The following is a 131,908-nucleotide window of genomic DNA, read 5'->3' as shown; positions in this document are numbered from 1 at the left end:
ATACATCCTAGAATGTAGTTTGACTCCCACCGAGAATCTGGCCCATTATGTAATGAAAAAGTGAAATGTGTAAACGTGTCAATTGGAATTAAAGCATGATGTTCTGTGGAATCTGCTTATCTGGAATATAACAAATAAAATTCCTTTCTTACTACCTAAAAAACCTCATTCACTGAATTCATCAGTCATTCTTATCAACATTCCTTTAGCTCCTGTGCAATAAACATTTGAACTGAAAACTTCCCAAGTCCAATTCCATCATCAAGATAATACATTAAGGTAGGTAACTATGATCCTGTCCTCATGGACTTTCATGTTAACATTGTGTCAGCTTTAACAGTGGGAGAATTTTGTTTGTATAACATCTGGTTCAGAGACCCATTCAACCAAGTCAACAGAATGTTGCCTTTTTAAAAAAAACAAACAATCAGGCACCAAACAAAAATGCAGAGTTCAAAGCAGGTTTTTGTGGCGGATATGGATAATGAGGATAAATTACACAATCTTGTTATAGAGATAGAGGTAGGTCAAAAATTGTATTAAAATTAATTTCTTTACCCATTTTACTCTTAGAAACTTTGGCTAACGGTCTGCAAATGTACATAGGTTTTTCCTGACTTACATTAGTAACACATTTGAAATCAGAGTCTTTGTTTTGTAGCATAATAGACTATGGTTCAATAAATCAACTTTACATGAGATTTTCATTGAGGGAAAAACATTTGCATACATAGCGTTTTCATTCATTCCAGGGAAGAGTCGTTAAATCACTTTTATTAAAAAAAGAAGCACCTGAAACTGAGCAGACAGTATGTTGTAAGATCTTGAATCATTAAATGATATTTCAGAATATAATATAGTACCAAAACAAAATGAGCATATGCAATTACCATATTTTAAGTGTTCTTTAATGAGTGGGTTATAAAGGTTACGTACTGCAAGCATCTTGCACTTTCTGTATAGTAGGGCTATAAAGCACATTTGCAAATTTTATGCAACGTTTGGTAGGGCTATAAAGCATGAATGAGCAATACCTTTTAAAACCCATTTAAGAGCATGATAGTTGCCATGTTTATTTTAGAATGGAAAGCTGTTAAAAAAAAGATTGAATCATTCAGGGCACTAATTCCGCTTCCCCCTCCCAAAAAACCTAAAAATTGACCAACAGACCTGAGCTTTCAGTTTCTAGCCTTATGTCCTGCTATACATTGACACAGATGCATGACATGACTTGTGCAAAAGAATGTTTTAATTATTTTAAAAAACTTCATATGAGGCAGTAGAATAGGAAAGTATGTTCCTCTATTTACATATTGTGGTTTGCTGCTTACAATATTTGCTTATTTTGCAAACAGACTGAATTTTGCTCCATGAAGCTCCACTATTGATGTGCATTGTCCCACAGGAATACAACTAAGTCCAGGATGAAGCATGGAGCGCTGGGGACAAGGCATTCCTGAGGAAGAAGATCCAGCTATGGAACAAGTTTCCAGAAGGGAAGGTGTAGTGAAGTGAGACTCACTGGCATAGCACCTCCTGCTGGTCATCCTGGGAATTAGCTCATCCGGCCCCGAGCACTCTCTGCAGGCTGGTGTCTCACCTGCCTTAGGCCCCCCATGTCCCTCCCAGACCCCGCTGCCCCTTACTTTGGGGTTCTGCCCTTACAGGACCCCCACTTTCTGGGTCTCCCCTCCCAGGAGAACCCCCAACCCTCACACCCACCTTGCCTTAGTGGCTACTGCCAGTCGTCATCTGGCCCCCACTCACTGGGACAAACTGCAGTCTGTAAAAGGCCACTCATCATTGGCAAGGGGGTCGGACCAACTACCTCTGCAACCCCAGGATCTATTTTGGCCTTTAACCAGGCCTGCAGCCTGGGGATTTGCCAGGCTGGAGCTCCCCAGCTCCTCTGGCCTTTCCCCAGCACTGCTCTGGTCCCTGTACCCTGAGTTCCCAGGCAGCCAGGTCCTTCTCCCTCCAAAGCTGGAGAGAAACTCAGCCAGCTCTTCCCTGAGCCCTTATAGCAGGGCAAGGTGTGGCCTGATTGGGGCGTGGCCCCAGCTGTGGCTGCTTTCCCAATCAGCCTAGCCTTTTGTCTCAGGAGCAGGGTAACTGCCCCACTACAGAAGGCAAGTCCATCAGGGAGAGGAGGTTGGCCGATGGAGGCTCCTGTGACTGTGGGGCCTGTTTCCGATCCTCTGTCCGTTCACGTATCCGGGCAGAGTTCCTCTGGGCGGCATCCACTGGCTCCCTTGACGCCTTTGAGGAGCAGTGGGCGCTGTCCGGGGTTCTCTGCTCGGTGTCCCCGTCTGGTTCTCTTCTTTTGACCCTTTGACCACACTCCTGTCCCTGTTTTTACATTAGTTGTCCCCCGTAATTATTTGAGTTCCAGGCCCTGTGGATCCTCCCCTTAGGCTGGGGGGGATCCTTTAGCAGTGGGCGTAAGCCCGCCCACTTCCCGGAACCCAATATGTACAGAAGGCAAGTCCAGAGTTGTGTTTAGGAAATGTTGCAAAACACCCATTTCTCTTCAAAAAGGCCTTTTCCATCTTAAGATGGGCCCTCACACTGACACTCTCTTATACTCTAACCAACCAACCAACCACAAAAAAAGCGAATTAATAAACCCTTTAAAAACCCAAAACCCAACTATCACAATCAGAGTTTTTACCCCCCAGAGGGAGAAGTGCCAGAGACTCCATGTAGTCCATTAGGGACTTTGCTAATGCTACTGATATGGAAGGGGCTCAGATGCTATGCTTAAGAGCAGCAATTTATAACAGATTAGACAGTGACTTTCATTGACTATAATTGTTGCCACTCTGATAATCACACTGTTTCTGATTTCACTTTAAGAATTGCTTTTCAGCGTGGTTGTTGGAGGGACCTAAGAGCTGCTGCAGGCAGGGGCAGCACAAAGAGCCCCCGGCCCCTCTGCCTAGGAGCTGCAGGGACAAACAAGCCACTTCCGGGGAGCCCCCCCAAGGTAAGCACCACCTCGAACCCAAACCCCCAACCCTGAGTCCCCTCCCACACCTAAACTACTGGGGGGAGGGGCACAGTGGCCCGAGACTGCCCCAGCAGTGGCTGCTGCAGAAGTCATGGAGGTCACGGAAAATCATGGAATCTGTGACTTCCGCGACAGACACGCAGCCTTAGTTATTAACAAGCAGAATTATGGGAAACATCCTTGTGAGGATGAGACAGACAAATGCATCACAAACCTCAGGTGTGGCTACTGCTTTGGGACCAGAGCATCTCCTAAACACCTACAGGAGAGGGCCTGGAGAGAAAAAAAGTGAGTGAGGATCTGCTTGTGGAATTTCCCTCAATTTTGGTGGGGTTGGTTTCTCCTCCCCCACCCATGGAATGAGCTATGGTTCCAACCCCCAGAACCCAAGGTACATGAAGAAAGAAGGGGACTTCTTTCCACATGAAAAGCCCTATGTCTCCACGCTGTCTGTGCCCAACCCACACATCATGACAACCCAGGGAGTAATGTTGGGACCTATCTTTTTTCAAAAGCAACCCAATTCATTTTTAGCTTATATAAGCCACATTTTTGTAATTATGTCAGACAGTGCATGCTAAAGCATAAAGACCTCACATTACAAAGACATTGGTAGTTTCAATTTCTAAGCTCTGATGCTGCTGAAGATCCTATAAGAGCTGATTTTTCACCTATAGTTAATAGACTCAAAAGGAATACCAGAATTACATACTTTCAATTGGTTTTGATTCCCTGATTTTCTCACCCTACCAACAAGTTCAGACCACAGTAATTGGGATGCATAGTCAACATAGTTTCATGTTGATACAATGAGTCCCATAGGCATAGACCATTGAGAGTTTATTTCCCTTGCACAACATGTTATTTATTTAACGCTAGATGCTTGTTGGTGATATGGAGGCCTTTTAGTACCACTCAAATTTTCTTAAAAATTGAAAACGCTGGAATAAGGAAGATAATTGAGTCCTTTTACCTGACAATTAACTGGCTCTTCATCAGTGCTGGAGCTCCATGTATTCTCTCATTACTTCCCAGCCTTAAGGCCACAGAGACTCAGACTTTAAGGCCAGAAGGGACCACCATGATCATCTACCTTCTGACATCGCAGGCCACAGAACCTCACCTACCCACTCCTGTAATTGGTAACTCAGCCACAGGTTATGGGCCTAAGTGCACAAATCTTGATTTAAAGACTTCAGGTTACAGAGAATCCACCACTGATGCCCTCAGAATCAGGCACCTAACAATGTCCACCACCTTCTTGACCATGGAGAAGCTGATGAGACTGCCCTGGAAGCTCAATGCTGCTCCTTAGTCATTCAGAAAGGTCACCAGTCAACCTGAAATCATTCCCCTGCCTCTCCATTGTTCTCAATTCCTATTGACAAAGGGGCCTAAGAGCCTACAATCACAGCCTGAATCCGAGTGTTTGACATGGTAAAAAGATCAGATTGGTAGAGACGCTTTGTAATCTGGTTTTTAATGTACTGTATGATTGACATGGTGGTAGTTCAAAACAGCTTTGCAGAATCCGGTAGCTGTCTTGACTACAAACATTGGTTGCTAAATCAATAATAGGTATACCCTTGGAATAACCATAGCAATTGAATCCTGCAATACACTTCATCATAATCTTTGTCCCAACCAGCCATTAATTGAATAAATTAAAAGCTACTCTGAATTAAATACTGCATTGGAACTGTTCATTATAGTTTATACACTGGGCTTTTAAAATGCTGGACTGGGCTTAATTAAACCCAGTATGACAATACAGCTAACTAGTTCTACTGTGCCATTTATAAACTTCTTTTCAAATAGAAGCATGCCACCATTGGCCTCCAACAGCTAAATTGGGGCAATATAAGGACAGTTATTTTCTATTTTAAAATTACTATTTTATTAAATTCTATAGGAGAATAGACTATAACTTATGATTTAATATTTACAAAACATTAATTAAAACCTACATTACATATGGTGAGACATTCTTCCCAATAATAACCAATCTTTTATGGCAACGTAATAAAGTGTTGCTAGTTCTAAAACATGCATTGATCATTACAACACTTGAGCCTGTATCTGCTGATGAACGTTCATCTTGCATTTGGTTGAGCTATATAATTTCACCTCAGTGCATCACTACATACCCAAATGGTGTATTATGCAGTGTAGGAAGAGAGCCTGAGACATAAGCCCTTGTATCAGAGGCCTGGTATGAGGCCTGAACTAAAGAGGTGGCCAAAACTTTGCTGATGTGAAGCAAATTCAGGTTATGAGCAAGTGGCAGGCCCTGCTCACAGAATTTGGCAAGCACAGGGCTGATATTGCAAAAACACATATTCCTAAGAGGTGCTGGGCACAGAGCACAGGGGGTGTTGCAGTACGGCTACCCTCTGTACTGCTGCTGGCAGCGGTGCTGCCTTGAGAGCTGGGGAGCTGAAGAGTGGCAGCTGCTGGCCGGGAGCCCAGCTGTGAAGGCAGAGCTACCGCCAGCAGCAGCGCAGAAGTAAGGATGGCCTGGTGTGGTATTGCCACCCTTACTTCTGCGCTGCTGCCTGCAGAGCTGGGCTGTCAGTCAGCAGCCGCCACTCTCTGGCCACCCAGCTCTGAAGGCAGCGCAGAAGTAAGGGTGGCAATACCATAACCCCCTAAAATAACCTTGTGATTCCCCCCTGCAACTCCCTTTTGGGCAGGACCCCCAATTTGAGAAACGCTGGTGTTCCCCCCAAATCTGTATAGAATAGGGTAAAAAGCACACAAAAGACCAGCTTTCACGGGGGAGACCAGCTTTCACGGTCCGTGACGTGTTTTGCATGGCCATGAATTTCGTAGGGCCCTATCTATTGCCCTGCATCCCCATAGCATGAAAAATGGTCAACATTTAGAAGCAGTTAGCTAAAGGGTTTCTTGAATTAATTTCCCTAAAGGCTAACCCACTCCTATCAGCACAGCTGACATCCACCAAACCAGCCTTCTTCAGGACTCATCATAACAAAAGTTTAATTACCCATAGCAGTGTGGTGCTATGCAATCTAACCAAACTGCAATATTTTTGAAACAGTGATTGAAAAGTGGCAAAGGTGTTGATGGCACAGCAGGTGTTAATTCCAGTCTCTTACCCCAGCTATTCTATGTTTAACAATATCCAGTACTAATATTCTAAAATTTAATTAGAAATCAGTCCATTCATTATGTAAAATTGAAGGGGAAGAAATAATTTCTTCCCATGTATAGGTAAAGCCACCCAAACCATTAGTTTTTTTAACAACATATATAACCCTCCTGGATTAATCACTTCCTCTCCCACCATGTCATTATTTAAATAGAATATTGTGCCTTTTACACAGATGTGTGTATTACAGTATGATTGATAATGAAGCTATAGTTAAGGTTGATATTCTAAATTTTTTTCTCCAGCTGCTTCTCAGTGTCCCAAATATTTATTTTGGGCTACGTATCTATTTGCAGGTCACTAAAGAGGGCTTATGTTATCTTGCCCAACCTTTCTAGTGAAAGGAAATTGAATTATTCTGTTTTTATTTTACCGTAGGACACAAAATGATGAAATTTCAAGCTTTCTACTACTCTGCAAATCAGGAAAACTCTGATGACAGTACCCTGTGCAGATGGTATAGGAAAGGGACAGGCAACCTATGGCACATGTGCCGAAGGCGGCACGCGAGCTGATTTTCAGTGGCACTCGCACTGCCTGGATCCTGGCCACCAGTCCGGGGGGGGACTCTGCATTTTAATTTAATTTTAAATGAAGTTTCTTAAACATTTTAAAAACCTTATTTACTTTACATACAACAATAGTTTATTAGTTATTATAGACTTACAGAAAGAGACCTTCTAAAAACATTCAAATGTATGACTGGCACACGAAACCTTAAATTAGAGTGAATAAATGAAGACTCAGCACACCACTTCTGAAAGGTTGCCAACCCCTGGTATAGGACATACAGAAAGATCAGTCTTTTCCCTCTTTTTATGAAGTACTGAAATATCCAATATTTAGCAGCATACAGTATGTAACAGAACATTCACTGTAACACTAATGCAGTCTAACTTGACTTTATTAGCATTTTTTTTTTTTAAAACAACTCCAACACTGGCAGGGATTTAAACAGCTAGGGTTTCTATGTAAATATTGATAAGTGGCTGGATTAAAATGCCTACTTAAGAAATGGAAACAAGAGGAAGAAATGGACTTTTTAAAAAGTATTGTTGGGTATTTAAGGTGTTTCATCATTTTAGTAAAGTCATTCGCTGCTTAAAGGCACCAATTGGAACTCGTTCCTTGTTAACTGCCCTGGGTCAAGTGGAGAAGCGGGAAGGAGATGCTGGAGAGCTTAGGGCACAATTCATAGGATATCTATTTAAAAAGATCTATGGGTAATGATTATCACAGACCTTCTAAGCCTAGACTGGTTGAGGTCTGTCACGGAGATTACTTCCGCATAGTCTAAGCTACTGTGACAGCAGGCAGATGCCATGGCAATGGAAACCAGTAATTGAAGTGTTGAGTTACCCAATGTTTTTCTATCCAATTTTGTACACATCAGGTGCAGTAGGGTTATTGATAAATGCTGGGGTGCAGGCATTCTCATCCACCTTCCACCTTTTAGGGAAAATGTACTGCATTGAAGTAGTTGGATTTCGTTGTTTCTGTGGAGGTCGGAAAGAGAATACAATTATAGAAATTTTCCAAAGAGGGAAAAAAATTAAAGAAATGGTGTTTTTCTACCCTCCTGCTTTCCCTTTAATTGGGCCCCGCTTGTCTATCCAGGCCACAGGCTGAAACTGATGAATTATTGGAGCATCACATCTCCCATAATAACAGGCAACACCTGTAAGCACGACCTGCTCTCTGATTTCTGAATCCCCCCCTTTCTACTCTTGCAACTACCTGAATCCACCTCTTTTGGCCAATGCAATCTCATCTTGTAACAAAGCAAGGAGAGGACAGCTAAATGACTGGGAAGCAGCTCCACTTGAAAGCAGTCACCACCACTAAAAAATGCAGTTCATCTCCTAAATTGATATCAAATTTGATCTGCATAAAGTGGGAGTTTTAACGTAGCCAAACTAGACCCAGTATAAACTTACACAATTTTATGCTTATGACTGGATGTGGAAAATTACATTGATAAAAGTGCCTTTTAAAAGTAGCTTATTTCCCTTTGATGTTACATGTAACTTATACCAGGTTCCAATTTAAAAGATATTTTCAGTGGAGTCTAAAGTTTGAGGCCTCATTCCAGAAGAAATCATAAAAGCTGACTTTGGTAAACTGGGCAAACAATATGGGTTTTAATATGGGTAAGTGTAAATGTATATATCTAGGAACAAAAGAATATAGGCAATACTTACAGGTGGAGGACTCTATCCTGGGAAGCAGTGACACTGAAAAAGATTTCAGGGTCCTGGATAGTCATCTGAACATAAGCTCCCAGCGTGATACTGTGGCCAAAAGAACTAATGTGACTCTGGGATGCATAAATAGGGGAATCTTGAGTAGGAGTAGAGAGGTTATTTTACCTCTCTCTATATGACACTGGTGTGACTACTGCTGGAATACTGTGTCCAGTTCTGGAGTACACAATGCAAGAAGGATGTTGGTACATTGGAGAGGGTGCAGAGAAGAGCCATGAAAAGGATTAAAAGATTAGAAAACATGCCCTTATAGTGAAAAACTGAAAAACCTTAATCGATGCAGCATAACAAAGGTTAAGGGGTGCCTTGATTACAGTCTATAAGTGCCTACATAGGGAACAAATATTTAATAATGGGTTATTTAATCTTACTGAGAAATGTATAACACAATCCAATGGCTGGAAGCTGAAGCAAGACAAATTCAGACAGGAAATAAGGTAAATTTTTAATGGAGAGAGTAATTAACCATTGGAACAATTTACCAAGGGTTGCGGTGGATTCTCCATCACTGACCATTTTAAAATCAAAATTGCATAGTTTTCTACAAGATCTGCTCTAGGAATTATTTTGGAGAAGTTCTAGGGCCCGTGTTATACAGGAGGTCAGACGGGATGAGCACAATGGTCCCTTTTGGCCTTGGTATCTATGGGTATGTCTACACTACGAAATTAGGTTGATTTAATAGAAATCTATTTTTTAGAAATCGATTTGATAGTCAATTGTGCGTGTCCCCACTAAGCGCATTAAGTCGGCGGTGTGCGTCCACAGTACCGAGGCTAGTGTCGACTTTCGGAGCATTGCACTGTGATAGCTATCCCACAGTCTCTGCCGTTAATTGGAATTCTGGGTTGAGCTCCCATTGCCTGATGGGGCAAAAACATTGTCACGGGTGGTTCTGGGTACATGTCGTCAGGCCCCCCTCCGTGAAAGCAATGGCAAAAAATCGTTTCTCGCCTTTTTTCCTGGGTTACCCGTGCAGATGACATACCACGACAAGCATGGAGCCCACTCAGCTCACTGTCACCGTATATCTCCTGGGTGCTGCTGGCAGATGCGGTACTGCAGTGCTACACAGCAGCATCCTCTTGCCTTGTGGACGGTGCAATACGACTGCTAATAGTCGTCCCGTAAGTGCCCCTGGCCGGCCTCAGTTAGGTTGGGCGGGGGCGCCTGGGCAGACATGGGTGCTCCTGGCCGGCCTTGGTGAGGTCGGTTGGGGGCCCCTGGACAAAAATGGGAATGACTCCAGGTCATTCTCTTTAAGTTTCGTCTAATGGAGATTCAGTCCTGCCTAGAATATCATGCCAGCTGGAGGCTTCTGCCTCAGGCAGCTCTCCCAGTCAGCAGCAGCGCACGGTCACACCTACCCCAGCCTACCCCTTGCTCCTATGGCTCATGAAGCCTGGACAGTAGTAAAGAGCAGTTCAACTATACGCTGAGCAAGTGCATAATGGTGGTAGAATGTGTCTTTGGACGTTTAAAAGCTCGCTGGCTCAGTTTACTGACTCGGCATGTCTGGGGCTCTGACCCTGAGCGGCTGTTTGCCTCTCTGGTAGGCTTCCCTAAGCTCCTTAAGTTTCATGCGGCACTGCTGCGGGTCTCTGTTATAACCTCTGTCCTTCATGCCCTTGGAGATTTTTAAAAATATTCTGGCATTTCGTCTTTTGGAATGGAGTTCGGATAGCATGGATTCATCTCCCCATACAGCGATCAGATGCAGTACCTGCCGTTCGGTCCATGCTGGAGCTCTTTTGCGATTCTGGGACTCCATGGTCACCTGTGCCGATCAGCTCGCCACGCTGGCCAAACAGGAAATTAAATTCAAAAGTTCCCAGGGCTCTTCCTGCCTACCTGGCCAGTGCATCTGAGTTGAGAGTGCTGTCCAGAGCGGTCACAATAGAGCACTCTGGGATAGCTCCCGGAGGCCAATACCATCAAATTGGTCCACACTACTCCAAATTCAACCCAGCAGGGTTGATTTCAGTGCTAATCCCCTCATTAGGGAGGAGTACAGAAATCGATTTTAAATGGCTCTTAAGTAAACAAAAAATGGCTTCGTAGTGTGGACGGGTACAGGGTTAAATCGATCTAACGCTGCTAAATTCGACAAACTCGTAGTGTAGACCAGGGCTATGATGATGAAACCTTGTGTATACATTAATTCTCAAAGGCTCCTATGGGGTGTGGGTGTATATAATTCCCCCCCACACACACATCCTTCAGCATTGTAGAGTCCTATAACCCAGTAACAGTCACCTTTAATCATTTAGGTATCCTTACTGTGGCTGTTCTCCCATGCTGAATAATTTTGTTTGCTCTTATTTTTGTAGCACTACAGGCAAATAAAACAAGATCCTTGTTTTGTGGTGTTTAGTCTGAATAGAATCAAACTGAAACCAAAATGATAACTTTGGGGAAGGGAAGAAGAAGAGGGGGCAGAGAGAAAAGAGAATAAAAAATATGAACAATGGGTAGGGAAATACAATTCTTGGGTAGTTTTTCCTACACAGTGTATATTACAAGTTCACATGTCTGGTTAGTTTATTACTGTTAACTATATAATGTTAATTAGAAATTGTACTTTTGATCTTCAATACACCCTTCCTAATTTATCTGATTTTATAAGAGATGGTAATCTGCTCTGTGCCTAGACATGTTTCGAGGTGTTGGAATTGAGAGGTGTTTAAATACCCTGTATCCTTTCGAAAGGATACAAGTCATCATAATTTACTATTAGAATGGTACGTGGGAACATGGGTATCTCAGTTCTCTATTTTATAGCTGTATAAACACTTTCAGAAAAAGTCGCATAGCATAGAAGCCTCAGTGAAGTTTCTTTCAGACTCAACTGCAGTTTGAACAAACAATGTTGTTGGAAACCAAGGACAATCCAAGAGGGGAAAATACGTTTAACTTCTATTTTAAGAAGTGTTGAAAGGTGCACGTCTGGGGGCAAATGCTGGATACCAGCCACCTGAATAGGCGTTTTAACTCTCCCTATTCGACTACAGGATAAAACGCAACTGAAAGCATCAGGGAGAGAAGAAAGAAAGACAGCAATAGGGTTTGCAGCTCTGACAAGTGGGTGGTATACAACTTCCTTCAAGAACCTACCACTACTCTAAAAATCAGCCAACTAGGGCTAGATCCTGAAGTCCTTACAAGTAAAAACTTTTACCAACTTCACTATAATTTTTGTCTTAATAATGCAGGGGTTCCCAAACTGTGGTACTCATACCCCTGGGGGTATGCGAGACATTTTGGGGGGAGGGGTGGTATGCGGGAGAAATTATGGTGGCTTTTATTTATTACAGTAACTCCTCACTTTAAGTCGTCCCGGTTACTGTTGTTTCATTGCTGATTGATTAGGGAACATGCCCATTTAAAGTTGTGCAATGCTCCAGTCTTACGTTGTTTGGCTGCCTGCTTTCTCCACAGCTGGCAGACCCCACGGATCAGTGCCACCTCCCCCCCATGGCAATCAGCTGGCTTGCGGTGTTTCGGGGGCAGGAGGAGAGGGGAGGAGCGAGGACTCAGCCTGCAGGCTCCCCTTCCCTCCCCTGCCTCCTGAATGCTGCAAGCCAGCTGATTGCCCTGGGCAGGAGGCGGGGGGGGGGGGAGGAAGGGGGAGCCTGCAAACCGAGTCCTTGCTCCTCCCTCCTGCCCCCTAAACACTGCAAGCCAGCTGATTGCCCCAGGCAGGAGGGAGGAATGAGGACTCAGCATGCAGGCTCCCCCTCCCTCCTGCCGGTGGCAATCAGCTGGCTTGCAGTGTTTAGAAGGGAGGGGGGAGGAGCAATGACACAGCAGGGGAAGTAAAGGGGGAGGAGGTGGGGGGGAGAAGAGGCAGGTCAAGGATGGGGGTTTGGGAGATGGGGGGGGGAGTGGGCAGGCTGAGGGTTCAGCCCCCCCCCCCCGCTGCTTGCAGAGATGGGGAAGCTGCTGCGGCTGCTGCGCAATGTACTTCTCCTAGCCTACAGCACCTTCAGCCTCCTTGCTTGCCTCATCTCCAGTACCAGTGGGCTGGGTCTGTGTGGGGTAAGGGGGGGCACCTCCCAACTATAGTACCGTACTGTATGTACAGTATGTTTGTAAACACATAGCACGTGCACACTACTCACCCCCAGCGTAGTATTAAATTGCTTGTTTAAAATTGTTTAAAATGTATATAATGCCTTTTGTCTGGCAAAAAAAAATTCCCTGGAACCTAACCCCCCACATTTACATTAATTCTTATGGGGAAATTGGATTCGCTTAATATCGTTTCACTTAAAGTTGCATTTTTCAGAAACATAACTACAACGTTAAGTGAGGAGTTACTGTACTTACTTTCTGTATTGCATTTTCATAATAGTCTACTCAGACGAGCTTTACAGCTGTGCGGGAACTTGTTCTCTAAAATACGGTAGTTAATTTACTTCAAAGACATAGCAATGAGAACACTGATGCACAGAGCACTGACGTACAGAGCCCTTACCTCCAATCATTGTACAGTGCGGGTTCAGTTGCCCAGCAACTGTCAAGCCTAATTGAACTCAGAACTATGTCAGGGTCCCCTCCCCCAGTTGTATAGGTCACACTATAACTATATCTGTACACAACAGTGAAATATGGACAGATGGCTAAAGACAGGTAGTGTTAAGAAGAACACACAATATCAGTAATGAAAAGGGTAGGGAGATGCAGGCAGCTCATAGCTCTGGAGGGGGTATGCAATAAGAAAAGTTTAGGAACCTCTGCCCTAAAGGATGCTGAAGGCAGACATAAAAGAGAATCAAGTCCAGAATCTTATCCACTAAGCCACTGGACCACACTGGACAGTTATCCATTACATACAAATCAATATAATTGGGAAATGAACACATTCAACTCAGTTTCACAAATATTCAGTTACAATAAGTCATTTAATATAACTTCACTTGGACAATAAATACGATAATTTCCAGGAGATCAAAATTCAGTTGTTTAATCTAACTATTTAGAAAGTTAAACAATGGAAGATTTCACAACAATTTTTATTTACATGATTTACTGTGAATATTTTAAATACCAGCTTGTGAAGCTACACAAGGACGTACCTCTAAACGGACATACCAGAATACTGCCAAAACGTTTCTTTGTCCTGGAAGCAGTGCATTTTTAACAATTCAAACCTTTCAGGTTAATGTTGGATGGTACAACTGTAATTAATGAAGCTATTTCCAAAGACTCCATATTTTACTGACTAGTCACTGTGAGTGAAACATTTTGAAGTACAGCTCACCTGGTACAAAGAGCCTTTTAAATTAATGACTCTGCTTAAAGCATTAGGAAGCCACTCAGTGACAACAGATCCATTTGTAGTAATAAGTCATTTATAGATCTGAGAGTCCAGGCTGCTGCATACTGTTCTACCCTCTGAATATAAATGGCAAAAAAATAAGTTTCTATCAGATACGATCACTTTCAATGCTGTAAATCCGGATAACAAAAAGTACAGACATTGCACCTCAAGCCATCATTAATGAAGAAAGTGGCACTTCTCTTTTTTGGGCAAGTGCACCTGGTTTTCTTCATTTTCATTCTCAAGACATTCCATATAATACTACTTCTTAAAAGCATTTAAGAATCATGAAATTAACTTGAAGAGAAAGAATGTTCATGTTAAACAGAGCACCAACTTATTCCATATATTTATTCATTAGTGAAAGTTTATGAAAAACTAAATGTTTAAACATTAGTTCTGCTGATAGCTGTCATAATTGTAATTTAAAAATAAAAGTTGAATTCGTAAAGTTTGATCAAAGCTATGGTTCAAAGAGCAAAATTTTATATATTCTGTGCAACATCCCATTTCCTTCTAGTGCACAAGTCCATGTCTGCAGTTACGCAGCTGCGATAGAAGTATCATCAGCTTGTCGACCTTGTGGCTTTAAAGAAAAAGAAGAGTCAGTATAAAGATTATATATAGTTATGAAATTTATCTAGCAACATCATCATAAATGAACAGGATGTTACAATGTCTAATCAGTGCTGTATCTTTCCTAGCTTCAAAGTATTTCTAATGGCAGCACAAAAAATATTGTGATGTTATCTACATTCAAGTCTTCTAACTCTCCCAACTGCCTCCATAAGCTCTTCAGGGCTGGAGCCATATCTTTATATATGTTTGTATAGCACCTAGCATAGGACCTGACCTTGATTGGACTTTCTGGGTACTACTGCAATACAAATGTTATATTGATAATGATGTTGATGATAAATACATGCATGAAGCAGGAACAGCCCCAGAAGGTTCTAGGATAAGTTTGAAGTGGGGTCCCTTGGGAAAAGGAATATTTTAAGAGGAAAAGCATGGATGTGCACAGGAGCATACAAGAAAGAACATTGGGATTCTGATGAGCCCAAAGAAGAGAAGAAAGGAATTAAAAACCTAGGGAGGTTCTCTTGTAAATGCTCAGAACTCCTTTCCCTGGGGGGAGCAGACCTTTGTGTTGACCTAACAGCAAGTCTTGATGACTGATCTAGGAGAGACATTGATTGACAGGGTGTATAAATAATAAATTCCACCCAGCCCTCTTAGCTGCAGTAAAATTAGAGGAATGCAAAGACTGTTTGCAGGGAACAGAGAGAGGATTATAGATGTTCCAACAAGCCTTTCTCAGAGATACAAAGGAACACTTCAGGCCTCTCACTCAACCTTTCCTATTGGAGCATAAGCAGTAACACAAGATTCTGTAAAGGAAAGACTCAAGGCTAGCTAGCTAGCACTGTTTTGGGTAAAAGGCTTTAAAATAAGCTGGAAAGGGCCAGAAAGATTGCATGAAACCTGTTTGGCATGATGGGATGAAATGCAATTTTCAATCATAAGGTTTTCATAATATCTGAGTAGCTGCAACATTGTAGAAAAAGTCTAGTATAATAAATTTCATTTGTGCTTAGATCTTATCTCTAATAGTAACTTAGATTCAGAAATATTCGGGAACCCGACAAAACCCATCACATGATGAATACTCACACTTCACTTTCTGCAATCAATTCTCACTTGAGTAATATAAAATATAAGATGGGGTGGCAGATAATAAATGAAAACTTGGAAATATTCTAACCAAATGCAGTTCCACCAATACTCAAATGCAGACAGAATTTTAACTGAAGCTTTAAATTGAATGACTTATCCTTCTAGTCACAAGATATTATCCAAATGTTCTGAAAATGGATAATATCCTGTGACCAGGAGGATAACAGTAATTCAGTAAAGTAATTCTGGATGGTTTTAAGAGCAAAGTGCCTGTTGCTCATATAGCAACACAGAGCCCCAGTGAAGTCCATGGTCTCCATGTACACACAGCGTTATGCCTGTGCAGCTTAAAGCAAGACAAGCCTGCTCTCTAGTTAACTGTCCATTCAGTTAATCTGCTAAAAGTAGAGCTGGGGTTGCAGTTCTCAAAAGCAAAATAAATCCCAAGTAAATTCTGAAAGAATTCATTCGTTATAAAGAGCCCAAAAGCCTCCATTAGAACCTTACCTTTACAAAAATGTGCGTTGGTATGAATCGTCTGAGCAACTGATTAGTGAAGTTTGGAATCTGCAGCAAGATGATATTAAGAGATGGTAACTGCTGATATCCAGCCATGAGAGGGTAGAAGTTGTATAACATTTCCTGCTGCGTGCCAGGAAGGATTCGCAATCGTATCTAAAATCAAATAATTCCAGGAAAGAAAGCTGTTTAATATAAGTAAACATTTGCACACTCCAAAGTTAAAAATGATTCTCTTAAATATTCTCTTTAATCGGTTTGACTAAATATTCAAAATATTACAACTCTCTCTTTTCTACCCAACTGCACACACTGTATCATATGATCAATATGAATTTCCTCAGCCTATCCAGAAAGTCATAATTAGACACTTCTAAGAGGACTTATTTTCAGTCCTAAGATTAAAAAAAAAAAAAAAAAAAAAGCTTTGGATGTGCATGTTCCTCCAGATATATTGCTCAGTCTTCAGTTCACCATGTCTTAAGGATGAGTATTTACTAAATAACTCTAGGGTAATTTGATCAGACTATAGCAGAGTTGATAGTAAGCTAATAGGCTATCACAAGGTAATATTTGAGAGTCTACCATTCACTTAGGGTAACCCGTATTTGTTACAGTGTACTGTGTTTCTCTTTGATTCAAAGTGAGAGGGAAAAAAAAAAAAAAAAAGAAGATGTAAATTTCACAAGCCTTGTTTTGGTAGACAGAAATTTAACTGAGCTGGGAGTCAGATTTGTTCTGAATACAGTTACAATTAATTTGTTTTTAATATTTCTTTTCCTATTTTACAGTAAAGTTACATTAAAAACATTTAATTTTTAAATACCATTTATATAATCTAAAGCAGTGGTTTTCAACATGTGGTCCGTGGACTGTGGGGGCTCTGCAGACTATATCTAAGGGGTCTGCAAAAGGTTGTTGTTACCATAGAAGAGTGGTTTCCAAAACTTGGGGTCCAAAGACTATGTCTAAAATTTCCAAAGGGATCCACACTTCCATTAGAATTTTGTTTTAGGGGTCCACAAATTAAAAAAGGTTGAAAGCCACTAATCTAAAGAGTATGTTGAAGTCTATTAGAATGGTTTAACAGTGGTGTAAAAAGTATCATCATGCAGTAGTGACAAAGAGGACAATCTGTACCTGTTTAAGACCAGAAAACATGAAGGCATCGCTTGGCTCCACTGATATTTCCACATCCTGGACTAAACTGGTCTTGTTTTGCAGGTGATATCTGACAGGTAAGGATTCTCTTACTCGACCAAATGATGGCAGATCTTTGGAGACAAAGGGATTGAATATAAAGGTTACATAATCTGATATGTAAATAAATGTCTTGGTTTCACACACAAAAACCAAGTCTCACTCAATAAAAGTAGAAAGGTTTGCAAAAAGTGGCACAAAACTCATTATCTATAGTACATCTGATCAGATGTTTCAGGAACAAATCATGATTTATTTAATTTATTTATTTAATTTATGAAAATATGTTGTAAGTTTTCAACTTTAACAGAATCAGCTCTAACATTAGAAAGCATTGAAAGATATCAGAAATTACTGTTACAAGACTAGTTCTATGTATCACAATATTACTTATCTGCACTAATTGAGGGGGTGAAGAAGCAGTACAAGCATGGATTAGAATGACTAGAGAACGGGCAGGTACTGCATGGGCAGGGCTTTCCCCTCCAGCCCTGTTCTTATAGGAGAAATATGGTCAACCCAGGTCTGTGGCAATAAGGACAAACATGTGCCTACGGACCAAATTCTGCTCTGAGACATACTTATGGGGTTTCACAGCCTTGAGTGAACACTCCATGCATGCAGCCCAGGGCTAAATATTTCATGCATGTTAATATTACCTGCATTAACATGGAGTGGGATGCTCTCTACAATCACATGTGGTAGAGTGATCACAGTACAAACAACAGGTACACTTTCCACAGCTGAATTCCTATCAAAGAAAACACCACATGTAGACTGCATTTATATTCTTGACTACGCCAACAGAATATTGGGATCAAGCAGCAAACAAGCAATATTTACAGCAATCCCAACAGTTCAAAAAGGAGAAAAGTGTTATATGAATGTTTTTATTACAATAATCTTGTAAAAACATGTTAAAATCTAGAGAAGACAGATGTACTTTACAATGTCTGCTCTAAAAACAAACCCACATACAGAAAGCTGATTGAGGTGGAAAAAATATTAGGTTCATTTATTTTTTTTTGGTTTGACCATTTAAAACAGTACTTTTTATACAGCTGAAGTGTTCTTTAACTTGTCTTTCTTCCTCCCCTCCCCACATGTGAAGTACTCTTTGGCTTTAGAAAACTTAAGAATTAGTGTAAGAGATCAGACAGTTGAAAACTTAATAAAAATGTAAATATCACCATTTGGATGCAATTTCAGCAGTACGCACATTTTAAAAAATGGTTCCTACCGCTTTCACCCAAGATGATTCCACTGTGAGGATTAGTAAGGGAAGAAGAAAAAGCAAAATATATCCTCCCGACTACCCAGACCCTAAGAAAAAAGTCATGAACTGCTTTAAAAACCAGACAAGGAATCCCTACCTCTTCCAGGAGATTACATAACGTCCGGTAGCCACTCCACCTTGAACATTAGTAACTGATGGACACCGAAGGCAAAAGCATTCACTAGCACTCTCGCCTGTCTGCAAAACAACTATCAGCAATATTCTGTTTAATTTTAAAGTAAAAGACACACTGAATATTAGCACAGAAACCATCCAGATCTAAAAAACTAAAGTTAGTAATACATACAGATTATATATAAATTTTAGGAATAAAGGTGTTGTATATATGCAATATATACAGTCTGAGGGATCCCCAATTAATTCACAAACTGTACACGAAAACATTAGAGATAATGAGGTGCTCAGTCAGCACAGTAACGGGGCCTGTCACATGGTCCCTGGGCACTGTGAGTAGAGCTGGGCCCAGTGCCCCTGTGTAGAGCAAGTGAGCCCAATCCAGCCAATTAAAAGGGGCTGGGTTACACCTGGACCTATGAAAGGCAGGAAATGAGAGGGGGAGGAAAGAGTGACGGAGACAGGCTGTGCCTGGAAAAGGGAAGCCACAGTGGAGTGGAGGTAACTCTGGTGGTGGGTCCCTGGTGCAAGAGGCCAGGTGTTCTGGAAAGCTCCAGGAAGGGAGCAGAGCTAACTAAAGCCTGGTCTATTCTACAAACTTAGGATGAAGTAAGCTGCCTTGCATCAACCTACTTGTGCATGTCTCTACACTTAAATTTGTCTCCCACTGAGGTAAGTGGCCTCTTATGCCAACATAGTAACACAACCTCCCCGAGCAGCATTGCGCCAAGGTTAACGTACAGAGGTCAACACAGCACACAGACACTGCATTACCTATGTCGACCCAAACAGTCCTCCAGCAGCTTTCCCACCATGCCCCACGCTGACTGCTTTGTCACCATTGTGAACTCTACTGCCCAAGAAACCTCCAACCCGTGGAAAGGTTTCCCCCTTGGCTTCACAAATATTATGCAGGACACAGCAGGCGGCTATTACAATTGGGATATTTTTCTCCCTGAGGTCCAATCTCGTGCATAAACAATGCCAGCATCCCATCAGTCGTCCAAAAGAACATTCAACTGTCATTCTGCACCTGCTGAGCTGGTAGTTGAATTGTTCCTTGGTGCTGTCAAGGTGGTTGGTGTATGGCTTTACAAGCCAGGTGAGCAACAGGTAGGCTACAGATTACTGCTGGGAATGTTGAAATGCCAATAGTGATCCTGGCATTTCAACATTCCCAACAGTAATCTGCCAGTTGAGAAAAAGTTCCTCCTTGCAGCTTTCTGAACAGTCCTGTGTTCTTAAAGATGTGAGCCTCATGCACCAGACCAGCCCACACGGACGTGGTGAAGTGTCTCTGGAGATCCACCAATGCTTGCATAACCACAGAAAAGTAGCCCTGTATATTGATATATTCTGTGGCAAGGTAATTTTGTGCCAAAATAGAGATATGCATGCCATCTATTGCTCCACCGCAGTTTGTGAACCCAACTGCTGCAAATCTATCCACTATGTCCTTTACATTGCTGAGGATCATAGTCCCATGTAGGAGGTGATTACTGGCCCTGCACACTTGCATGACAGTGGCACCCACAGTGGATTTCCCGACTCCAAATTGCTACTGGTCAGTCTAGAATCAGTCTGGTGTTTCAAGTTTCCACAGTGCAAAATCACCACTCGCTTCTCCACTGTCAGCACAGATCCTTATTTTCGGTCCCTCCCCTGGAGGGGTGAGGCAAGCTCAGCCCATAGATCCATGAATGTTGCCGTAAGCATCCGAAATTTCTGCAGCCATTGCTCGTCATCCCAAGCCTGCATGACGATGCAATCTCACTAGTCAGTGCTTGTTTCTGAGGCCCAGAAGTGGCGTTTCATTATCTGCAACTTCTCTGTGAATGCCACCAACAACCTTGAGTTGGTTCTTGCTATGTCCTACAGCAATCTGTCCTACAAGAAATCATTATGTTCCCCACTGATTCAGTTCTTCTTGCAGCTCTGCAAATACTGCAGGATCACGTGCCCTGTGTTTCAATGCTCATGACAATAGTGAAGAGCCATGCAAGCTCCATGCTTCTGTTGACAATAGAGAGCGAGGGGGGGCCCGACGGGTGTGTGGGATTTTGAAAAAAAAAAAAAAAAAAAAAAACTATTAAAATTATGGGATACAGATGACAATAGGGGGATGGAGACAGTTGCAAACTGGGAATTTGACCCCATGCTCCCAGTCTCCCCAGTGCAACTCCTTTCAGCCCCACCATGCATTGAGAAGACTTCCCAAAAGACTGCGTGCTAGAGGGTTGCAGGTTGCATACGAGGATACCTATCCATGATGCACTACACTGTGCATTGATACAAGAACACCTGGTGAGTACGCGCACCGCTGACACAACAAGCCAAGCATACATACACACAAGCAACACACTAACTGCAGGAGCTTTATACTGACGTAACTTGTGTCAACGTAAGTTTGTAGTACAGACATGGCCTAAGATTGGGAAGCTGCCAGGAGCACCAGAAGTCCCTGGGATGAGTGACCCTGAAGTTTGAAGCAAAGGAGTGAGTAAAAAGACTGTTTTGTTTGTTTTAAGAAAATAAACCATCTTAAAGGAGACTGGGCATGGCAGTATGTGCTTGGAAGCTACGGAGAAGCCCTGCCCTGTGACAGGGCCATAGAAATATGATGATTTGACAGATGATAGAGAACCTTCTGAACAGAACCATGGAATATCCAATATCCACACAGAGCAGACAGAATCTCCAAGTCACATTCAAAAGAGTAAACTGCACAGTACAGCTGATTCAGACTCAGGAATTCCCTTCTGTTGTAAATTCCAAAAATTTGAAATGTTTTTATTCGGTTTCAGAACCTAAAGTAAAAATTTTGACATTTGCTGCAGAAAGTAAATAGTTTTGGGGAAAAAAACCAAATCAGTTTGTTTTGGAAGTTTCTAACCAAACTAAAAAAAAAACAAAAAAAACTGGCTTTTTCATGTGTTATTTTTAAACCATTTTAAAAAATTTAGTTCAGTTTTATTTTTAAAATGATTAACAGCTGCTGCTATTTAGAGCGCTTATTGTATTTTCTTGTTCAAAGACCGCCATCGTTCGGGGGTACTAACAACTGCAGCTACTTAGAGTATATAATTTTAAAATAAAATAAAAAGCCACAGGAGCCAGGGCTGCCAGGCTTCCAGGGAAGCTGGCTCCCTGAACTACCTTGGGAGCCAGAGAGCCCAGGAAAGGGAGCCAGACAGGGAGTCCTGGCTGAGCTGTGAACCATGGAAGCCACTGCTTTCCAGCAGCCAGCCAAGTGGCTGTGCAGGGAGCCTAGAAAACTAGTTGGCAGGTGGGCTGCCATGCCAGCCGGGCTGCCATGCCAGCCTGGCTTCTGGTGAAAGTTTCAACAGAACTGGCACGTTCTTGTGGAACACATCGATTCCATGAAATCAACCAACCAACAACTGCAGTCAAAGTTTTTGACTGCTCTACTGCACAGTCCTCAATTTATCTATCTCAGAAGGATGGAGAACATTATTGTTTAACTACAAGATATTCTAACTAGTAAGGCAGTATTCAATACAGGATGGAGAAACTTCTTGCATGTTCTTCTAAGGCTAGTCAGAATAGATTCACAAACTATTTCATGTCTGTGTGTGTCCTATGTATGGACTTGTTTAAATTTCATTCTATAGAGGTACATTATGCCTTTTGAAATGTGCATATGTAGTACATGAAAGCCAAAAATTGTCAAATGCCTTTTCCCATGAATGGCTGATTAAGAGGCTGTTCTCTCTGGTGCTTCACTTGAGATATGATGTTTAGGATTTTGGCTACTGACCTTTTATTTCCATTTTACTAAAATTTAGAGAGGGGAAAAGTTTATTTGGATTTTTTTGGTAGATATTTTTAGCTCATTTTAAAACAAGCCTATTTAGTTCATGCCTGAGATATTCAACAGAACCAGAGACAGTTCTTTCTCTCTCTTTGTAAATAGCTCCTGAACACATAAAGAGCGTTGGTCACAGTCAATTCATTTGGCTCATGTAACAAGAATGACAGCTGTACAAAACTTGAGGGTGGCTCCATATAGCAATACTCATCTTTGAAGAAACTGCTTTATATTTCCCATATTAATGTTACCTTTCAACAAATGTTTTTTAAAAGATTATTAAGAAATTGCCAGCAGTTTTAGAGACTTTCATATAAAATTTTAGAATTTATATAGTAGTGAGAAGTCAGTCACCACAACCACTTTCAGAAAGCTGTGCTAAGCAAAATTCTACCTAACTCAATCACACTCTGTATTGGTCTCTATTCCAATTCAGATTTGCCACTGTCTAAAGTAGATTTTTCCACGCTTCTCCATGCCAAATAACCAGGAACAGCTGAACAGGGTACAAACAAAGTTTCACCTTTAACTTTAATTTTTTTCCCCTTTGTGAGTTCAGCTCAAAGTGCTAACATTACTTCAAATAATTTAGAGAAACTCCAAATGAATTTGTCAATAAGGTATTAAAATGCATTTCTTCCCAATTCCCACTCCATTCTCCTCAAAAAATCTTATTTAAGAAGCAATAATAATCTAAATTCTCACCATTCTCCACATAAGATTCCAGTTGGTCTACTGGTACCATGGAAGCTGAAAGTTGTAGCTGGCTAGTTATAATAGTGAGAGCCCAAGGTGAAGCACTCAGAATGTCTGTCATCAGTAAAAAGGGTATGTCTGCAAAGACTCTGTCTAAGTGTTCAAACTACCAAGAGAAGAAACAAAGAATGCATCAATATTTTAGTGGTCATGTTTGGTTTACTCAGATTATTATGATTCTAAGACATGTCAATCAATTTTCAAAACACATACCTTTGAAGAAACAAATTTAACAGCAACATCAAAGGGCAATACAGTTTCTATAGTTACAGTTTCATCCTGCATGGAGGGGGAAAAGATTGTATTAAATTTCAAATCTAGATATGGACATCAGGTTACAGGGGACTGAATTCATCACCACCTGCCCCAGCTCTCTCCAGGGCATCATCTGCTTTGGCCCTCCACTGAACGATGGGCAGACTGTGGGCATCATTGAAATTAGGCTCGTTCTTAAAATCATACACAAGTAATCCAAATCCCTTAATCATTTCATATATAAACTAACATGAATTGAAGAGTCATTCCAAATTGCTGAACTCAACAGATCATACCCTGTGACACCTGCAGATTATCTCTTTGTCTTCAACAGTAGCACTGATTAAATAGGAAACATAGACCAGAAACATCCTGGTACCAACTGTTCCACAACGAATGTATACTGCTTTTTCCAGCTGTAAAATATAAAGATGAAATTAGTTAAATACTACTCAAAATGCAACCAGCAAGTCCAAAGCTGCCCTTTCATTCATTTAGTGTACCTCAGTTAACACAGACTAGGGGAACCACAATGGACAACAACTGCTTGTCTTCAGCACTGGCTACTGGCAGCATAAAGTGTGACACCAATACAAGAGTAGCACAGCTCTGGCAATTCTACTAGATGTTCTCCTGCTACTTACACTAGTAGGCTGGAGCCAGTACTAGGTGTCATTTGCTGTCATTGGTGTCAAGCTTATGATTTACTAGCTATTACAAACTACAGCTGTCAATTAATTGCAGTTAACTCATGTGATTAACTCAAAAAAATTAATCGTGATTAATCGCAGTTTTAATTGTACTGTTAAACAATAGAATACCAATTTAAATTAAATATTGTTGATGTTTTTCTATATTTTCATATATACTGTATTCTGTGTTGTAACTGAAATCAAACTGTACATTATTTTTTATTACAAATATTTGCACTGTCAAAGTGATAAACAAAATAGTGTTTTTCAATTCACCTCATACAAGTACTGTAGTGCAATCTCTGTCGTGAAGATGCAATTTTTTTGTTACATAACTGCACTCAAAACAAAACAATGTAAAACTTCACAGCCTACAAGTTCACTCAGTCTACTTCTTGTTCAGCCAATCGCTAAGACAAACAAGTTTGTTTACATTTACAGGAGATAATGCTGCCCGCTTATTATTTACAACCTCACCAGAAAGTGAGAAGGCATTTGCAAGGCACTTTTGTAGCCAGCATTGCAAGGTATTTAAGTGCCAGATATGCTAAACATTCATATGCTCTTTCATGCTTCGGCCACCATTCCAGAGGACATCCTTCCATGCCGATGAGGCTCATTAAAAATGAATGCGTTTATTAAATTTGTGACTGAACTCCTTAGGGGAGAATTTTATGTCCCCTGGTCTGTTTTACCTGCATTCTGCCATATATGTCATGTTATAGCAGTCTTGGATGATGACCCAGCACATGTTTTAAGAACACTTTCACAGCAGATTTGACAAAACACAAAAAAGGTTCCAATATCAGATTTCTAAAGATAGCTACAGCACTCGACGCAAGGTTTAAGAATCTGAAGTGCCTTCCAAAATCTGAGAGGGATGAGGTGTGGAGCATGCTTTCAGAAGTGTTAGAAGAGTAACACGCCAATGCAGAAACTACAGAACCCGAACCACCAAAAAAGAAAGTCAACCTTCTGCTGGCGGCATCTGACTCAGATAATGAAAATGAACATGCGTCAGTACGCACTGCTTTGGATCGTTATCGAGCAGAACCTGTAAGCAGCATGGACACATGTCCCCTGGAATGGTGGTTGAAGCATGAGGGACACATGAATGCATCTGGCATGTAAATATCTTGCAACGCTGGCTACAACAGTGCCATGAGAATGCCTTTTTTCACTTTCAGGTAACATTGTAATGAAGAAGTGGGCAGCAGTATCTCCTGCAAATGTAAAGAAACTTGTTTGTCTGAGCGATTGGCTGGATAAAAAGTAGGACTGAGTGGACTTGCAGGCTCTTAAAATTTTCATTGTTTTATTTTTTAATGCAGTTGTTTTTTGTTACATAATTCTACATTTGTAAGTTCAACTTTCATGATAAAGAGATTGCACTACAGTACTTGTATTAGGTGAATTGAAAAATACTATTTTTTTTTATAGTGCAAATACTTGTAATCAAAAATAAATAAAAAGTGAGCACTGTACACGTTGTATTGTGTTGTAATTGAAATCAATATATTTGAAAATGTAGAAAACATCTAAAAATATTTAAATGATATTCTATTATTTGTTTAATCACTCAATTAATTGCGATTAATTTTTTTAAATCACTTGACAGCTTTAGTTCAAACCGCATGAGTTTTACAGTATTACTCTGTGGAGAAGATGTAGGAAGACAATTACTCTTAGCAGCAGACATTAATTGCTGTCCATTTAATGAACCCAATCCTTCTCCCTTCCTACCATCACCACCATTAAAAAAAAAAAAAAAAAGCAGTATGTGTCACTCAACTCTGTATTCTTATAAGATTTAGCACTCAGGCTGTTAAATTATCAGTACAGCCTACAAAGCTTCCAGTGTGCACTTATAGAAAATAGTGTGATTCTTTAATATTTGCCATCTCCTAAATGATATGTAGCACATCAAATTCAACCCACAACCAGAAGAGCTAGTGCATCCTGAACTCATTCTCCTCTTTCAAAGTGGGGAATGAAAATTGAGCATTTCCTTTATCCCCTTCCTTCTCTTTAGCTTTATATCACAATATGAAATCCCTCTAATGTCCACTCTGTGCCAACCACCTTAACAATTCTGTGAGACTCTTCAGCACGCTCCGGTACCTAAACTTAACACTAAGGCAGTAATAAAATCTTCTGTCTGTCAAATACACAGTTGAGATAACTTTGTGTTAAAGGGTTCACAGTTCAGATCAGCCTCCTTGGATTATATTAATTAGATTGCTTCACTCTTAGTATCACACACAGCCCCCCACCCCATTCCATTGAACTAGCCCATAGAACTAAAAATGTAAGGAAGTCAAAGGCTCATCCCTTGAATAAAACAACTGCTGCATTAAATAGAAAGCCCAGATACTAGGCATCACATCTGAAACTAAATTGTGGTCCTGATATCTGTATGAAAGTGTTTTTACTAGCCAATGTTCATTTTCAGTTTAGCTATTAAACATTTTCCTAATTGGAGTGGGGGCAGTAATTAAATTCACCTTTTCTCCTGGCTGTAAATCTCCTACAGGGATATCAGGAAGTAATGCAGGATAAGAATCGTCACAGATTTCTGTTCCATTAAGGGTCACATGAGTTTTCTGAGTCAGATTGGCATCTTGCCCTAGAATACAAATGTACTGTTTTTATACCCACATAATTATTCTGTTAATTTATATGTTGTTTATCACCGTGACAAGCGGGCACTATTTATGCATATTAAGGTATGCATCACAAAAAACAACCACCACTGCTACCAGACATATACCTCAACCAAATGAGCAACAACAGCAAGACACAAAACTACAACATAGATGCATCACAGAAGAATTTTTTTTTTTGTACACAGATTGATGGCCTTTCAGCAACCTATGCCAATGGGTGAAGGGGGTTGGTAGGAAATGTACAATTCATAGTTATAGGGGTCAAATTGTGAACAAGATATCCTTTATTTATTTTAAATGAACAAGGTCTTCCATACTTTAAAAACACTGAACATATGTAAGACCCAATTTGTAAAAATTCATGGGAGTCTTGCTCAATTATGGGTTGACTGGGTTTACAAAGACCATGACTTGTTATGAAAAAATCTCAGAAGTCACATCCTGTCACACGTCATGGATGCCTTGTCACATGGAAAACAGTCTTTCCTATAACAGAAGTGTTAAATTTTGATGGTTCTTTTTAAGTAATCAGCAAGCCCATAAAGACCTCGTGTATCAAATTTTCAGACTCTGAGTAAGGGGGAACATAGATATGGTGTCAGACACTCCATTATGAATCTGATCAAAAAACTTCAATGAAGTTGATCAGTGGGAAGGATCCCATTTCTATGGCCTTTGGATTAGACTCTGCATGATCGTGTATTATAATATATAGCCAAATGCATTTTAGCAGTTATCCATACAAAGCAAAGTGTATTTCTCAACCACTACTGTCATCAATAGGTATAACATCAAGAATTCAAAATCCAAACTAACAGCATGTAACTATGTGAAGCTACCTGGAATGTAACTTTTACCCTGTCCCATAATTTCAAATGGGACAGGATTGGTCCCATGTTATGCAACAGAAAAATACAAGTGTATTTGAAACATTACTTTTAAATCTAATTCTGTAACTGAAACTTGCTAGCAGCTCAGCTAGAAAAATCTACCATCTGTTTGTTGTCAAAAGTAACTTTACAGTATTGTTAGATCACGAGAAAATTCTCTTTTAAATCCCTCCTTAAAACCTGACTTTTTTGTTGGTGCCCACAACACACTACTGTCTAGTATTGGTTAAGCTGGCAACCGCCTGCGAATGAGACCTTTGTTACCACTCATTTCTTCATACACCTCTGTTTCCACTATAGTCCTGTCCACCTAACCCCCATCCTGTTTAGCTGTTAATTGACCTATCATGATTTGTGTAAATCCTAGATTTAGAGTGTGTGTTCTCTGTGGCTCTGTGTTAACTCTTTGTACAATAACTAGGACAAAAGGACCCTTAAGATGCTACCATGGCAGAAATAAATACCTGGTTTTAAACCTGCCGTGAGCTTCACATCTTTGGCAACTGTCTTCTCATGTGACTGGACTGTCACAATCAAACAATACATTTCATTAGTCAGGGCAGGAGGTTCATGCTGGAGAAGAACAGAAATATTTGGCACTCTAGAAATTATCCTTTAATCAAAAAAAAGAAAAAAACTGGTTAGTTACTCCACATTTCTTCGATGGCTCAATTTTTAGTTCATTTTAGTTAGGGTTAAAGTTGCCTATTGCTCAAATGAGAACTCCAGGGGAGATATATCCTGTTTCACTAGTCTCTGAAATGCCTGAAAATCAGTGGCACAGAACACTGGCACATATCTTATTAAAAATGACTGGGGGCCCAGTAGGAGTTGGGAGCTCACATTTCTGTAACCAGAGATACAGAATCCCACATTAAACAGCAAATGTTCTGAAAGTGAGGATTTAATTCTTCTGAAAATGTCCAGTTAGTATTAAAGTTAGTAAATAGAATAAAAATTATTTCCTTGTATAGCATTTTCAGGCCTCTTTGTGTATTTATATACTGCTGTAAATAACTCTTCCTTGTTTGTTTTACCTGGAAAAACAATTGGACAGGATGAATAAAAGGAGACTAAAGCCTGTTTGGTCTATCTTTGGGCCATGTCAAATGAGATACTGAGATCAACCTCTTCCATAAGCTCTAGCTCTGTTCTTTAACAAAAAATAATAATAATAAAATAATAATAATGATGAACATTATTGACTGGGGGGTGGGAAGCAGGTAAGTCAGAAAATAAATCCTTAAGAGCTACTTATTTTTCTTTTTATTTCTTTTACAAAGATCCAATACATATAGGAGATATTTTTGATGTTCACCATTACGCATTTTAAACGTTTACCTACATAGTGTTTGCCTGAATAGTCAGGCTGTCCCAATGAACTTCATTATCTGGAAGTTTAGGTTGCCGTTTGAAGGAGCGAACTGCCTGCAACGCTTCTTGAGATGAAGCAGCATCCCCTCCTCCTCCACGCCAATTCAGAATCACGCATCTGCCAGTTTCGGTGCCCAGGATTAAATCCACAGAGGTGATCTGAAACATGTTTATTCAGATAAAACTTTTCCCCTCCCTTCCTCCAGTCATTTTGCAGTACACACACACACACACACACACACACACACACACACACACACACACTTGCTTTATATATAACATACATACATACCCCTAAAACTGCTTGCAGCACAGGAGATTAAAATCTCAACACACTCTACAGTCCAGGCAGTTTCACTTAAGCAACTGTGGCAGTATGGGGATGCATGTGTGCAGACATATTTCTGTGCACGCGCGCGCACACACACACACACACACTCTCTCTCTCCTTTAATATGAAGCTCTTCGTATTTTTCACTCCCTCCTGTCCATTTTTCTACTCAGTTTTTTGAAGTGGGTGCCAATCTTGTAATGCTATTTACAAAACAAATTATATTTAAATATACACAATATGGTGACATTGCTAACTAGTAAAGAATTGCAGTCAGTCAACCTTGCAATTTTGAGCTTGAAGAGCCAAACCTGTGAATCTAGATAACTAACCTCAACCTTCTTTCCCACATCTTCACTTTTTGCAACAAATTTGAAAGTGAACTTTCTTGTTTTACCAGGGACTAGGCACACTGGTCCCTGGGATGAATATTCCAGAATGTCACTTTTCTGATATGCTTCTTCTACCACACAGTACTGATTGTATTCCTATAGCAAGTGAGAAAAAATAAGTTATCCTATTGCTGAGAATATATTATCTATATAATGAATGTTGACAATCTGTGTTACTGGACTAAAGCTGAAATCCTGTTAGAGCTCTCTGCTCAGGGCCGGCTTTAGGAAGTGCGGGGCCCAATTCGAACATTTTCGGCGGGGCCCCCGACAGGGATTACTTAAAAAAAAAAAAACACGTAAAAAACACCTTTCATTTCTTCCATGTATTATTTACTTTCCATAACTATATAAATAATAAAATTATATATTACATACATTGCGTAATGTATGTGGATGCATGCTAAGCCTACCTAAAGTTATTGACACACACCCCGGGACCCCTGCCCCATCCACCCCCCTTCCCTGTCCCCTACTGTCCCCTGCCACCCCATCCAACCCTTCCTCTCATTCCTGATGGCCCACTGGGACCCCTGCCCCATCCAACCACCCCTTCTCTCTGTCCCCGACTGCCCCTGGAACCCCTGCCCCTGACTGCCCCCCACCGCCCAACCCAACCCCTGCTCCTTCCTGACTGCCCCCCCAGGACCCTTTCCCCCATTCAATCCCCCTGTTCCCTGCCCTCTGACCGCCCCAACCCCTATCCACCCCCCCACAACCCTCTGAACTCCCCTGTCCTCTTCCAACACCTGCTCCCTGCCCCCTAACCGCGCTGCCTGGAGCCACTCGGCCGGATCTGGGTCCGCTCGGTCCGGGCTGGGTCCAGGGCCGGGTCCGCTCGGTCTTGGCCTGGGCCGGGCCGCTCGGTCCGCGATGACGCCGGCGCCGCAGGGCCCCAGCTGAGCCGGGCCAGAGCCGCTCGGCCAGGTCCACGTCCGGGCCGGGGCCGGGCCGGAGCCTCTCGGGCCGGCGCCACTTGGCTGGGGCCGGCGCCGCAGGGCCCGAGCTGAGCTGGGCTAGAGCCGCTCGGCCAGGTCCACGTCCGGGCCGGGGCCGCGGGGCCGGGCCGGCACCGCAGGGCCCGAGCTGAGCCGGGCCAGAGCCACTCGGCCAGGTCCACGTCCGGGCCGGGGCCGGGCCTGGGGCCGGGCCGGAGCCTCTCGGGCCGGGCCGGCGCCACAGGGCCCGAACTGAGCCAGGCCGGAGCCTCTTGGGCCGGGCCGGCGCCACTTCGCCAGGGCTGGCACTGTGGGGCCCGAGCCAGGCCGGAGCCGTTCGGCCGGTTCTGGGTCCGGGCCGGAGCCGCTCAGCCGGGACCGAGACCAGCGCCGCGGGGCCCGAGCCAGGCCAGGCCAGAGCCACTTGGCCGGGACCGGGCTGGGGGTGTTCGGCCGGGGCCAGACCGGAGGCAGCCGCGCGCTCGACCTGGGCCACACTGAGCCCCCCTGGAACTTTCCTCCACCCCTCTGCTTACCTCCTGCCTGCTGCTTGTTTCAGGCTTCCCGCGAACATCTGATTCGCGGGGAGGAGAAGGTGGGTAGAGCGTTCAGGGGAGGAGGGGTAAGTGGGCCGTGGGCCGGATGGACAGCTGCGTGGGGCCCTCTAGGCGCGGGGCCCCATTCAGGGGAATCGGCCGAATCGGCCTAAAGCCGGCCCTGTCTCTGCTAGTCATACCAGTGAACAATTAGTGTTATGGATCATAAATCTAATTTATTTAGGCAACTGATAGATACAAGTTTATTTAGGATAAAAAGTTTCCTCTAACCAGTAGTCTCAATAGTACTGCATAATTGCACTTTGCAGTAATTAAAGTGCAATTATCCTAGTTAATGTAACATATAGAAAGTCTTATTTGTAATTCTAGATGATTTTAAATATAATGTTTAATTTCAAAAAGCAACAGAGTCCTGTGGCACCTTTAAGACTAACAGATATATTGGAACATAAGCTTTCGTTGGTGAATACCCACTTCGTCAGACGCACGTCAACCTTGTCTTGCATCTGACGAAGTGGGTATTCACCCGTGAAAGCTTATGCTCCAATACATCTGTTAGTCTTACAGGTGCCACAGGACTCTCTGTTGCTTTTTTACAGATCCAGACTAACACGGCTACCCCTCTGATACTTAATTTCAAAAGTGTTGTTTTATGAGTACCACAACGAGACAAAAAGCTGTATTGTTGTCTCTACTAAATCACTGATGTTTTTATTAAATCAGTACAGTCCTCAGTAGAAGAGTGACAGAGAAGAAAACACTTTAACAGAAAAATAAAAGGTGAAAGTGTCCCTTTTTCAATAAATTGGAAAAAGTATAATGAAGCTGCAAGGTTATAATAAGACTCATTACGAGAAATTAACCTTCCCCTAACAGATGATCACACATATAAAACATAGTTACCTGGTTATTGAAGCCGACACATAGTTTAGAAAACCTGATTGGATGAGGACAATCAGCTTTCAAGTAAATATCGAACTCAACAGGAACATCAACGTGAAAACTTGGAGCAAGAAACTTTGCTTTGCATTGCACTAGAATTTAAAACAAAAAGGTCTTTGTTAAGTTGATAAGACTGTGAAGCTGGAAAACTGAACTCCACCATAAACTCCCACACCTTGTACATGACATCTACACAGAACAATCTTTTAGTTCCACCTATTCATAAATATACCAAGGTTAAAATACTGCCCTCCTACATGAAGCTAGGTAATATTCGGGACCTACACCGGGTTTTGGGAGACACAAGGGCAAAGAAGTTCAGCAGAACATAGCACACTTTCACTGCAATTATGCAGCTGCTAACGCCTCCCCCATATTCTCTTGTATTTGTGGGGTTTAAGCTAGTACATATCCTTATTTCTGTCCCTGGGAAGTTCTGTTTCAGAGGTACAGCATCCTCTCTCAGCAGAACTTTCTCTCTCTTCCACTGTATGTTAGGCCTTCAGTGGGCCAGTTGCAGCTCAGAGGATTCTTCCTGAGACAGGTCTCTCAAACTGTTTTTGTACCAACTACATTTATCCACATCACATCTGGGAGAAGGAGAAAGGGAAAAGATATAATTTGGATTTTCTCACCATCCTCCCATCCCAGTGATGTAGATAAAGAAGAAATGGATTTGTTGCCACAAGCTCTATACGCTGGCAGTTAGAACATGTTTTGCATATTTATTCCTCCTCAGTGGCATCTTCAGCAAATGAGTGCAACTTACAACACCAAAGCATAATTTATCAGGACAAAACTAGGTTTTAAAAGCTTTGTTACTTACCAAAAGGTACAAAATCTTGAACTTCTATTGTAAAAATATTGCTGCCTGCTAGGGAAACGCGGTCAGTCCACAGCTTCTGTGAAGCTTTCACAGCAGAAGCATCACAATCAGGTTCTGGATCTGGGCTCTCATTCTATACCCAGATAGGTTATAAAATAAAGATTTAATCCGATATTGAAAAATCTTTTGAACACATTTCAAGCAAGCTAAATTCTACTTGCTTACCATAAGAACTTTAATCAGGTTCTTTTCTATCCGAGACTTTTGGTCCTCTTTTAAAGTGGATGCTAATGAACAGAATTAAGGAAAGCAAACTACAAAACCAGGAGAATCCCAATCTTTCATCAGTATTAAAAGAAAGTTAGTCCCTGAACTAAGACACCTAAAGCATTAATCTTCAGAAATCTACCACTTTCATGCAACACTTTCCAGGAGAACTTTGGTATTTCCAAATACAAATTCCATTACTTAATATTTTCTATCCATTTTAAGTCTTTCCTCTTATTCTCACCTCAGCCAATAGGAAAACACTCAATTGTGACAAAATAAACTTCTGTTTCCAAACTCTGGCTACGTGAAGTATTTTATAGCTTACAAGAAGGAAAAATTCCAAAGAGAATAATGCAATATTCTATGAAGGGAGCAATTTCCTCTCCAAGCATTGCCAATGGTCTCATGTAGTTTCTGCTTATAAGTACAAGCAGAATGGTTTGGCGTAGTGGAAGCAACAGATTCTGATAGACTGAAAATGGCAGCTGAGAAGAGATATAAAACAAATGTATTGACAGCAGAAGGACATTGTCCCTTGAAGTAGAGGAAAAGATAGGGTACAGTGAATGAGATCAAGTTAATATGAATCCAAGAGACTAAAATTACACAACAGAGTTTGGATTATTCCAGTGTAGCCACCATGCAGTAGTTGGCTAGGAGTTAAAAAGTGACATTTATATATTTTGTTATCGATACTCTTTATTTAAATATTAAAGCTCTCACTTACCCCTCCTGGAGGAGGTTGTGCTGTCTTGTTTTTGTGCAAAATGAGTCAGGTAAGTAGTCTTAGCTAGGCTATCACAAAGGGAATAAGTCTCTCTCTATGGTTATGTTTTACTAAGTTTATTTTCAACAGGTTAACATCTTTCTGATATTGTATTCTATACACTATTCTAGTTATGCAGTTTTTGGCCTCATTTTAATAATGTTATATGCATTACATCTTCTCTAACCCAATTCACTCTTAAACTTTACAGTGCGCTCCAGTTCACTCCTAAACTTTACAGTGCATTAAACTGAAGAGCAAGATGTGCAAGTTCTATGTTAGAAATAAGGGACCAAATTCAGCTCTGGCATAAGATGGTTCAACTCCAAAGTCGATGGAATTGCACCCCTTACACTGGCATGCATTTGATCGGCACAATGATTTGTGACAAGGTTGAAGACTCAAATACTATAATAACTAGCAGGCATGAGATACACTTCTTTAAAGGATACCTCTACCCAACAGCTCTAGAGAGTAAGTAATGTAATCTTTTAAGTGTGCCATGAGGTAAGAACATTTGAGAGCTGTGGTCAATATGGAAGTAAGGAGAGTCCACCATCCTTCACTACGGTATTCACACATGACATAATCTAACAGCCTGGAAGAGGAAAAAAGTGGGACAAATGTATAATTAAGTAAAGTTATGGCTTATGTACTTGATATCCTCTTATATTGTGAACAATACTGAAGCCAACTCAAACCCACCTTTCCCTCCCCCCGAATAGCTTAATCAATTACAGATTTACCAATAGAGACTCAAAGCTTCCCCCCCCACCTTATTTTTATTTTATTTATAGCTGATCAAGAACCTTCTGTAAAATAGATGCATCATCTCCATTGGACAGTGAGCACCATTTTAAAAAAAGGATGTTTATTTCACTGTATTTACTTTTGTATAGACACAAAATGGTAAATGTTATGTTAAATGTAATACCTGCAGGTAGTATTGTTTTGGTTTTTTAAATGGCACTTACTGCACAAACTTAAACCAATAGAGAAATATGTACGTGTCTTGCTAGAATGAAGCAAACACTTCGAACAAGAGATTTTCCAATCTCAGTTATCAGGAAGGAAACCAACCAACCAACAGTAAAAGTTCCCAAATTGCCTCCCTTAACATTAAGTACAGAATTAAAAACAGCAGCTGGAAAGAAATTAATTGTACCAGTATAACTTGTAAAAACTTTCTTGTGTAGACAAGGCCTTACAGAAAATTGTTTCCAGCTAAGCAGCAACAGCAAAGATAGGACAAACTCACTCCCACCCAAACCACACACTCTTGGAAGATCACATTCTGTTGAATTGATAACTTTTAACTGAGAGTATTAAAATGCTTAACATTAAGTAGCACAGGCATTAACCCTTCCCACTTAGAAACAAAATTAAGAAGCTGAATGCACAACACTGATTTCATGCAAGATTAAAGTTAAATTTATGACTTTAGCACACCCAGAACTCCTAAACTTCCAACAGCTTTAGTGTTTCCTGGATTTTAAATTGTTACCTGTGTAACCTTAAACTTTAAATTAACAAGTTTTATTTTAATAAATAAAAAACAGCATTTTTTACCTTTTAATATTAAATAGTAGGGCTGTCAATTAATCGCAGTTAACTCACACAATTAACTCGAAAAAATTAATCACAAATTAATCGCACTGTTAAACAATATTATACCAATTGAAACTTATTAAATATTTTTGGATGTTTTTCCACATTTTCAAATATATTGATTTCTATTACAACACAGAATACAAAGTGTACAGTACTCACTTTATATTATTTTTATTACAAATATTTGCACTGTAAAAATAATAAAAGAAACAGTATTTTTCAATTCACCTCATACAAGTACTGTAGTGTAATCTCTTATCGTGAAAGTGTAACTTACAAATGTAGATTGTTTTTGTTACATAACTGCACTCAAAAACAAAACAATGTAAAACTTCAGAGCCTCCTACTTGTTCAGCCAATCACCAAGAAAAACAAGTTTGTTTACATTTACATGAGATCATGCTGCCCGTTTATTACGCCTCTACCCTGATATAACGCTGTTCTCGGGAGCCAAAAAAATCTTACTGCGTTATAGGTGAAACTGCGTTATATCGAACTTGCTTTGATCTGCCAGAGTGCGCAGTCCCGCCCCCCCCGGAGCGCTGTTTTACCGCGTTATATCTGAATTCATGTTATGTCAGGGTAGAGGTGTATTTACAATGTCACCAGGAAGTGAGAAAAGGCATTTGCATGGCACTTTTGTAGCACTTACATGCCAGATGTGATAAACATTCGTATGCTCCTTCATGCTTCCGCCACCATTCCAGAGTACATGCTTCCATGCTGATGACGCTCGTTTAAAAAAATCTTAAAAGAGCAACACTCAGATGCTGAAACTACAGAACCTGAACCACCAAAAAAGAAAATCAACCTTCTGCTGGTGGGATTTGACTCAGATGATGAAAACGAACATGCGTCTGTCTGCTCTGCTTTGGATCATTATCAAGCAGAACCCGCCATCAGCATGGATGCATGTCTTCTGGAATGGTGGTTGAAGCATGAGGGTACATATGAATCTTTAGCGCATACAGCACTTAAACATCAGTGTCATGCGAAAGCCTGTTTTCACTTTCAGGTGACATTGTAAAGAAAAAGCAGGCAGCATTATCTCCTGCAAATTGTAACCAAACTTGTTTGTCTAAGCAATTGGCTGAAGTAGGAGTGAGTGGACTTGTAGGCTCTAAAGTTTTACATTTTATTTTTGAACACAGTTAATTTTTTGTACATAGTTCTACATTTGTAAGTTGATAAAGAGACTGCACTACAATACTTGTATTAGATGAATTGAAGGATACTATTTCTTTTGTTTTTTACAGTGCAAATATTTGTAATCAAAAATAAATATAAAGTGAGCACTGTACACTTTTTATTCTGTGTTGCAACTGAAATCAATATTTGTGTAGAAAACATCCAACAATAATAGTATACCATTTATTTAAATAGCGCAATTAATTGTAATTTTTTAATCGCTTGACAGATCTATTAAATAGATATAACTACCTTCCCTAATTATTTAAGTAAGTATAGACAAAACATTCTGAAATTTTCTTTTAAGCTTTAGATTTAATTTTTTTTTCTTATGTTTTGAATGCTAAAGAATCTGAGAGGAGTATGAGTAATTAAATTCTCTTTGCAACTATCACACAGTATATTCCTAATTTTAGGCTGCTCTTATTTGTCCCACTGGGTAATCTTTTATTTGTGGACCATTGGCTGAGAATTACTCTCTTTTTCAGGGGTAACTTCTGAAGTGGACCATACAATGGGTCAGTAAGCGGGAATTAGCAATCTCAGATTCACTTCCAGAACTCCATGGGCATCACATCAAGGTAACCGAAGTCTCTTTAATGAATTTCCAACACCATCTCACAATTGATAAGGTCTATGTTCCAGATGAGAAAAATAATGCACTAAGGAATCATTCATAAATAATACTTACTTCAGAGCTTTGGTGTAATCTTTAGCATAATAATATTCTTCACCCATCTGAACCACTGAAAAGAACAAAGTCATATGTCTACAATGCAATACTTAAAATATTGTTGCAAAGATTTTCAAAGATTTGTTCGATAATTGATACTTACTTAAGTGACTCTTCATCCTTGGACATTTGTATTTCTTGAACTGTGCTACAGCATTACTCAGCAAAGTGATTATTAGCTCCTAACAGACAAATTAGCAGTAGTGATATGGCAAAATTTATACTTCAAAAAAGTGTTAGAAAAATATAGAAATTACTTCTAAGATAAACTTACAGAGTGAGGAACATTTTTCTCTTTTAGTTGCAGGGCTAGAATTCCCACCTTCTCTTTTTCTGGATCAGAAAGATCAAAGCCTGCAAATGATAATGAAAAGTCCATTAAATTGGAATTTTGTCCAGTCCCAAAAGGAATTACTGTTTTTTCACAATAACAAGATAAGTGTACGTAAAGAGAGTTCTAACTCAGGCATATTTAGATTCTTCGCATTGCCATCTCTTAGGAGAAAGAATGTTTACGTTTGGAGAACTCTGCTATATTCTCTGTTCTATAAAGATAATTTTGGAACAAACATTCTTTCTAACCAGCACATTATTATTAATTTAAAAGTGAACTTAGATGTTTTAAAAACTGACTTTTCAAAGATGCCCAGATCACTGGATATATATATTATATTATATATTATATTTGTAAAATTTTAGTATAAGACAAACTATTTGCTGGCTTCTAAGTAATGACTTCACAGTTGTGTTTTTCTACCAATAGTTGACAACATCAACACTTAAAGCAATGTAAGGAATGCTGCGCCCTGTTTATTTTATGCATTTATGAGGCTGTCAACTGTTGCAGGAAGACAGAACCCTGAAAGCACATCTTAGTAGGAAACAAAAAGTTTTATTCACTTTTAAACTCCACTGATATTTATAATTTTGATTCAAGACTCAATGTTTTAAATCACACAGTTAACGAACCAATTATATTCTCAAAATAGTATGACTGTATTATGACTGGTAACACCAGAAGGAGACTGTTTTAAGGACATCAAAAGTTGCTTTGCCTAAAGGTGTATCCAGGTGATCAATGAGAGAAAAATGTTGAATTCAACAGTGTGAGCATTTCAAAGTCAAAGTGCATAAACTCAATGTTCCACTGATGGTGAAAATATAATATATAGCCTTTCCAACTTTACAGCTAGTGATTCAGCTTTTCCCTTTAAATCTATTTTGATACCTGAAAAGGTGTTGCTGAAAGTGGCAGTTTTTGGTCTGTCACAGTGAGGTGCTATTTACAATGGGATGAGTTTGCAGGCCTGATTCTCGTTAACATTAAGGCTTCCTTATGACACTCTGGCCCCTCTGTCTTTCTTGTGTGTGTGTGTGTCTCTCTCTCTCTGCCCCCCGTTTTTGGTTCTTACTCTCTTGTCTAACTTCTTATTGATTCTTACTTTTAGTCCAAGAGAATTTCTGGGGATATTATGGGGATTTCACTCTCTCATGTCTAGATAGGCTCATTATACTTGCCACAGTTTTAGAAAAGACATTAACAACAAAACAAAAAACATCAACATATGCATAACCACAACCAGCAGACTAAAATGATCTGTAGAACGATCATTATTTTGTGTACCACTTATTTTGTATTACACCAGCAACTAGTTTAAACACCTCTCTAGTTAGGTACAAGATATATTCATCTACATAGAAGGAGAAAACTTACAGAAATAAGATTCTAGATGTACACCTTCCTGAATTACACTTGAGATTTACATTGCCAAGTAAAGGACAAATTAAGGACTTAGTCCTGTAATTGGTTCTGCAGGGCAGACCACTGCACCTATTCAGTCTCTCTGAAGTCAGTTGGCTGTAAACAGGTGCAGGGAAATCTGCCAATCCAGAGCTAATTACAGGATCAGGACCTCAATCCCTTTGTCTGACCTCTGTAGGAATTAAAAACAGAAAAATTATTTACTTAGTATTCCCTGACGCCATGATCTCTGTCCATAAAAGTCAAGCACTCCAGTTTGAGTTTCCAGTGGATCCGGATTGGGATAGCTGACAGAAGACTGTAAATTCAGCAAATATAGCCTTTTAAAAGGGTTCATATTTCAAACATATGAAAGATAACAGTGTTGAAGTAAAGAAGCAAAAACATACACATTTAAAGAGCAAAAAGAGGAATATCAGTTCTTAATGTATTTAACTTTTTCAACCATTTGTGTAAATTACTACTTACTAGGAAACCAGATAAGCAATTGAAAAGTGTAATACTGGCATATACAACTGAAATGGTCATAGAGGAGTTTTTAAAGTAAGGGGTAGGGGAAAGCTGACAGGTATGGAGTAGCACATAGTTTGAATAGAGACATCCCTTGGGGAGGATTTATTAAAGGAGTTTCTCTATATCCTAGCAAACAGAAGATGATAGAAGACAGGTAGAAACTAAAGAGAAACAGTCATATGAAAAAGATTTCAGAGTGGTAGCCGTGTTAGTCTGAAGCAGCAAAAACAACGAGGAGTCCTTGTGGTACCTTAGAGACTAACAAATTTACTTGGGCATAAGCTTTCGTGGCCCACGAAAACTTATGCCCAAATAAATTTGTTAGTCTCTAAGATGTCACAAGGATTCCTCGTTGATTTTTCAAATGAAAAAGAGTCCCATTCAATTACATCACATGAAGGCAGACACATTTATTTAAGTGGTTGTATTAAAATGCTAGAAGGCTAAATACTATGATGTGTGAACTTGAGAGCCTGGTATTAAATGAGGATACTGATATAGTAGGCATCACAGAAACTTGGTACAACAATGATAATCAATAGACTATGGTAATACCAGGGTGCAAAATATATAGGAATGACAGAGTAGATTGTGCTAGTGGGGGAGCGGCACTATATATGAAAGTAAGTAGAGTCAAATATAGTAAAAATCTTAAATGACTCAAATTGTCAGAATCTTTATGGATAGAAATTCCAAGCTTGAATAATGAGTGTAGCAGTAGGAATATATTACTGACCACAGTGAAATGCTCAGAGAGAGGCTACAAAAACAGAGAAAACCGAATAATAATGGAGGATTCCAACTTCCCCCATAATGACTGGCTACGTCACCTCAGGATGGGACGCAGAGATAAAATTTCTAGACACGATTAATGACTGCTTCTTGGAGCAGCTAGTTCTGGAGCCCACAAGGGGAGAGGCAATTCTTGATTTAGTCCTAAGTGGCGCACAGGGTGGACGAAGAGGTGAATATAGCTGAAGCACTAAGTAATAGCAACCATAATGTAATTAAATTTAATATCCTTGTAGAGAGGAAAATACTAAAGAAACCCCTTTTTAAATGCTACTGTGGTGGGAATGACACAAAAATGAGGAAGCTAGTTAAACAGAAATTAAAAGGAACAGTCACAAGAGTGAAATGAAATGCCTGCAAGCAGCATGTAAAACTATTTAAAACATCATAATAGAGGCTCAAACTAAATGTATATTCCAAATTAAAAAACCCCAGTAATGACTAAAACCAAGAAAATGCCACTATGGTAAAAGAGATGGTTAGAGGCAAAAAGGCATCTTTATAAATAGGAAGTCAAATCCCACTGAGGAAAACAGAAGCATAAACTCTGGCAAGTCAACTGTAAAAGTATAATTAGATGGGTCACAACAAGAATTTGAAGAGCAACAACTAAAAGACAAAAACTAACAGCAATTTTTTTTCAGTACATCAAAAGCAGAAAGGCTGCTAAAGGAGCACTCAAGGAAGACAAGGCTGTTGCAGAAAAGCTAAATAATTACTTGCATCAATCTTCACTGCAAAGGATGTGAATGAGATTCCTTCACCTGTGCCATTCTTTTTAGGTGATACATCTAAGGAACTGCCTCAGATTGAGGTATAAATAGAGAAAGTTTTGGAACAAATTAATATTAACTGTGGTATGAAACCTATTGCTTAAATCAGCCTCTGCGCCAGATGATAGGAGAATAGCTAATATAATGCCAATTTTTAAAAAAGGCTCCAGAGGCACTCTTGACAATTACAGGCCAGTAAGCCTAATTTCAGTAACACGCAAACTGGTTGAAACCATAGTAAAGAACAGAATTACCAAACACACAGATGAACACAATATACTGGGGAAGAGTCAACACTGCTTTTGTAAAGGGAAATTATGCCTCACCAATCTATTAGAATTCTCTGAGGGTGTCATCAAGCAAGTGGACAAAGGTGATCCAGCTGATAGAGTGTACTATACTTTCAGAAAGTCTTTGACAAGGTTCCTCATCAAAGAATCTTAAGCAAACTAAGCAGTCATGGGATAAAAGGGAAGGTCCTCTTATGGATCAGTAACTGGTTAAAGGGTAGGAAAAAAAGGGTAGGAATAAATGGTCAGTTTTCACAATGGAGAGAAGTAAATAATAGGGTCTTGCAAGGATCTGTACTGGAACCACTGTTTAACATATTCATAAATGATCTGGAAAAAGGGATGAACAGTGAGGGGCAAAGATGGCAGATGATACGATACAAAATTACTCAAGATAGTTAAGTCCAAAGCTGACTGTGAAGAGTTACAAAAGGATCTCACAAAGCTGGGTGGCTGGGCAACAAAATGACAGATAAAATTCAATGTTGGTATATGCAAAGAAATGCACATTGAAAAACATAATCCCAGCTATATATATATATATATATATATATAAATGAATGGGGTCTAAATTAGCTGTTACCACTCAAGAGGTATCTTGGAGTCATTGTGGATAGTACTCTGAAAACATCTGCTCAATGTGTAGTGGCAGTCAAAATAGCTAACAGATTATTAGGAACCATTAGAAAAGGGATAGATAATAAGACAGAAAATATAATAATGCCACTATATAAATCCATGGTACACCCACACCTTGAACGCTGCATGCAGTTCTCGTCACCCCATCTCAAAAAAGATATTAGAATTGGAAAAGGTACAGAAAATGGCAACCAAAAATGATGACTGGTATGGAACACCTTTTATATGAGGAGAGATTAAAATGACCGGAACTGTTTAATTTAGAAAACAGATGATTAAGGGAGAGAGATGACACCATAAAACAATGAATGGTGTGGAGAAAGTGAATAAGGAAGTGCTATTTACCCCTTCTCATAATACAAGAATGAGGGGTCACTCAATGACATTAATAGGCAGCAGGTTTAAAACAAACAAAGAAGTACTTCTTCACACAATACACAGTCAACCTGTGGAACGCATTGTTGGGGATGTTATGAAGACGAAAAGTATAAATGGGTTCAAAAACGAATTAGATAAGTTCATGGAGAATAGGTCCATCAACGGCTATTAGCCAATATGGTCAGGGATGCAATCACATGCTCTGGGAGTACCTAAACCTCTGACTGCCAGAAGCTGGGACTGGACGATAGGCTGGAATTGTCCTGTTGTGTTCATTCCCTCTGAAGCATCTGCCACTAGCCACTGTCAGAAGACAGGATACTGGGCTAGATGCACCATTGGCTGTACTGGGTCAAACCATTCTTACGTTCTCAATTCAGTCTAACACCACAGCCTATTTACTTTTGTTTTTAGCATAACTTGTAATTGGTGTAAACTAATTACTTTTCCTTTTAAAGTCTGCACAATTATAGGCAGTTTTGTTTATTTTTTTTTAGCCGGTTCCTAACAAGATTGCCCAGCAGTGACAGGTAAGTAGCATCAGTAGGAATTCAGCATCATATTTTAAATGACTGACACGTCAGTGTGAAAGTATAGTTTGGAATAATTATACATAAGTGTTCATAGCGGAATACAAATTGGCTCCTTTTTCAGACTTTTTCTGCCAGGTAAGTGCTGAACAATTTAGAAACATTTAGAAAATATTTTACATAAAATCTGCTACATAACTAAAAATTGGTTTTTACAGTTGAGGTCATTTGGGATAAAGTGATGATTAATTTATTTACTAATGGTCAATTCTTCCAAATACTGTACTAGGTATTTCTGTTCGTAGGTTGCTAATAAAGGCATATTGTTGGATTTAGCTTCATCCATACTAGAGTGAAGCTTTAATAAACAAACATTTAGAACAAAAAGTTCTGATTGGCAAACAGTTTGCAACTTACGTCATGGTTACAGAGTACGTTGGCTAGTTGCTTCCGTTCCTGTGCATAGTATGCTGCCTGCTGGTAATAGAAACCTGGATTCTGAGTCTGAATTGCTGTCAAGCCTAGTTTGATAGCCTCATCAAACAAGTCTCCAAAGGCCTGAAATCTTTAAAAACAACATTTTTTACCTGAATATTTACTATAAAATGTAAGATTAAGCTTTAACTGTGTGATATATGTGGCTATGGTTAAGTACAATACACAATGGATTTGAACTAAAGTGTCATTGTAAATTAAAGGTCCAGTTCATCCAAGGCTTTCATAGGTTTTTGAACCTCAATGACCTATCCTACAACTGCATTCATGTGGGAGCAAAACTGCCAGGGTCAGGGCCCAGCTATTTTGAAATAATTGTACTACGTTTTGTAAAATGTGTAGGGTTTTAATTTCCATATGCATTCAGTGCTCATGACTGATGCTGACTGACAGCCCTGGAGACTGAAGTCCTCCCTTTACATGCAGAACAAATAAAGACTGGGCAATGACAATGAAAGCCTCCTAACTCCTCCCCACTAACTTGAGGCAATCCCAATACGCAGAACCCTCCCGCCCGCTCTCTCAGAGGACGGGAATCTTTACAGCTATGGCCTGCTGTCTACTGTATGTTTAAAACACAGTATAATGTTATGATATCTTTGTGAGGTTGGCATATATTATGAAGTTTTAAATTCCTACTGAAGTCAGTTAGACAAAGCTTCTAATAACAACTGTAGAATCAGACTCGATATCTCACAGTAGGTACCACATGTTGAGTCCCACCAGTTATGAATTACTGTCAGTTATTAATGCAAAGCACACTGACACAGGACAATCAAACTAATACATGTGTAAGTATATTACACCTTTTAATATCTATTGCAACTCTTTCATGAAGGAAAAATTCAGAATTTCACTGCTTCTCTAGACATAAAACAATTAACTTTGTGAAATGCTTATTCATGAGCTACAATGGAAGTATTACTTAGCAAAAACATACTGTTTAGACATCCAGGCAGCATGCTCAAAAGCCAACTCTGCACTGCCTATTTTTTTCTTGCACAAGTCAATGTGCTTCCTGAACTGAGCAATTGCATCCAATGGGGTGTTATGCTGAAAACAGAGGCGACAAATCTACAAGAATCAAAATAAAAGGAAGACTTTAAAATCTTTATCAACGGTCTAATCAAAGTTCAAATTTCTAAAAGTAAATCTAACATTAGAAATGTAGTAGGTAAATGGTAAGATCCCAAACAATTTAGAAGTAAAAACAATATAAAAATGAAGGTCGGATACAACACATGATAGCGTTTTATATGAAGCAAACAGGGTTCCATGCCACATATCCACATGGCCCTCCATATAAATTATGGCAAGAACTGAATGATTAGTCCTCTCCGGGGGGGGGGGGGGGGGGAGGGAAATCAAAAGGCACAGATCACACTCACCTCAGAAGAGAGTGAACACCACACACTCCCAGATCCAGCATGGAACTGCTGGACTATTTGGAAGAGGAGGGATGCACAGCGCCAGATATCCTTTGGAGGCAGTGATCTTCCCCACAAAGGCTATGAAGTCTGCAGTAATCCAAACCTGCTGGATATCCCTTTCAAGGGCCTGGTCAAGGACCAGCTCCAGTAACGTTTTTTTTTTTTTAAATTGGTAGGTAGGAAGACACTTTGCTGACCCAAGGTCCTCTAAAATCTGTTCTTCCAAAGGAAGAGCCATTCTTTCCTCAGGATTACTATTCCTTCTCCACCTTTTAAAACGGGGGGAGGGGGGAGTCATTAATCTATAGGCTACATGAACTTGTTTCTGTAAAGTGCTGTTCATTCCCACTGACTTCAAATGGGAATTGAGGAGGTGCTAAACTCTTCATGGGATGGAGCCCCATGTAAGCTCTAGCCCTTTAAAAAACAAAACACAATACTAAACACCTGATCCCAACTTCTATGGAGGAGATATTTTCTCCTTGGAATTTGACGTAACCTCCACAAGCTGGAATTTAGGGGGACTACAGCCAGGTAGTACCTTAGAGCTAGATAGTGCTCTAAAAGCAATAATATAGGAGAGGTATTTTTAAAATTAAATCTTTACAGATTCTGAGTCCTTCAGCTACCTTCGTATTTTAAAATGTACAGGTTTGCTAAAGGTTACAACAAATTTGTTACCTTGTAGTTTATAAATCCTGCCATGGTCTTGATTTCCAACATGTTCGTTTCATGTGCCCTCAATTCATGTACAAGATTATATGCAGTTCTGTAATTTCTAAATATGAATGTTTACAAGTTAGGTTGGTTGGTATACCAAAACAAAACAAAACCTATTCCAAAAGAAAGAATCTGCATTCAATGAAAATAATTTTTCTGGTGAAAAGCTCATTGATAACAGTAACACATACAACTGACTCTGCATTCACAACACCCTCAAGCAAACTTTCTATTTCTATTTATTGGTCATGACAAAACTTTCCTGCCTTTTTCCAATCAGCAGTTTAGGAATGATGTAAAAAGAAAAGAAAAAAAAACAAACCCAAACCCTGTACTTTTTTGCTTCATTAATCTCTACCAACAGGCAGACTGAACACAAACTGCAATAGTCAAACTAACACTAGGATTACACGTTCCTAAAAGTACGTTAAAAACATTTCTGAAATACTAGTAAATCTTCAGATTTGATAAACAGTAGCACATATTCAGAGATGTAGCACAGAAGTCAGAAGCTGGCTATTTTTTTGTTAAGCAACAAAATAGTAAATTAGAATATTGTGAAGTTTGGATTTAGTTACAGCGTTTGGTTTCAGAGACACATCTAAAAATATCCAGAAGTGAAATTCAGAAATCTTCGCAGAAAGTATCCATGGAATGCTTTTCCTTAGCAAGATACGCTAAGTAATACCACCTGAGGGTCAGCTCTAAGCATGCAACTGACTATGAAGTCTATCCAACAAAAGCAATTAAGTACACACTCAACTTTAAAACATGAGTAGTTCACCAATTGACTTGTTTGTTATCTTTTTTTATTAGAAAGATGCTGACAAATAATGATAGTAAAGGTTGGGAGCTTACTTTTCCTATATTCCATTTACCTTAATAGAAATGTGACCTTTAAAGCCCAATTGAGACCATTTAAATGCTGACATTAAGAATAGGCAAATACATGCCTCTCCAAATTTTCATTAAAGAAAGTAACAAATAAACAAGGAATTAGATGCAAAAATCATTTAAAGGCAACATTAAGTTGCACAGCTGCACATCATTAAGGAAATGCAACAGTTAAGGCTCCAAGAGCAATTGTGTGGGGGAAGGAGGGAGCATGTGCGGGCATATGCGTGTAGAGTATTTTCTATGCCCTTTGTTTTAAAGGTAGAGTTTAATTCATTGCTATTTAGGTCTTAATGTACTCCGTAAGAAATACAGGATGTACAACACATCAGTTAGTGTTGAAGTTGGAACCTTAACCTTTGTACTTCTAAAAGTTATTTTATATCAATGTAAATTTAGAAACATATTTGAAGTATGAAGAAGTTGAACACAAACTCAAGAAAATTCTTCGTATCAATATTTATTCTGAACAAAACAGACTAACAAAAGCATAATTCATTACACTGTAGAATGAGCTCAAAATATTGATTGCTTGATTTTTTACAACTGCCCAAATATAAATTTAAGTTTTACATTTCACTAACCCTGAAACTATCAAAATAGTAACAGAAGTCACTGAGAAAAAAGAAAGTTTACTTACTTTAGAGCATTCTGTGTATCCTGTTTCAGCTCACTGAAAAATGCTATTTTGAACTGATGTCTCACAAATAAAAGCTGCAAAACACAACCAATATTTTATTGGTACCAATAATCTAAATGGAGTACAAACATTTACAAAATTGGAATATATTTAATATTCAGAGAAATCACAGATAACTTAGTTGGAAGTATGCAGAATATAAGGAAGTGTATAGATATCACAGAAAACAATAATGAGTAGTTGTTTAATAGCACGACACACAGAGCTCTTTTGCCGAACCTAATTTATTGCTCCAACCCCAAAAGAAAGGGACAGCCTTGTACCGTCCATCAGTGACCTTGAATAGACACCTTAAGGACACATCTCGTGGCTCTGAAGGCAATCTTGTCCTGTTTTCCAAAATAGAGGATAGCTGGTGGTTGCAACACAAGTTCGTGTGTCAAAACCAGTATTTGGTGAATTGAAAAGAAAGAAAATGATTACCAAGTTAAGCCCAGAAGTCTGTAGTAAGTGCCCTCTACAGCCTGAGCTAGAGCACTGCACAGAAAAACAAAACTTCCTTATAATTTCTCCCCTTTTGCAAAGTTTTAAAAGTCTGCTTGACACTTCCTGTTTCAGAGAGGATATCCCAAAATACATCGATCCAGGATATCCCAAATATCAGAGATTGCAGCAAGACACTTGGAATTTGGTGTGTTGTTTTCTGGAATAATTCAGGCTGACTTAAGGTACCAAAAGAATTTCAGCACAGAAATTTTATTTTCAAAAAGTGAGTTGAAAACTTGTTTCTATGCTGAAAAACACTACTACCACAAGTCTGACAAAGTGGGAGTTTTCAGTATGTAACTCTGGATTTAATTCCACTGTCATTTTTTATTTGCAGTTCACCTTTAAAAGGTGAATTTCACTTTAGTTGATGTAAGGTAAGAAAAAGGACCTAGGATAAAAGTGAAAAAGAAAAAAGTGTGAAAATAATTTTGTTTTGTTTTAGCATTCTTATATTTAAAAAAAAAATACATCCTATATATGATACACAGGATATATTATAAGTCATCTATATTTTTAGAATTATATTATTTAAAAAGGAGTAGCATTACCTGATGTGTTGTTTTATTCAAGAATTCTTTATGAGATTTTACCCTTCTTATTTCTGTATAGTAGTAGGTCTGTGCATGCTCATAAAAAGCATTCTCTAATCTGTAAGAGAGAATTGCTCATCACTTTTTAAGCAAATAAAGAAGTTCTTTCAGTATATACAGGATCTAAAGTACTTTAATTTAGGCTATTTTTAACACTATTCCTTCTACAATCACTGTAAGCTGGCAAAAAAAAACCAAAAACAAAAACAACAAAACAAAACCCAAAACATAAAAACTTAAGTTACTGGTACCAATACAGGTACCAATTTAGGAAAGCACTAAATTAAAAGTTCTTATGATATTTGTTTTAACCTACATTATCTGCCTAGAATATTTTTGAGACAAGGTGGCCGAGGTAATATCTTTTATTGGACCAACTTCTGTTGGTGAGAGAGACTTGCTTCTGAGCTACACAGAGCTCTTCAGGTTGGGAAAGGTACTCAGGCTTGGTTTACACCAAAGAGTTAGGTCAACATAAGGCAGTTTATGTCAACCTAATTATGTCAGTTTCTACATTAGAATGCTGTTGCTGACGAAGTAAGTGGCCTGTTACACCGACATAATAACTCTACCTCCACGAGAGACTTAAGTTGGTGGAGTTAGGGCATCACAGTGTCTGTTAAGACACGGTTACTGACATCAGCAGTTGGCTAACAGTCTTGTCAGTTTCATGGCTGCTTCTGGCTCAGAGCAGAAGCAGGGGGCTCACAGCTGAAGCCATGAAACAGACAAGAATGTCAATTTCAGTGCTGGTATTCTGCCTGCTGTGAAACTGAGCCCAGGCTGGGTTCACAACTCCAGCTGTCATCCCGGGTGGGTTGGGGGCTCCTGCTGTGAGCCCCGCACAGCTGTCAGTGCCCCACTTCACTCAGTGCAAGTGCTCCTGGCCAACTACAGCCAATTGACTTACTGCAGTGGTTGTAGGTCGACCTAAATTAGTTAACCAGCATTTTTCACTTACCAGCATCCCCTGTTCCCTCAACATGCCAGATAAAACAGCTTGTACTGTAGTTGGCATATACAGAAAAACAATGAAGACACCTAATGAAGGCAGACAAGGAAAAAGCAAACACTTGCCTAGCAGTAGCTTCAATCTCCCTTAACTAATAGGGCTAGACGTACTATACAAGTGTATAAAAAGACCAAGAGTGAACCAAAGGCAGTCTTTGGGTTTCCTGACACTATCTCTCAGAAGTCTATTTAGTAGCAGGTTTTATGGCCTACTTAGAGGGAAGGTGCCAATCATAACATGACCTTATGGAAAAAGGGCAAAGGTTAAAAAAACTTATTGGAATAATCAGGACTCAGCATGATGTGAAGTGTTTCAACGAAGGAATAAAATATGAGTAATGTACGTTTACAATTGCTCTAAAGCGGACGTACAGGAGAGTTGATATCTACATATCATATGTCCCTTATAGACTGGAAAAAAGGCACTGCAGGAAGAGACTTTTACCAATTCACTTACCTTATAATGTAACCAACCAGATGATCAGTGTGTGGCAGCACAAACAAGGATTTTCCAGAGAGGTCACAAGCATTACATAAAGCTGCTGCTCTTTCTGAAGCAATAACATCTTCCCCTAATGAAATCAAAAGAGCATGCAAACAAGCATCAATTGGCAGAGCAGTGTCAAATTGCACTCTTCTCAAAGCTTGACTATCACAAGCTATGGAACAGGTGATATACCTAAAAAGATAGACTCTCTCTCAGGTCATCTGAAACACTGAGGCTTTGATTAGCAGAATATCGTTGTGGCTGAATAACCCCCAGAAGACCTGAGGAACAAGCAGGGTACTCACAAAGCACTTTATAGATGAATTTATGGTACTAGTCATGTGATTTAAAAAAAAAAAAAAAAAACAAAAAAAAAAAACACAAAAAACAACCACTGAGAGAAAAAAAAACTCACACTTCTGTAGCTCTGCACCAGTGACTTTTAGAGATGTAACAAGTAAAAACAAACAAGCTCCTTCTTCCATGATTTCATGTAGTTACAGCTTGGGATAGATTGATTTAGGATGCAATCCCTTCAAATTTCTTTCCTGAATGACTGACATTCAGTCAGACAGTGACGAATTTATCCCTTGACGAAGTTTGGCAATGGGGGTAAAAATGTACTGTGTACACTTCATAACAAACACCTCTCACCCCCATTCAAAATGGGGCCCTCATAACAGTTTGATTGGGCAGAAATAAGTACTGAGAATGGTAAAATGCATGGGCTTAATGAAGAGCCTTAAGCCTTGTGTCTGTTCCAATCTGACATTTTAATAAGGAAATATTCATAATGACAATTGAATATTCTTACACTAAAATGCTTATGCAGTTACCAAATGCTTCAGTGCAGCTTTTAAATCAGCTGTAATTACAGTTTATTTTTAATTGATCTCAGGTAAGCATTAAGGGACAACTGCTTTGTAGGATAGGTTACAGTCATATTTGCAATAGGCTTGATACACAGAATCAGAAACTGGACACAGAACTATGATTTTTTTTGAGGAATTGAAATTGGTTAAAAAAAAGAAGGTAATGAAAAAGCACCTGGACTTTAGGGCCAATTTTTCAGAGCAAATTTTCCATTGTGTATGTGTATGTAGTGGCAAGTGAATTTTTGTGCACACAAATCGTGCATGAGAACAGCATGCAAAGTGCACAAATGATGACCAGGGTAAAGTCCCTTTGAAAATGTGGTCCTCATATTTGCATACACTGCAGTTTGATTAGCCTTTTAGTACCTGGAGGTAAGGGTGTTTTCTTTTGAATCAAAACCACAGCAACTTTTGTGTTTCTTCCCTGCAAACTTTGTCTGAAATAGAAGAGTTGCAATGACAAGCTCACATTTCATGTTTATACAATGACTTTCAGTCTACTTTTAAAGTCATTAAAAAATTGCATATAAAAGGCACATGCACCATCCATGAGATACATATTCTCTCTCCTTTTCTCAGATCGACTGTAACAACAGCATTCTTAATTTCACTGATTTTAGAAAACAGGAAGTAAAGGTGGCTCCCAAGCAACTTTGCCAATTTACATTCTAAAATAAGACATCTTTAAATCCTCTTAAATATATATCTAATATTCAAAACAAAATTTCTATAATGATTAATCTAGAAAGAGCCCCATCAACCTAACACAAAATTATATTTTTTAAAACAAAAAATAAGATGAAACTGCTTTACGGTACGTACAAATACTTTACAACCTATACTTAATACAAATACAAGTTAATACTTATAACCCAACTGAAACAACTGTACCTGACAATTTCAACTCTGGTAGCACATTCTGACTGTTTTTCTTTCCACTGTTGCTCATCCCAGTCCAGTTCATAGAACACCACAACAAGAGCTGGTACCAGATTCAGATGTTTATTCATCCAGCCAGTCTTCAATATCCCTTTTGGAATGTACCACTCATAGGATGTTCTCTGAAAATATTAATTTAACTTATTAAAACGAGCTACCAACCCTGTTTATTTTTGCTGTGGTATGTGCATGGGGAATTCCACGTGTCCATGATCAGTCCTGAGGACTTGATCTTTCCTCTATCAATCTTGCTCTCAAGTGTCTGCTTCCTAATGGAGAAGGTGTGGTAGGATTTTTTTTTTAAACCATCACACCCCATTGTTGGCTCAAGAGCCAGAAGTATGCCACTGAAACATCATCAAAAATAGATTTACATGGGGGGGGGGGAGAAGGAGTGTCGGAAGGAGAGATTCTGACACTAAAGAAAAGTCAACTTCAGGAAATATAAAATACTTTGAACTTACATAGTACCTGTCATGCAAAGATCACAACATGCTTTATAGAGTTAAGTATTACCCCCATTTTACAGAGAGGGAAACTGACAAAGATGCAAGTTACTTGTCCTAAATCACAATTAAAAACAAAATTAGGGAATAGACTCCAGGTTCTTTATTTCCAACTCTCCACTGTAATAAGTAATCACTGGACTATGCTGCTTATCAAGTGTCACACTAGTTGATATGTCTCAGTTTCACTGCAGAGATTCAGGTACACCGCACATACTGTATTTTACTCTGTCTCACCCAAACAGCTGCTTTAAAATTTTTTCCAGAACATCTAAAAATTGAAATGAAAAGTGTCCAAATTATTGATGTAAGACTGATGCTCCCTTAGCATGCAATGTTTCCAGATTTCAATTAACTTTCTAATAGCTAATTTTTCTGACTGAAGATTTACACAGAATAATCACAAACAGCAAACACTTTACAGTACGTCATTTTATAGTTTGCATAATACGTTAAATGTATTTTAAGTCTTTATAAGAAAAGCCCACAGATTATATACCTTTGTTCTGCATTTGGGATACTCATGGTCACCAGGAAGAACTTTGAAAGAAATTGGTACTCGGTCAGCTCTCCTGTTTGCACAAAAGGCATCCCAAACCGCACGATGAACAGCATTATATACTACATCCAAGCCAGTGAGGGTTACAAAGGCCATAGGCCGACAACATAGTTCCACAGGGAAGTCCCATTGTGTTGGGCTCATCTTGAAGTTTTAAAGAATGCCTGAAAAACAAAAATACCCCATATCTCAAATCCTTTTCAAACATGCAATTTCTGATTAGATACAAACGATATCTCATTAAGAAAAATGCATTAAACTAGTCTTTTTACTTAAGACGCAAGTTAAATACAGTCTGCTCACTCAACTTAAAATGCAAGGAATACAAACAATTTTAAGATGCAGGGATTTAAAAAAAAAAAACTCAGATAAGAATCAGTCGATAATGTTTTTTGGAGGGTGGGAAGAACCAGAAAATGGGGGGGAGGGGACAATCATTGCATCTCAGGCAAGATCAAACTTTTCTGATTTATTTCATATTGCTCAGACACTGGCACTATTAGCGAAGTTGTGAGCCAAAGGGCCACTGGAAGTTGAGGAGGCAGGTTAGGAGCTGGCCTGAGAACTCTGATGGCCCCAATCCTGCAGGTGGATCTGCATAAACAAACCTATGAGCTTGCAGAGCCCAGGTTCTACTCAGGCAGAGTCAATTGCAGGCTAGGGCTTATATCTGTTATCACTATAAGAAGCAGTCTGCTTAAATAAAGTTTGCATCGGCCAGGTACTGTATATAACCACAAGCATGTTCTTCCTCACGGTGGCATTGTCATTTTTAGCACCAATCTCACGTTTGATGCAGTATACTATACAAAGATGGTCCCTGCTCTGAAAAGCATGATGTCCATAGACATGGTGCACTGAGAAAAACAGAGGTAGAACAACAGTGCGGATTGTTGTTTAATTTATAAAATTACATTAAGGGGTCATTTCTGTTTTCACTAAAGGGAAAGTGTGTTTTTGTCAGTGCAGCTTGACCACAGACATAGCCCAACCTGCCAGTAACGAACATAGGCGGGGGGGACAAAGGGTTTCTTTAACACTATGTGCCAAAGGCGCAGAGAGCAAGTGACGAGCAGGATGACCAGGAGCAGCTCCCGGCGGGAGAGTCACCCAGGGCTAACCCGCCAGGCTCAGCCCCTACAGCAAGTCCCCCGCCACGGCCAGCCCCGCACCGTCTCTGACCCACCGCCAGCGCCCGACCCACAGCAACCCGCCTTCCCCACCCGGCCGCGGACCTTTCCCCGCCGCACGGGGCAGCCACACAGTAAACAGCCGCCGGCGCGGCCAGCAGCAGCTCCGTCCTACCACCTCCAGGAAGTGAGCTCTCCGCGGGCCCCTACCCACCGGCGCCGCCCGCAAGCTGCCACTGGGCAGCAACAGAGATGGAGAATCGCCTCCGGAAGCCACAGCAAGGGAATAAGAGTGACAGTCCATTCCACCAATCAGCGTTGCCTGCTCAACGACAAAGTCAGCCATTGGGTCTCGAGAACCGTCGTAGGAACCAATGAGAGAAAGAGAAAAGAGGCGTGGCCACAAGATTTAGCCAATTGTCGTGCGGGATTGGTGATACTATGGAAGACGAGCCCAATCATAGCTCATAGCTCGAAATAGGAGTCAACAGAGCAGCCCTGGCGTGGCTTGGGGAACCAGTTGGGGGTTGTGGTGACGATCGGCAGCGCATGCGCGCTGTGTTCGCGTGTGGGTTCGGGTACCGGTTGCTGCGCTGTGTGAGAGTCCCTGGGCTGAGGCGGGGGCTCCCGGCCCAGGGCGATGGCGGCGAACGAGGACCAGGAGGTGAGACACCAACCCCGCCTCCCCACGGCGGCAGCTGCCGCTCAGCCGCACCGCGCTCGGCGGGTCTCTGGGGCTGCTGCCCGCCCTGCCTGGCCCGGGGACGGAGGCTACCTCGCTCCGTGATCCCGGGCGCCGAGGTCTCCGGCCCGCCCTGCTCGGCCACTCGCGGCACTGACCGCTCCTCCCCCCCGGGATCACGGATTTTTTTTAAATCCAAATAAACGTAACTTGGAAAGTGATGCAAAAATAAGCCAGTAACGTTAGCAGCAACCACGCCTGACTACTGCCGAAGTTTAGCTAACCAGCTGCACAAAGAGTCAGCCAGCGGTGTCCTGTGCTAGGAACCGACAGGCGCTTTCCCCTTACTCCTCTCCGAGAGACCTCAGTCAGCTGCAGAGGATTTTCACTTTTAATTGAATGCTACATCAATCATATTGTTTCTTAGGTGGCATAGTCCTATATACTTATCTTTGTACTTGGTAATTTCTTTAAAATATTTTAATACAGTGTATATGATCCATGTACACATCATATGTGATTGTATTAATTCAACCAACGGCATGTTAGATTTTATTAACTGTAAATACCATGCAGAAAGTCATTCTGTGATAGGTACTTGGGTTAATAGATATTCTGGTCCCTACTCACTTATGAAATCCCTTTCTTGTAGTTTTGTAGAAAGTAATACGGGAAGGATGGAAATGTTCTTGAAACAGATGTTTGGTATTTTCTTGGAAGTTAAGAATAAAGTTTTTGTTTTTTAAAAAAGTGGTATTCTAGAGTTCAGTAAAATGTGCTAAAATGGGCAGTGGGTTTGTAGAAAGTAAATTGAATTCAGACTAGCATGCCAGGTTTGTTGAACTCATATTCCACTAACCTAAAATAGGATTACGGAAGTATCAGACCAGATATCTAGATATCTTATTGCCTAAAACTTAATTTGTTTATTTTTTTTAAATGAAAAACAGAATATGTGGATTTCTGTATATTATGCTGACACTCATCTGTTTATATCTGTTCAGTATCCAATTGAAATTGCTAACCTTTTTCTCCATCTGTTCTTTTCAGATGGAGCTAGAAGCATTACGTTCTATTTATGAAGGAGATGAGTGTTTCAAAGAACTTAGTCCTGTTTCCTTTCAGTATAGGGTAAGACCACATCAAGCTTTAATTAGATGTAATATATCATTCATTTAAAATTATTCTGCACATTTTCCATTACAAAGCATTTTCTTGAAACAGATGGATATTCACCTATTTAGCAATAAAGGCATTAAGTGCTGTTTTACATAACTTCAAAATAACTTGCCATGACAAACTTAAATGTAATTAAAGTTACCTTTTTGAACAAAAGCAAACATTACAATAGCAATTATCACAGTCAGAGGAACAAGTAAAGTATAACTTGTCATGAAAAAACATGAGCAACTGTAATTGAACTTGTAGGGAACTAATACTGAGAGACTAAGTAAATAACTTATGCTCCAGTCCTGCAAACACAGATTTCCTTCATTTTGCTAACGTGAATAGTACTGCTGACTTTTCTCACAAGAGTAAAGTTAAGTATGTCTGTAAGTGTTTGCAGGTTTGGGACCTACAGACACACAAGGTATGTTGAAAATAGATCATGATATTTAAAAAAAAATCTGAATAGCATCGTGTAACTTTCAAAACTGAAAGTGTCAAGTGAATGCAATAATGTTGCTGAATGTTTACTGAAAGGCAAAGAAAACCAATCTGTTGTAAACGGAAGAATAATATGATAGCATCAGATCTGGCAATATGTACTTTTCATTAGGTAGAAAGTCAGTGGAATAGAGTTGAAAGGATTAGTCTGCCATTCTCCTGAATGTAGTTAGTGTACTGCACAGCACATTGATTACAGTTAATTATAAAATAAGACCAAAAGAAGACACGACAAAGATTTCTCAAATAGTGGCAAAATGCAACATGCTATTCCCGAAAAGCTTACTATAAAGACATTTGAAACTTTGAATCAATGTAAATCTAAACTATATATTGAGTATATTAGGTTCCTACTGCTCACAATCATCTTTACATAATCTTTGGTGTCCCTTCTCTTGCTCCTTCCACATAGATCCAACAAAGCCAGAATTAGCCTTGCAGCATGTCCTGCAAAGAATAGGCCTCGTCCACAAGGAAAATTTTCACACTTTTACTTGATGCTTTTAAAATCAATATAGTTAGGCCAGTGAAAACCCCTGTGGGGGCATGGATAGGAATACACCACAGAAACTGAAATAAGTGGCCACAGAAGGATTTATGCAGGTTTAATTAAATCTGTTTATAACGACACCTTTAGATGCAAGCTTTTCATGTGGACAAGGCTTTCCCTGGGTATGATGGGCTTAGGTGAACAATTTTTATGAGCTGACTTGTTAGTTGGTCTTCATTGCCTCCTATCCCTAGAGACAATTATTGCAATTTAATAAGTCTTAAAAATCTTACCCATTACTTCTGAGATCAAAGGTAGCTAAAACATATGTTTTTTTCCCACAGCATTATGCTGCTTGGTTTGTATTTAGATTAGACAATGAAGAGAAAGCAAGTTTCATTTTCTGGTTCTCATGTAGAATGTTAGAATATTTGGATTACAAACACTGACAGAAAATGTTTAAATTGCACAAGCCTTTTTATAGAAATTTTAAATATATCTATTGTTTTGTAAAAAGTTTGAGTATAGGTTATACTATTGTGTATCTAAATTTAAAATGATTATCAGTAATGACAGGTTTCAGAGTAGCAGCTATGTTAGTCTGTATACACAAAAAGAACAGGAGTATTTGTGGCACCTTAGAGACTAACATTTATTTGAGCATAAGCTTTTGTGGGCTACAGCCCACTTCATCGGATGCATAGAATGGAACATAGTGAGGAAATAATCTCCACACACAGAGAACGTGAAAAGGTGGGAGTTCCCCTACCAACTCTAAGAGGCTAATTAATTAAGATGAGCTATTGTCAGCAGAGATGCTTTTGACCTACACAGAAGCGCTCTCTCAGTTCTGAGAGGAAGAGCTTCTGTGTAAGTTGAAAGCTTGTCTCTCTTCAACAGAAGTTGGTGCAATAAAAGAGATTACCTCACCCACCTTGTCTCTAAGGTTTGATAACAAACGGAGGCTTCCCATTTTAAAGTGTTTCATCTCCTTTCAGATAGGTGAAAATGGCAATCCCAAAGCCTTCCTAATAGAAATTTCATGGCCAGAAACGTACCCCCAGACAGCTCCAAACATATCCATGAATGCTTTCTTCAACAACACCATGTAAGTATTTCAGTTACTTCCTTTTTTGTTTTACATGTGGTCTCTCTCTTACAATATTCTTGAATTCTTTTGGGCCTGTAATTGGATTTTATGGTCTCTTCTAGATCTTCAGCTATAAAACAAAGTATATTGGATAAATTAATGGAAGAAGTTGAAGTTAATCTTGGAACGGCCATGACATACACACTTTTTGAATATGCCAAAGATAATAAAGAATTGTTCATGGAAAATCAACCTGTTCATATTGTGGTAAGTGTATAACTTGCATTTTGATCTATTTTAGTTTTATAAATGAACTTTTTTTTTAATACAACAAAAGGAATAGAATGTTTAGCTACTCTACATTTAAACATCTCACATTGCCACAGAAAACTTCTGGAGCATGTCTGTGAGGTGCAAGCCAGTATACTATGTCCCTAATATAGTGACTAGAAAAAAAAGTAGATGAAAGGAAGTGTAGCACTGTGGTTGTAACCTGGATGTTTATTTGGTATTCAGCCACCTTACCAAAATTTCTGGAAGAGAAGTGAGAGAGAAGCAGTGATTAGAAACACTCCCTAATCTAACACAGCCAACTGATAATGAGACTACAGAACTAGTGCAAGACACAGTTAATGAGAGCCAATCTGGGTTTTGACTTGCAGTGTGAAGAAAGTCTCTAGAATGGATGAGCTATGCTTGTGGGCTGGGTGGTCTGAACAATTAAATATTTGACAAGAAGAGTGAGGGAAGGAATAGCAGAAGCAACCAATCAGTTACAATCAATGTAAAAATTATTTAGCTGACGGAAATAAAAATATTACATTTTGTTAGATGACACTTCTTGATTCTACTTTAAATGGCTCAGTAGTCTAGAACATGAAGCACATGCCAAGCACATTAACTCTGCTCAAAGTGATTTCATCAAGCTGGCTTGAGTGGAGACCTTCACTTCTAACCTGATCTGTTAAAGCAGTATTTCACCTGGAGTGGGAAACTTAACAAAAGTTTGTTTCTAGAAAGCACATATGCACCAATTTTTATTTACTTCATCTATAATTTTGTTCAGAACAAGGTTAGAATTATCCTATCATAGGTGTTCTGACTCCTGAGAACACCTATGAGAACTCCTGAGCTTCCACTTGAGCCAGGAATATTTGAAGCTTTATCCTTCATATTATCCAGCCTCAAATTTTCCATGCTCGCGGTTATTCTTTTGTATTAGAGAAGCCTCTAGGCTTGGGCCCCTGTTGATGTAGTTTTTCCCTGTAGAGAGCCTGGGAAAGCAAGAAGCTAAATGTAGGTAGGAAAGATTAGAGACTGGGATGAGTGGCTAATGGTATTGGTTAAAAGATATTGAACCTTAGCTGCTAGATGACTAGATTTAAATCCGCATACTTTAGTAGTGGCCAGAAGATAGTGAATTGGTGGTCTCATGCTGGTTCCTATAGGACAAGTGTCAATATTGGAAATACAACTACCACCTTCTGGAAGTAATTCAGATCTTTTATCCACCTTACTAAAGAGACCAAGGATCAAATGGGCATGAGAACTAAATGGTGCTTTTGACCTTAGAGGTGTACTGTACCTGAGGGGTTTTTGTGTGTGTTAGTCAGGGAGTGTGAACTATTATTATCAGTCTATTTCCTTCTTGATGAGGAGTAAATGTACTCTTTTGAAAACAAAGGGCCTTTGTTTTCAGGCATCCTAAGAGCCTTAAATTTAACAGAGTTCAAACTCTAGAGTCTACACTACAGGGGTGGGGATTGAGCTAAGTTAAGCAACTTCAGCTACGTGAATAATGTTGAAGTTGACATACTTAGATCTACTTACCGCGGTGTCTTCCCGTCGATTCCTCTTGCGCTTCTCGTTGAGGTGGAGTACCGGAGTTGATGCTAGAGCCGTCGGCGGTTGATTTATCACGTCTATACTAGACACGATAAATCAACCCCTGCTGGATTGATCGCTTCCCATCGATCTAGCCAATAGTGTAGACAAGCCCTTAGGCTATGTCTACACTGCTCACTTTACAACGGCGGGGCAGGGCTGGGCTATGCCGCTGCAGCCGCAGGATTGTAAGGTGCGTTGTGTAGTCACCCACAAAATAAAACCACCTCCAACGAGGGGTGGTAGCTTCATTGCTAGGAGTGCGGCTCCCACCGATGAAGTGCTGTCTACACCGGTGCTTTTCGTTGTTACAACTTTTGTCCAACGGGGTGCCAGTGTAGACAAAGCCTTACATTGGTATTACTAAGTCACTCAAGGGTATGAAAAATCCACGCTCCGAGTGACAGTTATATCGACCTAACCTCCGGGGTAGACAGTGCTGTGTCAGAGAAAGAGCTTCTCCCATCAACACAGCTATCACCTCTTGGGAAGGTAGGTTTACTATGCAGATGGAAGAGCTCTCTCCTGTCACCATAGAGCATCTTCATTAAAGTGTTGCATCAGTGTAGCTGTGCCGATGCAGTTTTTTTAAGTGTAGACCTGCCCTTGGTTTGAAAATAAACTGACCAAGTTAATTGAAAAATTTAACTTTTGCAGAGTTGGTTCATGTTTGACTTTGAAACTGGAATTTTAACTCTGAGACAAACACTGTCACTTTAAGCAAACACATTACTGAAACCTTCCTTGGAAATGATTGTACAATCATACTGTCTTTCAATGCTAGATCACACAGGTTCCTTCTGTGGACTCTCAGCCTTTCCATTTTGGCTCTGCCTTTTGGCTCTACTGTACAAGCAGCATTATAAATAGCCCTTGTGGCATTGTATATTTGTGCTGTGAATAAAGAATTGTATGAGCATGTAGGGAGTCCGATCCACAGTTCCAACTCATTTCACGGATCTTTTAAACTGGTTAGTTGTACTGGCAACACTGATAGGGAACCACTTCTATCCCCACTAAGCAGTAGTCAGAACATATGCAATTGCAGGGGTTATGGAAGTAATTATTCAAGCTACCACTGTGACGTTGCACTCTGATTTTATAAAAATATGCTAATGAGTGAATATAATGTAACGAATATGGTTCATGCAAAAGGTCTCTTCTAAGCTTTGTAATGATATCTTACAATCTGTGTGTGTTCATCCTATTTCTATAAATGTATCACTCGTGTATCTAAAACTAGAAATATGAAATAACTCTGAGGGCCTATTGTAATTATGCAAAGGGTGGGCAATTAATGGTGGTTTGGAATCTTGATGGCTCCCAACAACCAGGACGATTGATTGTGGATGGCTTTGTTTACAGGCAAGCCTTCCTGTGAGTCAGGCTGGGAGGAATGAAGGCTTGTGGTCTTACAGTGACATGTAATCATGTCACTTGAACTGGAATCCATCTTTAACCTAGTGCTTTTCCAGTGAGGAGGGGTAGGAACCCAGAGGGACAAAGGATTCCCACCTTATGCAAAAATATATAAGTGGTGGAAAGGAACAAAGGGGCAGCCATCGTGAGGAATCCCCTAGCTACCACCTGAGCTGGAACAAGAGCTGTACCAGGAGAAAGGATTGTGCCTAGACTAGGAAGGTGTCCAGTCTGAGAAAAGAAACTTATTGAAATGATTCTAAGGGTGAGATTTTACCTGTATTCAGTTGTATTACTGTATTAGGTTTAGATTTGCATGTTTTATTTTATTAGTAATTCACTTTGTTCTGTCTGTTACTACTTGGAACCACTTAAATCCTACTTTCTGTATTTAATAAAATCACTTTTTACTTATTAATTAACCCAGAGTATGTATTAATACCTGGGGGGGCAAACAGCTGTGCATCTCTATCAGTGTTATAGAGGGCGAACAATTTATGAGTTTACCTTGTATAAGCTTTATACAGGGTAAAATGAATTTGGGTTTTAGATCCCACTGGGAGTTGGGCATCTGAGTGTTAAAGACAAGAACACTTCTGTAAGCTGCTTTCAGTTAAGCCTGCAGCTGTTTGGGGCAAGTAATGCAGACCCTGGGTCTGTGTTGGAGCAGATGGGCGTGTCTGGCTCAGCAAGACGGGGTGCTGGGGTCCCGAGCTGGCAGGGAAAGCAGGGGCAGAGGTAGTCTTGGCACATCAGGTGGCAGCTCTCAAGGGGAGTTCTGTGATCTTGTTGTACTTAAAGTACTGCACAGGATCTTTTCAGGGGGAATAAGACAAAACACCACATTTATTAGTAATACATGTATTCATTAACACTGTATCATATGCATATAATATATTACACTTACACTCACACACAAACACACTCCGTCTTGTTGTTACCAATTAGTTGCTCCCCTTAACTTCACTGGCCAGGTGAGTTAGACGGGGGAGGGGGTGGAGCCGGGCCTCTGCCGATCCGGATCGATGCTCCCATGTTGACAAGACGAGACCCGGGGTCCTCTGCAAGACACCTTACTTTTATAGCAGCTTTCCTCTTATGCAAATCTATGCCAGATTCAAACTCTGTGTCTGTGTCCATTGGTCCTTTGTGCTGCTTTCTTTTGAGTGTTGTCCCAATGCTGCAAAGAGGGTGTTTCCAAAAGAAGGTGCTTGCTTCTAGAGGCCGTCAGTATGTCTGCTTGTCTTTAATGAGCCCACTTGACACGTTTTATTGTCCTTGGGTCTGGCTCCCAGCCCCTCTCCAACAGTTGAGGCTGTCTGGAGGTGCTGCCTTCCGTGCCTTGCTCATCCACACCTCATTCATTCAACAGGGCAATTGATTAAGAGTGGGGGGCGGGGGGAGAGCTCTTGTTCTACTGCTACCAAAAAGAAATTTTTCTTCTATCTTATTCTATCCTTAGGGGCTATAATATTATACCAAGGGCAATGCAAAGTTTCTAAATGAGGCTTTGATACAAAGTCCCATGAAAACAGAGGTCACACGTGGGTAGACCCACCACAAGGTTATATGAAGAGGCACAATGTAAAGTCATATGAAAATTATCAGAGATTTATCTACAATCTGACCGGTCACAAGCACATTAGAAATTAGTACTACTTTTAAACTAACTGCTAAGAATGGTCATCATGGTGGTTGTGATATAAAACACAAGCATCTTTCAGTATTAATGTAATTTAAAACATTTGGGATGTCTCAATAAGAAATCAGACATAATCAAACATTATTTGTAGTTTACCCATCAGGGTGATACCTAGATATCAATTGCCAGTTCAGTCACCGTTGGAGAGACATTTAAATTATACTTTTTATTTTTCTCAGACATCTGTAGGCAATAACATCTCAATTGGAACTCATGAAATAGCCCCATCAAGTAAGAAAAGAGACAAAAAGGAGCAGTTGTCCAAAACCCAGAAACGAAAGCTAGCAGACAAAACAGGTTTGTGCAATATAGTCTACTCCTCCTTTTCCAGAATTGAGGAAAATGGTGCAGTGTGTTCAGGATCGTTTTGTACCTTCAAAGACAGATTCAGATACACCTTGAGTCATGAGTGAGAATGAATTGGGTCTCATCCCAGTCTTCACTTGCTTTGCTCATAAAGCTACCAAACAATTTTTCACCAGTGACAACAGCCTGAAGCAGAAACTGTCTGGCATAGCAGTGATATGGCAGTTAGGTCTGCTTATTCACCTCAATTCCTGAATGGGGAAGTTTGCACAGAGTTGCACCCTACACCTGCCTCAAGTTAGTACTGTGAGTTCCTTGCTTTCCATGCATTCGCTTGTTGGATATTGTGTTGGCCAGATCAGTAATATGAGAGTTCAGCTTTTAAAGATATGACATCTTGCTAGAGTCTGAGAGCTGAAAATAAACACTGCTTCTTCTATAGATCACAAAGGGGAGCTTCCTCGAGGATGGAACTGGGTGGATGTAATTAAGGTAACATGACTGTTACAACTGTGAAACTATTGCATAAGAACATTTGTTTTTCTGCAGATGTAATGATAAATTATATTTAATCTGTCTTTTTGCTTTTCTTCCTAACAACATTTGGATTTGACTGTGGTCTCGCATTAATTTCTGTATACATCCAGCATGTAAGTATTTTCAAGTTTTAGAAATCGCAGATTTTTTTAAAAACAAGAATTAGTAACTGTGGTTACCCATTTCTCTATAGAGCCTAAGGATAATCCCTTACAAGGCTTTAAAAATACACATTTCTTCTGAAACGCAAGAGATATCCAATGTGAAAGCATTAACTGTCTTACATTCCTCCTTTAAACTCAGGTTTTATCTTTTGAGCATTTCAAATGAAGTTTTGAGGCAAGAACTTTCAGTATGTAATTTAGCTGTGAATTCCAGAATGTGCTGTCTTCACATGGGCAACTAACAGGGATGCAGCCAGGATTTATAGAGCCCTGGATAAGTAGAAGCAAGGAGCCACTTCAGTTGTTTTTCTCCTAAGCAGCAGCCCCACATCGTCTCCTGCATGCCTGCACCCTCTGCCTTAGTCTCCCCACAAAGAACTCTTCCCCGTCCCACTTATTAATTATTGATTTGTACTACTGTAGCACCTAGGATCAGGATCCCACTGTGCTAGGGGAAGTACTAACAGAACAAAAAAAAGATAGTCACTGCCCCAAAGAGCTTACAATCTAACTATAAGACAAGAGACAGATGGATACAGACAGAATGGGGAGTACAAGGAAACAGACAATATTGGTCTGAGTTCCTCCATTTGCCATTTCCACCCCATTACTTCTGCTGCTGGAATATAAATTAACATTGCTATTTTTAACAAGTTCTACTTTATAACAAAACATATTTGATTTAACATTGGTATAACCTATTGTCAGCATACCTCCGAGCATAGTGTTGAAACTGCAGCAAATGGGCACTATCAAGGTTTTTAAGCTCTAAATCCACTCATGACAATTGTTGCAGAAATGTGTAGGATACTTTTAAGAACTGCATCTGTTTGACTTTCCAAAATGTTTGTTGACTGGTATCAGCCTTTTCTTATTAAATGGAAACATTAGTAACTTCAGCTAATGTCTTTAACGAAGTGTAAACTGGTTCTAAGATTAACTGTAGAATATGTTTTGGATGTAAAATAGTTCATAAAAATATGGGAAAGCAGAGTTTTAAGTTCAGAGGACAATGAGTCAAATGTATAAGCTATAAAAGATCAGTTCTGAGTCATTTGAACTTTTTGATGCGTTCAGTTGTTAGTACAAACTCATCAACCTAATATGCCTGTATGTAGTGTAAAATAGAAATATAGTTCCTCATAAATGCAATATGTCTGAACATTTTTTTCTTTGTCTTTTATAGTTAAGCAAAACGGGTTCTAAAGATGATGAATAATGGAATTTGATACAAGGAAACTTCACCTTTTAATACAGTGCAATTTGGGTCAACATCTTTCTCTTAATAGCTTTTTTCTCTTGTCAGAGTGGAACATTTTATAAAAGGACAATTTCCTAACTATTAAACCTGAGTACAGATGTTTATCCAGAGATTATTCTGTTATTACATTTTTCTTCACAAACAAAAACTTGCCTTAAAGGGAAGATAAGTGCGACATTTTTATATTGAACTTTTAGAAAGCCTATTTGGTTTCTAACTGTCAAATGCTGAAAAGAATAGTGAAATATGCAGTGTTAATTTATATTGTTTTACTCTGTAGTAAGAATATAGTAAAATTCTGTTAGTGAATCCTCTGATATTGTGACCATTTCCTGAAGTTCTCATTCCAATGGAATAAAAATATTAAAAGTGATTAATCACTTGACAGCATAGTTCATTTAAAATAAACTCCCTTTAAACAAAGCCTTCTTGATTTGTTCCTCTACAAATGCAGAAAGGGAACACAACACAGTTATATCAAATGATTTGTCTAGGTCTAGGCTGTCTACATTGCACACCTTACAACGGTGCAGCTGTGCTGCTACAGCTGCGCTGTTGTAAGGTGCGCAGTGTAGCCGCTCTTTGTTGCCAGGAGAGAGCTCTGTCTACACTACCGACCTTACAGCGGCACAGCTGTACCACTGCTGCTACGCTGCCGTAAGGTCTCCAATCTAGCCGCTCTATGACTATGGGAGAGAGCTCTCCTGCTGGCATAATTAAACCACCCCCAATGAGCAGCGGTAGCTATGTTGGTAGGAGAGTCTCCCACAGACATAGCACTGTCCACACTGGCGCTTTTGTTGGTGAAACTTATGTCGGTCAGGGGTTTGGTTTTTTCCCCCCACACCTCTGACCAACAAAAGTTTTACCAGCAGAAGTACTAGTGTAGACAAAGCCTAAAGTTTTTGGTCCTGGTTTAATTCCAGTTAAAACAGCCTGCATGTGGTGGTGATGCAACTGAGTTTCTATAGACTTGCCAGTAACACTATTGCCTGAAATCAGAGTAAGTTTCTGGCTCTGATTTTGACTGACTAGCTCAAAGTTTCAGCTAGCTTTCAACTAGAAAGTAGCAACATGTGACACTTGTAAATGCTAGTGCAAAAAGGACCACGCACCCTAGTCTAGACAAATTCAAAGTGAAAGAATGAGTGGTTACAATACCAGTGTGTGTTGTCAGTTCAGCCCAGTGTGCATGTGTTGTAGTCCTCCTCACATATATCTTTAGAGGAGGTCAGGGTGTTTGCGTGGAGCTGTCCTACTGATAGTGAATTTCTGAATGTTACGATTTGGTGGCTTTTTCCATTGGATAATCAGTGATTTACCATGAGGATTTTATTTTATGAATTACAGGACACTGGGGGGAAAAAAATAACCACTCTCCCATGATGGGAAACATTTTTTGTACAGGTTTGTCTTGTATCAAAGAAAAAAATCCTCTTTACTGTATAAATGGTAACTGAATACTAAATGCCTTAATGTCATTTAATATTTGAGATTTTGATCTTAATAAATGCCTATTTAACTGCCATGGTGTGAGGCTTCTTGCATAATGCCTATTGTGCATATATTTGTATATTTAGGTTTGCATCAAATACCTCCCATTATAAGAAAGATTCTTAAAGTTGTCAAGAGAATCCTTTTTTCTTCAGTATGTGAATTGTATACTTTTCAGGATAATTGTTGCAGTTCCCTTATTTGGGACTGTCTGTCACACTTTTGGGTGTGCAGCAATCAGATACACATTTGCTGAGCTGCATGTCATGCCAAAGTGTGCATGCAGCAACCACAGTTCATTTAAAAAGTGCACCCTGTTGCATGTAATAATCACAACATTTAGTGTTAAGGATGCAGACTGAGTACCTCTAGAAGACTTAGGCTGAGTCATGCCTCTGAGCAGCTAAGTACTAGAGAGGTCCCCCGTAAAGACAGTAGCGTAATTTAACTTTACATTTTCAGCCAATGGGCTTGTTTGATTATTGGACAGTATAGGTTATTGATATACACCTCTACCCCGATAAAACACAAATTATGATATAACACAGTAAAGCAGTGCTCCGGGTGGGGCTGCACGCTCTGGCGGATCAAAGCAAATTCGATTTATAACGCGGTTTCACCTATAACGCGGTAAGATCTTTTGGCTCCCAAGAACAGCGTTGTATCGGGGTAGCGCTGTACCACTAGAGGGCTTATAAACTGCAAACATGAATGCAGTTGCAAATTCCAACAAAAGAGAGGGAGGTCCAGGAGACCTATAAAACAGTGGGATCTGACACATCTCTGTTCAAATAATGATTTAAGGTGTTGCACTTTGTATTGGAATGATGTATAGGTCAGTGCAAACCAAAAGTGAACAGGATTTGAACGTGCAGGTTTTTAATAAAGGAACCACCAACCATTAGTTCTGATGGAATTTTAATCATCAGAAAATATAGTTTTTTAGTTTTGAACCACAGTTATCAAAAATTAAAATAGACTAGATAAGATTACATCTGGAGAAAGTTAAATGATTGACAAACTAAATACTTATGGCTGCAAATATATTTGTTGGCTTCTTAAACTAAAAGTACTTTTGTATAAGAAATCAAGATAAGAACACCAGTAACGCAATAACACCTTAGGAGAAAGTCCCTTCGGTGGGCTGGTGTATTTCAGAGGAGAGGAAAACAAAAAAACCACCACTTCAACTTTACTCTCTCCCAGGTTCAGAAAGGATTTGGCTTTTTTATTCAAAAGCTCCTGAGTGCTCTTTTGGTTTCCTTGGTTTATGAATTTAGTAACCATGACAATTTTCTGAATAGATCAGTTGTGTGCTTGATCATCAGCTGCCTGGGCTGGCTTCTAGAGTATGGGCTGTTCTGAAGTTATCCTGGCACTTTATACCCCAAGGAGATCTGCAACTGCAAAACAACCTATCTTCCAGCTCTGTTCTCTTTCTACTAATTTAGTAGATGTAGCAAGCTTGTCTCCAAGACAGTAGTCTGGAGAAGGAACAATTCAGCCCTATACACTTGCTGATTTCTCGGGGAGCTGGAAAGGTAATGTTATTTGTTCTAATAGAAAATGGTTTATCATGGGGTTTGGAAGGAGGGGGAAGGAAAATGCATTTGGAATTAAGCATTTGATATTATTCAAGAGCTAAACTCTTATAACTGAAAAAGAAGCTCCAGTACCTTATGCTGGAAAGACATTAATTGAAAGTAAGGGATCTCTGCTACTGGCAGCTGAACTAAAACCATGTTGAAGGAAGAGGACCTTTAAGACACTTGGTAAACCAGTAGCATTACTGGCAGCAGGAATAGGGTGGTCAGGCAACCTGTGAATTTGCTGGGGTAATGGTTTCTTGAGTGTAGGGCCATAATATCTGGTAAAGTTGGAGTGGTTTTTTTTTTTTTTTTTACAGTGGAATGATGGAGGAGGATGAGTGAGGAATGCCAGAGAAAAGAAGTTGCAACATCCAATGTGCAGAATGATCAAAAGCTCAGATGAGGGTTTTATTGGATGGAATGAAGAGGAAAGTGGATTTATGTAGTTCTTTATCATACAGACATCCTGATGTGTTCTACCGGAGCACAGTTGAAAGCAATATTAAAAAGAGTCTTTAAAACTTAGTGAAGTATGGGCTATAAACAGCACTTACTTGGACCCTCATACATATTTCTTTTACCAGTACTTTCCTTAATAGAAACTATGCAGGATAGTTGTTTTTACTCTTTTAGACAAGATATGTAATGCCACAGCCACACCTTAAACCAAATTCTGATTCCTCCTCTTAATTTTATAATGCTTTGAAGAGCAGAAAATTGATAGATTCAGTCTCTTGGGTGGAAGGTTGGGGGGTTTTGTTTTTGTTTTTTGAGTACCATATTTGTGTGTTAGAGGAAAAAATACTTCAAATGAAAATTGTTTTCTGAACACTAAAATGCATCCCTATTCTAGTAGCTTGCTTAGTGTCCATGGTAAATTTTTAGAATAATTCCATTTATCCCCAGTACTATGTGAAGTTAGTTTAGCTCAGGCACACTACAACTCTCTTCAAATTTTATACATTAAAACTTACTTCATTTTCTATCTAGAAAAATAAATAAAACATCTCAGCATCAGGTCATTTTTTTCCCTTCTCTGCTACGTTCCTTTCCCTTCATCCCTTGCCACGTTGCCAGGTAGTGCACTTCCCAGCCTTTCCATGGCAGCAACACAGTTCATGTATATCCTTTGCTTTGGGGGGGAGTGTGTCTTGACAAACCCAGAACATCCGCTTTGTCAGGATCTGTCTGGATGTTCTTGTCAGTTATACAAGCAATGTTTTGTCCTGGGTTTTTGTGAACTCTATAGCCAGGATCCACTAGCTGCGAAGAAGCAGAATTGGGAAAACATGGACAGCACCATGACTAAGTGCATGTATGCCTTGCAGAAACTATTGCCATCACCAGAAGACCTGTCACATGTTACTACTCCCTTCTTCCCCCTCTCTGCCCCCCCTTCCCCCGCCCATTAGTCAAATTCAGAGACTTACTCTGATTTCAGGCAGTCGTAGTGTTGCTGGCAAGCCTGTAGGAACTCAGCTGCATCACCACCACATTCAGGCTGTGATTGTGCCCATGCTTCTCACATTAGTATTTGGAGAGACATAGGAGGAAACAATAGGAAGCCTGCTGAGGAAAGGACTGAGGCTATGTCTGCACTACAGGGGCACAGCTACACCAGTGCAGTGCCATAGCATAGACACTTCCACCCAGTCATGGTCATTACGTCAACAGAACCATTATTTTCTCTACCTAGCTGTGTCTACAGCAGGAGTTAGTTTGGCATAGCTACAGCACTAAGGCATGTGAGATTTGTACACCTGAGCCATGTAACTACGTCAATCTAAATTTCAAGTGTAGACCAGGCCTGAAACCAAATGAGAGAGTGAATAGGAACAGCAGAGAGAGAGAGAAGGAAATGTTTGTACAGCATGTAAAGTATAAAGGTTAAGTAACTAAATATTATAAAGGGTGAGAATTGGGGATGGAAGAAGGGAGCATTAGAGGAGATTAGAGTAGAAAATGAGCAAAAGACAAATGCACAGAATATAGCACAAAACTCAGAAGGAACGAGGACAATCAATCTGCATTGCTCCAGAATCTTAAAATAAAAGCTGGGCCTCCAGCTACAGAGCTGAAAATTCAGTGATGATGTTGGGATGGGACAAAAGATTGAAGCATAGATACGGTTTCCTACCATTCTAACATATTCCTTTTCTATATATCATGGGTCCAGATTTATTTTGAAATGGGAGAGGATTTGTGGTGAAGGGAGGTCTGGGTGTTACATAGCTGCAGAGGGACCCTTTACACTGCTCTTCCCACTGTTATAAATGCTCCTGTGCTAGCTTCCCTGACCGCACCAAAATAGACTGTCCTAGCTGTCAGTTTTTCAGTTTGAAAATCTAGTCTCTCACACTCACCAACATGCTCCGTAAGCCCCATAAGAACAGCTATAGGGAGTATTTATTTTGGCTGAGGCATGTTAAGAGATTTAATGAAGATGACGGAAACAATAGACTGCATCCACTGTGTACCAGTGCCCAGAGTGAGTGAGGAATGACCCCAAAACAGGTCACATGACAGTCTAAATCCAATCACTGTTTGGCTCAGACAGTCTTTGTAAAACTCAAAGGGCTTCCTCCAACCCCCATATACCTTAGAGGTTATATGCTGGTGCTGCACATCACCATAGTATGGGAGCACCCATGTTGGCAGCATGTGTGATTTCAAGTGCTTGATACATAAATTTGTCCCATTCCCCAAATTTCTGACAGATCTCTCTCTCTCTCATCTGGATGTGGATCCCAAGCTGCCTGGGTTGTGAGAGCTGATAAGGTCACAGCATTAGAAGGTATGGCAGAGACAGCAGGCCAAATTATAACTGCATCACTTTATTGGAGACTAATAGGGTTGTGCAGGTGTCTGAGGGCATAATTTTGTCTGCAGCCTCTATTTCTGATAATTATCTGTGACAGTTCAACAATGACTTTCACGGTGAGTTTGCAGAGTATCATTCAGAATAGATATTTTTCTCATAATCCAAGTATCTGTTATGGTGTCATTGAGAGACAAACTCTATGATGCATCTTATATAGACTCACTTTTAAGAGTAGACTTTTAGTTTAAATGAAATAAGTATCTTTATGTCAGTAATACATTTTATGATTTCTTGTCAGGAAAATAAGAATGAAAAACATTTTAATCTAGTGAGATACAATCTCCAGCATAGGGAGCTGTTTGATCTCTACTAATTGGAAGATTGTTGGTCCCTTGACCTGGAAAAGATGTTCCCCTTTGCTATTATAACACATCAGATTTTCATCAGTGGGCTAAGTACATGGACTCTGTAGCTAACTCAAGATGATGTAGTATCAGTTTTATTTTTTTTTCTCCAATGAATATTCTCACAAGAGTATTATAAGTTTTTAGCTGAACTGCTGATATACACCATGGTTTTGTTTACATCTCCCCCCCCCCCATATCTTTTCCTTATAATAGCCCATATAATCTCACATACAAAAAAAAACCCTAGTGCTAAGGTTGCAAAGTCAATCACTCAAAAGTGAGGAAATGCCAGAATGAAGGTTGCCCTCTTGTGCATGTACACTGTGATAGTCTCTAATTACATGATCACATACTGCTCCCCCTCCCCCCGAGGATTCCTGCCTCATACAGTGCTCAGGATGGATGGTGCTAGGCAAATGAACTAGCGTCATGCAGTGAATGAGGTTGTTTACAGGACTGGGGTGAATATAGTTCTTTAGGGCAAGTACCTCATTGAGAAGCAGGTTAACACATTTTACAAATACTAAATGCACTTTTTAAAAAACATTTTTCCAAAATAGTTCAGATTTTCTAACAACAAACACACTGCAAGTTGTCACATATATCCCAGAACACATGACTAAATTTTTGTAATTAATGTGCATGTTTTGTAAATACTGACACAGATTCTAATAGATTAATGAATTCATTTGACCTCTTTACTTCTCATTGAAAGATACTGGCTGAAGTACAGTTCAGCATATGGAGTCTATTCCAAGAAATGGAGGGAGAGAAATCAAAACACATGTTTTTCAAAAGTGCTGGAATGGCCGGATTAGCAGAAATTACAAATGGTCTGGAAGAGTTAAAAAGGTATTGTTTTAAAATCAGCAACATTGTGTTTGTGTTTCTTATACTTATGTACATTTTTGATTGTTGGCAATTCCAAGATCATATTTTCTTTATTTTAAGGTTTAAAAATATTCAGTATCAAGGAGAGCTGCTTGTGATATGAGCAGACAAATACCTAATTTGGGTATATACTTGTGTGAATGCTCAAATAGGCCAATTTAAGAGCTTAATTTGGGAGACGTCTTCTCAGTTGATACAGTATACAATATCTTGGGATGGGTTTTTGACAAGGATTTTGGAACAAGTAGAAAAGGTACTGTTTTCAGTTAGTCTGTGTCCTAATATAGGACTATGCTTTACCCAGAGCCCAGTGCATTCTGGAACAGTAGTCGGGCCAGTGCCAGAGGATACTCAAGCAGTACAATCAAAAGTGATGCTTGTAGTTATGTACTTCAATATAGAGTCTCATTGTGCTGGTTTAATGAGGTCCCAGTAACCACTTTAAATTTAGAGAAGTGGTGGGCACGGGAGGGGCCTTGGTGGAAAGGGTGGAGAGGTGCAAGCAACGGGTGAGGGGTCCTCAAGGGAGGGGGTGGAGAGGCATGAGCAGTGGGTGGGGGTACTCAGGGAGAGGGCAGAGAGGCATGAGTGGCGGGCCTGGGGTGGAGTGGGGGTGGAGCATAGGCAGAGCCTTAGGGTAGGGGGTGGGGCCACAATCCAGGCACTGATTCCTTTCTCCCCCCCCCCCATCCCCCACTCTTCTAGGGAGCTTCCAGCACTCATGTCCAGCCTCTCTAAATGCAGGAGTCATGTGCTGCCCATGGTCATAATGCTAAATTCTGGCTTACATTGCTGTTCCCCTCTTAGAGCAGACTAATGTCTGCAGATACAGAGCTCATTTAGGATGATGGAGCCTTTGCTGACTAGTGGGCTGAGGTGACTGTACTGTACTCTAAAAGTTAGTAAGAACAAAAACTCTGCTTCTTTTTACATTTTAATTATGATTCTGTGAAACAGTTGCACAAAACATTTGTAGTTGTTTTGATGCTGAGATACTGAGGTGACAGGCACCTTATAAGTACCTAGTAGAGACAGATTGTCCTCAAAAAAGTAGATGTTTTAGCAGAAAAACAAAATACACAAGCTCTTAAACAAAAAATTCTCTCACAGAGGGAAAGGGGACTTGTGGAATTGAGTTGTAAAATAAAAAAAATATTGGTCTTCTACTGCCTCTCCCCATCTGGAGAAATAACTCAGAAGTTTTTTTCCTGTTGAATGGTTTGTTATGAATCCTGACAGCAGTAATGTTTGCATATAAGCTGAGTGTGTTGAAAGGGTGGATATAACTAGCAGAGAAACTCCATGTGTGTGGAAGGCGCAAACCACCAAAACAGGTAGAGCAAGAGGATGTTGCTATGGACTAGAGCTACTTAGGAGCCAGTAAACTCAACCTCCTAAAGGGTCAGAAGGACTTGAGGAGAAATGGATGAATATTTTCCCCTTGCTGCTTGAGGAGAATCTATGAGAGGGCAACACCACCTCCTCATTTTATGGACACTTTGGAAATAAGTGCTGCTGCTCCTGTTTTCTGGGCAAAATTCAGGAATGTGGAACATTGAAAGGCTGTAATATGCTGACATTCATTCATTTAAATGAGAGGACCTTGAATATGTTTTGTCAGCTGTCTTTACTATTACCCTGTTACTAATTTTATTTTCTTAGAAGGTGTTTAAGAAGCTGCTCAGAAGAGGGTTTTGCCTGGAACCACGTGGTTTCCTAGTTGAAAATAGCTAGTGAAACTGGCAATACAAAAAGAAGTGGATCATCACCCTCTTTTTCATAATTTAGTTGGGTTAATGTATTGAAAAATCTGTGCAAAAACATCATGTGGGCAGCCTATGCAAAGGGGATTTTTCCTCAGAAACCTCAGCACAGAGTAAGCAATATTTGAGCAGCTTTCATATGAACACTTGATCACTTAAATTTTAATTATGTTTTCAGCTTATGCTTCTTATTAATTCTAACATGCGGAAACCTTCATTCTTATATCAGTCATTGAGTGGAGGGGCCTTAGCTAAGGACTTTCTTTTCACTGTCACAGTGTAACTGTTTTATTGTATGTATGTGTTCACATTTATGCTAAAAGTCTAAAGTAGGCGAGCCCATTATTGCTCAAGAGTTAAGAAAAGAACAAATTCTATCAGTATGGTTAAATCAGGCTTGTTAAAAGGACATGCATGTTTTCCAAACCAGGCACAAAATCTGCTTGCCCAGCTGTATCACAGTGATGAGGAAAAAAATAGTTTACTTGCCTCAGGTGAATACGATGTTGTAAGGTTGGGATATAACATTTTAGATTGTATTGTTTTCCTTCAGGGATATAAAGAAACAACTGCTTTCCCTTCAATTTCCAAGAAGTCTCTGGAAAACACAAAAAGTAAGTATTTGAAGTATTTGTCAGGCTCTCTCCAAAAGCAGTTTGTGATGCTCCTACAAGGGCTATAAACCAGAACATAATTTTATGCACAGGTACTAAAGCATAATTAAAATTAACACAAGGAAAAAGTTGTCTGACTCTTTGGACCAAGGTTTGCTTTAATACATTCTCAGATGACTACAGCTGATTTGAAAGGGAGCTGTGTATTTGCCTTGAGTAAGGAATTTGGCCTATTCAGTTAAAATCTGTCATAGGTACTTATGTCCCCCGTCACCATAGTATCTGAGTGTCTCATAGTATTTAATGTATTTATCCTCATGATGTCCCTGTGAGGTAAGGAAGTACTGTTAGCCTCATTTTTCAAATGGAGAGCTGAGGCACTAAGAAGTTAAGTGACTTGCCCATACAGGCAATTTATGGGGGAGCGGGAATTGAACCCAAGATCACCCAAGATCCAAATTAGCAGCCTGTGTAAAATGTGTTACTCACCAGTTGCTATGCCCCCTTGTGGCTAGGTAGGCATAACAAGCTCACCTTTGTTGGTGCCCCCTGCGGTGGTCTGCTTTTTCTTGTGCCTCACTGGCCAGGTCACTTTGGTTATGTATACACTGCAACTGGGAGTGAGCATCCCAGCCCAGGTAGGCAAACTCACACTAGTGTACATGGGGCTCAAGCCTGTGTGATGATAATAGCACTGTGGACATTGCCGCTTGGGCAGTCAAGCCAACCACCCCCCTAGGCTAGAGGGACCAAGCCAGAATGTCCACCCTGCTATTTTTGGTGCACTAATTTGAGCCCCACACATACTACCATGTGTTTGCTGACCTGGGCTGGGAGGCTCACACCCAGCTGAAGTGTAGACATATCCATATGATCCCACCCCTTCCTCATCTTTGGGTTCTGGTCCAGGGACCCTTGAATAGGCAGTCGAGGCTTGTCTGCACAGACCCATTGCTGCCTCCCTGGACCACTACACTTCCTACCTTGCTGTAGGCCTTTCTCACAGTCTCTTCCCGGGCTCACTGTGTATTGGCATCACTCTGTCTGAACTGCTTCTCCAGGCTCACTGCAGAGCTCCTTGGCACATTCAGCCATTCACTCCCCTCACAGGGCAATCACTGAACCTGCAGAAATCTTCCTGCTCCCTGAAGGCCTCTCTGCCAGCACAGAGAACCCTGGGTAGACGCTCCCCAGTTTTGCTTTACAACTGTCTGGTGCTCCCTGTTGCAGGCTTACCTTTCCTTCAGGGAGATTCTGTCTGCTAGCCATCTAACTCAGCTCCCTGACTCCAGCCAGGCATCTCTCAGAGAGAGAGAGAGAGCACCAGCCATCTGCTCTTCTTCCTGACTAGCCACCACCTGACCCCTGTTCAGCCCTTTTAATTCCTCCCTCCAAGCTTGACACTTCCTGCAGGTGTAGCTGATTGAGTGTACAGGCTGTCATTAATTCCATTCTGGGCCTTCTACACCCCATCATATATGTCAGGGGTGGCCAAATTGCAGTTCATGAACCACAAACGGCTCTTTTACACTTGAAGTGCGGCTCTCAGAGCCCCCTCTTCCCCTCCCATTTTCTACCTACCAGACTGGGGTGGGAGGGGAGTTCAAGGCTTCTGCCCTCTGGTGGGGCTAGGGGCTTCTGCCTTGGGGGGGTCTTGGGCCTTCAGCCCTGCGGGAGGCACCTGCTGGAGCTTGGGGCTTCAGCAGGAGCAGGGCTGAAGCCCCAAGCCCCAGCAAGTGTGCCCCGCAGGGCTGAAGCCCCGAGCCCCAGCAAGTGCGCCCAGCTCTCTAACTTATGAAGATTATCATATGCAGCTCGGAAAGTCAGTAAGTTTGGCCATTCCTGATATATATAATCAGACATTACAAAGCTGCTTTCCTTTACAAATAAATGAGAAAGAGGATATAACAATAACTCACTTTTCCATTTGTTTCATTGTGGTGTCACACTGTAGTATCTTTGGTAGGTAGAGTTTGGTTGAAGATAGAGCTTTGAAGAGTACCTCTACTTTTTCTCCATCAGTTTAACCCCTCCCTGTTGTTCATAAATGCAAGTTGCTTTGGTATATACACCTCACATTTTGATACTATAAAAACTGTAAAGACAAACTGTGTTATTCTCTGAAATTATTACTTTAGTAGAAGGTCCATAGTAACAGTTTATTCAGACTCAATGAACCAAATCATGTCCCTAAAATTTAGGTCTGGGGGAAAATTTTAAATTTTTAATAAAAAGTTTCTCTGTATTTTCAGCAGCACAGTAATTTGAACAGCCAGAGATCATCCAAAACCCTTCAGGAACTGTTCTTCTCCCCACAGATTTCATGTTCCCAGCAATCTCTGTACAAAGCTGTCAGCTCTAAGTGGGCTGGGGTGAGTTAACATCTTGAGTTATGGAAACAAATGTAAAGTATTTCCGAAAAATAGCGAATAAAGACAATGAAAACATTTTAACTGCAAGAATATGTTTTCTTCCTTGCTCAATTTAAAACAGTAGACTTTCAAGGAATGTACTAACTAATACACAATTAAGCAATAGAAAGTATAGTTAGGGTCCAGTCTTGCTTGCTTTACTCATGTAAATATTTCCATTACTGTAGATCGAGAGTTCTCAGTCTGGGGATTGTGAGCCCAAGAGGAAGTGTAGTAGACTTTTCAGAAGGAGGCTTGAACTAGCGGTTGAATATAACTCATTGACAATTTTTTTGGTTTTAGCTGTTTTTTTGGTTTGGTTTTTTGGATATGCCATTTCAAGTTTTTTCTTAAAAAAACAAACAAACAACAACAAAACTTTCTGGATTAAGTGTAAATGTACTGTTAAGGAACCTCTTAATTTTTGTTTGTGATATCTAGAGACAATATTGGCATTAGCATGTATCTAGTACAAAAATAAGTGGAGAAACCGACATACAAGGGAAGTCCCATTTAAAGGTATGTGGTAACTTCCCTTGTTTTCAGATTGCTTGGAATAGCTGAAAATTAAAGTTTGCTAATTCATCTCTTACCCATGTTTCTAGCATCATATGGAGCATCGCCTTGCTCGAAGGCTGAAGCAGCCGGTTGGACGTCAGGCAGCACTTGAGGATGAAAGTCTAGCTGCCTTGGGAAATACAGAGGCTTTTACTCTGAGGGTAAGAATCAGTGAAAAATATGAGACCAGTTGTCCAGCCATAGACTTACAAGTAGAGCTCTACTTAAAATGTGTGTCAGTCAGGTTTCAAATGAAGACATGCATTTGATTATGTTGGGGAATGATGGGAGCCCAAAAAGTGTGTGCAGGGAATGAGGTCATCAGCTGCGGTTCCTTTGATCTCCCCCATCCCATGTAGTGAAGGGAGTTTTCCAACAGGTCCTTGGGTAGGGCGTTTCCTCAGTATCTTTTTCTTCCCTCCCACCCTTTGTGGGCAAATTATTGACATCATTGTGTTCTTCCATATAAGGAGGGATTAACAGGATTAATACCAGCAAGTATGGAAAAGAGATGTGGAAGAGGAGAAAGCACAAAATAATCAAAAATAATAATATAAAGTGAGCACTCTACACTGTGTATTCTGTGTTGTAATTGAAATCAATATATTTGAAAATGTAGAAAAACATCCACAAATATTTATAATAAATGTAAATTGATATTCTATTATTGTTTAATAGTGCAATTAATCACAATTAATTATTTTAATAGTTTGACAGCCCTAATCCCGATATTTCAGAGTTCTATCACAAGATCATGAGTCAGACTTAATTTTACTTAGAAATCGTGTCTCTCAAGATCAATTCGCAAGAGTTGGCATGTCTGCCAGGCTCTATCTGTGGCACATAATAGTTCGGTCTCCTGTGGGCTGTAACAATTTAGTCTAATTTCTGCTGTTGGGTTTAGCATGCAGGTTCTGGGAGATATTGGTGGCCTGAGATATATAGGAGGTCGCACCTGAGGCCTTCTGGTCTTAAACTCTATGACTCTAAGGCCTTGGCTACACTTGCGAGTTACAGCGGTGTAAAGCCGCCCCCAGCGCTGTAACTCACTCCCTGTCCACACTGGCAAGGCATTTGCAGCGCTGTATCTCTGTGGTTGCAGTGCTGCATGTACTCCATGTCCCCAAGAGGAATAGCAAGTATTGCGCTGCCGCTGCAGCGCTGTGGTGCCAGTGTGGCCGCCCAATGCGCTGTGAATGGCCTCCAGAATTATTCAGCAGTATCCCACAATGCCTGTTCTAGCCACTCTGGTCATCAGTTCAAACTCTACTGCCCTGGCCTCAGGAAAGAAAGGCAAAGGGATTGGGGAAAAGTGTAGGAAATGACATGGGAAGAGGAAGGAAATGAAAACAACTATTCTGGTGGGGGGAAGGTTATGTAGAACCCTGCAGATCAGGAACAGGAGCTGACATTTGATGTAGTAAGAGACAAGAAGTAAAATGAGAGAGTCTAGACTCTAGAGGGTTTTCCATTTAGCAACACAAGGCCCTCCCATTGCCACATAGGTTTGATGTGCTGTCTGCACCACTCTCACAAGAGACAAAGACTCAAATTTAGGTCTTTCACATGACAATGCTGAACTCTACCATTAGGCTGCTAGTTCACCCCCTGCAGTCCATACAGATAAGTAACTCCCACTGAAGTTGATGACAATTGTGTGTGCGCATTTGCATTGCAGTATTTGGCCATAGTCTGTACATATTTTGACATGGTGCTGCAGTAAGATTTCTTATGTGAAAATTTTATTTCTCTTCAGTCCAAAGAAAAAACTACAGATCAGGCCAGAAGTCACCATGCAAATTCCAGTGCATTTTCAGGTAGATCTCAACAGAAGGATAAAACCTGTTTATCAGAAGAGGAGTTATTCTTCAAAAGGCACACGACAGCAATGCAGAGAGGAGTAAATTTAAATAATTGGGTCCTGCCAACCCAGAGAACAGATGAAATACCTCACTTGAAGAGCCTGGAGATTAGTGATGACAAGGGAAACAACAGAGTGATGACAGACTCATTGAAAAGTGCTTTGTTAGAAACTGTTGCTTTAGCTAAAAATGAGCATTCCAGTCAGGATAATGGAGCAGACAGACCTGTCTACAGTGAATCCTCATCACAAAGTACAGCTCAGCTGGAGCCGCAGTCTGCAAGCAGGGCTGAAAAAAACAAAGTCTTCTACTCCTTTGTTACTCAGGAGCTGGGAGGTGCCTGCTAATCTGGGAGAAGATAAACAACGGGACCCTCCTGATAGTGACAGAGACAGGACTATAATTAGGGGACACATCAATATACCATATTCAGTCAGAAAGAAAGTCTTTATGGTCTACATTTGTGGAGGTTATCAAAGTATAGCAATTGGAAACCAGCCCCATTCCCACCACAGACACTCCCACACCCTGAGATTCCTGGACTATCATGTCTAATTATTATTATTCACTATATAGTGCCCAAAAAAGCTTTGCTAGGAAGTCTAGTTTCAGGGAAAGAGCATAAGACTGGGAGTCAGGAGGTTGTTGTTCTAAGTCTGACTGCCCTTGACTCACTGTTTGGCCTACAGCAAGTTGTTTCATTTATTGTCTCAGTTTTTCCATCTGTAAAGTAAGAATAATAATATGTACCTACCTATCTATCACCTGGGGTTAATGTGTTATTGTTTGTACAGTGCTCTAAACATATGAAGTGCTATTCACATGTAAAGTGTGCGTGTGGGCGGGTGGGGAGGTGGAGAAAGACAGGTACCTGCCCTGAAAAACTTGCTATCTAAATAGGCATCATTTAGGCAAAAAAAGTGTGTGTTAGTGGAAATGGCAGTCATCACTAGACTTTTTTTTACATTTAAATAAGAGTTCCAGGACCCTAGCGTGTGAAACGTCAAACGAGTATGAACAAGTCAGTCAATTAAAAAAAGAAACAATAAAATTTTCACATGATGTCAGCACTAAAATACTCCCAATCTGCCATACCTGACCCTTCAGAAAAAGTCTGGGTACATTTCCTTTTTCCTAACAGTGGTGTGGAGGTTCCAGTAACTGTACATTCGGGCTGTCTATATAAAAGGTGGGAATTCTCCCATGTCCCTTTAAAAATACAGTTGTCAAGCATGCTGCATTTCAGTATTTATACCTAATACATTTAAAAGATGACAAAATAGTTTTTAAAGATGCTAATAATAAAATTGATGTAAAGATGGGAGGGGAAACCACCCTACAAAGGTTGCACACAGGAACAAATCTGCTGTGAGGTTTTTGTGCCTCAGGCAAGTGCAGTTCCCAGCATGTAAAGAGATGGACTCCCAAAATTTGCCTTCAGATTTTCATCCCAACATTTAAGGGTGCAATAGTCTTGGGATTTGGCTGTCCTATTTTTGAGAAAGGAGCCACTCACAACATTTGCATCTGGATTGTGAACATCCAAAGGGTTGTGAGTGTTTAAGTCTTTAGTTACAATGTACACCCTATGAGCAAAACGGATGGAATGTGATTGGGAAGATGTGTGCACATGGTGATCATAAACAGTGCACCTTAGGTGACTATTATATGTAGTACCATCTGGTCATGAATGAAAAAGCACATCAAACCATGAAATCATCTCTAAACTCGTCCTTTATTTGGGAAATATTTATCCCATTGACTCATTTAAATCTTTGTGTTAGCATGAAATGCTGCAAAGCTGTATTTTATACCAATATAACCATTTAGCTTCAGTATGCTTGTTTTTTGAGCCAGATTCAAAGGCAGATAGAAATGCATTAATGGAAAAGTCATACCCTTGTCTGTACAATTACTGTAAAGAAAGAGGTTACAACTTCCAGATGCTGGACCTAAGATGGGGGCTAAAAGATGGTGTCAGCAACAATCACTGCAGGGTTTTACTTCACTTGAAAATGCTGAAGAAGTGCCAGCAGTTGGGACACCAAACATTCTTTGTAAGTTTGGGTTTAATTTTCTGTGATTGATTTCTAGTATATTTTCTAGGGATTGTTTATTTATTTTATTTTCTGAACAATGCACATCTTACAGATCTAGTGTATTGAAGAATAGAGGTAATTGGTAAGTACTCCACTGAGTTACACCCTGTGGAAACTTAATGACTTGATTTTTGCACAAAGTGTATGCCAGGGCTGTATTTTGTCCCCTTTGTATGGCTTTTTACTCTATTTTCTCATTGTTCTGTTTTCAGGTTTTCATTGGGCAAAAGCATGACAATCCTGTCATCCCAGAAATCATATCAAAGGAAAACTTAAACGCAATTAAAGACACAATTGAAAGCATAAAGCTGGTTGCAATAAAGCTAAAGCAGAATATGCCAAGTAGCTTACTACATGGTGGCTCAAAAGAGGCAGTTCTGACTGAGAAAACAGAACAGGTAGATGATAATCAGACTGGTGTTACCCAAAATTTTCTGGGAACTGACAAGTCATCAAAAGAAAAGACAGTTGAGACCCACCCCAATAAAGAACCAGAATCAAATATTTCAGATGAGCAGGATTTGCCTAATGTGTCTCCACTCACACAACATAAACCTGTGGTCGAATATGAGAAAGAACTGCAGCTTCTTAATCAGTGGTACAAACTGGATGAAAATTTTGACCCAAGTGTTTACAGGCTTCTACCTATCAGGTTCGTGTTTTATCACTTCTGTTTGGAAGTCCTTTGGTTAAGGAATATAAATGTTTTTCATTCCAAACCAGCAGACCAAATTTGGTGATGAATCCTGGTCACATGCCACCTGAGGCACTTTGTGCATATGCTAAGAAGATTCCAAACCATTTGAGAGATTCATTTGTTCTCCATTCATTTAAAAGGGAATCAATGGGGGGTGGGGGGAGAAATCAATGAAAAGGTCATTTCTAAACAGCTATATAGAAGAAATATTTCAGCCTGTAGAGTTGCAGAGGAGGGTGGACTCAGTGATCCAGGCAGTTCCATTCTACACTATCATCTACGAACTAAAGTTATCAGTGTTTAAATGAACAACACTTTTCCCTTTAATAGTACAAAATGAACCAGCAGAAGGTGTTGCTTAATAATGATGCTAATAATTCTGACATCTGCAGATCTTGAAGGCAGATAGTTACTTTGTTATCCCCTGTTTCAGACGTGGGGTAACTGAGTTCAGTGAGACCCAGTCAGGAAGTCAGTGGCAGAATCAGGACTGGAATTGATGTCTCCTGACTCCTAGCTGCATGCTCAATTCACTAGGCCCCTGCTGTCCTTGCCTGAAGTTAATTAGCTTGTTTCTCTAATCACATTTTGAGCTTTTAGAGCAGCTTCTTCATTTTCACACATCTTCTCTCACATATTTGTGGGTCTCTCATTCTTCCACACAGCACCTTTTATCAGGATATTTTCCGCAAGGATCCTGTACGCAAACAACAAGCTAAGAGTAAATGGCTGAGCTCTTTCCAGAAACTGCATAAGTAGGGTTACCATAATCCAGCAATCAAAAAAGAGGACGGGAGGAGCCCCGCCCCTGTCCTGCCCTAGCCCCGCCCCATCCTGCCCTAGCCCTGCCCCTCCCCCTCCCACTCCCCCCCCCAGAACCCCCAACCTTCCCCCCACTCCTTGTCCCCTGACTGCCCCCTCCTGGGACCCCTTCCCCTAACTGCCCCCCAGGACTCCACCCCCTACCTAAGCCTCCCTGCCTCTTGTCCCCTGACTGCCCCCTCCTGAAACCCTCCCTCCATCCTAACTGGCCCCCTAGGATTCTACCCCCTACCTGTACCCTGACTGCCCCAACCCTTATCCACACCCCCACCCCCAGACAGACCCCTGGGACTCCCACGCCCCATCCAACCACTCCCCACCCCCTGACAGCCCCCCCCAGAACTCCCGACCCATCTAAACCCCTCTGCTCCCTGTCCCCTGACTGCTCCGATCCCTCTCCCCACCCCTGCCACCTGACAGCCCCCCCAGAACTCCCAACCCCCCCCCCCCCGCTCCTTGTCCCCTGACTGCCCCCTCCTGGGACCCCTGCTCCTAACTGCCCTCCAGAACCCCACCCCCTATTTATGTACAGGCGTGACTACCTGCCCTTTCCTGGTTACTATACGCGGCCAGTCCGCATCCACATCCAGTAGTTAAAAAAAAAAAAAAAAACTAATAATTTAAATTGGAATTTCATCCATTAATAAGTATTTATTATATAGTTAAAACCATTCTATTGAAGGACAGATATTAAATAACACTAAATATGTTAATGTTCAAAACAATATTAAAAATTTGAAAATTTAGAGCATGGAAACCAAAATAGCTAAAATTTAGTTTTGGCAAGATACACGGAATGGAAACTCCGGGATCTTTACCTGTCACTGAATATAGCCATCATACCAATAGTGGAATATAAAACAAGTCTACATATACTCTCCTTAAAATTTTTACTTCTGTCCATTCCCAATAATTGTAACAAATCATTATTCCCTTCACTCCACTTGCCACGCGCCCCAAGCACAAAACCAAAGAAGTGGATATTTTTACCTCCTGTTAAGTTTTTAATTTCTTCCTCTAACTCAAGATAATAAGCCACCTTCTCACTGTGGGCTTGTTCCAAACTTCCGGCATTATCCTCCCATCGCACTGTAACATCAACCACCACTGCTGTATCTCCTTTTATAAATATAATATCCGGCTCTCTTAACTCACCCTTACTCAAATGGGGCTCTATTATTGCCTTCCACCCTAATTTACCAACCTTATCTACAACTGCAGACACTACTCTATTATGCCTTTTTATCCTAGCATTCTTAGTCTTATAACATTGTCCTGAGATATGGGGAACAGTCTCCCGCACTTTACCGCACCATCTACAAAGAGCATTCACACCTCCTCTTCCTCTTGCTAATGTCTCCCTAGTAGGATAAATATTTGCCCTAAGCTGCAATGCTGCGATATACGCTGACGATTTAACTTTACTAGAATTTCTAAAAATCGAATTACTAATTAAATCATTTTTAAAATATTTTATCCCTATTCCCTGACATCTCAGTTCCGACCATCTTAAAAATTCCTCTTCCCTCCATTTCTTGGGATGAGATGTTACTGCACTAAATAACAATATTTTATCCACAAGATTTTCTCCTGCATATAGATAAGATAGGTCCATCCAATCATCTCTCGAGACAATATGTCTCCTCCATTTATGAATTAATATATTTGGGATTTGCACACTAAACTTAGTGAGAGCTAAACCACCATCCCTACACCTCTAGAATAAAATATCCCATCTGTGGTACACTGAGGTAAATGTAAAATCTCTTTAACTATTTTTCTAACTAACACATCAAGATCATCTAAAAGATTAAAAGGGGGTTCTATTAAAAGAAGATTATAAAATAGCTTCGGTAAGATGTATGTCTGTAAAATTAATATTTTTTGGGCCGGTTTTAATGGGGCCTTAATTAAATTCTCACTCCAATCTTTCAATTTTTCTTTAAGTACCGGTCCCCCTACACCTATCCAGGGATCTATTCTAGCTCCTAAATATTTTTCAAAATCCCCTGGTTGAACATATTCAATCTCCTCTGACCCTATCTGCCAATTATCCTTAGGATTAACTACATAGGTTTTATGTTTAGTTAAAATATGAAAGCCTTTCGTTTTCTTCACATTAACAGAGAGATTAGTATTTTTACAAAACTCCTCTAAGATACCCAATTTTTTGATCATTCCTTTATATGAGCTACTTAAAATTGGCACATCATCGGCAAAAGCCAATGACGTGACACTATTACCCTTAACATAAAAACCACTTCCTTCTACTTCTAATCTAGTTAAAAGGGGATCCATAGCAATATTAAACAAAATTGGGGACAACGGGTCACCCTGCTTGACCCCCCTCCTAATTAAAATAGACTCAGTAGCTTCATCACCCACCCATACCCTAGTTGTGCAATTATCATAAAGGTCCCTAATAATATCTATAAAATGTTCATCTATACCAAATCTTCTCAACCCAGCTATTATATGTCCGTGTCCCACAGAATCAAATGCTTTAGCCAGATCTACAAACACTATTGCAATTTCATTCCCATTTCGTTTAGCCCCTTTAATCAAATTATCTAATATAGCAATATTTTCCTCACACCCAGGGGCGGATATAAACCCTTTTTGTCTACTACATATCTTAACTGTTTCCACCAGTCTTTTTGCTAATATTTTGGTATAGATTCTAATCCAAACTGACCCAATTGTCAATGGTCTCCAAGATGTTAACTTCTTCATTTCCTCCTCATCTTGTGTCTTTGGTATTAAAATCGTTCTATTTTTCTTAAATTCATCTGGTACCTGTCTATTTAGAAACCATATATTAAAATTTTTTGTAAGTATTAAGGAGTCTAAATTAAAAATATCCCACAAATTGCTCACTTTTACTTTATCTGGGCCAGGAGCACTATCTTTTCTTATTTCTCTTAAAGCTATTCTAATCTCATCCACAGAGATCGGACTCATTAATATATCATTATCCGCATTCTCTGTGGATGATGGCCACCCTATCATATTACCATGTCCAATTGTTCCCAAAATATTTACATAGTATTCCTCAATTTCTTTCATAGGGATAGCACACTTAGCCTTATCTGGCTCTCCCATTATAATGCGAGTCAATCTTCTTCTATCCTTATCGAATAATTGTTGATAGAATTTATACTTAGCTTTCTTTGTAGCATATCTCCTACTTGCATTAAATTGCTTCCTTCTCCCCTCCTTTCTCATCTTCCCTTTTCCTTTATTCCTCAACTCTATTTGACTTTCATTTCTAGGGTCCTTTCCCTCTACTAATGAATAACATAATTTTTCCAACATTGCCCATCCGAGAGCTTTTGTTAAATCCTCCTTTAATAATCCTTCAATTTCCCCTAAACTATTTATTATTTCTCTTCCCTCCCTACTTTGTTTTCCCCGTTTACATATTTTCTCCACTAAATCCACTTCTGGATGTCCTTTTAGTGGGAAAATCCTCTCTCTTGGGGGCGGACTTTCTAATATATTTACTCTAATGTCCTCTACCTCAGTCACTTCCTCCCTATCTCCTGTTACCACTAACTTCTTCTTTGCTAATTCTCGTCTTTTATCTGATATTTGTTTATTCGTTTTGGTCCTCATCTCGCTCTCAATACATTTATTTATATTCCTTTTCCCAATATATTTCCTTTCCAACTGTATAAGCTGCGCAACCTCATCTTTGGTCCATATACGAGATCTAATCGATCCCTCTTTGATCTTACTTTTAGCAGCCATATCTTCTTTTCTTTGCTCATTCCTCACAGCAGGGTGTCTATGTCTACAGTGTTGGCTCAATCCAGATCTAGTATGAAAACCAAGCCCACAGACCGAGCACGTATGGCTCTTCATTGGGGTATCCGCCTTCTTGGGTATGCACTTGGGGTAGTGGCAAGCTATATTACGATATTGAGAAGATTTTCCACATTTACTACATACAACTCGTATGGCTTTACTTTTATGAACCACATTAATGTGTTTGGCCCATTTACCAAATGTTGGTAATATCTGGGGACATATTGGACAATTAAAACTATCAACGGGATACTCTAAATAAAAAACCCCATCCTTCCACGAACTACTTTCTAATATATTTATATTACTACCAGTACTGTTAAGATCCTTATTACGATCCCTATTAAAATCAGTACTTGGTCTAAAACTATTTAATAAACTAGACCCATTAACTAAATGAGCATTAAGATATCCCGATTCCCTAACATATGGATCATCAAATGTACTTAAATACTTAAAATCTGGATTGAAACTGTCCATAGTTAAATCATTAAAAGTGTCCCTTGTAAAAACCATCAGTAAGATAGATAAAATCTCCTCACCACGATCATCACAAACATTCTCCTCTACCTCCTCTCCATGCTCCACTGGGAGGACTTGATTCTCACTCTCATTCTCATGAGACTTCATTATAGTCCACACCATTTTATCCATTGGTCCAGCAACCCTGATCACACCCCTAATATATTTAACACTGTCGGCCGGGGCATCAAAGCCAACAGCGGGGGCGTTATTAACCCGGTCCAGTGCCAATCCGGTATAAAAATATAAATTACTTTTTTCCATAGCTAAAAGATTTACCCTTCTCAGGGGGAAACTAACCCGTACCTGGGGGAAACTAACCCGTACCTGGGGGAAACTTACCCTTTCCAGGGGGAAACTAACCCGTGCCTGGGGGAGGCTACCCTTACAAGGGGGAATCTAACCCTTACCAGGGGGAGTCAACCCGTACCTGGGGGAGGCTACCCTTACCAGGGGGGCATCCATGTGGCACCATATGGGGCTGCCCAACCCCGTCCCACACCCCACTGAATGTGGGATGTGGGTTCGTCCTCCGCAATCCGCCTGGCTATCCAAGCCAGTTACCGACTCTCACCACGAGGAGGTAGCGGTTGGACTTGCAATCCAGAGGCTTTCCTCAAAGAGGGGTCCCAAACAGCATAATGTCGAGCTCTAACGGGCGTGTGAGAAAAGGCTCAGATCTTGGTAGGGGTTGCCCCTATTGACCGGGCTCACGCCCACCCCCACCTCACCGATAACCCATTCTCTCACTACCCTCAGGCAATGTTTCCGTCCAAGCCCGACAGCTGAGAGGGTCCAGAGACGCATGGAGAGCCATTAAGAGAGTCTCCCTGTTCCTTGTCCCCTAACTGCCCCCTCCTAAGACCCCCCCCAAATGCCCCCCAGGACCCTACCCCCTACCTGTACCCTGACTGCCCAAAACCTTATCCACACCCCCACCCCCAGAAAGCGCCCCCCGAACTCCCGACCCCCCCGTCTCTTGACTGCCCCCTCCAGAACCTCCCTGCCCCTTCTCCGACCCCCTGGCCCCTTGTTGTTGGCCTTTCTTCACCTAATGTCTGGTGAACTTGCTCAGAAACTGCCTGAGCTGCTGGGCAGCAGTGGGGGAGGAGCTCCAAACTGCCGGAGCCGATCTGCGATGCAGGGAGGGAGGGAGGGAGGAGGAGGAGCCCTCTCTGGCTGAGTGTCGGAGCCCCATGTAAGTGACACCGGCCGGCCGGCAGCACTGTTAGCCGCGCGTGCTCTGCATGGGGGGGGAAGTCTGGACATTTACAAATTCCCCCCGGACGCTATTTTTAGCTTAAAAAGCCGGACATGTCCGGGGGAATCCGGACGAATGGTAACCCTATGCATAAGATATTTCAGGAATATGCTCTAGTTGCTCTCGGCCAAGAGACCACCACCACACTACTTAAAACAGGTGAGACTGGAATCCAGAAGTGGAAAACGTGTCAGTTAATTGGAGCGATCAACGATACACTGTTTTTAGGAGAAACAAACAGTTTGTTCCAGTAGGTAGGGATGGACAAATCGATTGTGGCAGCTGCAGACATCTACATGCCTAGCATGGTTCAGAAGCCTGTAAGTGCCTGGATACTTATGATTATTAGAGCACCATAAATACCTAAGAGAAGAAATTACTTTCCCTCAATAACCCTAAGTGCCTGTCTTTCTTCAATGTATGGTTGAATTGGTGCATTTAGCATATGTAACGCCTTCTGCAGTCTGCAAGCTTATTATTTGGGCTTTACTAGAGGAGCAAGCAGCCTGGGTTTTGGACAGACAAAATAAAATATGCAATGTGAAATACTGTTAATAACACTAAGTGCAAAGTACAAAATGATGAGCTGACTTTTGCTGCAGGATTAGTGTAAGAATAATTTAGCACTAATGCAGCACTTTTCACTGGTAGATCAAAAAGTTCTTTTCAAAGGTAGGGAAATAATGGATATCCCTATTTTTCAGATGGAGAAACACAAGGAGGTTAAGTGACTCCCCCAGGCTCAGAATACACCCCAACACTCTAATTCTCAGTCTGGTAGCCTCTCCACAAAATAGCATGTTAATGAACAGTTGACTCATTTAGAAAGAATATAATGTAGTTAGAATACAATCCAACAAAGAGAGTCAGGCCCTGACACTGATGAGGAAAATGGAGATCTCATCCTATGGCTGGTATTCTTTCTTCTGACTAGGGATTTTAGTGTCTCATGCTTCATGAGTCTTTCTTGAAGATTTTCTCTCTTCAAACAACGCTGGATTTATAGAATAAAGGGTCGCAGTTAAAATCTCTGGTATGTAGCTGCTTCCTCCATTTAAATAAATCCTAAAGTTAACAGAGGCTAAAACAGAGGTTATCCACAGGCGTAAGTGTGTTTTGGGAGAAATTATACCTTACTTACCATCATCAAAGCCCTGGCAAGAGCATTTTTACTTGCTATCACAGGTCAGGAAGTGTTCCCTTATATTCAGCGTAAATGTTCACCATCTTGATACTCCTAATTATTCCCCATTTACCACACTGAAATCCTCTAAATCTTTGGCATTAATATCCTTTGATATATTTGCAGACTATTATCATGTCTCCTGTAGGTTATTGTTTAGACAAGTTGTATGCATTAAGTTCATCATCATTCCTCCCATGTCAATCCTTCCAATCCCCAATTCTGTTTTGTTGCTCTTCTCTGAACTTCCTCTTGTTTGTCAATATCTTTCTGTTAATGTTCTAGAATTGGTTGCAGTATTCCAGGTATGGTCACACCAGAACCACATGGAGCCAGGCTGTTACTGCCTTGTTCCATAAGAAGGGCCCTTTGAGCTTGCAACCCAAAACTGCATGGGCCTTTTATTACATCCATATCACTTTGCAAATTCTTGGATGATTTGCTGTCCACTATCACTTCTAGGTCTTTTTCATAGTGTTAGGGTAGGTCTACACTTACCTCCGGGTCCGGCGGTAAGCAATCGATCTTCTGGGATCGATTTGCAAGACGCGATAAATCAATCCTGGATCGATCCCGGAAGTGCTCGCCGTCGACGCCGGTACTCCAGCTCGGCGAGAGGAGTACGCGGCATCGACGGGGGAGCCTGCCTGCCGCGTCTGGACCCACGGTAAGTTCGAACTAAGGTACTTTGAATTCAGCTCCGTTATTAACGTAGCTGAATTTGCGTACCTTAGTTCGAAATGGGGGGTTAGTGTGGACCAGGCCTTACTTTCTTATAGATTTCTCCCTGCCATTTGCTATGTTAACCATGCAATTTACAGAAAATTCATAAAATAAAACAATTATGTGAAATTCAGCACAGTTTACTAGATCTCATTGGAATCTACAGAGTTTGTGATGCTGACAAAATGCAATGCTCGTATCTTTATTGCTGTGCTAGTACCTATCATATTCTCTAAGCCATTCTTATAGCATGCTATTTATTCTTATAAGTGTTCTAAGAGTAAGTTAAAAAATGCATTAAGAATCAGAATGTATTTTCCCTTTGTAAGTTTTGCAGCAAGAGGTTGATCAAGGATTCCAGGTCCAGGGCTCTCCAGAAGATCACTGTCATTGCTTCAAGAGAAAAATCAATGACATACAATACTACCTGTCAAGCAAACGGGCTTTAAAATATATTGATATCCACCAGCTGAGACTGGTGGTCAATACAAGACTGTATGAAGCACACCAGAAGTTCATAGACCGCATCCATGCCAGGGTACACTAATAGTCCCTTTCCATTATTTTGGTTTTTATCACCATGTCAAAGGACCTCTTTACATCATGCATTAGTCAAGTGGCCAGGGAAAGATGAAGAAAACCATAGAGCTTTTTCATCTTTCCTTTCCTTCACCATTTGTGCCTTTTTATATTGCTCCTTACATCTGCAACAACATCCCTGTTCCTGAAAGCCAAGTGTCCTCTCTTCCTTCACATCCCTTCTCCAAAGCCACTTCTTTCATCTTGCTTATCCCACACTGACCTTCATTCCTGTGTTATTTACTTCTTTTTTACCCCATCTCAGTCTTCTAAGATTTACTCACTATTTAATATTACTCCCATTTATTTTAACTTTTGTCCCGCTTTTCCCTAATTTCTTGCTTTGCCTGTTCTCTTTATGTTCAGTATTCATGGCAGGCTCTCTGGGAGAGGTCATATCTTTTTTACAGTCCTTAAAGTGCAAAATTATGATTCTATATAAATCTCAAATTATGCCACCCTTAATTTACCTTGATTTCACCTCATCCAGAACTAGTCCTATTGAATTCAGTGGGCCTAATCATGGAGTAATATGCTGCTCATTGTGAGTTGAGAATCTGAACCTTAATGTTTAATACTAGTATTAACGGTTAATTAATATTTAATTAACAGTATATGGTCATTTATTGTTCTCAATTTCTTGTACTAAAAGCACTCAAAGCATGCCAGGAGGGCCAAAAAAGAATCCCATGAAGTATTAAAATCTGGCCTATGGCAACCCATCTTCATGTAATTGTAGCATAAGAACCAAGCTGACTAATTCTAATTTATTTTTGTTTTGGGGCCAGTTAACTCTCAGACCAAGCAATTTGTATTCATCTGTCAAAACATAAAATGCAAACACAAACATTACAATCACATAATTATTTTTTGGCTTATCTTTATTTTCTCCTTAAGCCCTTTTTCCAGCCTCCTCCTCTACATCCATCTCTGCACAGAATTGTGCAAATTTTAAAAACAAAATTAACATTATCAGACAGTAACATGCTGTGTTCTTCCCTTATCCACCACTAGCTCTCTACCTCCACTCCTTCATTTCAGTCTGACCATTTTATCTATCTGTCTAATCCTTCAACTCTTTCCCTTGATGATTTCCCTTCTTCCACCTTCTGGCATCTTCCTCCCCGTTTCCCTTATCTTTAGCCACTCTTTCATTGGTCTCTTTTCTTTCTACAAGCCTAAAACTGTAATGTAAAAACATTACCAAAAAAAAAAAAGTACAAACTATCCTACAGGGTTGTTATAGCTTAAACCTTGCAATATCTTGTGGCAAAAAGTCACACCCAATGACAATGTTATGTTACAGTTTATAATCCAGAAATGATTTTATTATGAGAACAGTCATCCTGGGATCCTTTCCAAGATTTGTTAAGTAAGCTAACTAGTGGCTATGTATACACCAATTATAGCTCTGTTCTTTCTTTACAGCTTCGGCACACTAATATCTATGAGACAAGCGTTAGCTGGGGAAAGGATGGAATCAACCCCATCAGCAACAGATCCCATGCCTGCTACTTTGAACGCCTGTGCAGTGACTTTCAGAAAATTGTCATCACGCACTTCAACAGGTCAGTTACATAGTGATGTCTATGAAGATGACCCCATAAGAGGGAAGAAATAAGTAGCACAGAGTAAGAGCTACTGCCATTATTCTGGGCTCCAGCTGCATTGAAAAGTTACAGTGAAGAATCCTCTTGTGTTGGGGTTAGTCCCAAACCAGGCTTTCGTTAACAAAAGCTGGAGCAAATTGGGATAAAGCAGATGAGTTTCTGGACAGTTGGCAGATTACTTTTGTTCAAAGTTTGCACATTACTTAGCATGTCAGAGCTGCAAATATATCGAGTTCTTTGATGCATTAATAAATGTTCTGATCTAAACCAATTCCAAACGAATGTGGAAATAATGCAGTTCAACAGAATACAAGATTTTGAGGATACAAGGACTTCAGGCTACATTCTGCCCTCAGTGATAATTCTGCAGTCCCACTGTCTTCATGTGACGTGTGTAAAAACCTTATCCTGCACTGTAAAACATGCATACCAAATGAAGTCTGGGTTAAATGTAGTGTTAGGGACTTAAGCATATAAAATTGCATATGCAAAAGCATAGAGTTTTTTTCAGAAGTGCCATGGAGTTGGCTATTTCAAACTGAAGATCATTCTAAGTTTTGCACACCCTTAGGAAGGCCTGCCTCTTCTATTTCTCAAAATATGCAGATCAGTCAGCTATGTTTCGGAGCACAATTTTCAAACAAAACTTTCAAGCGTTCTTTATACATCTTCATGAAGCAAAAACAATTCACCTTTAAAGGAAAACTATTCATTTCCTGTTAATAAGACTTCTGGTATCTTTTCATGACAAACAAACAAACAAAAACAAAAAAAAGAACCCTTTGTTTAACTCTACCAAAGGCTTTTTTTTCTGCTCTTCCTTTACTAGAATGACCTGTTCAAAGAATTTCCCTGGGGGGCTGGATGCAAGGAAAAGAGAGCAAGTGTATAGAGGTTATAGTGATGAAGAGATTCTGGAGCACGTCCAGCATTGTCAAGCACTGTGAGTTGAGCAATTAATTTACATAATTCATGCTTCTAGACAAAGACAAATAGCACATAGTGTGGTGAAGATGACTTAGAATAGTTCACCTGATTTAATTGTTGCTGAGGTTTTTCCTTTCAAGTGTGGGTATTGCCTTATTTTCTCTCCAGCCACATAAAAGGTTTCTACAGTAACACCCTAATCTGGACTGCTTCTTTTTTTAAATAGTTACCAGTAAAATTTTAGATCAAATTCTCGCTCCCTTCCCTATCCCCACCTGTCTCCATTTTCCAGATGAGGCAGAGCACACCAGGGCACTGTTTGGATGAACTGAAAGGCCTGTAAAATGAGCTCCCAGGCTACAAATCCTGGGACTTACTGTGGCTAAGGTTTACCTTTGGCATCCTCCTTCTCAGGATCTAGTATAGGAGAGCATTGTCTTCTGGGAGCAAGGATGGGTCACCCAAGATCAGCCATTTGTGGGGGAGGGAATGGAATGGAGGAGGAGAAAAAGCTCTGACGCTGGTAAGTCAGGACTAGGTCTTTTCTAAAGCATGATAATGTGCATTATGATCCAGTGTAATTTCATGATCATGCATTAACTTAGATACACATTAGTATCTAGGGTCTCAGAAGAAACTATGGTATCATTTAATTATTCCAGAAATAACACATGATCAAGTAATGAAAGAGTGGGTTATAATAAATGCACACAAGGGGCCAGAGTTATGGTTGCAATAGTATGTGAATAAACTGGGAAAGAGGTTCATATTTCAACCAGAAGGACTGCAGTATAAAAATTAATTTAGAAAAGAAACAACAAGGTAGAGGTAGGAGATAGGAAGAGGGTTGACTTATCTCTGCCACAGGGTCTCTATAACCAGCAATACACTATTCATTAGGTAGTAGAACCTTAGGCTACATCTACACTACGGGGGGGGGGGTCGATTTAAGATATGCAAATTCAGCTACGCAAATAGCGTAGCTGAATTCGACGTATCGCAGCCGACTTACCCCGCTGTAGGGACGGCAGCAAAATCGACCTCTGCGGCTTCCCGTCGATGGCGCTTACTCCCACCTCCGCTGGTGGAGTAAGAGCGTCGATTCGGGGATTGATTGTCGCGTCCCGACCGGACGCGATAAATCGATCCCCGAGAGGTCGATTTCTACCTGCCGATTCCGGCCGGTAGTGTAGACCCAGCCTTAGGATGAGAAGGGATGAGGGCACAACTGTATCTGATAGCACAGTTCTAGCAAACTCGGAATCTTTCATGGGTTCTGTCAAAGTGGATGCCAGAAAGTTTCTTGTCATTGTTGCATTTCATATGTATGTTTGGGAGTTAGTGAGTGTAGTGATTATAACACAGCACCTGGAGTTCTATTCCTCTCTCCACTCTGGGCTCACTGAGTGACCTTGGGCTAGAGACCTTTAACCAGTTTGTGCCTCCACTTCCCCATCTATAAAATTAAGATAATAGTATGTACACTCTGGTAAGGCACTTTGAGACCTACACATAAAAGTGCTGTATTGTAAGGAACTGGGGTGTAGGCAGTTTAGCCTAGTGGTCATAGCTGGGCTGGGAACCACATGTCAGGGACGTTAGTTGGTGAGCTAAGGTCAGAGGAATTGCTAGAGCCAGGTTCAGTAAGCAAGAGTCAGGATAAAAGTCAAGCCAGGGTCAGAGACTGGAGATCAGAGATAGTACCAGGCTGGAATCAGAAACTGGGGATCATAGGTAGTAACAGGCTAGAATTAGGAGGCAAGAGTCAGGGTCAGAATCAGCTAGGATTAGAGGACGGAGATCAGGTGAAGTCTGTGTGGTTGCCCAGACAACTTCTGGGGCACCCTACAGGGTTAAATAGGGGGTTTGGCCAATCAGAGGGCCTCAAGGTACTGTCACTTTGGGTCTCTTGGGCAGTACTTCCTGTGGCACCTAGTCTCCACAGTGCTCCTGGGCATGGCTCTGTATGGCCTCCTGGTAGCACTGTGGGAACATCGACTGTCCCAGGCTCTGCAGACCTGGGTTGGAAGGCATCAACTTAAACTTCAGTTTACAGACATTAATGGAACACCATTAATGAAATACTATCTAGAAATGATCACTATTTTGGAAAGAGAATGTTGTCATTCTGCCAACAAACCAATTACCAGCTCCTACTTGAGATCAAGTAAGCTCAGCAAAAAAAGTATTTCAATTATTTCTTTAATCACAGAGACCTCAGAGTTATTATTCGATTTGTTGGTGTCACTGGTGAAAGCAGAAATATCCGATTGATTCTCTTAAGCCTCTGCTACCAGATTGCTGATATTTACAATGTCAGCATCAATTTATCTGAGGTAACAAAAATAAATCTCAGTTCTCCTTTTTCAGTTCAGGGATCAATTATCTTGATATAACTTTAGATTATAACTATCTATATGGTGGCCCCGCACTATCACCACCAAATCACACAGGCACTGCACAATTAAAGTGTAACACATGGCTGTGTACAATATTATTCCTGGGGGAGCAATGGATTTTTGTGCTAAATCAGCTGAATATGAAGCATTCCTTAATTTTCACAATCCTCTTTTTATGGACAATCCTGTACAGATGTGCAGGTTTGTAGTTCATTGGGGGGAGTGGCTCCTCCCCCCTCCAGGTCTGATGGGTGGCCAATCCGCCCCACTACGTCTCCAGGGGTCGCCTGACATGGGGAATCAGCAGGGTGGTGGGAGATGTGAGCTCAGGCCTGTGATCAGGGCTGAACAGCAAACACAGTTATGGAGCCCCAGCTCCTGGTCGGGATGGGACAGCAAAGGGTCTCTGGCTCAGGCCTATACTCAGACTGGGCAGCAAAAAGTCCGGCCTCCTAGCTCTAGCGGAGGGCCGACAAGCACAAGCTTATTGCCTAAGCGAGGGGGAGATTGCCACCCACAGATTGGGATGGCAGGTTGGGGGGATGCAGGCCCAACCCACTCCACTGCATCCCAGCCCAGGGCCCTAGCCGTGGCAGATCAGTCTGCCACTGGGTCAGCGGGGATCCTGACCACAACACGCTGACCCACTTGCTGTCAGCGTTGCAGCCAGATAGGGGTCAGCTACCCTGGGCCACTTCCCAACTCCCCCTCAGGGTGTACCTGGCTCTGTAGAGGGTTGTACTGGTCGTCGGGGAAGAAGGCGTCTGTCAGCACTTGCAGCTCCTCCGTGCTTGGGTCTGCAAATGGCCCTGGCGCTTCTGGCCAGTCCTCTGCTCCCTCAGGGTCTGCAGCAGCCTCCCAGCTCGGGAGCTCACAGGAGGCGTCTAGCTCCTCTGGTAGCTGCCTCCCTACTGAGTTCTCCAGCCTGCCTTTTGTACTTCTGGTCCTGCCCACTAACTTCCAGTGGGAAGGTTGAATGTGGCATGGCTCTGCCCACCAGGATTCAATGAGGGGCTCCTCCCGCTCCGGATCTCTGGGTAGCCAATCCACCCCACAACAATCTTATAAATAGAAGAGGAGAGATTTAGAAGTTTTATTTTATTTCTCCACTGCAAGTACGTTTCTTCTGTTTTTGGTGTCCAGCAACTTGTTACCATTCATTGTATTGGTTTTTTTAAATCCATCAGGAAAATGTACCAGGCAAATGGGCATGCCAGATTATTTTTTATTGTTAATACTAATATTTTCATAATGTGCTGCAACTGCACTTCACAAAACAACCTGCTAAATATAAAGCAATGCCCCTTCCCTGAAGAGCTTAAAATCCAGAAGAATGAATAGAAATACCTGTTACAAACAAGAAATCTTTGTGGTATGTATTTCTGGAATGAAGAAATTTTCTTAATGCTGCAAAAATGCATTAAGAAGAAACATCGAACTTCAGACTTCAATACATATGTTAAGAATGGAAAAGTTGCTTTCTCTTAAAAGAAATATTGTTTAACTAGTTCTTTATATTTTGTTTTATCCAATGCCAAGTGTTGTAAATAGAGATGAGCTTGAACCAAAAGCCCAGCTCTGAATACCTGCTCCTGAATTTTGGGGAAGTTCAGATCTGCACCCGAACTTTGCAGCTCAGGCCCATCTTTACTTTTTAAAGGGTCTCTGTCAAAAAGTTTGACAAAAATTTGATCAAAATTAGAATTCCTACATTCTGAGAATAGTTTCTGAATTTTAGGTATGTACTTCTTAAAAAAATTCAGTTTCAGTATTTTTTTTAAAGACACTTGATTAGTACGTGCTGTTTTCTGTGGTGTGCTGCTGTGTAACCAGTAGAGGAAGCTGAAATCAAGTACTAAACAAACAGGCTAATCCTGCAAGTCCACCATATGCAGAACTCTTATTGACTTAAATGGGAACTGTGCACATGAGTACTCCTGGGGGAATTCTGTGCCACTGCACATGCACAGAATTTATGTTCCCCACAGATTTCTTTGCTTCCCCGCAGAAAAATGACTTTGATAGGGAAGCAAAGGGAAGCCACAAGAGTTGTCACGCGACCCTCCCCAGCAGTATGTTTCGGGTGCTCAGGGCAGCCGGCAGAGAGGTAAATCACTGAGTAACATGAGGGACTTTCTGGATGTCTCTTTTTTACTTAATAGTCAATTTCAGCTCCCCCTGCGTGTTCTGAAGCAGAACTCTTATTGGCTTATGTGTTTGGATAGCTTGCAGGACAGAGGCCAAAAAGTCTTTTCGGGTGGCGATGGTGGCACACAAATAGGGATTCATAGAGTCTAAGACCAGAAGGGATCACTGTGATCATGTACATAAATCTAAACTGATATGTCAATTTCATGCTCAGTTAGAAACATGGAAAGAGAAATCAATATTTCTCCAATAGAAAACGCCAACATTGGGAAGGAAAAAAACATTACTTTTTAAATCTCTTTCCAAATGGTGGAAATGTGAAAGAAAACTGCCTTTAAACAAGTTCTGGACTTGTTTATCCTTTAACATGAAAGGGCTAAATTATGCTGTTACTCTGCAGTCTCCAGGAAGAGGATGTAGGAATCCATGCCAGAGTCTCTCCATAATGCTCACAACATTGGGAAAGAGGGCTGATCGAAGCCCCAGCAGTGAAGACTCCCTTTGATTTCAGTGAGCTTTGGATCAGGCCCCATGTCTTCAAGTAGGCATGGGAGAAGATTAACGGTGTTTTTGAAACCTACTAAGGACCTTGCTATGCTGATCTAACTTTTCTGATTAGCCCTTAGATCAGGGGTCGTTTGGCACACGGCTCTCCAGGGTAAGGACCGTGGCGGGCCGGGCCAATTTATTTACCTGCTGACGCGGCAGGTTCGGTCGATCGCGGCCCCCACTGGCCGCGGTTTGCCGTCCTGGACCAATGGGGGCGGTGGGAAGCGGCGCGGGCGAGGGATGTGCTGGCCGCGGCTTCCCGCCGCCCCCATTGGCCCGGGACGGCGAACCGTGGCCAGTGGGGGCCGCGATTGGCCGAACCTGCCGCGTCAGCAGGTAAATAAACTGGCCCGGCCTGCTGGGGTGCTTACCCTGGCGAGCCGTGTGCCAAACGTTGCCGACCCCTGCCTTAGATACTACAGTGATGGGAGCTTCAGAAACCCCCTAAAATAGGTTTATTGTGTCCGCATCAAGCTCTGAGCAGTAACAGGTAGAGACATACTTTACTGCTACTCAGAGAAGCAGCAAAATGCACTCAACAGCTCAGACCAGCTGCTATTAGTAATCTGTGCTGGCTAGCAGGAGATATTTTGCAGAGGATGCCATGGGCAGCAGCATATCTGTTTCTCCTTGCTACAGTAGGCAGGGCTGGATTTAGCTCAAAATCTATTTATATTTAGTTCTAAAAACCATTCATGACTATCCTTTAACAAATGTAGAGAAACTGTGCTGCAACCAGTTCTGTGACCGTTGGGCTTTTGATATTCAGTTGGCTTCCAACATGGAAAACATGATAGCCAAGGGTAGCAAACAGCAACAAAAATGTTCACCTTTGTCCTCCCTGAGTAACTCTGAGTTCTGAACATAATCCAACCACTTCTTTCAGTACTTGTTTAAGTTTGTAGTCTAATTGAGTGCAGGCCTTGTGTCAGAACAAGATCTGGGACTGCCAATATATTTTGAAAGCAGAACCAAGCCATATCACGAGTATAACACTGAAGTTTTAACAAGTGTCTGAATGTACTAGGCTGCCTTGCACTGACCAGCACAGCATTTGTCTAGCAGACACCTGTATAGGATTTGCCTTCTTCATACTTTGGATCTCTCCCCATCAGGTCCCAAAACCTCCCATGGGAACCAGAGTCTTTCAGTGGTGGTTACTTATTCTGGTTTTCTCCACAAGAACCTTTCTTGGCTTTCACTGTTTCTGCTGAATCACTTTCCCTAAACAAACTCTTATTCTTTACTTTTATATTATACTAATAAATAATGCACTATAAATAAGTACAAAATACAACAAATAGCTTATGGGAAACTATTTTCTTGTGGCTAAAATTACTGTACTCTTTTTTTAAAAATAAGGATTTTGAAGCACTGATTAAGGAGTTTGCCTTGTTGCTGGAATTCGCTGCAGAGGAGAAAGCACTGTTACTAAGTCTGGATGGTGTAGATGAGTTGTCAGAGGAGTAGGGAGCTGACTTTTCCTGGATACCCACTGAGCTACCTGAAAATGTCTATTTTATTGTTTCTACATCTACAGAATCGAATTGCTCATCCTTGAAAACACTGAAAGTAAAGTAACGCATCTAATAATGAATTTAATGGTGTTAATATTTAGCATGTGATATGACTTGTTTTTACATTTTTGTTTTAAGTATTTTTTTTATTAAGGGAATAAGTGGATGTGGTTAGAAAAGTTTCAAACAATTATAATCAAAACACAAACAATAAAAAAAGGAAAAAGAGATACTATACTAACTTTCTATAACACAAGCAAGAACCATTTCTATTCTGATCCCCACACCACTAAAGAAATCATTCCAATTATTTGAACAACATTGTGCTTGAAAATTAGGGCTAAAGCCTGTAGTCCTTGCTCATGTGAGTAATCTTTACTCACAAGACTAGTTCCATTGGCTTCAGTGGAATTAAGCTTGTAAACATAGGCTTCCCCTGGGGAAGGCTAGCACCCTGTCCCACTTCTGCCCACAGCCCTGCCCACACTCCACCCCGCCCCTGCTCCCACTCGGCCCCCTCCCTGCTCAGACCCCTGCCACCACTCGCCATCTTCCTCCTCTCCTCCTCCCCCATGAGGCCCCCACTGCCCGCAGGGACGTGCTGAGCTGCGAGTGGCAGGCGGGAATGGCCTCACGGGAGGAGGGGGGATGGAGGAGAGTAGGGATACGGAGAGCGGCGGGGACCTCCAGAGGGTGGGGGTGCAGTGGAGGAGATGAGGGACTCACATGGCAGCAGTAGGTGCCTCGGGGAAGGGGCAGAGCAGGGAGGGGAAGAGGCAGAACACAAGTGGGACCACCACAGCCGAAGTGTCCAGCGGGGGGTTGGAGGTGGCTGCCGCCTATGCTTGTAAACAAGTTTTTGCTGGATCATGTCCTTAATCTGTAAAGATCCAATCCTGCAATGTCCTGAGAGTCCTCAACTCCTAGTGATTTAGGCCCCAGTACTGGAATCAGATCCATGTCATCAGATCCCCTGCATTGTTCAGAGCTCCACTGGAGTTAGTGGAGATGTATGGGGCCCACCGGCCTGCCAGAAAAGACCTATTGCAGGACTGGAACAACAGGCATTAGTGTTGTCACAACTATAGCAAGAGAGGCCCAGAATTGTGGGGGCCTCAGTTCTCAACTGAAAGAGACAATGACTTTAAACAGCTTTTTTAAAAATATATTTGATTTGTAATTTTTAACTACACACACACACACACACACACACACACAATATTCTGTTAGTTATCTAGGTTGTTAAACAGGTAATACCAATTTATGACCATTACAAACCAATTTTAACAGGCATTTTTGTGGAATTTTAGGTTTTGGATATACTAGAAATAGATGTGATATAAAAATATTAAAATGCAATGCAGATTTTTTATTATTATGCTCTATAAACATGTTCAATGTGTATCAGTGAACAAATCAGAACAATAACTAGAATAAATGTAGTGTATGTCTATTGTATGCCATGTCAGAGCTGCAATGCAGATGTTGCAAATCAAGTTCATCTTTGGTATTTTGGTTAGACACAGAGTATACAAACCAAATACATGGTTTTGCTTCTTATTGAAGGTGAACTGCAAAGCAAAAATGAAAGTGGAGTTAAGCACAGACTGCCTGCCATCCCAAATTAGATTGTGGTTGACATTCAGCATAGAAGTTTCAACTTAACTACTGTTTAAAAAAAAAAAAAGCCCTCTGTGAAAATATCTTGATTTTCACGGTTTACAGAAGATATCCAGAATGTCACATCACAAATATCAGTAGTCTTACTAATTATAAATACATAAGTCTTAGTAATTAATTGAAACCACAATATGTGTAATGTCATAGAATTATGCCTTACGGAATATTGTCAGTGAAGCTAGAAATACCAAAAGGATTGATGCAGGGTTAGTTGAAATTTGTTTTGGTGCTTAATTCTCTTTCATAGTCAATTTGGTGGGGGCGTAGTACAGGTCTGTCGCATCTTACGCGCATTTAACATGCATGATTTCAGCTTTACGCAGTTGGCAAAAACAAAAACAAAAGATAAATATAACAATTTTAATACTGTACTTGTAGTGCGGGCGATTCCGCCCGCCATTACACTCAATATAATTTTGACTATACGCGATTTTCGCTTTACGCACTGACTGCGGAACGCAACCCCAGCGTAAGATGCGACAGACCTGTACATAAATTTGAGCTAGATTATGGTGCTAGGCACAGCATTGTGTAAGGGACGGCAATTATGAAAGAGTGAAACCTCCTAATTAGGGTCAGTTTTTGGAGAGGACATCACCATTGAAATCTCTCTCACGCAACCTGTTTTGTTTTAATTAATTAAGAATTATTTCATTTCTGCAGCAAATTACAGTGGAACAAAACGTTCTACAAATACCTCATCTTACACCTACAGAAATAAATGAAATGATCACTTACTGGTTGGAAAGGGACCATCGAAGACTCTCAAGTTACCAACAGCAACTTTTAATGGAGGCTTGTGCAGCCTGACCATTGCCACTCTATGTGTTTTGTGCCTTTAAAGAGTCATATGTGTGGGCATCCTTCAGTCCAGAGACAGAGGTGTATCTCCCGCCAAATCTTTCTAAAATGTACTCACAGTTACTGGACAGAATGGAAAAAAAACATGGGGAGCAAGTTGTCAAAAGAATGGCAGCTTACATCACCCTGTCAAGAAGCAGTATAGCACTGGAAGAACTACTAGATTTTTTGTCTCTGGATGATGCAGTAATTCAGGAAATAACAAAATACCAAAAGGTGTCCATTTCAGTGTTCCCCCTAGTGTTATGGATGAAACTTCAGGATGATCTTGGAGAACATCTGGTAGAACAAAGAACTGATAACACTTATGTTTTCAACTGGGCTCATTCATTTCTGAAGCATATCTGTATGGAGAGATATCTGAAAGTGTATGATTCACAGCTGTCTTTTCATGCTGCCTTTAAATATTAAATTAAATTAAATTAAATTAAATTAATGGAGATATCCTATCTCCTAGAACTGGAAGGGACCTTGAAAGGTCCAGCCCCCTGCCTTCACTAGCAGGACCAAGTACCAATTTTGCCCCAGATCCCTAGGTGGCCCCCTCAAGGATTGAACTCACAACCCTGGATTTAGTAGGCCAATGCTCAAACTACTGAGCTATCCCTCCCCCCTTTGCTGATTACTACCGAGGGCGCAGGCTTCCTCATGGTCTTGGGAAGTACGGAGAAGTGATCACTTCCCAGCCTCTGGCCTGGGTTTTGAAGAAAGAATTCAAAGTCAATTATGTTTTCAATCTTGGTAAACTTTTTGGAACTTCATATCACTTGATCAGATCTAACAATATTCCCCATTCTGCTAATAACAGAATGTCTGTTTAATTATGAATTTCTCTTGCATAAAGTATGGGCTTCATCAGTTATCAACATAGAAGAGGATTTAAAAGCAGCTACCAGTGCTGGGAGGTGAGTTCATAGTAATACCTAATAAAAGCAATAATCATGGATCTGGAAAGCTACTGAATCCTGAGTCTCTTTTCTCCTCCATCCCCCCTCCATGATTCCAGCATCACATCTAGTACGTCTGAACAACAATATGACACGTTAGCAAGGACCAGTCTATTTCACTTGGACAAATTCATTTTTAATCACTATAACTAGACCTTCACAATTGGAAATTCTGGTAACACACTAAGTATTCCAGTAGCTCTAGATTTGTTTTACAACCTACTTTTCCAGTTAGCAGTTTTTTAAAATATGTACAGGTAATAATTAATATTTATTTAGCACCTGTCATCTCAAAGCATTTCAGAAACTATCTCTAGGGAGACAACCATTGGGTGCAGAGCAACACTGCACATCATTGGGGAGGAAATATTTTGGCCAATGACATTTACCTCTTACTTAACACATGGGATCTCCAATATCTTCACGTAGTAGGCAGTTTGTAAGATCTCATTGTTCAGATCCTTTCATATATGTATGCTCTAGTTATTTATAAAAAGAGAGGATATTTGAGTATGTAATACTACAAGTGGGATGAATAAAAATTGTACCATATTATATGCCGGCCTGACATTTGTCATGAAAAATTACTTATCCGAGGCTCAAAAATCTACTTGCCCACTTTGCCATGGTGATTGATGGTAATGAAAAAAATATCATCTTACTCACCCATAAAAAAATTATTTGTCATGGATGAGTAGAGTTACCAAGGCTGCTGCCTACATAATGTGCCTCTGAAATCTATTGTACAGAAAAGCTAAAGCCAATAAAGAAAGATATCATGGTACTGTGAGACTAGATTGATAGGGATTTCCCTCTCCACCCTTCCCCCAAACTGATCACACTGAAATTCAGAACTAGAAAGCTAAAAGGAACAAAAAAAATTTTTTTTCAGATAAAGCCATTTCTTCTGACACCTAGTTTCAAAATACCCAACAACGGAATGTCTCTCGAAATCTACCTTGTTTGAAGGAATTGTGCCAATGCACTGGCTTAAATAAAGGAGTTAGACTGGAATTGTTACTATGTTAAACACATTGTTACAGTGAAAAGTGAAAGTGATCTGTTGGATTATGTTCTTTATTAGGCTTTCTAGCCCCTTGAACCTCCAGACCAGCAGGCAAATGGCTGGAAGGACATTGTGTTACACTCTTTAGTTACTGAGTCACAGCAAAGGGATAAGGTGCACTCATCTGGGTTAACCATGGGTACCAGTATTACCTACACCCCACTTTTCATTTCCAGGACCTCTCCTCTATGAAAGTGGGGCTTATAATGGCTATAATTTTCATGATCTTCAAGATAGTTTGAGGTCCTTATTTCAGTTTATTGTGGGGGCCCATACAATTCCAAATAAGTAGGTATGATTGAAAATTTTCAGTCAAGATTGCTTTTCTATGGAAAATTGTCATTTTGACAGAATTTTTTTGTATGAAAAGTATCTTCTTTTTGCTGAAAGTTTCAACTTTTCATTCAAAACAACAACCAAACCCTAAAACTAAAAAGTTTGTGCAAACATCAAAAAATTTTGAATCAGAAATGGCACCACAGGGCTTTACTGTAGTTTGTGTGCCTTGGGCCCTGCTTTCATCTATAGGTTATCACATCTCCCATGATCCACTGCAGAGACTCAGGAAAAGGGAGACTGGTGCATCATGGAAGATACAGTCCCAGGGAGCCTGGCCCATAGAGGAGAACAGGGACATGAGGCACTCAAACAACAACTCCTTTGAGAAAATGCAGTGGCATTTCGCAGCTGAAATTTTCAGTTTTCAGTCAAAAGTTGCCAGTTTTATTTTTAACTTGGTTTTATTTATTTTTTGCCATAAAGTTAAAATTTTCCACAGAAAAAAGAATTCTGACCAGCTCTATAAGTAAGTCATTACTCACATAGTTGTAATTAATACATAATAAAGGCCAGATTCTGAGACCTTACCCTGAGTAGTACCTTACTCCTTGGGTAAACCCACTGAAATCAGTATCTAGCTCTAAGGACCAGATTGTTATATCCTTACTCATATTAAGTGGCACCTTACTCCCTGAGTGGTCCATTGATTCCAGTGGGGCTGTTTGTGAAGTAAGGCAGATGGCAGTACTCAGTGTGAGCAAGACGATCACAGTTTGGTTTTGTGTGCATTAATTTCTGTGCCTTATGATTTTAGCATAAACTTTATTTGAAGGACTTCCAACATAAATGTTCTCTGATTTGGTTGTGGTTTTTTTTTTAAAGTTGTATGTATTCATTATTTATTTAATTTAATCATGATCTCTGTTGGGTACTTGGTTAGATAGCAAAAATAATTATTCATCCCATTTGCATTTATAGAAGTGTTGCCCTCCTTTCTTACGATGTTGTCAAAAGAACTGCAAAGCTGAGTGGAGCTTTGACACCCTAAGAATGGGTCTTTCAGCCTCAGTCCAACTTTATTCCCAACAAACAGCAAGAATGGAAAACAATGAAAACTGACCTTTTTAAATGAAACACTAGAAGTGCCCAGGCCCTCTACTGACTTTATATATAAAAGCAATATGGTATTTGATAGGTTTTTCATCCACATGACAATATTTTATTTGAATCTATTAAGTGAAGCTCTCAAGTTATCCAAGAAAGTTTTGCTGAAGGACCCTTGCCAGCTGGCTTCACAGCTTATAGGCTGTCTACATCAAATTGTAGCTGCAGATAAGCCAGTGGCACCAGGTACCATATATGTATCTATATTATTAATTTTCGGTTTAACTTTCATGACTATTGAATCTGAATCTGGTATTCTCTGTTGAGGAAGTGGATTTTAAACTGCTTATATTTTAAACACAAGTTTAAAAATACTGAATATAAAAAAAAAATAAACAAAGTAACTTTGAGTCAATAAGGACATTTTTGTACAAACCGAGGGCTGGTCCACACTAACCCCCCAGTTCGAACTAAGATACGCAACTTCAGCTACGTGAATAACATAGCTGAAGTCGAAGTACCTTAGTTCGAAATACAAGGTACTTACCGCGGGTCCATACGCGGCAGGCAGGCTCCACCATCGACAGCGCGTACTCCTCTCGCAGAGCAGGAGTACCGGCGTTGACGGCGAGCACTTCCGGGATCGATTTATTGCGTCTAGACAAGACGCGATAAATCGATCCAAGAAGATAGATTGCTTACCACCGAACCCGGAGGTAAGTATAGACGTACCCTAAGATTAACTGTATAACAACATACAATGTTGCTAAATATTATCTTGCATAACCACTCATCTGGAGTTCTAGAGGTGGTGATAAAAAGTTATTGTTATTATAACAGAACCAGTGAGCTACTGGTTATTGTCTCACTGAAAGTATATTATTGAAAGATGTTAGGAAACCCAGTATACTAGAATACTTGACTCATTCTCAGCAATATAGCTTCTAATAGACATTGCAGCATGATAAACCAGACATTGATATTTCCATTGTTTTTAATGGTATGTAATATAAAACCGTGCTCTATAGAAACAATTTTTTTTGTTAATTAAGGTGATCCTAAAAAATACCTTCACCTGCCAGTCCTGCTGTCCCAGTGCCAAGAGTCTTCCATCCCTGTTCTTTTGCCTTCAACATCTTGCATGCTAGTCACTGGTGGCCTTCTCTGTGACCTATTGTCAGGTAGGAGGGAACAACCTTTGTAAAAAACTTTGTAAAGACTTTCGGGCTAAAATCCACAGTACTTATTCAATGGCCTGACTTCAGTAAGAGTAAAAGCTGTAGGATTGAGACCCTTGTCAGTAATCTGAGGTTCTGAAAATGGTTACAGGCTGTGCATTCCCACACATAACATCACTGAAAATGTTATAGTTTAAAATAATCTAACTGAAATCTTTCCCCACCAGCCCCTCTTTCCCAATTTAGCAAAAGGATCCTATTGCTCAAAGTGAGGATTATGAACAAAGAAATGTGACATTTTTAGACTTTGACTTTTTACAAAACAAGTTTCATTTTGTTTGCTGTTTGATAAAAGATAGTAAATCCAACAGGACAAGTCTCTACTTTGGATATTCATGAGTTACCTCTATGCTATCAACATCAACAATTTCCTTTTTCATGTTATGTGTTGAGATAAAAAGAAATACATTTGCCAATAGCTCTGTTTTACTGGGTAGTAATAAAACAAAATGACCATCTCTGCTAGGGTGACCAGATAGCAAGTATAAAAAATTGGGATGGGGGTAATATGTGCCTATATAAGAAAAAGCCCTCCAAATCGGGACTGTCCCTATAAAATCGGGACATCTGGTCACCCTAATCTCTGCCTGTTGAGCCCTTCATGGACAAACAGCTTACAGACTGTGAGGCAAGCAAGGACAAAAAAGCTTGGGGAAGATGAAAAAGAGAACCTAGAAAACAGCCACTGAATAGTGGGTATCATATCTCAACCTGTCCAAGGCCCAAAGGTGGGGGGACAAAAATCCAAAATGAGACTAACAAAAAATATTTACACCGGAAACTTAACACACTCTGGGAGTCATTCCAAATAACTTTTTCTATAATCTCAGTTTCACAATTCTGTGTTTCTGATGTAAATAATTTTTAACCTTAAAAATGAGGGGACACTAGAATTGTGTGGAAGGTAGGTGAATTTGGGACCAAAATGTGTGATGTTCCTAGAAAAAAACAAAAAACAAAACAAGGGACAGATAATAGGAAGAGAGGGTAGTCTATCCTGTTCTCCTCATATTAGAGGATACACACTAAGGGCTTGTCTATACTTACCGCGCTGGTTCGGCGGCAGGCAATCGAACTTCTGGGTTCGATTTATCGCGTCTAGTCTGGACGCGATAAATCGAACTCAGAAGTGCTCCCCGTCGACTCCGGTAATCCTGCTCGCCGCGAGGAGTACGCGGAGTCGACGGGGGAGCCTGCCTGCCGGGTCTGGACGGCGGTAAGTTCGAACTAAGGTACGTCGACTTCAGCTATGTTATTCACGTAGATGAAGTTGCGTACCTTAGTTCGATTTGGGGGTTTAGTGTAGACCAAGCCTAAGGGTTATTTCTGTTACACCTTTAAAACGGATCTTTTATTGAGCACTACAAGCTGATCAGGAAATTTTTTTATGGAAAATGCAGTTCCTGCAAAATGGAAATTTTGATCCAGTTCACTACATCAAAATGAAATGTATGAATTTGGGAATGTTCAAACAAAATGTTTTGACTAAAAATGTTCAAACAAAATATTTTGACATATCTAAATCTAAGGCCAAAAAAATGGTATTTTGGTTTTTTTGTCCCAATTTGGGATGAAAACAAATGCTGAAATACCAGAATTTCCCACAGGATGTAAATTCCAATTTTCACTCAGCTCTGCTTATTAGAATTATGTTAGGGTTTTTATGTTTTCAAGTAGGATCATGAGCCCTTTTTGAACTAATCAACAAAAGGCTGTTAAAGCTCAAGCTATTTTTTTAATTATTTGGAACAAAATAAAGGTCTATAGAATGTTTTAAAACTGTAATTTTCCATGCTAAATTGAGTTGGCTAAGAGCCTGAGAAGTCCCATCAATAAACAGGTCTGTTTAATTACGGAAGTATAAAGGGGTCTAATTCTCCAAAGGATGCATGGAGGATTTATGCCTTTAGCTCCCATTAGCACTATTACTCATGTACATTTTTTCCACATGAATGAGAAAATAGGTCCCAAAAGGTATAAAGCTTGCAAGCACACTTTAATGGCCCCACTAAGCCATCACATATTGAACTGAATGATGTGAGGGATGAATAAGTAAAATGAAATTTTAACAGAGGAATTTCTAGAGCAGATGTATGAAAGGGAGTTCATATATTGAGCAGAGCTAATGGGTTTTCTTTGCTGTTTCCATGAGACCTGATGTCAGACCAATAATTAATTGTAATTTTGTAAGCTAAAGTAATGGACCCTATTTTGCTCCAAAGTATACTGGGGTAAATCTGCCTATTAACTATTGATTTACTCCAGTATAAGTGTCTTAACCATGATTAAAATATCTAAGTTGTATAAAAACTTATGTTCTGATCTTTTTTCAGTTGCTCATAACTTTCTTAAACAAGTTTCTTTGGGTTGAAATTTGCTGTGCTTGGTCACAGAACAGAGGTGATTTCTTTTGAAAAGTTTGAGCAAAATCATTGATCCAATTCAGTGTTATGAACATGAGGTTGGGGGAGGGGGGGAGGGAAGGGTACACTTTACGTTACCGTCAGAAACCGTACTGCTGAAGCTAGAAAGTTCATATCACATCATTATTTTGTGCATCGTCTTGAATGCTAAGTAATGAGCCTGGTTTGAAGAATGATGTTTGAGTAGCTTTGAAGTTATGATTGTTTCAATTTTAAAATTTGAGGAGTAATAGTAGAATTTTGATTAAGCAGGAATTTGAGGCAGCCCATAGTTTGAAGTTAACTAGTTTTTTTCAATCGGTAACTTACTATATGCATGGCTGTATCAGTCTTTCCAGTTTGTGTTAGCCATTTTATGTATTTATGGTAATGGTTGACAAATACATAATCATCCTTCCAGATGATGTCATGGTATCCTCTTGCAATGAGGATACGCCTCTAGGGGAGTGGACCCCATTTATTAGGAAGAGACAGGTAATAGTAATGGGGGATTAGATTACTAGAAATATAGGTAGTTTGGTTTGTGATGACTGGGAGAGCCACAGGGTGAGTTGCCTGCCAGGTGCGAAGGTTGTGAATCTCTCAAGATATCTAGATAGACTTATGTGCAGTGCTAGGGAGGAGCTGATGATTGTGGTTCCAATGACATAGGGAAAGATAGGAGAGAGATCCTAGAGGCTAAATTTAGGCTGCTAAGTAAGAGATTAAACTCCAGGATCTCCATGGTAGCATTCTCTGAAATGCTTCCAGTTCCACACGCGTTGCCAGTTAAACAGGCAGAACTGCAGGGTCTCAATTCATGGCTGAGATGATGGTGTTTGGAGAAGGGATTTAGATGTATTAAAAACTGGGGAACTGTTTGGGAAAGGAGGAGCCTGTACAGGAAGGATAGGCTCCACCTAAACCAAAATGGAGCCAGACAGCTGGCATGTAAAATTAAAAAGGTCATAGAAGATTTTTTTAATCAAAAGACTGGGGAAAGCCAACATGCACCTTTGTATTTAGACTTCTAGCATTTGAATACAACCACTTATAAAATGTGTCAATATTTAGATGCATGAAGTTGAGTGCCTGGTATTAAATGAGGATATTGATAGAACAGGCATCACAAAAACTTAGTAGAATGATGATAAACAATGGGACATGGTAATACCACATGAAAATATATAGAGGTGATTGAGTAGGTTGTGCTGCTGGAGTTGTGGAATTATATGTGAAAGAAAGCATAGCGTCAAATATAGTAAAAATCTTAAATGAATCACAGTGTACCGTAGAATTTCTAAGGATAGAAATTCCATGCTTGAATAAAAAGAGTGTAGCAGTAGGAATATACTAACGACAACCTGACTAGGATGGTGACAGTAATTGTGAAATGCTGAGGGAGATTAGAGAGACTACAAAAACAGGAAATTCAATAATAATGGGTGATTTCAACTACCCCCATGTTGCCTGAATATGTCACCTCAGGATGGGATGCACAGATAAAATTTCTAGACACCATTAATGACTGTTTCTTTTAGAAGCTAATCCTGGACCCCACAAGGGGAGAGGCAATTCTTGATTTAGTCCTAAGTGGTGCACAGGATCTGGTCCAAGAGGGGAATATACCTGGACTGCTCAGTAATAGCAACCATAATGTAATTAAATTTAACATTCTTGGGGGGAGATGGGAGGAGAATACCAAAGAAACACACCACAGTAGCATTTAACTTCCAAAAGGGGAACTCCACAAAAATGAGGAATCTAGTTAAATGGAATTAAAAAGTCACAAGAATGAAATGCCTGCAAGCTGCATGGAAACTTTATAAAAACACCATAATAGGGGCTCAAACTAAGTGTGTACCCCAAATAAAAAAAAGCAGTAAGAGAACCAAAACATGCCACCATAGCTAAACAACAGAGAAATGGCAGTTAGAGACAAAAAGGCATCCTTTAAAAATTGGAAGTCAAATCCTACTGAAGAAAACAGAATGGAGCATAAACTCTGGCGAGTCAAGTATCAAAGTATAATTAGGCAGGCCAAAAAAGAATTTGAAGAACAAGTAGCAAAAGACACAAAAACTAACAGCAACAAAATTTTTAAGCACTTAAGAAGCAGAAAGTCTTCCAAACAATCAGTGGGGCCACTGGAAAATTGCGATGCCAAAGGAGCACTCAAAGAAAATAAGGCCATTGCGGAGAAGCTAAATGAATTCTTTGCATTGGTTTTCACTACAGAGGATTTGAGGAAATTCCCACACTATTTTTTTTTAGGTGACAGATATGAGGAACTTTCCCAGATTGAGGTGTCAATAGGGGAGGTTTTAGAACAAATTGATACAGTTGACAGTACTAAGACACCAGGACCAGATGGTATTCACCTAAGAGTTCTGAAGGAATTCAGGTATGAAATTGCAGAACTACTAACTGTGGTATGTAACCTATTACTTAAATCAGCTTCTGCACCAGATGATTGGAGGCTAGCCAATATAACACCAATTTTTAAAAAGGCACCAGAAGGAATCCTGGCAATTAAAGGCTAATAAGCTGAGCTTCAGTTGCGGGCAAAAAATTGATATTAAAGTAAAAACAGAATGATCAGATTCATAGATGAACAAAATATATTGGGGGAAAGTCAACATGGCTTTTGTAAAGGAAAATCATTCCTCACCAATCTATAAGAATTCTTTGAGGGTGTCAGAAGCATGTGAACAAGGGTGATCCAGTTGGTATAGTGAATTTGGACTTTCAGAAAGCCTTTGATAAGGTCTATCACCAAAGGCTCTTAAGAAAAGTAAGCTGTCATGGGATAAGAGGAAAGGTCCTTTCATGGATCAGTAACTAGTTTAAAGATAGGAAACAAAGGTTAGGAATAGGGCTGTCGATTAATCGCAGTTAACTCACGCAATTAACTAAAAAAAATTAATCGCAGTTTTAATTGCACTGTTAAACAAGAGAATACCAATTGAAATGTATTAAATATTTTGGATGTTTTTCTACATTTTCATATATATCTTGTATTCTGTGTTGTAATTGAAATCAAAGTGTATATTTTAATTACAAATATTTGCACTGTAAAAATAATAAATAGAAGAAATAGTATTTTTCAATTCACCTAATACAAGTACTGTAGTGCAATCTCTTTGTCCTGAAAATGCAACTTACAAATGTAATTTTTTTGTTACATAACTGTACTCAAAAAACAAAACAATGTAAAACTTCAGAGCCTACAAGTCCACTCAGTCCTAATTTTTGTTCAGCCAATTGCTAGACAAATAAATTTGTTTACATTTACAGGAGATAATGCTGTCCTCTTCTTATTTACAATGTCACCAGAAAGTGAGAACAGGCATTTGCATGGCACTTTTGTAGCCAGCATTGCAAGGTATTTATGTGCCAAATATGCTAAACATTCATATGCCCCTTCATGCTTCAGCCACCATTCCAGACGACATGCTTCCATGCTGACGACGCTCATTAAAAAATAATGCGTTAATTACATTTGTGACTGAACTCCTGCTGGAGAATTGTATGTCCACTGCTCTGTTTTACCCGCATTCTGCCATATATTTCATGTTATGGCAGTCTTGGATGATGACCCAGCACATGTTGTTTTTCGTTTTAAGAACACTTTCACTGCAGATTTGACAAAACACAAAGAAGGTTCCAATGTGAGACTTGTAAAGATAGCTACAGCACTCGACCCAAGATTTAAGAATCTGAAGTGCCTTCCAAAATCTGAGAGGGATGAGGTGTGGAGCATGCTTTCAGAAGTCTTAAAAGAGCAACACTCCAATGCAGAAACTACAGAACCCAAACCACTAAAAAAGAAAATCAACCTTCTGCTGGTGGCATCTGACTCAGATGATGAAAATGAACATACATCGGTCTACACTGCTTTGGATGGTTTTCGAGGAGAACCCGTCATCAGCATGGATGCATGTCCCCTGGAATAGTGGTTGAAGCATGAAGGGACATATGAATCTTTAGCGTATTTGGCACGTAAATATCTTGTGACACCGGCTACTGCAGTGCCATGCGAACGTCTGTTCTCACTTTCAGGTGACATAAACAAGAATGCGGGGAGCATTATCTCCTGCAAATATAAACAAACTTGTTTGTCTGAGCGATTGGCTGAACAAGAAGTAGGACGGAGTGGACTTGCAAGCTCTAAAATTTTATATTGTTCTATTTTTGAATGCAGTTGTTTGTACATCATTCTATATTTGTAAGTTCAACTTTCATGATAAAGAGATTGCACTACAGTACTTAGGTGAATTGAAAAATACTATTTCTTTTGTCTTTTTACAGTGCAAACACTTGTAATCAAAAATAAAGTGAGCACTGTAAACTCTGTATTCTGTTCTGTAATTGAAATCAGTATATTTGAAAATGTAGAAAAATATTTAAATAAATGGTATTCTATTATTGACAGTGCGATTAATCGCATAGTTAATCACGATTAATTTTTTTAATCGCTTGACAGCCCTAGTTAGGAATAAATTATCAGTTTTCACAGTGGGGAGAGGTAAATAGCGAGGTCCCCCAAGGATCTATACTAAAACTGTTTAACATATTCATAAATGATCTGGAGAAAGGGGAAACAGTGAGATGGCAAAGTGTGCAGACAATGCAAAATTATTCAAGATAGTTAATGCTGTGTTGTAGGCATGTTGATCTCAGGATATTAAGAGACAAGGTGGGTGAGGTAATATCATTTATCGGATCAAGTTTTGTTGGTGAGAAAGATAGTTTGGATAGTTAAGTCCAAAGTAGACTCTGAAGAGTTACAAAGGAATCTCACAAAACTGGGTGACTTGGCAATAAAAGGGCAAGGTAAAGCACACTGGAAAATAATACCAACTATACATACAAAATGATGGGGATTAAATTAGCTGTTACTACTCAAGAAAGAGATCTTGGAGTCATTGTGGTAGATAATTCTCTGAAAACATCTGCTCAATGTGTAGAGGCAGTCAAAAAAGCTAACAATGTTAGGAACCATTAGGAAAGGGATAGATAAGACACAAAATGTCTTAATGCCACAATATAAATCTATGGAACGCCCACATCTTGAATACTGCATGAAGTCCTGGTCACCCCATTTCAAAAGAGATATATTAGAATTGGAAAAAGTAAAGAGATGGGGAAGAAAAATTATTAGGAAGGAACTGCTTCCAGATAAGGAGAGATTAAAAAGACAAGGACTGTTCAGCTTTGAAAAAAAGACAGCTAAGGGGCATATGATTGAGGGCTCTAAAAGCATGATTGGCATGGAGAAAGTGCATAAGGAAGTCTAATTCACCCTTTCCCATAACACAAGAACCAGGGTTCACTGGTACCAGCCACCATCAGAACCCGGGATACTGGGCTAGACAGACCATTGGTCTGACCCAATATGGCCGTTCTTATTGAATTTTTCAGACTTAACTCTGCATTTCCTGAATTCTGAGCCGTTGATTTCTCAGCCGTTGATTTCTCAATCCCAATGTTGAATTGATGCTAGTGTTTTGCTGATAATATTCATATATTTTAGTAAAAATCCATGAGGGAACATAAACATAGTTAAGAATAGCAACCTTATCATGACCTAACGTGCTGCAAATACAAAATGAGCTATAGTTATTAATAAAATAATAATTTTGACCCATTGGAATTTATACTACTAATTAAATCATTTTGAACCTGTACTGCCATGAACTTCTAGGTCACATGGACAAAATCACAGCAGTTGCAGAAACATAAAAGGATCTTACAATTGTGACAGTGGCTCAGGATGGTACTTTGAAATTCTGGGATTTGAGTGCTAGAAAAGCCACCTTTACTCTGCATGGTGTTGGGAAGAATATTGACTCCATTGCTGTATGTCTGGACAATAGGCTGGTGGCAGTAACTGAAAACAAGTCCTTTACAGTCTGGGACCTTTCCTTGGAAAAAGTGATCTATACAGCTGGTGATTTTCTGGACACACCAATACTGACATCTACAATGAATGGGCAACTCCTTTTAGTTTTTTTTGATGGCAGCCAGTTAGTCAAGGTGAGATTTTTTTGAATGTTCTTTGAATGAAAGATGACAGCTTGTATTTCAGGAACACTTAACAGACATTCCTTAGGCATTTTACAAAAAGTATTTGTTCAGGCAGTAACAAAGAACATTAACATTTTTAAATAACATACCAAAGATTTTCCAGCTGTAGTCATCTAGATGATCCTTTCATGGTGGTCCAGAGAATTAAACATTTTGAGAGTCGTGAAAGATTGGCATGCCTGTAACTGGTATGAGCATGAGACCATCTTTTTCTTATTAAGTGGTCCACAGAATGAAAAATCTGAACGCCTGTAATAAATGAACTATAGTTTTTTTAAAAAAGAAAAGCTAAAAATACGTATACCAAACTTTCAGCTTTATATGGCTCTATGTGTTCTAGAAAGTGAGAGCTCCTTGAAATGATTTAGAAGGCATTTTGGAGATCCTCTTGAAAACTTGTAGGCATTCAGAGTAGTTACAATATTTATTCAGAACTTACAAGTCAATGGAAAGTGTGAATGAGTTGATGACAGAGTGTACATATTTTTAAAATTTAGTCTCTCCTGTAAGTGTTGGGATGCTTATCAACTAGAGTTAAAAGTAGATTTGAATAAAATAGACATATAGCATATGGACTTGAAGATGGATGGACAGTTAGATAATCTTAATGGAAAGAAACTGTAAGCCACTGTAATTCAGACAAAATGTAAATTTGAGAGGTGCAGGAGTCTGTGCTGATAGGTTCTCTGAGGTAGCCCTTGACAGGCGTAGATAAATGTTAGAGTGACAGTGTAATAATACCTCATCACTATTATGGCACTGTTCATCTTAAACACACTTTAAATTATTAGCTAAATTAATCTTCTTAATATTCCTGTGAAGTGGAGGAAAGTTGAGGTAGAGAAGTTTAGTGACTTGACCCTACATATACTTGCTACAATAACCCTGATCATAGGAAAAGAACTATCTGAACAAACTTGCAATATTTATAATATAATTCAAAATCCCTACATAAGAACATAAGAATGGCCATACTGGGTCAGACCAATGGTCCAACTAGCCCAGTATCCTGTCTTCCAACAGTGGCCAGTGCCAGGTGCATCAGAGGGAGTGACAGAACAGGGTAATTTGTCAAGGGATCCGTCCCGTCATCCAGTCCCACCTTCTGGCAGTCAGAGGCTTAGGGATACCCAGAGCATGGTGTTGCGTCTCAGACCATCTTGACTAATAGCCATTGATGGACCTATTCTCCATGAACTTATCTAGTTCTTTTTTGAACCCAGTTATACTTCTCGCCTTCACAACATCCCCTGATAACTAGTTCTACCAGCTGACTGTGTGTTGTGTGAAGTAGTACTTCCTTTTGTGTGTTTTAAACCTGCTGCCTATTAATTTTGTTGAGTGACCCCAGGTTTTTTTTGTTATGGGAAGGGATGAATAACACTTCCTTATTCACTTTTTTCACACCATTCATGATTTTTGATCATATTCCCCTTTAGCTGTCTCTTTTCTAAGATCAAGTTTGTCTTTTTAATTTCTTCTCATATGGAAGCTGTTCCATACCCATAATCATTTTTGTTCATAGAATATCAGAGTTGGAAGGGACCTCAAGAGGTCATCTAGTCCAACCCCCTGCTCAAAGCAGGACCAATTCCCAGCTAAATCATCCCAGCCAGGGCTTTGTCAAGCCGGGCCTTAAAAACCTCCAAGGAAGGAGACTCCACCACCTCCCTAGGTAACGCATTCCAGTGTTTCACCACCCTCCTAGTGAAATAGTTTTTCCTGATATCCAACCTGGACCTCCCCCACTGCAACTTGAGACCATTGCTCCTTGTTCTGTCATCTGCCACCACTGAGAACAGCCGAGCTCCATCCTCTTTGGAACCCCCCTTCAGGTAGTTGAAGGCTGCTATCAAATCCCCCCTCATTCTTCTCTTCTGGAGACTAAACAATCCCAGTTCTCTCAGCCTCTCCTCATAAGTCATGTGCTCCAGACCCCTAATCATTTTTGTTGCCCTCCGCTGGACTCTTTCCAATTTTTCCACATCCTTCTTGTAGTGTGGGGCCCAAAACTGGACACAGTATTCCAGATGAGGCCTCACCAATGTCGAATAAAGGGGAACGATCACGTTCCTCGATCTGCTGGCAATGCCCCTACTTATACAGCCCAAAATGCCATTAGCCTTCTTGGCAACAAGAGCACACTGTTGACTCATATCCAGCTTCTCGTCCACTGTGACCCCTAGGTCCTTTTCAGCAGAACTGCTACCTAGCCATTCGGTCCCTAGTCTGTAGCAGTGCATAGGATTCTTCCGTCCTAAGTGCAGGACTCTGCACTTGTTCTTGTTGAACCTCATCAGGTTTTTTTCTGCCCAATCCTCTAATTTGTCTAGGTCCCTCTGTATCCGATCCCTACCCTCTAGTGTATCTACCACGCCTCCTAGTTTAGTGTCATCTGCAAACTTGCATAGAGTGCAGTCCACACCATCCTCCAGATCATTAATAAAGATATTAAACAAAACCGGCCCCAGGACCGACCCTTGGGGCACTCCACTTGAAACCGGCTGCCAACTAGACATGGAGCCATTGATCACTACCCGTTGAGCCCGACGATCTAGCCAGCTTTCTATCCACCTTACAGTCCATTCATCCAGCCCATACTTCTTTAACTTGGTGGCAAGAATACTGTGGGAGACAGTATCAAAAGCTTTGCTAAAGTCAAGAAATAACACATCCACTGCTTTCCCCTCATCCACAGAGCCAGTTATCTCATCATAGAAGGCAATTAGGTTAGTCAGGCACGACTTCCCCTTCGTGAATCCATGCTGACTGTTCCTGATCACTTTCCTCTCCTCCCTTGAGGACCTGCTCCATGATTTTTCCAGGGACTGAGGTGAGGCTGACTGGCCTGTAGTTCCCCGGATCCTCCTTCTTCCCTTGTTCTCCTTGTCCGTACTTTTCCCAATTCTAATATATCATTTTTTTAGATGGGGCAACCAGAACTGCACACAGTATTCAAGGTGTGGGCGTACTAAGTATTTATATAGTGGCATTATGATATTTTCTGTCTTACTATCTATTCCTTTCCTAATGGTTCCTAACATTCTGTTCGCTTTTTTGACTGCTGCTGCACATTGAGCAGCTGTTTTTAGAGAACTATTCATGATAACTCCAAGATCTCTTTCTTGAGTGGTAACAGCTAATTGAGACCCCATCATTTTATATATATAATTGGGATTAGGTTTTCCAGTGTGCATTACCTTGCATTTATCAACATTGTATTTCATCTGCCATTTTGTTGTCCAGTCGCTCAGTTTTGCAAGATCCCTCTGTAACTCTTTATAGTCAGCTTTGGACTTAACTATCTTGAGTAATTTTGTATTGTCTGCAAACTTTGCCACCTCATTGTTTACCCCGATTTCCAGATCATTTATGAAATATGTTGAACAGCACTGGTCCCAGTGCAGATCCTTGGGGACACCACTATTACCTCTCTCCACTGTGAAAACTGACCATTTATTCCTGCCCTTTGTTTCCTATCTTTTAACCAGTTACTGATCCATGAGAGGAACTTCCCTCTTGACTGCTTACTTTGCTTAAGAGTCTTTGGTGAGGGAGCTTATCAAAGGCTTTCTGAAAGCCCAAGTACACTAGATCAACTGGAACACACTTGTCCACATAAAAAGCAACAAAGAGTCCTGTGGCACCTTATAGACTAACAAATGTTTTGGAGCATAAGCTTTCGTGGGTGAATACCCACTTCGTCAGACGCAAGACACTTGTCCACATGTTTGTTTGACTCCCTGTGCATGAGAACACCATCATTGCCATAGTTTATGAACAGGAGTATATGATGGGGTTGTCTGGACTCAATGACCCAGGAGGACCTTTTCAATCCTATGTTCCAGACCAGTGACCAATCTAATCCAGTATCATCTCTTTGACAGCAGCTGGTTCCAGATGCTTCAGAGGAAGGTGCAGAAATCCCCATAATGGAATAACTTGCTCATAGATGAAGTTCCTTCCTAACTCCCATCAGTTAGTAATTGTTTTATGTTCTGAAGCAAGAGGTTTAAATATCCCTTATAAATGTTTTATCCTATCTAATGGAATCCTATGGATGTTCTCAGTGTCAATATTTCAAAATTTTAGGCAGGAAGATTTATTTCTAAATTTAGTTTATCAATCAAGTTAACAGCCCCAGTTAAGTAAAGGGGCAATGAATAGTCAATAGAACTTGTCTATTTTTGTTTCTTTGTGGAAAATTTTCAGCAAAAGTGTTTAAATGGAAAATGGTCTTCCAGCTATAGTGGTGAGAAAGAGAAATGTACAAAATGCAGAAAGGTTGTGGTGGGGAGGGAAGCCTTATTTAGAAAAAATTTAAAAATACCTACAATCAAAAAGTTTACAATAGCACTTAGCAACCAGTTGGTGTTAAATAAATAATAATAGCAATATTGCCATGTTCTGAACAATTTCTGTAATGTACGGTAGTATTGTTTAATAAAGGGAAATGAAACAAGGAGAAAAAGTGGACCACATAATTTTTTGAAAGGGGAATTAGATTATATTTGAATTTCTCTTAGCTACCAGTTAACTAACAAAACTACGAGACCATCTCTCTCACTATGAATTTTGTGTTACTTTTTTCTCCCTTCCTAATTATTTCAGCCAGTTTTTCACTTCTCTTCTGACCGTGGATTTCTCCTCCATTTTCATTTCAATCTCTTTCTGCCCCCTTCCCTTTTTTCCCCTCCAGTTTCTTTCTATTTATTGTTTGAAGTTCCTTCTCCCCTCTCACTTTTTGGGGTCCTATTGCAGGGTTCCTATTTTTCTCCTTTTACATCCTCCCAACCCCCTCAGAACTTCAGTTGTTTTATGTTCTGAGGCTGGGAAGAGGAAAGGAGTATAGCAGGACACTAGGGAGATGTATTCATTTGTGTGTTTGATTATACACCTGTCATATTATTTCAGGTTTTTGATCTGACTGACTCATGCCAGCTGCTCCATCAAGTGCACATTTCTTCAGCGGATATTCCTATACACAAGGATCACTCCATTTTGGTATCAAGGAATTCAGTGAAAGATTATGTTCTCTTTGCTTATAAGTTAGTAAGAAAGTATCTTAGCACATGAACACGACTGACTGAAATTCCTCCTCAAAATTCAGTGCTCTTGCCTGCCTTCCATCACTACATTTCTGTTTCAGAAATGTCTGCTCTGGCTCTCTCTATACTTGTTTTTATTGTCATTAAATAGTTTGAATTGTATTGGGAATTAAATGAACAGGAGCCTTTTATAGGCATGGCCTCTCATCTTGCACACTGTCATCCCCAATGATTTGAAGTGTATATTCCTCCACTAAGTAGCTGTTGTAAGGACCCCCTCCAAAAAAAAAATTGAAGTGCTTCAGTATGTGAGGATGCACTTTCTTCTGGTTTCAGTATCCCAGTATAGCATGCAGCTTCTTACAGTTGCCTGGGTCAGCTAGACTGCCAAGCTGAAAACCTGGAATAGAGCGCATACATCTGAGAGCAGGATTTGTGCTAAAGCGGGACGGACGCTTTCTTGCCAATTAGAAGTTGCATAACAAATGAGACAGCACAGACTCAGGCAGGGAAAGCCATAGTTAGCTAATCTGAGGGCATTCTTTGACAATAGTGTAGTCATGAAGTATAGGAGAAAGCCAGTGAATGCCACCTACTTAGATTTTTAAACAGCATTGGAAAATATTCTACATCAAAGACTTAAGGCTAAGGTACAGTCATACAACGTGGAGTAAAATAAGGTGTTAAGCAGAAGACTGGTTTAAGACTAGGGGATACAGTAACTCCTTGCTTAACATTGTAGTTATGTTCTTTAAAAATGCAACTAAGTGAAATGATGTTAAGTGAATCCAATTTTGCAATAAGAATTAATGTAAATGGCGGGGCTAGGTTCCAGAGAAATGTTTTTTTGCCAAACAAAAGAGATTAGATACATATACAGTTTTAAACAAGTTCTAACCAGAGGATTGTCTGGGGACCAGCTCATGAGCTCCCTGAGCTTCTCCTAAAGCAACCGTGTTGGTATCAGGTGGGATATTTCCCAGGGAATGTCTTGCTGCATGGCTGCGCAGGCACCAACATTCCAAAGGGCCAGGAGGTTGCTCAACCCTCGGCCTGTCCCCACTGCACCTCTTCCCCCAAGTCCCCACTCCGCCTCTTTTCTACCCTCTCCTCCGAGCATGCCATGTCCTCGCTCCTCCCCCCAGCCTCCTGAACGCTGCAAAATAGCTGATTGCAGTGGGCGGGAAGTGAGGGGGAGGCGCTGATCCGCTGTGCCCACTAGCAGATGGGAGGCGCTGGGAGTGGTAGAGGGGAGCTGATAGGGGGGCTGCCGGCCCACCCTGGTTTCAAGCCCCCTCCCGCTAGCACTGACAGGCTGCTCTTCCAGAGAATCCCGCAAGTAGTGGACAAAGTACTCATCTAGTTCAGTGATACTCAGACTGAGGCTTGCAAGCGGCTCTTTAATGTCTCTCATGTCTCTTTGCAGCACATGATATTAAAACACTGTGATTTAATTATTACATAATCATTTCACTATGTTACTAACCAATTGTAGTTGATAAAATAATACTTGGTCAGTCATTTTGCTGTGAGGATAATATTACATATATATATAAACTAAATATGAACATATAGTACTACAGTAAATGAAACAATGAATTCACACTTCCGTCTCTCTTTTGGGTAATGTCGATCACTAATTTGGCTCCTGAACCACTGAAGTCTGAGTATCACTGATCTAGTTGGTTCTCAAAGTATGGGCCCAGTTCTTCTCTCATATGCCTGTTTGCACCTCCCTCTATGTTGCTTGTGGACATCTGTGGACAGAATATGCTCCTATGTAAACATCGTTTTTGTGGGCTTTGCTTTATGGTATGGCAGAGTGAGGCTGCTGACATAACTTTTCTAGTTTCATTTCTTCTTCTCTTTTACAGGAATGGAAAAGAAGTCATGGTGTTCAGTGCCAGAAAGGGAAAAGTTGTTGCTAAACTGACAGGCCAAGAGCTAGTAGTTGAGATTCAAGGAGTAGCTGTAACGAAGGAGTACTTCCTTGTGATAGTCAGGTAGAGAATATTTAGAAAAAAAATCAAACTATGCTCCAGAGAAGCAATTCAGGGCAGATTTTAAAAGATATTTAGGTGTCTAAATAGTCAAACTCGGATTGTACATACCCTTATGTCTAAGGAGAGCTCGAGGGCCTAATTCAGCCCTATGTTAACCCAAGCCCATTTGAGTTGCACCTATTTTACACTAGGATGATTTTGGACCCAAACTTTTTTCAGAGAGGTCACACTATTTTTTTCATTTACATATTGTAAATTTAGAAATAAATCTTCCTGCCTAAAATTTTGAAATATTGACACTGAGAACATCCATAGGATTCCATTAGATAGGATAAAACATTTATAAGGGATATTTCTTCTTTTTTAAAACAACTTTTCTGAGCGTAGGACTCGGGTGTATTTTTTAGTATTTGTTGTGCACACAGTGTGATGTGTAACTCCTCCATTTACTGTAGGTGTCCCTTCATGAGACAGCGGGATATTCTACATATAGAGAGCTCTTCGGTGTTCGTACCTTCATCTATACACACACTCTGAAGGGTTGCTGCAATGACTTTATTTCCACCTTCTTTATTAATCATCTGACCTCTCATCTTGTGGCATTCAGCCCCATTCCCAACACCACTGAGATAGTACTGTGGAATCAGGATCATAAACATCTGGCCAAACTATCTTCAGTCCCTGTTGGAGGTGAGTGGCTCCATTTCTACTGATGCTTCTTATAAAGAAATAGTATTATTTTATGGTTAGATTGTGTTATACAGAAATTGTGTAAATCAGAAGTCTCAACTGTCACTATCATCCTTGCTCCTTATTACCACACTAAGCTATTGTAGCTGCTAGATTTGTAGTCTGCTTTTTGTTAGAAACCCCATGATGTGTTATGTGGCTGCATATTACTTAGAATATATGTAACAAAGACTGCACTACAAAACTTTACAGCCTATGGTAGAAGGATGACTGAGGGCTGTGAAATAAAAATATTCCCTTTTGTTGCATGATTTAAATGCTGTGCAAGTGCTTCCCCTCCTTGTCAGAAATAGAGAGGGGCATGAATCAAAAGCTCAGGCTGAACACTCCCAAACTTGGTGGAAATGTGGAACGAGATGCAAATTGAATGACTGACCCTTAGTCTCTAAAGTGTTCTAACAATCCCAAATCCAAACTCGGGGAAAATCAGAATTTCACATTGTCTGTATTTATTTTGTACTAAATTCAGGCTTGCTATAGTTTCCACTTTGCCAGTAAAATTAATTTTAATGAAGATCTAGTTTTGAGTTTTCTTAAGTTGGGTGTTTACAATATGACATTAAAACAACAGCTGTCTGTCTCTCTCCTGCTCACATCAGCTTCCCTGCAAGAACATAAGACAAGAGACAGCAGCCAATATAGTACATGTCAGGGCCCTGAGTTAGTAGAGTGGACAAAAAGGATAGATGTTAACTTTTGTTGTACATGAGGCCAGCGTGGGGTCCCAACATGCCCTCCCATCAAATGTAAGGGCCTTTTACCAAGAATGTCCAGTCCCCAAATCCCATCAACCTTACCATAGAGACAGAAAGTCAAAGTATTCCTTTTGAGCTCATTTGTCATGATAAGGCAAGCAGAGGGAGAGAGCTAGTTTCCAAGGTATCCATGATGGCACAAACTATTTAGGACTTTATAAATGGTAATCAACACCTTGCATTTCACCTAGAAGATGAACTGACAGCCAGTGCAGAGTAGAACACACGTGTAGTATGTTGTATTTGACCAGTTTTCACTAAAATGTGGGCAACTAAATTCAGCTAGACCGTCTAAGCGGCCTTCAAGGTTAGCCCCATATAGACCGCAGTTGACACCCTATATAACCTACATCATATTCTATTCCCATGCTACAAATGGTTTTTTTCAAATTTAATCTTAAATGTGTAGGCGTTTGCTCTGACCTTCACTACTGCTTAGCATTTTGCAATGGAGAGAACTACCTTTGATCATGGAACTTGGCTTCCAAGATCAATGACCAATCTTTGACTGCTACTGCAAACAAAGGAAAATTAAACAAATAGAATTCAGGAGATTGTGACTATGCAAAACTATCCCAGGCAAGTGCAAATAAGACCGTTCTTTGATTTAAAGCACTCTTCCACTGTTTTAGATCAGGCAGCCAACATTTAAAGAAGGGTGTTGGATTTGGCAAGCCACTGGTGAAGCATTTTAAAAGAGATTCCACCCCTCTCCATGCCCCCAAAATCTCTGTGCTACTTTGAGGTTGAACCTATGTATCATTTGTGTCTGAATTCCATGGTCTGATTTAGATTATACATGACTTGGGGCAGGGATCACGCCTGCCTCTATATTTGTACAATGCTGAGCACACTGAGGCTTTTAATGAAAAAAAAAAAAAAAAAAAAAGAGTATCAATCAATACCCAACTGCTTCCTCACCGAATACTTCCACAAATGTGCCTTGAGCTCACAATACCTTTAGGTAGCATAACTTTTTTGTTCTCATAACAGGCTTGTCAGTCCAAATCAGTTACTGTATATTCTCATCTGACAACTGTTTTGTGCCCTAGGTGAAATAAATTGCTGGTCCCAATCTAGTTCCCACTGTTATCGACAGCCTTAGATAAATTATGGGCATGAAAACCAAACTATCCTCTTCCTTCTAGAGGTGGTCCCTCCAGGTCAGGTCTGGGGCACGCTGGCAGAGCAATGTGGAGCTTTCACTGCTGCCACCTATGCGATCTCTGTTCTGTAGATAAACAGAGAACTTGACTCTTTTAGGTTGAATCCAGTTCCTTTCATAAGCAGTAAACTCTCTTTATTTAAAGAGGTTGTAACCCAAAGTCTCTTTAACAAATCTTCCAGACTTTAATATCTTCTCTCCCAAAAGAATGCAGGATCAATCTCAGAACCAGTAGTCTGGAAGGGCAGGGGAGGGTCCCCATTATGTACAAAGGAGAGCTCTACTATAATTCCTGTTTAATATTGTCTCTACCAAAAGTGGAGCTACTAACTGATCTCATTTTTTATGTTCTCCTAACTAGTCCACCAATTAAGACTGAATATTGCAATTACTTAAGTTTTCATTTACAGCAGTGTGGAGAGGTTTTGATTACACTGTGTTGTTAAAAACATGGTTTCAGCTGTGATCTGGGATGACTGCCCAGATTCTCCACCTGAATTCTCATTTGGTCCCTAAACAGGCTTTTTGCGTGCAAAGACTGCCACCCATTCTAAATTATCGCTATTTATGTCACTACTGATTATGCGAGATCACAACATGAAGCAACATCATGAGCCATAACTCTGTGCAAACCAAGTTGCACCTAGTAATGCCCCAAAACCTGTAATCAGAGCATCTAGGGTGAGATCCTGGGTCCCACTGAAGTCAATGCTAAAACTCCCAGTTGAGTTCAGTGAGGCCAGGAATTCCCCGCTGGTGAATATCTGCTATATGCTTGGCTAAATGATTGAAGGCTCTGCTCTGTAGGTTGATGTTTATGAACCACACATTTATTATTAATGTTGTTTTAAAGGTATGTTGTATGCAGAAGTCTGAACTCTGGAGTCATTAGTGTGGATCATAGTGAAATCAAAGTGCAAAAGCAAGGCAGTAACAGTGGAGAGAAGACTGGTGGAGAACACAGACGTTGTGCTGGTTAGAGACATGAAACTCTTTGAACTTACCTACAAAGGGATGGCTTCCTTTACAGAGGCTTCAAGACCAATTTTTCAGGTACTAAATGGAGATTTATTCAGAAAAAATAACGTGAACAGGGGTTCACTCACCACTCCGGCACCTCCTCCAGCCAATACAGGAATTATCTCTAGCAGCCAGTGCGCCCTGCTCTGGTGGTGCTCCACCCATCACCACTTCCTCCCTCCAAGGACCACGGTGTTCTCTTCAGTGACTCAGCCCTACAAATATGCCACACTCTGTGTTTCCCCCCTTCTGGAGGAAATCTCTGCAATCCCTGTCCAGCCACTTCTCTCAGTGGCAACTGCAGTCTACTATCTAGCCACTTCCCCAGTAGCAAGGGGGTGGGGGAAATCCGGGCCCACCCACTATTCCAGGTCCCAGACCAGGGACCCTGTAGAAGGCCATTGCTTGCAGCACCCTCTCCAACTCCTCAGTAGATTTCCCTGGGCCACTTCTCTGCAACCCCAGCACCCTCTTTGCCCTTGCCTCAGGGCCTCAGCCTGCAGATCCCTGCAGCCCACCAGGAGCTGCCTTTAGCAGCTAGGTCCCTGCCTGTAGCAATGCTCCGTCAGGGTGCATATTGCCTTCAGCCTGCAAGGCAGCCAGTTCTCCTTGCTCCACAAGCTACAGGAAGTGTCTGAAGCTATTCTGCCCTGAAGCTCTTCTTATAGGGCCTGTCAGGCCCTGATTGGCTGCTCCCCTCAGCCCTTCTCTGATTGGCTCCTTCCTGCACAGCCTCCCTAGGGCTCTATTAACCCTACAGGCGCCGCATCACAATGTGTTGGAGTAAGTGCACATGCACCTCTTTCAGTTATTTGTATTAAACCTGATGCTAACATGCACAAGAAGATATTTACATATATTAATCATCATACAAAGCAGACAATATAGTTTCTTTTTTGATTTTCCAGACCCTGTTAACTTATGATCTTCTGAAAAAGAAGTATATAAAGAAAAAGACAGGCATTTACATTATTTCTTGCCAAAATAACGAGTACAAGATTCTTGAGGGAGGTCTGTTATTCGGCCTCTCCGAGAATAGGTAAGAGTTCATTTCTATTACTGAACAGCTAATACATGAAGATCTAAACTGGTACATATAAAATAACAAAATCATAAGTTCATGTTCTGTATAGTTAACTACACATTAATACAATGATTGTGGGTTTCATAGTTCAGTCAACTCTCCTGCTTTTTTTGTAAGATGCAATTATGAAATATTCTCATTAGCATAGGGCAGCTTTTCTCAAACTGGGTTCTGCAGATGGGGGTCCATAGGCCCCACTGATCAACTCCTCCCTCTCCCTCCCAGCAGCTCCTGCACCCCACAGAACAGCTGTTCCCCGGCATGCAGGAGGCACTGGGAGGGAGAGGGAGGAGCAGGGACGGGGCTCACTTCGGGGAGGGGGCAAAATCATGTCCGGGGCCACCGGCTCTGCTGATGAACTCCTCCCCGCTTCCTCCCAATGTCTCTTGCATGCCGCAGAACAGCCGTTCCCCAGAGTTGACCGGGGCGTTTGGGGGAGCAGGTGGAAAGAGATGGGGAAGAGGAGGGGCAGGGGTGGAGTGAGAGCAGGAAGAGGTGTGGCAGGGGTGGGGACTTGTGGGAAGAGGTGGAGTGGGGGCGGGGCCTGGGGCTGAGCAGGGTGCTTGGGCGTCCGCGGCAGAATTTTAAATCAAAATGGGGGTCCTTGGGTTATTAAAGTTTGAAAACTGCTGGCATAGGGCATTAATACACATCTCCTTAAAAATCACTAGAAGCTTGGACTCATTGATATCTGACCTAGACATACTTGTTTCTGTCCTCATTGAAACCTGTACTGTCTCATTGACATCAGTGAGACTGCAGGGTTTAACAGATGGCAGAATTTAGCCCTGTTGATTTTGCTGTCTTTTTCCAGTTGTTTTAAAAAAAAATCTGGAAAACTTCCTGCCTTGCTGAGCTTACAGATTCAAAATGTATTCTGTATAAAGACCCATCCCCCATGGTATCTGGAGAGAATCCAGGGAGCTTGGAGGTTTCCGTCCTCTTTGTCTGAAACTGCTTTATTCTACTACCTAGAACACATCAAAACTGGCTAAAGTTGCTCCCCCAGAAAAATAAAGGGCCAACATTGATCTGAGGGGGGAAAAAGTGAAAGTCTAGTGGAATGTGCCTCAAAGTAAAGCTGAAAACTGAACATGAGCAATTCTTTGCATATATACTGCATCTGAGGTGGAAATGTGCTTCCATAATACTCAGTGACAAAACTCCCATTTACCTCAGTTTGAACAGGAATTTGTACCCCATCTTTGTGATGCCAGCCAACATCAGTTGAAAAGATTCCTTAAGGTGAATTGTATATCTTGGCCAGTGTAAACACTGACAGAGGGCCCCTGAGGCAGGTAATCTGCAGGAGAGTAGATTGAAGGGACAGAAAGTGGTCATAACCTCTTTTGTGTTGGGGGAGCAGAGGGGATGACTGCAGGCCAAAGAATGGGGTGTGTGTGTGTTGGGGGGGGTGTTACGGCACCTGGAGGTTGAATCCACACATCTCCTCAGCAGCCTCACCAGCAGGGCTGCTATGGAGCCCCAAATGAAAGGCAATACCTCTCTTGAGATAAATTCCTGTTGCAGTACCAGGGTCCTCAGTGGAGCAGAGAAGTACAACTTACACTTCCCTGTGCCTGTTTGGCTAATTCAGGCCCTTCTAGTCTTTGTGAGACCAGAGAAAACTGTTCTGCTAAGCTCAGTTACTGCTGGATCATGCGGGTAAAAGCATATTCTGATATTTTCAGAGACCATTTTTTCATTTGGAATATGGAAACTGGATTTGTAAAGGATCGGATAAAACGAGAGTACAAAGACAAGGGCTCCCCCGCAACCCATTCTGCTTGGCCATCTCATGTCTAAGGACACCAGGACCCTGTACAAGGATATTCTGTCCAAAAGGAAAAGAGGGAAGGGAACAACAGGTTACAAATGCCTCATTTTAACTTAAGGCTGTAGAGTGACAATTGAAATGACCATTGTCTAGAGTCATGCATTTGGCACTGAAATTTGGATTATTCATTTAAAGTCATAACCTTCACATGCAAATTTCTTGGTTTGGCTAATACGTTTAGGGCCAGGCTGTGACTAGCCCCTGCCTAAGGTATGTCTACACTGCAATTAAAAACCTGTGTCTGGCCCATGCCAGCTGACTCGGGCTCATAGGGCTTGGGCTAAGGGGCTGTTTAATTGTAATACAGATGTTCGGGCTTGTCCTGGAGTTTGGGCTCTAGGACCCTGCAAGGTGGCTCAGCCACAGGTGTCTAGTTGCAGTGTAGCCACACCCTAAGAGCATAAGGAGGAGAGGGAGCAAAGAGCCTCTGCACCCAGGCAAGGACTGGCTGCACTTGCAGCCCTTGTGTTCCCCTGATCACAAGAACAAGTACCAGTAGCTGTCAAAGGAGAGTTGAGGAGAAGCAGCAGTAGCTACCCCCCATTTCTGCACCAGACAGCCACAGAAGGGAGTGCACACTGTCTCTTCTTCCAGATTGGTGCAGTGGTGGCTGTCCCCAAGAGCTTGAGACATAGGGCCGATCAACACTGCCTGGTGGACGGAGTGGCTTAGCACTGCCCACAATGTATAATTATCCCTTAATGCTACAATGTAGCTCTTAATGTTATTTGAATGTAATATTGGTTACATGATTTACTATTATTATATTGGCGCAAACTCCAGACTTTAAATGGCCATGTAAAATTTATTTCTATACATAAAGATATTTTCCTCAGGGATTTTTCACCTATAGTGTTATAATTAGGGCTGTCAAGCGATTAAAAAAATTAACCGTGATTAATCATGCGATTAATCGTGCTGTTAAATAATAGAATACCATTTATTTAAATATTTTGGATGTTTTCTACATTTTCAAATACATTTATTTCAATTACAACATGAAATACAAAGTGTACAGTGCTCACTTTATTTTTTATTACAAATATTTACACTTTAAAAAAGAAATAGTATCTTTCAATTCACCTAAGTACTGTAGTGCAATCTCTTTATCATGAAAGTTTAACTTACAAATGTAGAATTGTGTACAAAAAATAACTGCATTCAAAAACAAAACAATGTAAAACTTTAGAACCTACAAGTCCACTCAGTCCTACTTCTTGTTCAGCCAATCGCTAAGACAAACGAGTTTGTTTACATTTGCAGGATATAATGCTGCCCACTTCTTATTTACAATGTCATCTGAAAGTGAGAATGGTGTTCTTATGTCACTGTTGTAGCTAGCGTCGCAAGATATTTATGTGCCAGCTGTGCTGATGATGAGTTCTGCTTGATAACGATCCAAAGCAGTGTGACCTGACACATGTTCATTTTCATCATCTGAGTCAGATGCCACCAGCAGAAGGTTGATTTTCTTTTTGGTGCTTTGGGTGCTTTAGTTTCCCCATCGGAATATTGCTCTTTTAAGACTGCTGAAAGCATGTTCCACACCTCATCACTCTCAGATTTTGGAAGGCACTTCAGATTCTTAAACCTTGGGCAAGTACTGTAGCTATCTTTAGAAATCTCACATTGGTATCTTCTTTGCGTTTTGTCAAATCTGCAGTGAAAGTGTTTTTAAAATGAACATGTGCTGGGTCATCGTCCAAGACTGCTATAACATGAAATATATGGTAGAATGAAGGCAAAACCGAAGGAGACATACAATTCTCCCCCAAGGAGTTCAGTCACAAATTATTTAACACATTTTTTTAACGAGTATCATCAGCATGGAAGAATGTCCTCTGGAATGGTGGCCGAAGCATAAAGGGGCATACGCATATTTAACATATCTGGCATGTAAATATCTTGCAATCCTGGCTACAAAAGTGCCATGCAAATGCCTGTTCTCACTTTCAGGTGACATTGTAAATAAGAAGCAGGCAGCATATCTCCCGTAAATAAAAACAAACTTGTTTTTCTAGTGATTGGC

General features: G+C 40.4%; 4 protein-coding genes and 1 long non-coding RNA gene across 25 annotated transcripts; 3 read left to right on the top strand and 2 right to left on the bottom strand.

The window, feature by feature from the left end:
* Nucleotides 1-13,331: 13,331 nt before the first annotated feature.
* TRAPPC11 (trafficking protein particle complex subunit 11) lies at nucleotides 13,332-54,432 on the bottom strand. 5 transcript variants are annotated; one of them, XR_010601440.1, is made up of 30 exons: nucleotides 54,200-54,388; nucleotides 52,905-53,128; nucleotides 51,852-52,021; nucleotides 51,327-51,397; nucleotides 50,056-50,170; nucleotides 48,546-48,645; nucleotides 47,449-47,522; nucleotides 45,876-45,972; nucleotides 44,705-44,838; nucleotides 43,687-43,834; nucleotides 39,559-39,652; nucleotides 37,867-37,946; nucleotides 37,696-37,774; nucleotides 37,551-37,605; nucleotides 34,513-34,658; nucleotides 33,250-33,311; nucleotides 33,025-33,157; nucleotides 32,160-32,290; nucleotides 29,702-29,857; nucleotides 29,010-29,197; nucleotides 28,129-28,277; nucleotides 26,613-26,734; nucleotides 23,713-23,832; nucleotides 23,375-23,440; nucleotides 23,111-23,267; nucleotides 18,539-18,664; nucleotides 17,825-17,916; nucleotides 17,106-17,239; nucleotides 15,954-16,121; nucleotides 13,332-14,355 (listed from the first exon to the last, which is right to left on the bottom strand). XR_010601440.1 is itself a non-coding variant. In XM_005281949.3 (30 exons), the coding sequence occupies exons 2-30, from the start codon at nucleotides 53,106-53,108 to the stop codon at nucleotides 14,311-14,313; spliced, it is 3,402 nt and encodes a 1,133-aa protein (XP_005282006.2). In that variant the 5' UTR covers nucleotides 53,109-53,128; nucleotides 54,309-54,432; the 3' UTR covers nucleotides 13,332-14,310. The 5 variants fall into 5 exon arrangements, 4 of the variants coding, with proteins under 4 accessions (XP_005282006.2, XP_005282007.2, XP_005282005.2 ...); XM_005281949.3 differs by having other exon boundaries at nucleotides 18,539-18,650; nucleotides 54,309-54,432; XM_005281950.5 differs by having other exon boundaries at nucleotides 18,539-18,650; nucleotides 54,273-54,392.
* An 88-nt stretch (nucleotides 54,433-54,520) lies between these two features.
* RWDD4 (RWD domain containing 4) lies at nucleotides 54,521-66,825 on the top strand. 3 transcript variants are annotated; one of them, XM_005281945.5, is made up of 8 exons: nucleotides 54,525-54,758; nucleotides 55,827-55,907; nucleotides 57,933-58,042; nucleotides 58,147-58,291; nucleotides 63,209-63,326; nucleotides 63,778-63,827; nucleotides 63,983-63,985; nucleotides 65,223-65,399. In XM_005281945.5, the coding sequence occupies exons 1-8, from the start codon at nucleotides 54,735-54,737 to the stop codon at nucleotides 65,253-65,255; spliced, it is 564 nt and encodes a 187-aa protein (XP_005282002.2). In that variant the 5' UTR covers nucleotides 54,525-54,734; the 3' UTR covers nucleotides 65,256-65,399. The 3 variants fall into 3 exon arrangements, with proteins under 3 accessions (XP_065452825.1, XP_005282002.2, XP_065452824.1); XM_065596752.1 differs by lacking the exon at nucleotides 63,983-63,985 and adding an exon at nucleotides 61,878-61,940 and having other exon boundaries at nucleotides 54,597-54,758; XM_065596753.1 differs by lacking the exon at nucleotides 63,983-63,985 and having other exon boundaries at nucleotides 54,521-54,758; nucleotides 65,223-66,825.
* A 1,369-nt stretch (nucleotides 66,826-68,194) lies between these two features.
* LOC101941708 (uncharacterized) lies at nucleotides 68,195-80,468 on the top strand. Of its 12 annotated transcripts, none has more exons than XM_065596751.1 (7): nucleotides 68,195-68,332; nucleotides 68,698-71,174; nucleotides 72,324-72,460; nucleotides 74,162-74,375; nucleotides 77,132-77,248; nucleotides 77,893-78,006; nucleotides 79,602-80,468. In XM_065596751.1, the coding sequence occupies exons 4-7, from the start codon at nucleotides 74,325-74,327 to the stop codon at nucleotides 80,052-80,054; spliced, it is 735 nt and encodes a 244-aa protein (XP_065452823.1). In that variant the 5' UTR covers nucleotides 68,195-68,332; nucleotides 68,698-71,174; nucleotides 72,324-72,460; nucleotides 74,162-74,324; the 3' UTR covers nucleotides 80,055-80,468. The 12 variants fall into 12 exon arrangements, with proteins under 12 accessions (XP_065452823.1, XP_065452822.1, XP_065452819.1 ...); XM_065596748.1 differs by lacking the exon at nucleotides 68,195-68,332 and adding an exon at nucleotides 74,816-74,876 and having other exon boundaries at nucleotides 71,025-71,317; XM_065596750.1 differs by lacking the exon at nucleotides 68,195-68,332 and having other exon boundaries at nucleotides 68,677-71,174; nucleotides 74,165-74,375; nucleotides 77,129-77,248.
* On the bottom strand, nucleotides 77,885-127,074 carry LOC135983698 (uncharacterized). 3 transcript variants are annotated; one of them, XR_010601441.1, is made up of 3 exons: nucleotides 126,943-127,074; nucleotides 107,557-107,658; nucleotides 77,885-78,000 (listed from the first exon to the last, which is right to left on the bottom strand). It is a non-coding gene; the product is annotated as an uncharacterized LOC135983698 (long non-coding RNA). The 3 variants fall into 3 exon arrangements; XR_010601442.1 differs by lacking the exon at nucleotides 77,885-78,000 and adding an exon at nucleotides 103,043-103,154; XR_010601443.1 differs by lacking the exon at nucleotides 77,885-78,000 and adding an exon at nucleotides 104,402-104,517 and having other exon boundaries at nucleotides 107,563-107,658.
* Nucleotides 81,498-100,530, top strand: LOC112058639 (uncharacterized). 2 transcript variants are annotated; one of them, XM_024105316.3, is made up of 5 exons: nucleotides 81,498-81,764; nucleotides 82,019-82,458; nucleotides 92,829-92,968; nucleotides 93,840-93,953; nucleotides 100,396-100,530. In XM_024105316.3, the coding sequence occupies exons 1-4, from the start codon at nucleotides 81,498-81,500 to the stop codon at nucleotides 93,842-93,844; spliced, it is 852 nt and encodes a 283-aa protein (XP_023961084.1). In that variant the 3' UTR covers nucleotides 93,845-93,953; nucleotides 100,396-100,530. The 2 variants fall into 2 exon arrangements, with proteins under 2 accessions (XP_023961084.1, XP_008166609.2); XM_008168387.4 differs by lacking the exons at nucleotides 93,840-93,953; nucleotides 100,396-100,530 and having other exon boundaries at nucleotides 92,829-93,081.
* Nucleotides 127,075-131,908: the final 4,834 nt, after the last annotated feature.

This window comes from Chrysemys picta, chromosome 5 (assembly GCF_011386835.1).
Source record: "Chrysemys picta bellii isolate R12L10 chromosome 5, ASM1138683v2, whole genome shotgun sequence".
NCBI lineage: Eukaryota > Metazoa > Chordata > Testudines > Emydidae > Chrysemys > Chrysemys picta.
The sequence above is the reverse complement of the archived record's forward strand: the minus strand, read 5'-3'. Positions and strand labels throughout refer to the sequence as shown.

What these genes read in the sequence shown, in the direction of transcription:
- LOC101941708 (XM_065596741.1), top strand. An exon ending in GGTCTGGAAGAGTTAAAAAG is followed by an intron (nt 72,461 to 74,815) that starts GTATTGTTTTAA and finishes GTTTTCCTTCAG; the next exon opens with GGATATAAAGAAACAACTGC. An exon ending in TCAGCTCTAAGTGGGCTGGG is followed by an intron (nt 77,249 to 77,892) that starts GTGAGTTAACAT and finishes CCATGTTTCTAG; the next exon opens with CATCATATGGAGCATCGCCT.
- LOC112058639 (XM_008168387.4), top strand. Translation starts at nt 81,498, where the DNA reads ATGCTGCAAAGCTGTATTTTATACCAATATAACCATTTAGCTTCAGTA. An exon ending in TGGGACACCAAACATTCTTT is followed by an intron (nt 81,765 to 82,018) that starts GTAAGTTTGGGT and finishes TTCTGTTTTCAG; the next exon opens with GTTTTCATTGGGCAAAAGCA. An exon ending in TACAGGCTTCTACCTATCAG is followed by an intron (nt 82,459 to 92,828) that starts GTTCGTGTTTTA and finishes CTTTCTTTACAG; the next exon opens with CTTCGGCACACTAATATCTA.
- TRAPPC11 (XM_005281949.3), bottom strand. Translation starts at nt 53,108, where the DNA reads ATGAGCCCAACACAATGGGACTTCCCTGTGGAACTATGTTGTCGGCCT. An exon ending in ATCCCAAATGCAGAACAAAG is followed by an intron (nt 52,022 to 52,904) that starts GTATATAATCTG and finishes TAATATTTTCAG; the next exon opens with AGAACATCCTATGAGTGGTA. An exon ending in CCCACTCCATGTTAATGCAG is followed by an intron (nt 17,240 to 17,824) that starts GTAATATTAACA and finishes TTGTCTCCAAAG; the next exon opens with ATCTGCCATCATTTGGTCGA.
- RWDD4 (XM_065596752.1), top strand. Translation starts at nt 54,735, where the DNA reads ATGGCGGCGAACGAGGACCAGGAG. An exon ending in CGGCGAACGAGGACCAGGAG is followed by an intron (nt 54,759 to 55,826) that starts GTGAGACACCAA and finishes TGTTCTTTTCAG; the next exon opens with ATGGAGCTAGAAGCATTACG. An exon ending in ACTGGGTGGATGTAATTAAG is followed by an intron (nt 63,828 to 65,222) that starts GTAACATGACTG and finishes TGTCTTTTATAG; the next exon opens with TTAAGCAAAACGGGTTCTAA.